The 144179-nt window shown below is 42.8% G+C and overlaps 1 protein-coding gene across 6 annotated transcripts; it reads left to right on the forward strand.

Moving 5' to 3' along the window:
- Positions 1-4043: 4043 nt before the first annotated feature.
- LOC115091197 (sodium- and chloride-dependent creatine transporter 1-like) lies at positions 4044-58664 on the forward strand. Of its 6 annotated transcripts, XM_029601239.1 has the most exons (15): positions 4044-4366; positions 36469-36714; positions 37966-39445; positions 40086-40217; positions 43209-43476; positions 44108-44240; positions 47431-47565; positions 47977-48080; positions 48629-48753; positions 50093-50205; positions 50686-50823; positions 51767-51869; positions 53714-53814; positions 56144-56314; positions 57319-58664. In XM_029601239.1, exons 4-15 carry the CDS (start codon positions 40169-40171, stop codon positions 57460-57462), a joined length of 1584 nt encoding a protein of 527 aa, XP_029457099.1. In that variant the 5' UTR covers positions 4044-4366; positions 36469-36714; positions 37966-39445; positions 40086-40168; the 3' UTR covers positions 57463-58664. The 6 variants fall into 6 exon arrangements, with proteins under 6 accessions (XP_029457099.1, XP_029457096.1, XP_029457094.1 ...); XM_029601236.1 differs by having other exon boundaries at positions 37966-40217; XM_029601234.1 differs by lacking the exon at positions 37966-39445.
- Positions 58665-144179: the final 85515 nt, after the last annotated feature.

The raw sequence follows: 144179 nt of genomic DNA on the forward strand, positions 1-144179 counted from the left end.
GGTGGTGTTTTCTTCCGGAGCAGGGCCATACTGTAACTGTAATCTTCCCCAGCAGAAACAGTGCCTTTCTAATGCCTTGTGCTGGCATGATTTTGTTGACCCCCAAATTTTGGTGCCCTAGGAGACCCCTAGTTTGCCTAATGGAAGCACCACCACAGGTCTTCCCTGTGCAATTAGATGCACAGCTGCATTTTGGAGTGTCCTATATTTTGGGAGCGCAATTAATAATTAGTTGCCATTGTCAATCATAAGTCAAAAGAAAGGCTTGGACAATTGTTCTAAAGTCATTACAAGGACACAGGTATCTTAAGTATTTCAAAAGTCGTAGTTTCTAGAAGCCAGTTCGTAAAACCTTTTGAATATGTGGAATACAAAGTAGAACCCCAGATTACATACAAAATCAGCAAAGGGAATGTAGGCTCCCCTCAAGTGAAATTCCTTGGAAAGTAGTAGGTGGCGGGCTATAACTACCTACTCTGAAGCCTTGCCAGCCCTCTGTCCTTTTTTTTTCTAAACTTTATTGGGCAGGCAATACAATCTCTCCTTTTTTTTTTTTTTTTTTAGAAGCTATATGCTGGAAGGGGGGGAGGGGGGGTGGAATCACAGAGAAAAAATGGATCTGGCAGGCCCTCTGGCCCAGGCCTGCTCCTCTGATGGTGGGAGGCCAGATTTTCACATCAGGAGCTGCCAGAATACAAATTTTACCTGATGCCCCCAGACTATGCTCCACTAGGGAAGGAGAACTTGTCTTTCACCTACCACCACACTCCTCCTCTAGCTTAACCAGGCCATAGTCCACAGCCCGGGATGCTCACCTAACATCTTTTGGAAACAGAGAATACTGGCAGGCTGTGGTCAGCATGGATGCCTGTAAGGGATGATGTCTGTCTCCATCTGCTGATTGGTGGACATAAACCATTTATCTGGACTGGTCTGACTGAATGATGAGAAAGGAAGCAAGTTCAGAAAGGTTCCAGGTCAGTGGTCTGGCAGAAAATCACCACTGAGGATGTCTACAAAAAAATGCATAGAAAGAATTATAAAAACAATTAGCCATTAAAATTACATAACATTTTGCATTTATTATATGCAGGCCCGGCACAACTGGGTATGCATACCATGCATTTGCACAGAGTGGCACACCTGGGGAGACGGCGGGCCGGAGGCAGCAGGAGAAGCTGCGGGCCACCGGCGGAGCCTAACCAGCCGGTGGATGAAGGAGAGCGCCGGCGACGGAAGGAGAGGCCCGACTTACGGGTACGGGCATGTGTACACGCATGCCCGCACACAGCTTCCACTTCCTCATGCCCCCCAAGCAGGAAGATTGGTGAGCCTTACGGCCCAAAGATAGGAGGAGGCCTGCGGTGCTTTGGTGGAGCTCATCCTGCCACAGTCCGAAGACAGCACAGGAGGCCCGTGGGACCGTGGTGGAGCTCATCCCATCACAGCCCGATGATAACAGGAGACCATGTGTGTGTGATGAGTGAAAGCCTTTGTGTGTCTGAGAGCCTGTTTGTGCGTGCATGTGTGTGTGTCTGTGTGAGACTGTGTAAGAGCCTATGTGTGTGTGTGTGAGAGCTTCTGTGTATATTTGTGTGAGAACCTATGTGCCTGTGAATGTGTCTGTGTGAGAGCTTGTGTGTTTGTGTATGCTTGTGTGCCTGTGAGAGCCTAGGAATAACATATAGGCTCTCACAGGCACACACACACACACACATGGGGCCAGATTTTCGTATCTACGCGCGGGCGTAGATTTGTGCGCGCAACCTGGCAGCTGCGCACATGTTATAAAATCCAGGGTCGGCACGCACAAGGGGGTGCACACTTGTGCACCTTGCGCGCGCCGAGCCCTAGGGGAGCCCCGATGGCTTTCCCCGTTCCCTCCAAGGCCACTCTGAAATCGGAGCGGCCTCGGAGGGAACTTTCCTTCCGCTCCTCCCACCTTCCCCTATCTAACCTGCCCCCAGCCCTACCTAAATCCCCCTCCACCTTTATTTTTTTATTTACGCCTGCCTCTGAGCGGGCGTAGGTTGCGCGCACCGGCCAAGTGCCAGCGCACGATCCCCCGGCATGGCCGCTGTGCCGGAGGCCTCGGTCCCACCCCGCCCACTCCCCGTCCCTTTTATCAAGCCCCGGGACATACGCGTGTCCCAGGGCTTGTGTGCGTCGCCAGGTCTATGCAAAATAGGCTCGGCGCGCGCAGGAGGGGTTTAAAAGGGTTACACGCGTATATTACATGCGTAACCTTTTAAAATCTGCTCCATAATGTATCTGTGAGGGTGAGGGAGAGGCAGCCTGTGTATGCTGGAGAGAGAGGGAGTGTATGAGAGAATGAATGTGTTATTGTGCATGTGTGTGAGAGAGAAGATAAAATTTGTAGGCCCTACCTCCTCAATCCACAACAATCTCAGGATGACTGGAAATCAAATCCCAGGTATGGAGAGCAGATTTTTAAAACTTTATTAGTTTTAATTATTGGGTATAATTTGATGAATCTGCTCTTTTGAAATTTTTTTTTTTTGGGGGGGGGGAATATTGGATTTTTTATTCATCAGATTTTTTAAATATTTTGTTGTTTGGAAAACACAGGGCAGCAAAAAAACAAAAACAAAAACTAGCACCAGCCCTGATTATATGCTGCCCTTCTCTAAAAAGGACCCAAAGCAGCTTACAACTGAGCAATATAAGATAATATAGTATATGCAAACAATCCCTGAAAAATACAATCAAATTCAATAACTCTATGGGAGAGGAATGACCCCACCCTCTTATCCCATTTCCCCTGTTGGCACCAACATCACAGGCTTAGTATACCTTGTTTTAGGGAAATCAGAAATACACATCTGTGCATGCAGTGGAGAAAACTCAGGACTGGCCAAGTCTCTCTCATATCAGGGTTTGCCAAATCTATTCCTTGTGGCCCTCGGTCATGTCTGGTTTTCAGGTGATCTACAGTTTACAGGTTAGTTTCTATATTTTGTAAATCCTGGAAACCAGACCTATTTGAGGGTTGAGTTTGACAAATCCTTCCTTATACAGCCAGAAATGTATGTCCAAGTCCATAAGACGAATACCCATCTCTGGCTGTTCAGAGCATTCTTTGCTCTTTCACCCTTTTCTTTCTGTGTCAGCTCAAATTGTTCCTACAAACTAGTCCAGTGCACTTTAAACATATTGGTTTACTATTATCATCATAATTGTTTTGTATTAACCTAAGCATTGTTTTGTATTTTTTTATGATTTATATTAATTTGTATATATGAGCTGTGTTATAATATGCTGTATTTCATTATATATATATATATATTGTAAACATATATAAGGAATAGCCTGGGGAATGGTTAGAGCAGCAGGCTATGAAACAGAAAAACTGTGGTTCAGATCCTGCTGATACTTTTTGTGATCTTGGGCAAGTCACTTCACCCTCCACTGCCTTAGGTAATAAAATTGTAAACCTTCCGGGAACATGGAGATACCTACAGTATCTGAATATAATCTGCTTTGATGGGCTGACTAGCCATGAAAGGCAACATATAAATGATTAAAAAAAAACAAAAAAAACACAACCCTACTATGAGAAGTCTAATACATCTGAAAGGGTGGGATTTAAGTCTAAAATGAGATTAGAAATGGCAGCAGAGCTGTGTGGATTAATAATATATGTCCACAGTGCTTGTAACAAATAGCTCAAAAAGACTGTACAAAAGAGAGAAATGAGAAAAGAGAAAAAATGCTTGATTAAAAATTCTTCTAACCAAACATGCCTCAAAAAATAAGCCACTGACATATTTTTTGGTATTAATGAGACATTCACAATAGACGAATGCAGCCAGAGCTGTACACACAGAACTGAAAAAAATGTAAAGACTACATTTCCCAGGATTCTCTGAGTGCCCATGAAGCAGGTGCAGCTGATCACAGCTCCAAAAGCAAAGTGCTCTGCCAGGAGGAGCTGTGACCAATCAGAAGAGGCTGGGAAGGAGGGAGGGAGGGAGAAAGCCGAGATTTTTTTTCTTGTTTTCCATTCTTTATTTGGAGACGGAGGACTCAGAGCTCGTGAGAGCTGAAGTGTGATGGAGGACAGAGCCACTCTCAGCATCCTCGTCTAGCCCAGAGCCAGTGCTTCTCTTCAGCCTTCTACTCATTGACACTTTTTTCCACATTTTGAAACCTCATCAATGAGGTACTTCAGACTCACCTTCAAGTGCTTTGTGGATTGTTTCTGAATCCCCTCCTCAGCTTGCCGTGGAGCCCCCCCTTTTTAAAAAAAACTGAATTTGAAAACAAAAAACATTTTTATTTACTGCAAGAAATAAAAACCTAAACATGAGAACCATGTCCCCTGCACCCAAAGAAAACGGCTCAGGTAAGCAGTGCTGATACTGTTTCTGTTTATTATCAGGGTCTTATCTGGGGTAGGAAATAGCTGATGGATTGTGTATGAGTGTACAGCAGGGGACACATTCTCCGCTGCTGTGTCATAAAACCATTTTAGTGGCCAATATTTCTGCCTGTGACTTTGAATCCCATCTCATTCCTTGGATTTTGGGGGATATAGACAGATACCCAGTGATATATCCCTTAATGAACTAGGAAATCATCAGTGTGTCAGGGCAATTTATAAATATGAAGACCAATACAGGTACTCGAGATCTCCTGTTCTGGTGGGTGAGAAGTATTTGTTCATCAAATGCTAGGCTGTTGGCAAGTATATCCATAGAGAGAGATGCTGCTTACGCTGTTCTGCAAAACAAATTAACAGTTGTATACATGGAGATATATGCATGTAAAATGTACCAGTACAGATATGTTAGAGCATGCAGATTGAACTTCTTGTCTTCTGCTGTGTGATGTATGCAGACTAAGAGCTGAGCGGGGCTGCTCTGTGCTTTTTCTGCAAAGCACAGGCTGGGTCTGTGCACAGTCTGATGGAACTGGGCAGCTGCTTTGATCGGTTCTGGCAGCTCTCAGTTGGACAGAGAAGATGCTGTGTTTTGATACAAAGACCTTTCCCTTGTTCTGTAGCTGCCTTTTCTGTAGATATATATTCAAGAATCCTGCTTCATTTTTCTCCCTTCTCCTTTGCAAATTCTCTCTCCCAAATGCAGTATTTTCACTCTTGAATTGTTTCTTTCAAGAAACACAAAGAGCTTTGATGAAAAGGCCTAAGATGTAAATAAAGCCCGTACAAGGTGCAGATTAAGCAGGGCCCTCGACATTTGTGCTGGTACTGGATCCCAGGCCAGTCAATATTTATCATTAGGATACAACACTATTAAAACACAAACCTATCCCAGCTCCTAGACCAGGACCTTAATTGATCCTGTGTTGCAGATGAATGGTCAGTCCCCTAGCTGCAGTTGAGGTGCACATGGGTACTCATAAAATATGGGTACTTAAAAATATGGGTACTCATAAAATATGAGATGTATGCTCAGGGTGTACTTTTAAATCCTTGTATGATCCCTGGAATAAAGACAATAATTAATAATAATAATAATAATAATAATAAGGTGATATTGGAGAGCTTTGGAAAAAAAAAAAAAATTCTAAACCAGTATAAGCCAAATCTATTTTACCAGCAAGTCTCCATTAAGACAAGGTAAGAACAATTGTGATGGACCCAGGGCCAGATTTAGACATAGGCAACTGCCTTGGGTGCCAAACTCTGAAAGTGCTCACAAAACTGGACTTTTTTGCTGCTGTTTTTCAAGGAGAGGGGAAGGAAGGAATCCCATGTTTATGGGTATCATCATCTTAAATCCTTCCCTGGATGGACCTATTCACATTTTAATTTAGTTTACCTCTTAATCCTGGACACCTACCTAGCTAAAGCCTCATTTTTTTAATTGGTATACCAGAGATGAGGCGTTGGGGATGTGATGTGTAGTCCACAGAATCCCATTCCCTTCTGTTTGTCTCTTACTAACACCTGTACCACAAACAGCTGCATGTCCTGCTCCTTTTCTAGATCACTCTGAGGCAGAGCCCACTGCACACCACAGCAATTCATTCAGTAACAGTAAGTCCTGAGCTTGGATAATGAAGATTAGCAGAACAAATCTTGCCATCTTTTTAGTCACTCCCTAAAGGACTGAAAGCTAGAAGAGTCCCACAGCTTGAAAATGTAAATCAGCAGGTGAAATGATCTAAGGCAGTGTTTCTCAATTTTTTCATGCATTAACAAAAATGTTGTGTGGCACACCAACCTCCACAGAGCAGGCTGGGCCACTCTCTTCCGAATTTTAAAACAAAGGGTGAGAGGCAGGGAGTCACTAATTCATCACAATGGACCAGCACCCTTTATCTGTAAGTGCAGAAGAAGAGAGAAATTGGTGTGGTGAGGACCGCTGGTTCAGTTAATTACCTTGGCTGCTGTGTGTGGCTGCCAGATCTCATCTATTGCTGCTCAACACTCAGTCAGTTACATCCAGTGGGTCAGTGCACACTCCCCAATCTCACTCAGGGGCCAATGCAATAAAGCATGCCCAGCCTAGTGCACAGGTTTATACGCAGTTGGATGCACGTTTTGGATGCACTAGACTAGCACCCGATGCGATAATGAGATTAGGATGTCCAAAACGCAAGCCCAAACAAATGCGTAGCCAATAGCACTCATCACATGTTAATTCCATGTAGATGAGGCTATTAGCTATTACCACCACCACCACCGATGCAGAAAATCGCTGGGTGCCCAACACACACTTTTTAATATGGCAAATTTAACTCCAGCCTCGGAGGTGGCATAAAGTCATGAGAAATTAAAGAATACATCAGGCGCGCATCCGTTTTATCCCACTTCAGGCTGATTTTGCCCCTTGCTATTGTGCGTGAATAAAAATAAAGGTATAATACAATGGCTTGATGTAAAATTCTGGACACCCACTTTACACTCACAATAGCAAGGGGTGAAATCGGCCTGAAGTGGGATAAAATGGACGTGTGCCCAATGCATTTAAGCACAAGGGACACAATTGTTTTCCCTAACTTGTGCTTTTTAATGCAGCGCTTCATTTTAATATTGCGATGGGCATCCAGGGGTTGTGGCTGTGTGCACGTTCAGAAAACAGGTGCTCAATATGAGTGCCCGTTTTAATGCGCGTCTTATTGCATCAGCCCATCAGACAGAGGATGAAAGGTCTCAAAGAAAGAGGCTCCGAAGGGGGGAAGATGAGGATGTGCTGTATGCATTGTGTGTGCTGCATGGGCTATCCATGCCCTGCATAGTGCCCATTAATTACCACACTCTGGGGCTCAAGCTGTAGCTAGGAAGAAGAGGCATTCATAATCCAATGTTCTCAGAAACGTGTTCCTACACATTTAAAAGCCACTACTGGTGACTCTTGTTGCTGTGAGCAGAGCCCAAGGACTGGCCTGGATCTGAGCATCGGGCATTGGTGCCTTTTCTGTGGCACACCTGATCAGCTCTGAAGGCACACTGGTTGGGAAACACTGATACAGGGATACATGAGAAGCTGAAAGGCTGCATGGTGCAGGCTGAACCCTTCTGAATCATCCTCTCACGGCTTCTCTTCAAATGGAATAAACTGGAATATCACTCTTAACCTCCTTTTAGGCTAAGACAGACATACAGACTCTGAGCTATGAGCTGAGATGCTCCCTTCTTGGCTTTTTGGCTGAGGTAGAGAACCTATAAATATTGGGATGGGGCAATTAACATCCTCCCATCTGTCCCCCATTGGGGGACAGAAGGATGTAACAACCATTGCCAAAGTAGGAAGACTGAATCGCATAAAAATAAATTCAAATCCTTTTAATTCTCTTAAAGCTACTCAACAGCATCACATAATATATAAAGCACAAATCTGCCATTGTTTTGCAATATTTTGTTGCACTGTTCTCCCTCCCCTCGCACTCCAGCGCAGAAGGGAGAAGAGGAAGGGGGTCCATTACTGCCAACCGGGATCTGGCTAATAAGGAATCTGCCTCGTGTATCGTGGTTGAGCTAATAACTACTGATCACATTCACTAGCAGAGAGATGCCATGCTGCTCTGAAACACACACGCACACACCTGCTAACGCCCACAGTCATCTCCTAAGGCAGACTTGTGCGCTGCTGCAGGACGCCTCCGTTCTGCAAGGCCTTGGAGAGCGCGTGAGTAGGTCTGCGTGTGCAGTCTACGGCAGTGACTCGTCGCTCTGCATTGTGACGTCAATCAGATTCTCGTAGCAGAACCTAACCTGCGTGAAGGACGTGGAGGCTTTGAAGGTCCCTCAAGCTTCTGCAGAACAATAGTTTGTTAGGCGAATATGTAGATCTTTTTCACATTCTGTTCAGACCCAAGGAAAGGAGTGTCAGTTCCTGAAATTTATTGTTAGTCCACTAAAAATATGTTGCTTTATATTTTTTTTGTCGGCCAAATAGCGGTTCCATTTTTTTTTCAGGATTACACAGCATTCTTTATTGATTCCAGTACTTAAATAAATAAGCTAATTTATTTTCTCTTGAATGCATCATTTCTCAAACTAAAAATTCATCACACTTAGCCGGCAGACTTTCTCAAAATCGACAGAGTGCTTAAACATATTCGAGGTGCATCCCAAAGTCTTTCTGAGTGGGATGCACCTGGGGACAAGGAAAGAAAATGAGATCGGTAGCTAGGACCCGTGTTGGCTGTTGCGCCGGGAATGTCAGAGGGGGCTGAGTGTTACAGTCCAACAGAAATATCAATAAATTCCTTCAAAAGCTGATGGGCAGCAATGGTGCATAAAATTCTTACTGTGCAGGGCTAAAGAATACACAGAAGGGTGTTTCCATAGCTACACACTCTTGAAAAAAGTTTGGTTAACAGGCTGTAACTGATTGTGTGACTTTCAAAAAGATTAATGCTGGCTTGTTGGTATGCTTAAAGGTCGTGTAACCAACTCTATTCTAGTGCCCATCTTCTTGCAGGAAAGATGGTACACTGCTTCATAGCCAACTTTTGGGTTTCCCAGCAGGGATCTGGGGAGGAGAGCGGAGAGTCCTAGTTTCGAAGAGGCTTATCACTAATCTTGACCTGGCCCTGCCTGAGAGAGGACTCCCAGCCCCCCACTCCCCCCTCCCACCAGTGGCGTGCGATAACATTTGCAGTAGGGGATTCAATAAATGTCCAAATGTTAGTGCAATGTCGCATCTTAACCTAAGTTGATGTATTTACTGTTTTGGGCCGAAATGATGGTAGTTTCCTGGATTTTTTTTTTTATTTTTATAGACTTTTTATTTCATTTATTTATTTATTTTGTCAAACCATATTCTTTCCTCTCTCTTCTTTCACTCTCTCATTACAGCAGCTTACAGTCCATTTTCCCTCTATCAAGGGGGATTTTTCCCTCAACTGCTTCTACACTCTCCTTTTTTTTCTCCTCAAATCTTTCACCCCGTGCTTTTCATTTACTCCATTATTCCATCCAGTTTCCATTCTCTCACCATTCTCTTCTCCCCTCGCCGTTCCATCATCCCCTTAATGTCTCACTGTCCCACCATTTCACCTCTCCTCCCTTCCACATTCTCCCTCTCCTGCCCACCTGATGTTGCAGCTCCTGGCACCACCACTTTACTGACATTACACTCACCTACCTCTCTGCCATTCCCTTCCCTGCCCCCTTCTGAAGAATTATATGCTTCCATCACTGCTGCTAACCCCCTCCTGTATCCCTCTGGATGCTGCTGCCATCATAGCCTCCTACACCACTACTGCATCCTCCCACCGCACTGAACCTTCCTCTCCTGTCTTCTGCCTCCACAATGCTGTCTCTGGCATCATAACCCCTCTCCGCCGAGCCCCACACAGTACAATTCCACCAGAACTTACAGGGAAGCAATACACTCACCACTTCCTCCCTCCCTCCACCCACCAGCTCATTTTCTTTTGCGGAGGCAAAACCGGCCTCGATCTGCCTTCTCCCACCCCTCCCCATCCCTCTTTGTCCTCTCTCTTCTCCTCCCCTTTTCTCCTCCTCTTTTTGCCCTCCCCTTCAGCCTTTTCTCATTCTTCTGCTTCTCCCCCCACCCATATGTCCGCTCAGTCTTCTCCCTCGCCGCCCGTCCTAGGCCGGACAAGCCGAAGATGCTACCATCTCGCTCCCCTAAAGACACGCCAGTCACTACCTCCTGCTTCCGAGCTCCAATCCCCCCTGCCACAGAGGCAGATAGGCCAGAGCAGCATTCAGCAGGCAGGGCAGGGGAACTGCGAGCGAGAATTTGGGTTCCAGGCCAGCACTTTCCAGGGGGAAGAGGAGCGTTGCAGCAACGCGACTGAAGTCAGTTGGTGGTGCTCAGCACGCACCGGTAGCCGGCGCCGAGCTGCGCTGGGCTCCGGATCCCTGCAGTTTACAAGCCGCAGTGACGCTCGCTGGAGCCGGGCAGCGTCGGCACCATGATCGCGCGCCTTTGGGCAGCAAGCTCAGAAAGGGAGGAGAACAAAGAGGGGATCGGTCAAAGTCCGAGATGAGAGTGGCTGGGAGGGTGACACGGACTGGAAAAACCGCTCTGTCTGCCTCTGGCAGTCGGCAGCCCCGCGCTCTCTGTTCCTGCCACCTCCCTGGGCTTTCCGTGAGGTGTCCGATCTACGTGTGCTGGGGCGGATTCGCTCGGGGTGGGGGGAGGGGGAAGGAATCCTTTGTGACCTTGATCACTTGCAGCTGGAAGGGTAAAGTCAGGACATTGTCGGACGTGTTCTCTTGGGGATTCAGGAGAAGGCCCCGATCGCATGTCGCTGCTTACCCACCCATGCTTGGCCATGGAAAGGGTTTGATTTTTTATTTTTTTTTACCCCCTTCCATTTCCCTCAGTTGTGCCCCTTTCGTCAGAAGACACAGTCCGAGGAAGGGTAACTATAGGTAACACTGTAGGCGCATCAATGACTGCCAGAGAGCCAATCCATGGGCCGCGGAAAGCGCTGCCAGCTCCTCCATCTCGCCTCTTCCTTACAGGGGAGTTCCTGTGCGAGCCCGTTATAGGAAGCTTCACTCTAAGCGTCCCTGTGATGCAGGATATTGGGGGGAGGGGAAAATATGGTCTCCACCTCCCCTTGCAGCAATTAGAGGAAATCATGGTAAACTCGGTGGAGGTCACGCTGTGTAGGGGATCCTTTGTAGACCTCTGTTTGTTTAAAGCAGCAGCCGCTTTCCTATAAATGGAAGTTGCCAGTGTAAAGAAAAAAAAAAGAAAACGTGCAGAGAAGGGAGCTACCGATGGTGGCTTAGAGTCCTGACTGGAGCTTTATCCTGAGTGGCAGGCAGGGAAACTATGCAGGCAGAGAAAGCTTTAGAGCGCCAGGGAAGTACAGGTCCATCATAGCTATTTATCCGCTGACCTTTGGAAATCTGGCTGCCGCCCCAGGAGAGGCGAAGGGGATGTTTTTTTTAATTGCATTAGTCTATTTTTATATTTTGCAAGATGCTAATAAATCTAATAGGGTCTGCTGCGGGGTTTAGAGAATGAAAGATGCAATTCAAGAATAAACACGGAAAGGTTGAGAGGTTAGCAGGAGACAACTTGGTACATAGTTCAACAACCCATTCACAAAGTTTTCACCCTGGCTTTCTTTTTTTTCATAGGTTATTGTACTGTGGGTGAATGTATGGCACTGTCCACAGTATACTGCACATTTTTGCTATGTATGTAAAGGGAAGCAAGATCAAAATGCTAAATAAAAAGAAATCTGTGTGTAGCGATTCCTTGTTCCAGCAGCCGAGGATTGTGAGCCCTATTTTAAGGGTCTTGCAGATGTTGAAATGGGCCCCCGACAGCAGGGGACTCAGAGTTACTGCACAAAGTCCAGTGGTCACTGGTTATGCATTTTACTGTTGATGTAGGAAAGCTGCAGGTCTTTACAACAGCAAGAAAAATAGTTGCTGTGCATTGGCTGTTTCTGCCCTTGCTGAATAGGCTCCCAGCTTCTCAGGACTAAGATGCTGGCCTTTTGCCGACAGATCTAAATATTGAACCTTCAAGGCAACAGGGGAAATACTTTTTGTTTAGGTGCTGAAAAGACACCATCTGTGCCCAGACACCACAGAGGAATGCTGCTATCTGGTTACGATGTCAGAACTCTGCGGCTGCTTCCCAGGTGTATCCTGGCACCTCAGGAATGCCAATGTTCAGATGCTTCCTTCAGTTCCCATTCAAGGGTCCTGCTGGAAAATTCAGGGTTTTTGTTTTTTTTTTGTTTTTTTTTGGGGGGGGGGGGGGGGGAGGTTTCATGCTGTCTGAACACCCTTCTGATTCCTCATCCATCCTTGTACCAACTGGCTTTCTCAGCCCTCTGGGAGGTCTTTGGCAACTCTAGGGGATCCTCGTGCACCACCTGCTGAACTGAAATACAGTCTTTCAGTAGGGGTAGAAAGGATTATACCGTTTCCCTGGGTTAGGGCAATCCAGTTTAATTAAGGCAAAGGGATCTTGCATGTCTTTCTCCAATTTTATTTAAATAAATTGTAGTTGGTGGAAGGATAGGAAGAATAGTTTATTTATTTATTTTATTTATTTAAGAGTTTTTTATATACCGGGGCACGTTAAAAACATCACCCCGGTTCACAATGTAACGTAACGTAGCAACAGGCTTTACAATAATTTAGAGTAGATAAGCATAGATAAACAGTATTTAGCTTTACTATAAATTAGAATAGATAAACAATATGACAGCTGTTCAACTTGGGATAGGTGGTTTATCAGGTGATTACTTGATAAACTCTTAAGGAGAGTAGAGGGGAAAAGGTAATAGGGGAAAGGGGGGGTAAGAGGAGGTAATTCTTGTGCGGGTAGAAGGAAAGTAGTTTATGCAGAAGTGCCACCGGACACTTACAAGCCGATGCAATATCTGTGCGGGAATTTCGGGTGCTCATGATTGAGCGCCCGCTTTCCTAACGCACTCCCATCCACCTCTCCCGGGCGCACGATGCAGTAGGCAAATGAGCCGCTGCGTTAAAAAGGAGGCGTTAGGGGAAACTGTGCGTCCCTGGCGCCTCCTCGGCATGGGGCGCCCAGGAGAAGTGGCTGTGCACGGGTTAGGAAAATGGACACTCATAAATTGAGCATCCACCCTCAAGACATTTTTTTTCACGTTACTGCTTTCTGTGGTTCCTCCGACTTAATATCGCCATGATATTAAGTCGGAAGAACCACAGAAAACCAGTATTTTCTGCTTGGGCCTCCTCAAAACTTAACGCCAGCTCTGGGGCTGGTGTTAAATTTTGAGGGTTAAATGTCCGCATCGGGTGCATGGTTATTTTTACATGGGGGGGGGGAGGGGGTAATAGCTAATAGCTTCATCAACATGGCATTAGCTATGTCCTGGCTTGGACGTGCGTTTTGGACGCTCTGATCCCCTTATTGCATCAGGGGTTATGAATGTGCGTACAACCACGGGTTAACCTGTGTGCTAGCATGAGCACAGGGTATTTGCATCGGCCTGTTGGATTGAGAGCTTTGGGAGTGGTGCAGACTTTCTCCGATGTATCTCACAACGCTTGGAGCAGGTCCTTGAGCCCCTGTACCTTTTTAAAGGGTGGGTCAGACAGCAGCATTCCATTCAAACCCACTCCCCTCTTAAAGGTGCGGGGCCTTGAGGTTCAGCACAAAAACAGAGCGGCATTCAGGGCACTGGCCAGTAGAATCATGGCACATGCTTCATGAGCCAGTGCCTAGCAATGCCCTGAGTATATGAGATACCGTTTGCTCAGAATATTTGATTTAAGGGACCTCTATTCTTTTGAAAACTCACGTACATCTTATTTAGAATACATCCCACTGGAACAACATAATATTACTATAAATCCCAGAAAGCATTACAACAGCAGCTGGAAAACCGGGAATTGAAAGACCCAAGTGTTTTTTGGTTGTGACACTGTGTGTCAGTTCTTCTGCAGTAAGAAGAAATAAGCTGCCGGCATACAGCCCAGCTCTGAAGGGATTGTGTCATGGTCAGCTGGCCACAGAATTAGAGATAAGCATTTACCGAACAAGGCCATTACAGCAAAGCATCATAAATACTCTGAACAGAAATCATTTACTGCAGAGTTCTAATATTTGTATTGGTCCTGAAGATGATGGGTTTCCTTAAAGATTGGTTTTGTACATAAAAGTAGGACTAGCAGTCTCTGCACATAGTGGGATTACAAAAATCAATTGAACCGATTCAGCCTAGCATAGCTTTCAACCAACCCTTATATTTGGGATGACAATCTTGTTAAAAAGGTTGTCCCTTTTCATAGCATCTCATCTCCTCCTATAGACACCGGTAATCTACCCTCCTAAAGTTCAAATTTTCTTTATTAGAACTGTTGGATGCCACAACCTTTACCTAATAACTGAATCTGCTTCAGAGAGAAGGTCTGACGTATTTATTTAACAGTTTCTATATGCCGCTCTTCCCACAATAGACCAAAACGGATTACAACAATAGAGTTCTCAATATAGTACAAACCAATGCAATAGACTCTTTAAGTTAAAACAAAATAACACAAGAAATATTGCAAAATACTTTAACTCGCCTTGTGGGTTAGTTTGCATAGGTGAGAGAAATATAACTACATTGAAATAAGATCAATATAAAATTAAGTTTAAAAAAATAATCTAAGCAAAATGCAACTTTGGCCCAAAGTCATATCATTTATCTGGTTAGCAACATAAAATGACAGGAACCACAGGCCCAAAAACTATTAAATCTGAGGGAAGGTCTGCTTAAAGAACCAACACTTTCCAGCCTTTCTAAAAGAGAAAAATATTTGTTCTTCACAAATCTCCCTTGGTAGAGCATGCCATTATATGGAAGCAATCCCAGAAAAAGCTTAATTCTAGTCTCTACCAATTTTATTGCTTTGTGAACAGGGCAAACAAGTGGAATTTCATTGGCTGATCAAAGTCTTTGAGCTGATTCATAACTCTGTGTACAAGACGTAAAATAGGACAAAGCCAAATCATTCAGAATTTTAAACATCAAGATTAAAATTTTACATTAATAACATAGAAATGATGGCAGAAAAGGACCAAATGATCCACCCAGTCTGCCCAGCAAGCTTATGCCAATATCTGCTGCAGGTTTCCCCCATGCTTATCAGTTTCCCAGACTGTAAAAGTCAGGGCCCTCAGATGCTGTTTGAATCCAATTAACCATTGCTGTGAAAGCAGAGAGCAATGCTGGAGTTGCATCAAAAGTATCAGGCATAGTGATTAAGATTAGTAAGCGCTGCATCAGCAAGTTACCCCCATGTTTATTTGTTCTCTAAACCATAAGTCAGGGCCCTCATTGGATGCTGTCTGAATTCAATTCCCCTTTTCTCACTGCCATTGAACCAGAGAGCAATGATAGAGTTGCATTAACAGTATCAAGGTTTACTTGTTAAGGGTAGCAACTGCCACACCAGCAAGATACTTCCAGTTACCGCCATGCATTCTTTTTTTTATTTCCATCCTCTAGCCTTTAGGGATCCACAGTGTTTATCCCATGCCCCTTTGAATTCCTTGACAGTTTTCATCTTCACCACTTCTTCCAGAAGGGCATTCCAGGCATTCACCACCCTCTCTGGGAAGAAATATTTCTGGCATTGGTTCAGAGTCATCCTCCCTGGAGTTTCATTTCTATTGATTTCTTTCCAATGGAAAAGGTTTGACTATTGTGCATCATTACAACCTTTCAGATATCTGAAGGTCTGTATCATATCTCCCCTGCACTTACTTTCTTCCAGGATATACATATTCAGATCCTTCAGCCTCTCCTCATAGGTCTTCCAGTGCTGGCCCCTCACCAATTTGATTGCTCTTCTTTGGACCACCTCTGTCTTGTCTTTATCCTTTTTGAGATATGGGCACCAGTACTGAACGCAGTACTCCTGGTGATGCCTCACCAAGGACCTGTACAAGGGCATTATCGCCTCTTTTTTTCTTGCTGGTTATTCCTCTCTCTATGCAGCCCAGCATTCTTCTGGCTTTAGCTATCACCTTGCCACATTGCTTCGTCACCTTCAGATCATCAGACACTGTCACACCAAGGTCACTCTCCCAGTCCGTGTGCATTAGTCTTTCACAGCCCATCACATAAAGCTCTTTTGGATTGCTGTACCCCAGATGCATGACTCTGCACTTCTTGGTATTGAATCCCAGCTGCCAAATCTTTGACCACTCTTCAAGCTTTCTTAAAATCACTTCTCATTCTCTCTACTCCTTCAGATGTGGCCACTCTGTTGCAGATCATAGTATCATCGGCAAATAGACAAATCCCTTCCATCAGGTCGCTCACAAAGATATTGAACAGAATCGGTCCCAAAACTGATCCCTGTGGCACTCCACTTAACAGCATTCTTTCTTCAGAGTAGGTTCCATTTACCATTACATGCTGTCTCCTGTCAGTCAACCAGTTTGCAATCCATGCTACCACCTTGGCACCCACTCCCAAGTTTCTTGTTTTGTTCATTGGTCTCCTATTTGTTAGCCAGATAACTGGATACTGGATGCATTGGATGCAATGTGCTTCCCAGTCTTCTCTCGACACTGCTGTCCACAGCATCTCATTTCTCTTGCTGGTGGATGAAGCCCCAGTGGAGTAGAAAGTCAACTTGATGCCTTGTGCTTTGCTTATTATTTACCAGCAGAGGTGGCAGATTGGAGGGAGGATGGTTTTCAAATCCATTTACCTGGGTAAAATGGCTTGGCTGAAAGTCACTTTCCTCTGCCTGTCTAGAACGAATGCTTAGGCTTTCACAGCACACACAACTTCTAGCTGGGATAAAGAGAGTGATTCCTGTTGGGGGGGAGGAAAACAGTGAGCATGCATGGGATTCTGAAACGTATGCATGCTATTTTATCACTGCTCCCCCAAAAAGCAGGTGCAGCAAATATGGGCACTGTGCGCTTGGTGGTTTCTCATTGTCAAAGGGCACAGTATACATAGCCTTTTGAAAACTGGCAGCAGAATAGGCTAATAGTGCCCCTATACCCTGCAAACAAGGTGGGCTATTCAAAATTTCCCCCTGAGTTCCTTCTGCATCAGATTGTGCAAACTCTGAGCCCAATTTACTAAGGCTTTTTTCCCATTCTGTATCTACTGGGGGGGGGGGGGGGGGGGGTAGGGAAGCTTAGTGAATCAGGCTACTCCTGGTTCTAAAACTCTGGATATTGGCTTCCTTTCATCTCCTGATCATTCACGTACTTCGCTATTACACAGGAGTCTAAGGGGAAAAAAACCCATAGAAATCAATTATGAAAAAATAAATCCTTTTATTCCTCCCAAATCTGTGCTATTCATTACTCCATTACCTTGCTTTCAGAGACAATAAGTATGACTCGAAGCATTTATAACATGATGAGGAAATGACTCCCAAAATCTCAACAAGAATTGTCTTTAATCATTCCTTGGTCCTCCTGCTTATTTCTCCTTTTTTCTATAGCACTTTCCAAAAATGCAAGATCAAAGTGGATTGCAAGGTAAAAAAAGAGAACTGTCTAGCCCCCAAACATTTTCAGTTTAAGGTGGCCGTGTATGTATGTGTGTATATATATATATATATATATATATATATATATAGATATATATATATATATATATATATGTTGTATATTTGTGTGTGTGTGTGTGTATTCTTTTATATTCCTTCTCTTTGTATTTTTTTTTGTTACAAAGAGTCACAAGTAAAACATCGCTTTTGTCGTAACATCCTGTAAACTTCAGAGCCACATGAAAAAGTGACTACACTTTGTCTTGTGTGTTTGTCCTTCTAATAAAATCTTCGTCCTGTGCTTTATAACACAGTTTACTGACTTTTTCATATCTACTTTTGATTCCCAGTGAACATGATTTAATTCTTCTCCAGGGAAGCCTGAGAATCCAGGCAGAAGATTTTTTTCATGGCTATAAATGAAGTCAGCATGTCTGATTAATTAGATGGCGCATTTGTCATGCTGCTTGAGATGGCTTGAGATGGCTTGAGATGGCCTCACCTTCCAGTTTCATCCATCTTGCCGCCCCTTTCCACCTTGCAAAACCAGCCTTTCCACGTTCTATTTTAAACTAGTAAAATTGTACACTGCAGGACATCCTGCACATGGATCTCTCATCCATTACTACTGTTCTATATTTTGTTAAGCATTCTAACGCTGTCTCCTCTGAGCCTTGCAAGAGCATCTGTAAGGTCAAAGTGGCTGTTCTATAAATAACATTTTCACTAAGCCTACATAAAGTATCATTCCCAGGGTTTGCATGGCAAGCAGTACCCAGGAACCGCTAACTCTCTTCCTCCTTTTTCTTTTGGAGAGCACTCCTCCTCTTTTTGATAAAGCCTATTTTTTTTAGCATGTGTTATAACATTTAAAGAGTGGTTGCTCTATCTCTCTGTCTATGGCACTGACATCGCAGGTGAGGGGTAGCAGAAGTTAGGCAGGCGAAACATGGGAGTAACCTGCAAGGAGCGGTGGTTACTTCCATAAAAAACTTGCTGGGCAGGCTGGATGAACCATTTGGTCTTTTTCAGCTGTCAATATGCTGTCAGTACTATGTTATGAGCTAGTGAGGGAAAGACCGCCGCAGAAGCAGCAGGACTGATGGGTTTCCTCAGACCCTGTAATCAAGGAAGAGGAGAACCTATAGTCCCGGAGCCTGATCCTTCTGCTATTTGCACATGCCACACACACATATACATACACACTTTTTTTTTTTAAAGCAGGAAAGCATTATATATTGGCAAGAATGTGACTAACACATTGGGGTAGATTTAAAAAAAAAAAATACACGCGCACGTCCATGTGTGCACACTTCCCGGGCACGCGCATGTTATAAAATTCCAGGTCGGCATGCGCGGGGGGCGGGGGGCTATAATTTTGCAAAATTGCGAGGCTATGCATCGGGGCCTTCCCCAGTTCCCTCCCAGCCCCCTACCCTAACCTCCCAGCCCCCTACCCTAACCTCCCTTCCCCTATCCTACCCTCCCCCTATCCCTATCCTAGCTACCCCTATATTTTTTATTTTACCTTTTGATCTTGCAAAGGGTGCCAGCACGCAATCCCCTGTCACAGCAGCAAATGGCCACTGTACCGAGCGCCTCTAGCCCCGCCCTGGACCGCCCCTGGACCACCCCGCCTCCGGACTGCCCCCTTTTAAAGCCCTGGCACTTACCCCCCTCCCGGGGTTTAGGCACGTGGCCAGGGCCATTTGAAAATTGGCCCAGCGCACAAAAGGCCCAGCCAGGCACGTAAACCCCAGGATTTACTCACGACGGGGTTTTAAAATCTACTCCATTGTGTTTTGGGGCTCTTGTTTTGTATCCTCTAGTTTGGTGACCTGCCTCCTAACAACGTGATGGCTCTAAAAATATCCTAAACTCTTTTAAGATGGCTTTTTATTGATTTGCCTGGTATTCAAAATGTATCTGTAGCTACCTGCCAGCACAACATTAGTTTAGACCTGCCCTCTGTTCACTATTATCCACAGAACACTGAAGATCTTTGACTCGGTGTGTGTGTGTGTGTGTGTGTCTATATAATCAGTGGCAACCCATTTATAATAGGAGATTTCAACCACCCCAATATTGGCTGGGTCAGTGTCTCATCGGAACATGCTAAAAAGTAAAGTTTCCAGATGCCATAATTGACTCGAACTGATAAGAGGGGCAGCTATTCCATATCTACTCCTCAGTGGAACACACAACCTGGTGCGAGGGATTACTCTGGTGGGGCCACAAAGCAATGGTGATCATAATGCAGTCAGCTTGGCACCCTGAGCAGCAGCAGCAGCAGCAGCAGCAGGTGTTTCGAGCTCCAGTAACTTCCCTTGAAAACGTTTTCTTATCTTATTTGCAAACTATCTTCCTTGTTGGCCATGGGCAAGAGGAAAAGCGCAGTACGAAGATATCTTTCCATTGGGTCATCCTGGCAGACTACAATGCCGGAGATATCTTCCACCCTACCTTTGCTGACATTGGAGGTCGAGTCATTGGGACTACCAGACTGTTGACGGCTGAGGTATCGCTCAGCCCAGAGGATCAGTTGATACCATGGCCCCCAGCTGATGCCACCTGTGATGTCTGTCTGAGATGCCAGGAAATGTTTGTAATACCGGCGCTGCCACCACAACACCTGTCGGATCCCGCTTGCTCTCAGCTGCAACTGGATTTCAGTGAGAGACGATGGAGGAATGGCAGCATCCTTGAGGGCCGGATGGACAGATTGGAGGAATGGCAGCAGAGGTCACAGTGTTGGGTGAGAGTCCCTCACTAGTGGAGGTCACGGGTGTCAGCTTGGAGGAGGTTCAAAAGTTATTTCCTCGCTACAGGTTAGAATTGTGTTCTACAAACCTGCGTCTGTGACATTAGAGAGCCTTTAGTCTGCAATGGCGATCATAGAGCAGTCTGTGTTCTCTTTGGTAGCTGTTACCCTTGATATTCATCTAAAGTTCAAAATCAAGATTCACGTGTTTTGTTCTGTGAAACTTCTGTCTCCAATTTGGAGGCTTTGGTTTCTCAGATTAAAGATCTGCAAGCAAAACAAATTATGGATCTATCATCTGTCTCACGTAGGCTTGAAAGCATGAAAAACTTTTCCAAGAATCTGAATTTGCGAGTTCTAAATTTTCCTCAAATACCATTTAAAACCTATATGAAGGAAGTCCTGCAAATATGATCCCGCTTTCCTTCCTGTTCAAAAATTTTTCTATTTGCATTTTGCTACGAAGAATCTGGATAGATGTGAACAGGACATCGCCTTGAATTTACCTGATTTCTTGGAAAATTCAGGGACACGTGCCTTTTCTAGAGCCACACTGTTGGTCTCGTTTGTGTTCTTACAAGACAGGAACCAATTCCTTCGATTATTTTTTCCTTCATCGAGAGGTTTCCTTTAAGGGTGGAAAAATTTGGATTTTTCCAGACTTAGCTAGGGTAACGCAAGAGCGCAGGAGAGGTTAATGCTTTGGGGGCCACCTGCATAGTTAGACACCCTTGAAAATGTATAGTTGTTTTGAATTCTCTAAAATATATATATTTTTTGACCCCCATACAGTTGAAGGATTCCATCAATGCTAGATGTGCTTCCTCTTCCCAACTACCATAGTGTGTCTGGTTCATTTATGAGAAGGTAGTACAAGCTCAGGATGCGATTGTTTTATGCTCTTTTGCTTGATCAATTAGGTTTTTGCCCTAAGACCTATTGCTGCCTCCCACCCTACTACATATTTGAGGTCTTTTATGGGGTTATACTATGTTTGTCTTTTTCTCTTTTTTTCTTTTCTCTTATACACTCTGTATTTGTAATGACCCAATGCTTCTTTCAAATATGTTTATATTTAGACATGTTTACAATAAAAATAATGTTAACAAATAATGCAATCAATTTTGATATAAAAGTACTACAGTAGCATATAACTTTGAAAAGGAAGACTATGACAGAATGAGGAAAAAAAAACCTATAAGGTGTAGTTGCAAGAGTTGAAAGTTTGCATGAGGCATGGACATTGTTTGAAAATACCATTTTAGAAACCCATGCATTTAAAAAAGGTTGAAGGAAGACCAAACAACTGCCAGAGTGGTTTAATGGTGAGGTAAAGGAGGCAGTTTAAGCTAAAAGGACATCATTCAAAAAATGGAAAGCAGATCCAAATGATGAAAATAGACAAGTGCATAAGCACTGGAAAGTTAGATGTTAGACAGACCAAGAAATACTCTGAGAAAAAGCTGCCCGTGGGGCAAATATTAATAATAAAACCTTTTCAATTACATTCAAAGCAAAAAGCCTGTGATGGAGTCAGTTGGGCCACTTAGATGACTGATGGGCAAAAAAGAGTGCTCAAGGATGATAAGGAAATAGCAGAAAAACTGAATGAATTCTTTGCCTTGGTCGTTATGGAGGAGGTTGTTGGGAACCTACCCACACCTGAAATATTCTTTAATGGTGAAGCTTCTAAGCAATTACAATTATCTGTGACAATGAAGGATATCATAGATGAGATCGATAAACTAAAGAGTAAGAAATCACCAGGACCAGATGGCATCCATCCCAGCGTTCTAAAAGAACTAAAACATGAAATCACTAACCTATTACTAGTAATTTGTAACCTATCATTTAAAACAGCTGTGATTCCTGAAAACTGGAAGGTGGACAATATGATGACAATTTTTTAAAAAGGGCTCCAGGAGTGATCAGGGACATTATAGACTGATGAGCCTGATATTGGTGCTGGGCTAAAGGGTAGAAGCTGTTCTTAAAAACAAAATCACTGGCCATATAGCTAGACCTGGCTTAATGGAGAAAAGTCAACATGTTTTTTTAGCAAGGGGAAGTCTTGTTTTAGAATTTTTTGAAGGTGTATATAAACATGTAATAAAGGTGAGCCAGTTGATAGGGTGTATTTGGATTTTCAGATGGCATTTGACAAAGACCCCCATGAGAGACTCCTCAGGAAATTACAAAATCATGGGGCAGGAGGCAGTGTTCTGTTGTGGACTGGTAACTGTTTACAAAGCTGGAATCGGAGAGTAGGACTAAATGGTCAGTTTTTCAAATGGAGAAAGGTAATTAGTGGAGTACCACAGGGATCGGTACTGGGCCCTGTTTGTGTTTAGCATATTGCTACATGATTTGGAAAAGGGAGCGATGGATGAGGCGATCAAATTTGCAGTTGGCAGAAAATTATTCAAATTTGTTAAAATAGCAGCAGATTGAAGGAACTGCAGAAGGAACTTGTGAGACTGGGAAACTGAATGGCAAATTAAATAAAATGTGGAAAAGTGCATGCGTAAGGGAAAAAATAATCCCAACTACGGGTACACAATGCTTGCTTCTGCATTGGGCGTCACTTCCCAGGAAAAGGAATCCTTGTGGACAATATGTTGAAATTATCAGCTCAGTGTGCAGTGGCTCATAAAAGCGATAGAATTTTAGGAACGATAGGAAAAGGAATGGAGAATTAAACAGAAAATATCATATTGCCTCTGTACTTGAGCCGTGGTGTGTCTGCACCTTGAGTATTGTGTGCTGTTCTGGTCACCCCAGGCGCGCAAGAAAGATATAGCAAAAGTAGAAAAGGTGCAGAGGAAGGTGAGAAAAATGATAAAGGGAATGGAACATCTCTCCTGTAATGAGAGGCTACGCCGGCTGGGGCTCTTCAGCTTGGAAAATAGAAGGCTGAGAGGGGACGTGATAGAAGTTTATAAAATCATGAGTGGGGTGGAACAGATACATGAAGGGCTGTTATTTAGCCTTTCAAATAATACTAAAACAAGGGAAACACTATGAGACTAATAATCAGCAGACTGAATATAAATTGTAGAAAGTACTTTTTCATTCAGCTCACTATCAAGCTGCGGAATCTGTTGCCAGAGGATGTGATCAAGACGACTAACATAACAGGGTTTAAAAGAGGGTTGGACAAGTTTTTTGGAAGAAATGTCCATAATACATTATTAGCCAGGTAGAATAAAGAAAGCTTTTGCTATCCCTGGACGCGAGTGACAGGAATTGGATCTACTTTATGGGATCTGCCAGGGACTTGTGTCATGAATTGGCCACTGTAAGAGACAGGATGCTGGGCTTAATGAACTTTGTTGTGACCCAACATGGCAATTCTTTTTGTTCATATGTAATGCTTTTTTTTTTTTCCCTAAAAAAAGAGATGTGCCAGTAGACAGATGTGGAGCCATCCTTAAATGGAAGGGCAGAGGAAATATGGGCAACTGCCTAGTTTCTTGGTGCTCAACTCACCATACACCCTACTCCCTGAACCTGGCTGCAGTTAAAATCACAGCATGATCCAAACTCCCTTCCCAGCCTTCCTCCCGCCAACAGGAGGCAAAAGAGAGCAGTGCTTTTACCTTCTATTGCCTTCTCTGCCACCATGATGGCAACTGGAAAAATGCCCATGGAGGAAAGAGGTTGAAAGAGAGAGATGCACCACTGATGCTTTTTCTTCCTCCCCTATTGATGCTTTTAATGATTTGGATTCAGGAAACTGTCATGTCATCATTTGTACCTGTGCTGCCAAAGCAATACAGAAAGTGGTTAAAAGAGAAATATAGAAGAAAAAAATACACAATTGTGCTACTAACTGTGTTTCCATTTACAGAATACAGAATGGTTCATTCTATGAAGTGCACCTCCCCTCCCCAATCTTCAGTGGATGTCCTGAATACAGGGGTACACGGTTGTCCCAGGCCCTCAAATTCCCTTTCCCTCTGTGTCTCTCTGCTCACAGTCCACAGGCTCTGGGTGCTGGGGAGGAATAACCTCCTTCGGGGAGGGGGGGAAGCACACAGTCTCTGTCTCTCAGATGTACTCACCGTTGGGATGTCCTTGCTTTAGGGGCACCTTGTAGTCTCACAAAATACACAGGACACTCTGGTGGAGAGTTCCAACAAAACTTTTACTTCATGCAAAAATATCTTCAGTCCAATTGGCAACAAAAATCTCCAACTGAGCTTCACAAACTCCAAAATCGTACTTCTGGTCTCGGACCTGCTCAGCTGAGTTAGTGTCCCCTCAGAAATCAGACACTAGGAAAAAGACCCACACTCCTAGTGATAGGAAGGCTCCTACTAGGGGACTAGGATGATCTCCTGATCTTCTTCTCTGATCTTCCTCTTGGTGAGAAACCCCCCCCAAAAATACAAACATCAAAATCTTTTCTCCATCTCACAGGCAGGAACTAGTGGCAAAAATTCCTTCCAGCTAAACAGGAATAAAACTCTTCTCCCAAAATACTCCTCGCCTCTTCTGTGGCCAATCCTACCTGTCCTTCCTTGTATTGCAAGCAAGGAGACTCAGCTCTTAGTCCTGATCAGGTCCAGGCTCCACACAAACTATAGATTCATCACAACAACTGACTCTCCCAAAACTCTACTTCCACTCCCAGAGACACTCCTGGTCAGAAAGAGGCCTCTTCCCCTTGTATCAGGCTGTGGGGGCCTAAAAATAGGGGAACCTCCAAAACGTCTCCAGCCTCTCCAAAATTACAGAAAACCCCATAACTCTTTGTGCTCCACCTGCTTCTATACAGGCTGGCTGACCAGTCCAGGCTTTTATACAGGCTGGCTGACCAGTCCAGGCCATCTGTAGGAGGTGCCTGCAAGGAATGGTCTGCAAACTCCTACTGACTGCCTAATCCTAATTTAGGAGTTAAACTAGGGGCAATTTGGGTTGGCTAGCGCCTCTGCTTCTTGCTCCATCCAGTCCCCTCCTCTTCCAGGCAGCAGCCTGCAGAGATCAGGAGAGGAGGGGATAAAACTGGAGCAGACAGAGTAGAGCAGAGAAGATCTATCCTGCTCCCTAATCCAGCCCCGCCCCTCCCCGCCTATCATTTTCCAGGGGCTGAAGCAGAGGGGGAAAAAAAGGTGTTGGTATGTACCATCATGTGGCCCCTGTGTGCCACAGAAGTGTAAGCAGTAGTAAATGTTGCTAATCTAAGGATGTGTAGTGTGAAATGGAATTTTTCTCCTCATGGGAACTCTGCAAAGGTTGCATTGAAGTAAAGTGAGAAGGTTCCAGCGCTTAAAGATCATCTTTTGGTGAGAGGGTGTTAACGCACATTTTTTGACGGACAAGCCTGTTACAGGCTGAAAGTTATAAAAACCCCTGACTAGCCTTAGTCTGGGGCTTCTCTTAGGGTGCAAATCTAAACTGAGGATGTAGCTGTGACCCTCTCCCAGGGTTACAACAGGAGTAAGGCAGAGATTCTCAACCAGAGCCTCGGGAAGCCTGAAGGGAAGACACATAAGATTGTTGATGCTGTTGTGAACATTTTGAGGGAAACCTATACTTTTTAACTGTGGTGGGAACTTGCCTGGACCAGTAGACAAGAACTTGCTACAGGGCTCAGTGGATTCCTATCTGCAGAGCCAGAGGGATTTCTTCCTCGAGCTGACCAGGATATCGTGAGTAACTAGTTTTGATAATGGAAAGGAAAAGAGGGCCAGGATAGGCAGAAGAAGAGACTTGAGTAAAGGAAAACAAAGTGTCTTGTGTTGAGAGGAGTGAAGGGCTGAATAGGAACTGTGATTTTCTTTTGGATACTGTTATTTTTTCAGCTGTTTTACTAAACAATTTCTGCCTTGGAGCACACATTTTGAGTGGACGATGGCTTATTTCGTGGGAGTGTCCGTGACCCCAGTGCACCCCAAGACTGGGAAGGTGACCCCCAGTGGAACTGGAGTTACAATAATATAAAATCCCTGCATATAATAGAGGGTAAATTTCAACAGTGTGCACAAGTGAGCACGTGCAGAATAAAGTGTGTGTGCAGTGCACCAAAATGTACGCCTGTATTTTATAAACTGTGTGGCAGGAGCCATTCACTTTATAAAACACTGTTTTATCTCTGCCCAAAAAGTACGCGTGCATATTTCAGTACATGCATGTATTTTATGTGAGAAAGAATCATAACGCACACGTATGTACCGCGGTTTACGCGCAAAGGAGGTATTTTATAAAGTGCGCATGTACTCCACTTATGAAAAATGAATTGTCAGTTTGCTGGCACCTCCACCTGTTCCCCTAAGCCTTTCACCACTTAACCCAGACATCAGGGGAGACTCTCCCCACCTCCCATTAAATCTGAATGCTGGATCCCTCAGGAGAGGGGGAAACTGTTCCATCCCCCATCTTATTTAATGTTTCTATTCATCCAGTTTTAAATATTATTCAAGTTTTTGGTTTTAAAGTTCATTGATAGGCTGATTAGTTGTACTATGCATAAGTATCTGTCTGATTTTTATTAAGGAAGTGAATAAATGCCTGCGTGCTGTTTCATCCTGGATGAAAACAGATAAACCGGCACCGAATGCTTTAAAGACTGAGGCTATTTGGATTAGGATTATAGAGCTTGAATTGGGTGATAAGATTTTATTAGATGGAACCAATACCTTTCTTTCAAGGCACAAGTAGAAATCTAGGAATTATTCAGTACTCTCGCCTTTTTTTTGAGCTGCATGTATCCTCTTGATCTCAGTGCACTTGGTTTAAATTGAGATTGCTCCACATGTTGGACTTTTTTTTTTTTTTTAAATCTGAGGCTCAATTTAGGATAGTGATGCAAATTGATAGTACTCTTTTTACCAGATTTTTGTAATTTTGCTTCTTATTGGTTTGCCTTAAAAAAATATTGCATAGTTTACAAATGGTTCACAATGCGGCAGCTCGGGTTTTGACTGGGATTCCTTTAGGTGATCGCGTTATACCAGCTTCACTGAGTACCCATTGTTTGCAGGTCTCTTGTATTTATAATTAAGGAATATAGATCAGTCAGAACAAGAAAGTGTGCCTTTAGTTGGGTGGCCCCATCTTGATGGAATGCTTTCCCTAAGGAGTTGAGGCTTAAGGGAAAATTATCTTTGATGTAGGAGTCTTTTGAAAACTCATTTCTTTCAGAAAGGTTTTGTTGATTTTCGATAGCATTTTAAATTTGTGTTATTAGAACTCTTTCTTGATATTGTTTTATTATGCTATGTTACATTTTATTATTTATTTATTTATTTATTTAATTCTTTTATATACCGACCTTCATGACAGGTGTCATATCAAATCGGTTTACATGTAACAAGGGGTAAACATTCTTATCAACCATTTAACAGTAAAATAATCAGAGGAGGTAATAAAGTTACATATAACAAGGAGATCGAACTTGGGAGAAGAAGAAAGAGAAGGACAGAGGAATAACCATTGTGATAAAAGGTATCACTAAGTAAGTTGTCCAGTGGGCTTGAGATGTGGAGTTCTGAAATTGAATAGATTAAGGGAAAGCTTGGCTAAATAGCCAGGTTTAAGTCTTTTTCGAAATGTTGTTGGCAGGGTTCCTGTCTGAGGTCTGGCGGTAAATTGTTCCAAATAGTGGGTCCCGCTATAGAGAATGCTCTTTCTTTGGTTGCAGTGTGGCTTGAAGTTTTGTTAGGAGGTACATGGAGAGATCCTTTATATGATTCTCTGATGGGCCTGAATGAGGAATGAAGTTTGAGGGGGAATTGGAGGTCCAACGGTTGTTGCTTGTGGATCGTTTTGTGGATTATGGTAAGGGATTTGTGTAAGATTCGATAATTTATTGGCAGCCAATGTAGGTTCTTTAAGATGGGGGAGATGTGATCTCTGCAGTTTGTATTGGACAAGACTCTAGCTGCTGCATTCTGGAGCATCTGCAATGGTTTTGTGGATGAGAGTGGAAGCCCCAGAAGAAGAGTGTTGCAGTAGTCAATCTTGGCAAAGAGCGTGGCTTGGAGGACAGTCCTGAAGTCATGGAAAAACAGTAGGGGTTTAAGCCTTTTTAGGACTTGCAGTTTGTAGAAGCCATCCTTTGTTGTGTTGTTAATGTATTTCTTTAAATTTAAGCGATTGTCAAGGATTACTCCGAGGTCTCTAGCATGAGAAATTTGGGCTGTAAGAGGGGGCTGAAGCGAGGAGTCATGATGGTCGGTTGAAATAATGAGCAGTTCGGTTTTGGACGTATTTAGGACTAGATTCAAATTGTTGAGGAGTTGGTTAATGGATTGAAGGCAATTTTCCCAGTATAGGAGGGTCTTTGATAGTGATTCTTTTATGGGGATTAAAATCTGCACATCGTCTGCATAGAGATAATGTGTTAATCTTAGGTTAGTAAGCAAATCTTTAAATATATAAATATATATATATAAATATATAATATATATATATATTATATATATATAATAAAATATATAAATATAAATACAAATATATAAATCTTTCATTAAAGATTTTCATATGTTGCCTGTTCTGTATAATTTTGGATAGTATACTATTATTTTTTATCTTTGCTTCTGTTTTGTTCTGTTGTACATTGCTCAGGGTACCAGATGAGTGATTTAAAATAAAATGTGTGGCGCCCCTAGGCCCTTACAGCTAGAGGGAATACCACTCTCAGCTCCTCCCCTAGAGGGAGCTTGAGTGGGCGGACCCTTCTTAAAACTAGGGAATGAGAGAAAGCTAGCTTTGGCTATTGAAGAAAGAGCTCCTTTCCATTGGGTTGCCTACGTGAGGCCTATATCCCTCCTCAGCTGAAGACTGTGGTCGAGGGAGATCCCTGCCAGGCTACCCTGAGAGTAAAGAGAGATTTTTGCCAGGTTATGATTTTGAGGAGGTTCTTTTTGCCCTCCTACCCTCCTCGGCTGGGGCTGTATCGGCTCAGTCCTCAGAATTTTCCCACTGAGAGGTAGCAGACGGATTAAAGGAACAAGGTTGGAGAACGAGGAGCGGACCTGAAGACCCTCCATAGGATGTTCTCCCCGGGACCAAAGGCACCGGTCTGGGTAACTGTATAAAGTCTTCTGGGACTCAGGTAGGACTGTTTCAACCTCCTGAGGGGATCTCCCCAGAGTCTGGGACACTGAAACTCGGTCCAGAGAGTTAGGAACCGCCCACATACACAGAGAAAGAGGACACTCCTCTGTAAGTTTCTTTGTTTCACATGGACATTGATTACCTTTCAGGAAATCAATAAACTTTTTTTTTTTTTTTTTAACACCCAGACCTGTGTCCTGTTTCATCTGTCCCAACCAAGCAATATCACATCACCATTTCAGCCAACAAGTTACACACTAACAAAGGAAAACATTTCACCGCCTGGGCCAGAAACACAAGTCATCCCCCCCCATCCCCCCCCCATCCCCCCCCCATCCCCCCCCCCCTCCCCGAGAAAGGACTCACCCCAGGGGTCACAAGGAGGAGGGAACAGGTGGCAAAGGAAGAAAGCCTCAGATAAATAAATTATTTTATGTGCTCTTTGGAGGCTATGCCCCTCCAAAAATAATTTAAAAATAAAATAACACCTCCCACCCAAAAACTGCAGCCAAAAGACAAGTGCACTTTAATTTCCACAACTCAATTGGCAGCTGTAAAAGCGTGCATACAAGTTTGGTAGTGCACGCACATACATCACTTACAAAAGACTAACTTGTCCACGAGCTATCAAAGCCCGTCCCAGAACGCTCCAGACCATCCCTTTGTTGTTTACTTTTACACCTGGCACAGAGTGCACACATATGTCAGGATTTTACAAAATACTCCTTGTGCACGTATATGCCCAGTTAGAAGTACGTGCCGGCTTCTACAGCACATGTACTTTTAATTGCCTTTCAAAAAAAAAAAAAAAGCCTAGATGGGGGGAAATATACATGTGCTGTTTTGCCCTCACTTGGCTGCACAAACAGCGGTGTTAAGTTTGCAGGTGATTTTAGTGCAGACTCTGCAGCTTCTCATTTCAAAAGGAAAGAGCACGGTCGTTTCCCTTTTTTTAAAAAATTAGCGGCATTGTGTATGGGTTATTCAAAACTGTCTTCCTCACCCCCCTGGTATGTCTATAATATGGGAGTAAAATGCCTATTAAATTCAGGCACTCCTTTCTCTCTCTCTCTCAATGAGTTGAATTATGTTTAGGACTTTTGTTTTTAGTTTTTATTTTATTTTTTCCTGGGAATTTATCAGCATTTATTATAACGAATGAAAAAGGAAGAAAAAGTCAGTGGGGAAAAGAATATTTTCCACAGTCTTTTCTCCCATGCTTGGTCTTTATGATAAACTAGTAGTAAAAGACTATCCAAAGTCAGAAATACTGAGAAGTGTGGTAACAGAGAGTTTAGGCTGAGCTCAGGTGTACAGTGTAGTAGTAGTAGAGAGAAGATTGGATATTTGAGAGGGGGGCAGAGCTAGAGAGAACAGCCAGAGAGAGGGGGCGGAGCTCAACGGCTATCACCACATATAGAAAGTGGATTGGACAAATCAGAGAGAGAGAGAGAGGGGTGGAGTTCTATTTGCATACCAGTGATGCAGGTGCAGGGCAACTTTGCTCTTTATTACAGGTAGATGCTGATAAATTCCTGGCAAACGTTAAAATAAAAGCTTAAAATAAAGGCCCCTAGTCATTCCATAACTTGCACCTCATACCCATCTGCCCACTCGAAATCCTGGACAGAGAAGCTACTAGCATTTTGGGACATAATTTTCTTGGACTTGAGAGAGGTGACATGTAAACGTTTGTTCCATAAACATACTAAAAGCACATTTCATGTACAATGAGGGATGAAAAGAAGCACAGGAAATGGTTTGGATTTTTCCACTACCTTTTGAACTATTCTGGTGAATGTGAAAGTAGCCCCTGTGTTAATCGTTTGTCCCGTAAATCTCTGTGAAGAGATCCCTGGTGGTTGGGTCCAGAGAATCACTGGACATGTGTGAAAAGGCTGTTCAGGTCGCCTTTGAACTGTAGACTAGATATATGGGTAGAAGAAAAGCTTTTTTTTTTTTTTTAATATGGTTGCCTCGCTTTCTTTTTTTATCTCTGTCTCGCTCTGAAAGAAAGCAGGAACCTCAAAATGAGTTTTCTTTTTGACATCACTAGCTCTTTCTTACAGTAACAATTACAATATCATATGATAGTGGATGGTTGGAGATAGAATCTGGAAGACGAGAAATGTAAAAGCAGACTTGATGTCACAGCTTTAATTAAAGAACACATTAGTTAATGGGAGTCTGGGGGAAAGGGGGAGGGGGTAATGCTTACTTTCTTGTTTTGCAGGCACAATTACCATATCATTATTCTTTATGTTTCTGGTAAGTGTTTGCATTTTAATTGCTTGGTAAGTACTGTTTTGTAATTAAAGGTCCATATTGAGCAGAAAAGTTACCAACATATTCAGTGGAACACGGCCTGATAACTTGCAGATTTTAAACGCCCTACACGCGCCAAAGCCAGGAGATACACGCACGACTCGGCCTGGCACGCACCGAGCAGATTTTAAAACCCGCGTGGGTGCGCTCGTATCTCCTGGTACGCAGATAAAAAAAATTTTCACCAAAAGGGGCAGGGTGTGGGCGTGGTCATGAGCGGGACATAGGAGGGCCGGAACTGCACCATGAAATCTGCACGTAAGTGTTTACACAGACAAGCGTGTGTCATGGTCCCTACTGCGTAAGTTCGCTTCTGCTATGGACGGCATGTAAGTGGTGAAACAAAAAAAACTAGGCTAGTCAGTGGGATTTTAAGGCTTGGGGCTAATAGGGTAAAAGGGAAGCAGGTTAGCTAGGGGTTTAGGAAGTCCTCTCCTTTACTGGGTCGAACTGGGAACCAACTGAGGAAACGGGTAATTGCGTCGGCGTGAGTAGTTACTAAAATTCCCCTCCTTTATGCGCGCGAGACACCAAATCTGCGCAGATGCACGCATCAATATAAAATCATGCACACATGTATGCGCGTATAGGTGATTTTATAACACGCACTCATCTACGCACATGCACACGGCAATTTTATTATATATATGCCAGAGCAGTGTATTCTAGCTAATCCCGGGATTCATCATTCTGCTATAAATATAAATACAGCAGAATGATGACCGGCGGGAAAAATGGGGCGGGGAGCGAATGTATGCAGCTGGCCGCATCATGGTGGTGAGGTTTCACCCACCGCGGTAGCGGCCAGGCTGTACACTTTTGCCACTTTTCCCGGCAGTATCGCGGGAAAAGGTGTTATTTCCTGCGATAATGTGGAAAACATTATCGCCACAGCACTGCCGGGCCATAACCCCGCCCAAATCCCACTCACACTCCTCCCCTTCCCTTGATTTAAATTGTCCCGCTGCGATGCGGCCGGTATCGTGTGCGCTAGGGCTTTGTCGTGTGCGATAATGGCACATTGCAGTTTAAAGAATGACCCTGTCTTTTAGCTGGAAAACCTTGATTATTGGGCCGATGTAATAAGGTGCACTAATGTAAGTGCAGGCTTTTATTCCCGTTTTAGCATGCCTATTTCTTCAGTAAGTTAACTCTGGTTTTGAACTGGGGTTTTAACTCCTAAGAAATTAAACCAGTAGTAAAAACCAGTGCTAAAATTAGCAGAGGTTCATGCAAATCCCATGTAAAAGAAGGCATTAGCTATTCCCCCAGCAATGCAGAGAACTGTGTTAAAGGGCAGACAGCTTAAAGCACATTTTCTTAACACTGGAAATTTAACCCCTGGGTCAGAGGAGGAGTAAAACTCAACTCGCATTTCTGGTGGCCATGTTATATTTATATTATTGCTGTGCCTATTGTGGTGACTCAGGAATTTAATTTCCAGGATGAGTTCTCAGGGCGGGCACCTACAGCTGAATGGTACACTGGCGCTGTGCATCCCAACTTTGTACTGTTCAGCTATAGATGCCCACCCCAGGGATCTTACACTTTATTCAGCTAGCGGTAAGTGCCCATTCCAGAGAGCAAATCCTTGCATCCAAGGCCATTTTGGCAAGGGAAGACAAGTAAAATCAAAGCATAAGCTCTCTGGGGGGAAGGGTGGGCACCTGCAGTTGAACAGGACACAGCTGAAAGTGCCTGTTCCAGAGAGCTTATGCTTTTGATTTTTCTTGTCATGCCTTGCCAAATGGCCTTGCATTTGAGATTGGTGCAGTGCATCCCAACTTGTGGGCACATTTTGACAAGAAATGGCAAGTAAAATGAAAGAATAAGCTCTCTGAAGAAGGCGCCTACAGCTAGATGAACAAAGCTGTGTGCATAGTGTCCAGCTGTGCAGGAAAACAAAGAAAACCTGTGATTGCTGCCTTCCTTAGAGAGCCAACGTTGGAAACTTAACTCCTGGGTTTGAGGTGGAGTAAACCCACATTTCCAGTGGCCAATGTCAGCTATTGATATGCCCAGTGTCGTAATCTACCTCAGACCCAGGAAGGACTTACATTTTTAACTTAAGGTTTCTTTGGATGGAACCTACAGGTGAATAATGCATAATCTCTCTGGGAGCAGTGCGCCAAAGTCAGAATTCACAACACTAAAGTGCATACTATTCAGCTGAAGGTGCTTGCCCCAGAGAGCTGGAAATGTAACTCCTATGGTCTGAAGCAGAGTAAACTCACCATTTCTGGAGGCCAAAGTTATTCTATTGGTTTGCCCAGTATGGTTCACACTACCAGATGGGCACAGCAATAGAATATCATGGCCACTAGAAATGTGAATTAACTTTTATTCCAACTCAAGCCAAGGAGTTAAATCACAGGAGTAATAAGGTAAGTGCTTGGCCTTGCATGCAGCATTGTGCCCAAGTCAGGATGCCAAGTGTCAATCTTGCATGCAAAGCCATTTGGGCAAGGCATGTCAAGTGAAATCAAAGGGTAAGCTCACTAAGATGGGCACCTACAGCAGAAGAGTAAGCACTTTGGTTCTGTGCATCCCTAGTGGCTGTTGTTGCCCGTTCCAGAGAGCTTACCCTTTGATTTCACTTGGCATGCCTTACCTAAATGGCCTTGCATGTGAGATTTGGCATTGTACCGAAAGTCAGGATGCCCATCTTGTATGCAAGGTCATTTTGGTAACAGCTCTTCTAACTTCAAGTATCTACTTTCTTACTCCTGTTTTAAAGCACTTTTCTGCATTAGCACAATTTTTTGGGGTTAACTCATGTTTTAGAACTTTTTTCATTTAGCATACCTTTTTTTAAACCACTGCTCGTTTTGTATTCCGTTAACTTACTGCATCCCACAGAGACCCGTTTTTAACACGCAAGTTAAGTAAGACCTGTGCTAAAATTTAACTCTGATTGTAGCACAAGATTGAGTGTTATCCGACTAAGGCCTGGATTCATCATTCCTCGCAGAATGATGAATCCTGCGAAAACGGGGGGCGGGGGGGATGGGCCTGCGAAAGCCCGCAGCCTTCTCACCGCGGCGGTGTGCAGGCTGCCGGCTTTCGCACCAAATAGCGCCACCGTGAAAGGTGGTGCTATTCGGCGCTCTACTGCCAACGATGTTAGTATCATTATCGCCAGCAGCGAAGACACCGCCGACTCCTCCCCTCCCCCTAATTTGCATTCTATTGCATGCGAAAAGGCCCTCTTCGCATGCGATAGAGGCTTATCGCACGCGATATGGCCGTATCGCGTGCGATAAGCCTTTGATAAATGACCCCCTAACCTAGCTGGATATCTTTAAGATGCCTGAAGAGTAATCCAAAAGCTAGCTAGATAAACCTATTCAGTTGATTTTAAAATAGCCGGATATATTCAGTGGCCGGGGTGCACTGCTGAATATCCTGGCTAAATTAGCCAGATAAACTTTACCAGCTGTTCAGAGGCTCAATATGAACCTCTCTGAGAAATACACAATCTTTAACTGAGCATAAACATTTTTTGAAATGATTGCTAGGACAAGAAATAAGGTTGCAAATTTTTCAAATTAATAAGTTAATGTACACACTTTGCACTGGAAATCAGAGCGAGTGTGGTTTGTTCAATTTAGAGTCAAACAAAGCAAATATTTGCATTTAAACTGATTTGACAAATATTGAATGCATTTGAAATGGCCTGATTGCAATATTGTGCCTTGCTTTTTTGAGAAATTTTGACTATTGTTTGAGGCATGCAACTTCTTCCTTGCAGAATGCTTGTCAAAGCTTCTTTACAAAAGTCCATGATTAGATGGGCTTGCAGAGAGATTTCCATTGCATAACTCAATAGCAGATTTCATCAGTGTCTCTGAGAAAAGGTAACTTGCTTCTCTCCGATCCATCGATGGCCTTTACTCGGAAAGACAGGGCTGGGGTTTCGTTCTTTTATGCTCTGCTCCTTGAACCAGCCAAAGCTGGGGGTGCTTCAGATGGTGGCTCCAGCACCCCCTTCACTGGGCATGCCTGTACCGGATTTTCAAGGAAATCACAGTCCCTGCCACTTAGCCAAGGAGTGTTGCTGGGTAGGGGGGGAGGGGGGGAATAAAACATGAAGAAGCCCCGGCGAAGTTGCAAATAATGGATTGTAGAAGAGTCTTAGCCCTAAGTGGTTGCCAGAATGAACAGATAGAATGAAGCAGTTGGTCTGAGATGATTTAAAAACAATTAGGACTTCATTTCACTTATACATTTAGAATATAATAATTAAAACCCCAATTTCTAAAAACCATAAAAGATATCGCGACATCAGTTCCTTCTATGTGGAAGGGTCTGATTTTGGCTGTAGTAAGAATGTTGTAGGGTAACATGACATGAGAGAGTTCATTGTGCATGGGAAGGGGAGAAGAAGGGCAAGCAGGTTTGGGGGAGGGAGAGCAGGGGTTCCTGGGTGTTGGTTGAGGGAAGGAAACACAGATTTGTCTAGTGCGGAAGACAACAAAGTCGATTTTTGCACTTAGCAGTTCTAGGTTGCACCAAGATCCTAGCGAGATATGGTAAATCTAACCCAGCACTGAATGGTAATAGATTTTCAGTATGTTCTCCAGGTATAACTGGGAGGTGGAAAGTCACCTAACATGAGCAGCAGGATAGCTTGGCTACATTCCCCAGCTAACAGAGAAAATGATGAAAAACGACCTTGTGCAGGCAGTCAGGCACGTATGACTAACAGCTGGGAGACCTCCCTTAGCATAAAGATCAGTGAAAAGGGCAAAGAAACATGATCAGATCTAAACTGGTACAGCAGGGGTGACTGGTTGGACTAAATGGTCCTTATCTGCTGACATACAGTACCTATGTTACTATGTATGTGTTTTATTTTTGTTTTGCTTCCGTTCTGTTGTAGAGGGTGGTAGGTGTCCCGAGGCTCCAGAGCCGGAGGGAACGGAGACGACAGGGGGAGGTGAAGCAGTCCCAGATGAGAAGGCTGTGACTGCCCCTCTCGTGGTTCCCGTTGGCGCCGTGAAAATCCCCATCCCGGAGAGGGAGACTTGGACCCGGCAGATGGACTTTATCATGTCTTGTGTTGGCTTTGCTGTGGGACTTGGGAATGTCTGGAGGTTTCCATACCTCTGCTACAAAAACGGAGGAGGTAAGAGGATTGTTGAAAACATAAAAAGGTGCTGTTGAACTCAAGGGCTGATTTTTAGAGACAAATGATCTGCTTCCATTTTGTGCTGAAAGAAATAACTGTTTCATAAATCAGGCCGCTGCTATTTCCTTCCATGTACGGAAAGAGCAGCATAATGATGATGAAATCTGCACAGCCATCAAAAAGTGTCATGCATGGGAAGAGATCTGAAAATCTTTAGAGCAAAACCACTAAGCCACTGCCCTTTTTAATTACTTTTCCTGTCCCTGCATTTTCTAAGGATGAACATTTGGGGTGTCTTTGCTTACTGTGAGGGCTGGAGGGAGGTTCCCCCTCATGGTCTTTCTGCTTTATTCTGCATTGAAAGTCACTGCCTGGAATTATACTACTGCGTTTGTGTCCATGGCAACAAACCGAGATATCGGGAATAAAACATAGCAAAAGGGCCGCAATTTTGAGAGGATCTGGTGACATCCTAATGTGGTTCTTTGCTTTCAAAAAAAAAAAAAAAAATTTGTCCTGGGCAAAACCGGTTGACGAGCAGGCTACAGGCCGAATGGGCTCTTTTATCTAGAATGGGATTTATTCCAAATCTGGGGGAAGAATTCCTCACTTTGTGGACTGAATTCGGGGAATATACTGTGTATTGCCATTTTAATACAATAATATTTTCTTCGTCTTGTTTATAGAAGTGGGTTGACTCTGCTATACCATGCTTGAGGTAGTTCATTTTTATTTCCTTTTTTTTTTTTTTTTCCCCCTTCCTCCGATTTAATTATGCAAGAGGGAAACTGTGACTCTTAAAGTATGCGATCTCCCTGCCCAGTGCTTGGTTTAATTTCGCATGTCACTCTGCCTCTGTGGTGGCCATGTCGCTGATATCCACGCATTCCTCCGGCATCCCTGCGGAGAAACAGAGGATGCAAGAGTACTGGGTGCGCCAGCGGTTGCCGACAGAACAGTATTAAGTAGCACAGGCATGCGATATGTGTGCGCGCGAAATGCCGAGCACCAGCCTTTCTTTATGAAACCTCTGCTTGCCTACTGCTAATCTTAATTTTTTTTTTTTTCACCTGCCCCCCATATGGTTAAAAAAAAATCCATCTCGGCTTCTAAATATAAATCTATAATAATTCTGGAACATGAAATAGAAATAAGTGTCCGTTTTCTTCTTTCTGTAAATGCTGGGTATATTGTGGTTGGCTCCTACGTTGATGCTGCTGTGAGATGTTTTTCTCTTTATCGTTACAGGGCAAATGAGCCTGAGAGAAGGGAGCTTACTGGCTGTTTTGGCTTCTAGATTGTAATATAACTGCTCCTCCTTGGTCCTTGTGGCCCTCCGTTCCTTCTTTCTGCATCCGTTGCCATCCTCCTTTATTCTTATTGTTTTGCATCTTGTCTCCAGGCTTCATTTGCAACTCACCCCCCCACCCCCCCACCCCTTACAGATTTTAATGACTAATTGTTTTTGTAACTATGTCTATGATTTTTGTTTTCATTCATCCCTATATATATATTTAATTATGCCCCCCACCCCCACCCCCTTCTACCTCCTGCCCCTGAAAATGTTTGTGTGATGCCCCTGCTGCTCGCCCTCTTTTCTATCTCTTCTTTCATCTCATACCCCTGAAACTGTGACCTATAGAAGAGCCAGACTGGAAATGCAAGAAGATGCCATCCTAGCTGCCCCCCACCCCTGCTGCCTCCCTCCCCTTCCTCTCCAGCTCCGTCTTACTCACAGTCACACGCTCTAAAAATGGAAAAGTGGAACGTGCCGCAGGGACCGGGGGTGGGGGAGGATTAGAACACTGCTATTGGCTGAAGCAATTGCGCAGAGAGCTGAGAGGAGAGGGAAGAGGTGCAGGACTGGAAAAGGACAAGAGGCAGGATGATGAATAGAGCCATGGGCAGCCAGCCGGTGCTCTAAATCTTCCATGATTCACTGAACAACAGTTTGGGCCTTCTCCAGTCCTGCAGCTCTTCTGGAAGACTAGAATTCATTGCGCAACTATATCCATTTTTGTAGCATCGTCTTGTCCCCCCCCCCGCTGATTGACAGAAGTAATTCGGAGCATGGCTGTGCGCCCCTGGCACTTTCTTTCAAAACAGTGGATTCCATGGGGCAGGGCAGAGGACCCAGAGGGGCAACCGAATTAGAACAGGAGAGGTTCACCTTGTGGCTCTGGGACAACAGATGCCGTATGGATTCTTATTTACTGAGTTTTATTTTTCAAACTCTAGAAAGGGTCAAATGAGGGAACAGTTTAGATTTTCTGTAAGTGCCTGCCCTTGTAGTGAGCCTCCCCAACCTACTTCCCCTGCCAAAAAAATACCATCTCAGTCCTCAGCAATAGCCGAACAGGAACCGCCCTGCGGGACATGTAAGATTGCGGCTAGCAGGATTTCTGCACCTTCAGAAATGAGAGAGAACTTGCCAAGCTGATGTCCCAGAAACGAATAGTAAATGCAGTCTCGGAGCAGCCGTTTTGGGAAAAGATGTTTAATGAAATCTGAAACCGGTTCACCTTTCAGCCCTGCTGAAACTGCCGAACTCAAAGGCTTTAACATCCCTGCCAATTAGAAATACTTTTTTTTATTCTCAAATAACATTCTCTGAACACTGAGCTTTTAGGGATTGTACAAAAAAAAAGGTTTAATTGTATTTTATCCTGTATCCATTTCCTAGCAAATAGTTGCACATGATCTGATGCAGTCATCAGGCCCTGCTCAGGTAAGTTAGAAAGAGCATGATGATAACGCATAGTCCAGAAAACCAGGTATGAGAGACATTTGCCACATGCTTTAAACATGGATGTGGCTCTTCCAGCTTTGGGTCCTGGTGACCAGCAAAAGCTTACAGTAGCGTAGCATGCACATACCTACACACACACCCCTTTTCTGCTTTGCCCTGCAAAACGAGCGTGTATTTCAATGGCGCTTTATAAACACATACCCCGTACCTCTTTCTTGCCATTCCTGTACGACATTTCCCTACGACATAACACTTGCTGACTATCCTAGATTGCACTACAGCTGCCCGACCAGTGGAGAAAGACTTGATACCCTTGCAATTAGCCCCCTTCCCCTTTTCTTCCTCCCTCTTTTATATTATCACCCTCCCAATCATCCCTGCTCCTCTCCTGCACCCTTGTGTTAGAGTTCCTTTCTTCCTATTCCATGTGCTTCATGTTATATTACCTGTCTTCTCATGTGTGCCCTCACGGGTAATGTTAAACATGATATCTTACAAACACCTATTTAACATTCATCTCCATTTTCTTCCTCACCCCCTAGCCTCGCCTCTCTCAAAAGTTCCTGTGGATGTTGAATCTCAATGTTTGTGACATCTTGTTCGTTCTTGCTCCGCACAGGTGTGTTTCTGATTCCATATTTGCTGATTGTCTTCATTGGGGGAATTCCAGTCTTTTTCCTGGAGATCGCTTTGGGCCAGTTTATGAAGCAGGGAGGAATTGCAGCCTGGAATATCGTGCCCCTTTTTAAAGGTAACCGACACTGCCCACCACCTACCCACCCGCTTTGCATTGAAAAGGGCAAATAAGGATCAGCAGTTTTCTCCTCTCTGAGTGTGATCCAGATGAGTTGGTTGAAGAGACCATTTGGACTCTTAGGTACAGTGAAGGGAAAGCCATTTCAATTAGCCATTGATGTGTTGAAATCTTGGAGACCCCTCTGGGAGAAAATTAGGGGTTCTGAACCCACTGGGTATGTCGTATTTATGTGGATCTGTCTTATTTTAAACTCCATGGATACTTTCCCCACATGAAGACGGCACCTGTTCTCAAAGGGAAAGCACACATGTAGTTTCCCTTTTGAAAACTACTCAAGGAAAAAGAACCTAAAGAAATTTGCATGTATGGATACTTTTTTCCAGCCAAAACAACGTGTGAAGGTTTGAAAACGCAAAACTCTGTGTTATTGCCTGCCCCCAAGGCCTAAACTCCATCCTGGGAATTCCTTCATAGACATCCCAACACTATAGACGTCAAAAGCAGCTGTCTCCTTGGCCTAAGACATTAACAAGGATAGAAATGAAGTAATAAAGTGTGGAGATTAAAGTTGCAAAATGTGTATTCTACTTTGCTTATTCTGAATAGAGAGAAATTACAAAAAAAGGATGGCGTTAGATTTTTTTTTTTTAACACGTCCCCAGTATTTTTTTAATAACATTTTTTGCGCCTACATGAAAATGGAAAAATGTCAGACTTGAGCAGAAGTCTCGTCCCAGCATGCACCCACGTATCAAGACCAACAATCCCCCTCACTTTCCCTCCCCTTGCCTGCAGGTTTCAACTTGAACTGTGAACTGTTGAGGTTTTCTTCCAGAGGGATCTTTTTTTCTGAGCAGAGAGATGGAATAAAATAAACACCCCCCCCCCCCCCCCCAACACAACTATGAAATAAATAAAGGGCAAAATGTTTTTCAAAATCTGAAGAATTCCCAATGCTTAGAATGAAGCCGAAACTGTTGAGGCAAAGACCATGCGAGCTTGAACTGAGAGCTTTATGCCAGCTTTCAAAGTGAAGGGATGCCCAAGCTAGGTCCCCGCGTTCACCTGCACCCAATTTTTTCTGGAGATAGATTCTTGCTGGAAAAGTTTTGAAAAGGCCATCTATGCATGTGCCATGCTTCCCTTTCCTCCTGACCTAAACACGCCCATGGCCGGGGATGCCTGCTCCCAACGTGGCTAAACGTTCACAAGGCATGGACCTTTTGCTGCAACGGGGAAGGGGAGAGAAATCTTCCGGCAGCCGATTATTGGGGGTAAAACACCTTTTACCAGGATAAGTACTGTAGCTTTGAAAGTTCTCCTCCCCATGTTGTTATCTAACTTATTTTTAAAATTGAGGTTTTGCTTACACATCTCAGCTCTCCTGCTTTTTAAGACATTTATTCTACTAAATTCAGAGATGTGCAAAAAAAAAAAAAAATTATATATATATATATATATGAGACTAGAACTAAGACAACCTGAGCTGGCCACAAGATCCTTTTGTCTTGTCTCATCTGCAGTGTAAGAACAAAAGCCTTGGACCAAGTATCGAAAGATTTTTGGCCATTTACATGACTGAAGCAAAATATAGACCTATATGAATGGATAATGCTTTGTTTTGCTTTTGCATGCCAAATTAAGGCATGTACCATAACACGGTGGGAGCTCTCCAAGAAAAATATCCTTTGAAAGGATATTTGTTCCACAAAGTTTCACATTTTGGCAGCTTTCAAATATGTCTGCTCCAGAGCCAAATAGATTCGTTAGACATACCAAAAATGTAAGCCTTTTTCAAAGGCTCTTCTCATATTCAGCAGATTGTAGTGCTGCAGCACCAATTAATTTTTTACATCTAATCAACAAACAGCTCTGCTTCATGGGCTGATAATGCTGAGAAGATACGAGGCCAGATATAAGAACATAAGGCATGCCGTGCTGGGTCAGACAGAGGCCCATCGAGCCCAGCATCCTGTCTCTGACAGTGGCCAATCTGGGTCTCTTGGAAAAACCCGGCAGGTCCTAACCCTTCCTTGTGGTTCACTCCCAGCCTTTCCTCCCCCACCGCCAACCAGAGACACAATGGGGATGCACTCCAAGGTCCTGAGGGAATGGCTTAGTACTGCTTGTATAGCGAGATTTGCTGCTGTAGCACTATACTCTAGATCAGTAGTTACAGTTCGCTGGTAAGGACTTACGTCTATCCTGCTCTCAGCAACCAGGAAATTGCTAGGGTATAAGGAGTGCCAGGAGTCATAGTCACACTGCTTCTTTGAGCAGGATGAAATGGAACAAGTTGCACAATTTTGCCGGAGATGACTGTAAAGCATGACTGGCTCCATCACATGAACCATCAAATACAAGTATGGGTTTGTTTTTTTTTAACAAAGGGTCAGATGATCATAAGATTTTTCTCCCATTGTGTATCTGTTGAAAAAAATGCTTAGTACTACAAACCAGGCAAGAGAATATGGGTTCTGGCTGGAATCGCCGAGAGAGAGCTATTGAGAGGGGGTTGTGTTTAACCTAGCGATCATCATGGTGTCTAATGATCTTAAAATTATAGCATAATTTGACCTTTGTTTTAGTGATCTAGGCAAAGGGTGACATCTATCACAAGTCTGAAAGGTGAACTTGTTGTGGTTGGTTTGATCCAGCCACCTTCCCCTAGGATGTTGGATGACTCTGATATGCTGTGAATAGTTGACTGGGACAGAGTCACTGCTCTGGTTTTCATTTCATAGTGCTGTCTCTTTTTTTTTTTTTTTTTTATGGAGGTGATTTGGAGACCTGTCAAAGGTCAAAGCTTCTCCTTTTCTCTGGATGAATTGTGTCTGTGCTGGTTTTACATTACTCCTGAGAATAATTTTAATGCGAGTAACTTCTGACCTATTGAACTGTTGTTGAAATATCGTAAGCATGAAGTGTCTCTGCTGGAATATGTATTTGTATTCTTTTTTTTTTTTTACACTAATCTTTTCTCAGGTCTTGGCTTCGCCTCTATGGTCATCGTGTTCTTTTGTAACACCTACTATATCATGATCCTGGTCTGGGGCCTTTATTACCTGGTGCACTCATTCACCAACACGCTACCATGGGCCACTTGCGGCCACACTTGGAACAGCAAGGATTGCACCGAAGTCTTCCGCCTGGACCAGTGCCACAATGGGACAGGCAACAATTCCACCCTGGTGGTCAACATCAGCTGTGATGACCTGGCAAAGAAGCGCTCTCCCATCATTGAGTTCTGGGAGTGAGTGTCCATCTAGTCCCATCTTTCTCTTTTCTTTCTTTATCTTTAGGTTTTAGCCATTCCCAATCACCTCTCTCACCATTCTCATGTGTGGTTTGCCACAAAACTAAAGCAAGAAAAAAAAATGGTGATCCAGGGTATCCTGAAAAGTTTATGGCGTTGGGCTATGGTTTGCAAGTCCGAATACAAACTTGCACAGCAGAGTTTGCTCTGCCCTGTAGAGACTTAAATGTGTCATTTTCAAGGGATTCTCTTCAGCTATGCTCCACTCATATGTTCTTGTTTTTTCTAAACTAATTTAACAAGGGGCTGGTGCATGGAAGCCCCCCTACTGAGTATCCAGAGACATAAACAATATGCCACCCTTATACCAAGTAGAAAGTCCCTTCATAGCCTCTATACTCCTCATTTTGGCCATCTGCTTACCTTTCTGCAAGGTATGATTTCCTAACTAGTCTAGGTAATCTTTACTGGTAAAATCTACACTAGTGTGAAATAGGAAACTCATGAGAAACAAGAATGGATTTCTGAGCTCAGGAGGAATGGGCCATGGTGAATGGAGGAGAAAGTATAGTGGCCCATTGTGGTAGTTTTCAGCTTACCTACTATGATTTCCTCCCCTTTTATTCAGGAACAAAGTGCTGAGAATTTCAGGGGGTCTGAGTGAGCCCGGGCCCCTGAACTGGCAGATGATTCTTTGTTTGTTGGCAACCTGGACCATCGTATATTTCTGCATCTGGAAGGGGGTTAAATCAACTGGAAAGGTAATGCATCTAAAGATCTCATGTAGGACAAAAAAATGTCCTTGCACACTCTGGAAGGTGTAGAAACCATGAGGAAGGATCTAGTGAAGCCTGAGGAATGGTTTAAAGTCTGGCAGCTGAGACGTAATTCTAACAAATGCAGAGTCATGCATTTTTTAGAATTAAATCTCAGGGAGTGGTACAGAGCAGAGAGTGAAGTTCTGTTCACAAAACAAGAATAGTATCTGGGGGTAATCCTATCTGAGGATCTTAAGATGGCCAAACAGATAAATAAGGCGATGGCAAAAGCCAGATGTCTGCTTGGGTTCATAGGAATAGCCAGCAGGAAAAGGAGGTGATATTGCCTCTGTATAAATCTCTGGTGCAACATCATTTGGATTATTCTGTACAGTACAGGAGATCACACTTACTAAAGGATATAAACCAGAAGGAGTCAGTTCAAAGGGAAGCTACTAAAATGGTCAACAATCCTGTTGAAAGAATGTAGAATAGTGGAAGAAGATGAGCTGGGAGAGATTGGAGAGTGGGAACTTGGAGAATCAGTCTTCTAGAGAGAGCAGTCAGAAGATCAGCAGAAGCCTTTTCAGTCTTGGGCTCTTGTTTAAATCTAACTGGAGGTTATGAATGAAATGAGATGAGCAACATTTACCTGACCTCAATGGAGGACAGAAAATTGTTCCAGGTGACAAGTTCGGCTAAGGTTTTGTTGATGGAGTACAAGCTGAAAGAGCAGCCCAGAGCTCGGAGGCCAATCTTTCTGGCTCCAGTTCAGTGTCCTTTTACAGTGATCCTGACTATGGCACATCCGGTGTGTAGATAATGCTTTTCTGTTTCTTTACCTTCATCCACGCAGCATTCTACTGAAAACAAATTAATAGGAAAATACCATATTTTAATTTGTCTCCATTTAAATAAAAAAAACGTGAGTCAGTGTCTTCCTTAGAGAGCTGATGAAGGCAGAATTTAAAGTATGTATCTTTTCTTCCTGGCGGTCACGCCATAATGAATTTCATATCCATACCCCTAAGGAGGCCAATCGCAATGTTGGTTGCTGATTGTCACTGAATTCACAAGTTCTTTCCACTCTCTATGACGTCTCCTTCCTTCACGCCTCAGTGCACAGAGCAGCAAGATTAATCACATGTCGTTGGAGTTTAATCTCCCCAACCATGCCTTCCATACTAATGGATTTATCAAAGGATGGCCATTGTCGGGAGCTGCAAGCAAATCATATATACCAAAATTATAGTAGACTGAATACTGTAATAGACAATAAAATCCCTTTAATTGCCCAAATAATCATTCCAGCCAATTATGTTCAGAGTTATTCAGAAGCTGAGTTTCTGTCTACAAAATGGTTTGATAGGAAATCCTCTGTATTGTGCTTTTCAAGTGTTTATCTGTTGCAGACGATAAATAGTTAATGTTCTCTTATCAAAAGATGCTTCTCACGGGCAACGAATTACAGATGGAAAACATCTAGGTTCTGCAGTAATCACATTTGCGGATGGGTGGTGTTGGGGTTCCCTAGGTCCAGCTACTCAGTCTAGTGGATACAAATCATATTTTGTTCATGGTTTCTCCTCCTCACTCTTCCCCACAGAAACATGTACTGTAAAACGTGAGACCATTTATTCCTGAGTTTGATGCAGTAAGAGAATACCCCTCCTCTCACTGCCACAAGTGTCTGCTGAGAGACTCTTCCTGCATTTTTTGCTGTCTCAGTTGGTTTTCTGTTGAAATGACTTCACTCGCTGGAAGATCACGTAACTGGGACTATCTCACATCTACAAATCCTCGCACCAAAATCCTTCCTCCCTGTAGCCCCTACTACTGGATGCTTTTCCTCCTCTATCTTTTACATTTTCCTAAGCCCCCAAAAAGTATTAAAATGGACAGCTGCTTCTGAGCGGCTCACTGTAATGACTGTCCTCTGATAGGGCATTGAAAGTCAGCAAGAATGTACACGCAGCATCATTAAGACTTATTACAGCAGGCTGCTTATAAATAAAGGCCTCTTCTAACTGGTACATTTTCTATTTTATTTTTGGGAGGTGAGGGGAGTAGTTTGTGAAGACTAAAAAAAAAAAACCAAAAAAACGAGAGACAGAATCCAGCCCCCGGGGAGAGGGACGTCAAAGTCATTGTGTAACAGCGACACCCGGGGGCTGGATTTAGGACTGGCAGAGGACTGGCTGCAATGACTGAGCTAAAGTAAGTTGGGAAAGGGAGATAAAATAAGGGAAAATCCCCAGGTAGTTGTGTATGAGCGGCTGCCAAATCCTCCACCAGTCTTCAAGCTTTCTTAAATCACTTTTCATTCTCCCTCCTCCATAGGGGTGTCCATTCTGTTGCAGATCTTAGTATCATCCGTGAATAGATAAACTTTACCTTCTAACCGTTCCGCAATTGCGGAAGGGATAGATTTGGCAGCTGGGATTCATGGGAAGGTTGCTGGGCAGACTGGATAGACCATTTGGTCTTTTTCTGCTGACAATACTATGTTACTATGAAGCCTTTCTAAGGTAACTCCTCAGATACAGTGTGGCATTTCTTTGCACTATTTTTCTTAATACAAATTCCTGTGGATGCCAGCTTGCAAAAATATTGAAGCCCATATCACCATGTATTGGTTTCCTGTTTGCAGCCTCTATCTAGAGAAGGGATTAAGGGAATGTCATTTCTCATTCCAAATCTGACCATAAATAGTAGGCGGTATTAGGTCTGTAAGCTAATATTGTCTGTGTGACCTTCCTTATTGCAATGACTCTGACCAGTCAAAGCACATAATGCTATTAAAAAGTTGGTGAGACAGACATATTTATCCCCTATTACTAGTTAGAGCAGCATGGATTTGGGAAACAGCCTATTGGCTTTAGAAGGGCAGTGATGATGGCAAAACTTACTTCCATTCTGCTTATGTTGCTCATAGTAAGGCTTTCAGATAAAACATACAATAGAAATAAATGATTGAAAACTTTCCTTGGGGAGTATGTGTTACTAAAATACTAGATTTTAGCTCCACAACTTGGTATGACTAGGAACAGGACTTGCAAGGTTTCTGTGTAACAGAAACCACTTCAGGCAGGCCACAGCAGTCAGAGAATTCAAGACGAATAGGGTAAGCATGCCATATAATCTTTAGTTTAGTGTAGACATGCCACATAATCATTAGTTTATCTTTTCATAGGTTGTCTACTTCACTGCCTTGTTCCCTTATGTGGTTCTGATTGTCCTGCTGGCTCATGGCGTTACTCTTCCTGGAGCAGTGGACGGCATTGTGTATTATCTGAAACCTGACTGGTCCAAGCTTGCTGAAGCTCAGGTAAGGACCAGCCAATGAGAAGGATTTCAAGATGGGAATAGGATGCATCTGCTTGCATAGGTAACTCACTAACCACGAACTTAATTTGAACTGGAATATCAAAGTCATTATGTAGTTAAGCAGTCAAAGGGGGAGTTCTGCCTTGCTGTATCAGGAGAGATCTTTTAAAATCTGCTCAGCTGATATTGCAAACGCCACAGTGAGTGTTAAAGCCAAGATGGCTTAAGCCTCCAGGCAGACTGTAACAGGATGGTTGTCTTTGGCAAAACATCATCCATAGTCCTCCTTCTTGCAGGATATCTTCTCTTTCTCCATAAACTCAGTCCGAGAGCATCTCTTTCTGGAGGAATGCTGCTGTGCTCAGCCTTCACTCTGTGTTCTTCCCTTGAACAATATCTCCTGTTCCATCAGGTCTGGATTGATGCTGGCACTCAGATATTCTTCTCCTATGCCATTGGTTTAGGGGCACTGACAGCTTTAGGCAGCTATAACAGATTCCACAACAACTGCTACAGGTGAGTATCCCCATGTAGGGGCTCGGTGAAGAAAAAAAAACCAAAACGAACCTTTGAGAGATCCAGTATGTTCTTTGTTACACTCTTCCTGTTCTTTTTTTCTTTTATTTATTTTTGGCTCTGACTTGGAAAAGATAATGATGATGTCTCTTCTTCCTGCTGGAACTGGAAGCAGTCATACAGATTAAGCTTCAAAACTGGTAGCCATTAGTTGGGGTCATGCTCCTAATTTGGTTTGACACAGAATGCTTTAGAATATTTTATATTTGCTGTTATATTGGAAAATGTAATAAACAGAAGTTTCAAAGGACTCAAAAAAAATCTTGGTAACCAAACTTTCACCTCCCCTGACCCCCAGAGTTGACTGTGTGCATATTTCTGAAGACCTTTGGATCTGGTTTGGATGAGATTTGCTAGAAATCCAACTTTGTATTTTCATTGAGTGTGGGTCGGTTGGGGTACTGGAATCCCAAATACCTTTTGGAATACCTTCGATCCTCTTCTGATGACACTGCCTCTCTCTCTCTCACCCTTCTGCGGTGCTCCAGAGACGCCTACATCCTGGCAGCGATCAACAGCTCCACCAGCTTCTTTGCTGGCTTTGTTGTCTTTTCAGTCCTAGGCTTCATGGCATCGGAGCAAGGAGTGGACATATCGAAGGTGGCAGAGTCGGGTAAGTCCTGAAAATACACAAACTGCAGTATTTCTCTCTCAGTTCCTAAGTAAATCCTGCCCTATGTCCTCTATAGGTTCACTGCTACTATGCCTTTCTCCTGTGCTACTCTGTCTGCCCAGTTAAACCAGGCTTTGCTAGAGGCTTATAATCTGGTCACTCTATGATCCGTGGAGGGCTGTTTGGGTGTTTTCTGTATCAGGCTGATGTTATTCCGCTCTCAAGTCAACATTCAGTTGCGCCCTCTGTTGTTGTGAGTTGGAAATTGGAGCTTCTTATTTTTCCCTCTTTTGTAAGAGGCTCCCGCTTTTTTGGTCCTCTTTTCACTATCTCCCTGTCCTAAATATTCCAGAGCATTTTTAAGGGGAGACTAAGACTTCTTCCGCACTCTTAGATGTTGGCTTATATGAAATGGGCAGTATACCCTGCGGTGCTAAAGCCATCCTCGCACTATTAACATTAGAATATAACCCGCAGTGACAGTCGGACATTAGCTGTCTAATGGTTCCTGGGCCTACAAAAGTAAAATACATGATTCAGAGCTTCTGATTTTAGGTTTAACCAATAAACTCCAATAGAACACCCCCCATGCTAAAAAAATAAAATTAAAATAGGTAAACACTGGAAAAATCTTACTACCCTTAGTACTCTCACCCCTCTTTCATCTACCCTGTATCCTTTGTTTTTGTGCCTTTTCCATGCCAGCGACTCCTCAGCTGCACAAAAGTATGCATTTGATTCATCCAGGAAAGTTACCCAACAATAGTACCCACACCATGAAAAAAACCAATAAATACCGATTTTTGGTACCCACAAAGAACCCCCAATTAGCTGGAAAATAAGCACCTCAAATCAGCATTCCTAAATATATTTAATGCTTTGCTTCCAGCTGGGTCCCTGAAGGCACAGGAACATAGTGGCTTGCCCAGGCTCACACAAATTAAAGATTTATGGTCCAAGGTGTCTCCTGACTCCTAACCCAGTACATTAACCATTAGATCACGTACCTTCCCTAACAAGCTTGCCGAGTTAGCGGGAGTGGATCTGTAGAAATGAGCACCTGTTAAAGATCTCCCAATACAGGGAAATAATCTTTCTTTCCATATGAATGATGGTCCATATCGTGCCTCTCGCATCTGCGCACATTCTAGTGTCATTCTACGGTCAGTTACTGAAATGAGAGCTGCTATTCACCGTTGGGGAGATATGGGAAGAGTACGGTTTATCTTTTTACAGGTGCCCTGTCCGCCCCCCCCCCCCCCCCCCCCCCCGGCCAGCATGTTGTCTATGAAACTGCAGCTCTACTCTGGTGGCACTAGTATTTTCACTTTATCTCCAGGTCCTGGACTGGCCTTCATTGCATATCCCAAAGCTGTGACTCTGATGCCGTTTGCTCCCGTCTGGGCTGCTCTCTTCTTCTTCATGCTTCTGGTTCTGGGACTTGACAGCCAGGTATCCAAAAAGACTGATATCTTAAGCATCTGCTTGAGGAATTCAGAGCTGAGCCGAAAAGGTTTTGGAATTCTAGTTTATGGAGACTAAAGGCCGAGGAAGAGGGACAGCAGGGCGCAAAGGAGAAGTGGGGAAAAAGGCAGCAACTGTGAGAGTCGAGAGCGGGTCATAGCAGGAGGAGCAGTAATGAAGGGCTTGGGAAGAGAGAGAGACCATTGTCCAGCAGTTGATCGTTTGCCTGTCGCCATTTGATAGAGGAGTCATGCAGAGGAGTGAAAATATAGAGGTAAAAGGTTGGGAAATAGTTCAGGGGGACAAAAGAACTGAGTACAGGGCAATTCTGATGACGAAGGGTGAGCATCTGAGATGCACTAACCAGTGGGGAACCTACTGAGTCAAGAAGGGGATTTTGTTCAACCCATTTTCATATTTGTGAAACCAGCTGAGACTATGTTGAAGCCTTCTTTTCTCTCTGGACAGTTTGTGGGCGTCGAGGGATTCATCACGGGGATTCTGGACTTGTTCCCTCACCCTATCAATGGCTTTGTGCGGAGAGAAATCACAGCCGCCCTCTGCTGTCTTGTGTGTTTCATAATTGACTTGTCCATGGTGACGGAGGTAAGTGAGCCAGTCACAGCAGAAGGTCCGGCTTTTAAGGAGAATCTTCTTCCTCCTCCTATTCCCGGTTATAGACCATAAAGCCAGGCTTTCTGCATGATGTGATTATACTATTGTACAGTTAGTCTCTTGAAGAAATCCATTGCAAGTAATAGGGGTGCTCCCAGGAACTTAAAATGAGTCCACGGTGAAATAAAAAGTCACTTTGTAAAGAACCCTGCAGCTTATCTCCAGGAAACTGCCCTCTTGGACTTACTGGTTCCTTCTGCTCAGTCGGTCTGTTTAATGGTTTATTTATTTATTTTAGATTTTTATATTCCGCTTTTCAGCACATCAAAGCGGATTACATTCAGATACTGTAGGTATTTAAAAATCACTTTGCCTTCACCTGACTATGGCACAATAAATATACAGTAGGGCTTAGGGTGCTCTTTTTTAGGAGCTGACATTCGCAGAAAACGCCTTCCCACTATCTGTTGCTGCCACCTTAAAATATCCTCCAGACCTGTGGCTCTAGTGCAATTCCCACCCTTTCCCAGAAGGATGAGCAGTAGGGGATGATAGACTAGAAGTGGCTATAGGAAAGCTCTAAGCCTTTCCCAGTGCACAGCACGGAGGATGCGTTAGAGAAAAATCAGCTATTGAAACATTACAAACTTGTAATTGAGTTTATACAACAAACACACACAGGGCCTGATTTTCAAAAGCATTTACACACTTAAAAAAGGGTTTTACATGAGTAAATGCACTTTACGTGGGCAATTGGTTTTTGAAAATTGCTGCAGTAGTTACATTTACACATGTAAATCCCTTTGAAAATGACTCCCTATGTAAACTCATCTTTTACTACATGCGGTTATTTGCAGTAATGGATTTCAATAACACTGTAATCTGAAATTGGAATAACTAGTGACTGGTGCTATCCTTTGTCATACGACTGCAGGGTGGAATGTATGTCTTCCAGCTTTTTGACTATTATTCAGCCAGTGGTATAACGCTGTTATGGCAAGCCTTCTGGGAGTGTGTTGTGATCGCCTGGGTCTATGGTAAGAGCCTTGAGGGCTGGAGCTTGCTGTAGTGAGAGCTATGCCAAACAGAATTGACCTCAATGAGTCGGTGGAAAGGTGGAACCAGGAATGAAGGCTGGTGGAAGAGATGGGACAGGGAAGGGAGGCTGGAGCACTGGAACATGTAAATTAAGTGGTTTTTCAGCCAAAGTTTTGCACCAGCTGAAAATAAAATTGAAATTAAGAATCTAAAACTATAGGCACCCACTCCTTAAGATCCTAAATCAGGTGCTAAGCCCTAGTACATTTTCAAAGGGCTCGATTTAGGTGTCCAACTCCAAATGTTATGTGCACAAATTCTTTGAGGTCAATTTTAAAATGAGTGCGTGTACGCCCATGCGCAAGCAAGGATACGCTGACGTTTTTAATTGTGCGCGCACTTATGGTCTTGTGTACCAACCGCACATATGCATGCTTCTACTTATAAAAGGTTACTCGAGCATAGCTAGTGTGCATGGGTCTTCCATAGGACCTTGTTGGCTTTTCCACACGTATGTCAGCGAATTTCAAAACGTGCTCATGCGAGGCCCATTCCCAGCTTTGTAATTAGCCCATCAATTGGTCTAGTTAATAGCGAGGTCTTTCAGACCTCTCTAGTTCTTAATCCTACATGCCGTCCCAGTTGACCCGGACCCCTCACCCTGTTCCATAGGTCCTAAAACTTGAGCTGTACAGACTGGCTCCTCATCAGGAGCAGTATGTGTGCTGCGGTTTTCAGTTTTTTAAAATGCTGAATTGCGTGCATCTTGGCTCCACCCTAGAATGCCATTCCCCGCCCCCTTATTCCTTACGCACGCATGGGTTCGTCTGCATGTATTTTACGGCTTTTCAAAAACCGCGTTGTTATCACGCACGGCCCACATATGTGCATTTTTTCGCAAGCAGTGCTTTTACAATTGACCTGTTTGAAAATATTTGCATAGCTTTTAAGGATCATGTTGCTAGTGCTGGCAACTGGAAATAAGTGGATTTTAGTAAAGGGTTCCCTTCTTTATCTATCATATGTTGAAAGGCTTGTTGCTTTCAAGTCCAAGTAACCCCTTGTGTTGACTTTTTTTTTTTCACACTTTCATTTCAATAAAACCTTCCCCAATAGCAAAACCCCCCTGTTAGATTGGGATTATGGAGGCCTGAGAGTTACCTTCCTGAAATGTTAGGGATTTGTTCCCTGGCACAGTGATTTTACCATCATTCTGGGGTTGGATATCATCGTGAAAGTAATGTTTTCTATCGTCTGTAACGGATGTTCCAGCATTGAATAGCCTAGAATTTAGAACTAATCTCTCTGAAGTTGTCCCTTTCAGTTTCCCGACCAGACTCATTGTCCCATGGGTGCTCTGGCAAATGAGCCGTGATACTTTTTGAAGCTAGTGAACGGAAGAGAATCTTGCACACCTTCCCAGGCTGCTGAGACCCTAGCCTTATCTCACCACAGGAGGGAAGGTGGTTTTTCAGCGCAGAGAATGTAATCTCAAGGACATTGATGGACTTCTGTCAATTAGGGTGTGCTGTCATCCTCAAATGAAAAACAAAAAAGGCCAGCGATACATTTATTTTTCATTTCCAATTCAGCGTGTGCCAAAATAAAACACAAAATAAAACATGAGGTTTTTTTTCATGCACACCTCTACTAAAGGTCTCTAGACATTACAAAAGTGATGCCACTGATCTATAGAAACTTTAAAAAAATGAAGGAAGAGCGTAGTCTTAGAATGAGAGTATCCCTGGTCGAGATAAGGATGAGTGGGTAGGCCTAGCATCATGGCAAAGCGTCTGTCCAGCAAAAGAGCCACTAATCTATCTTCTGGTGTCATTCTGTGCAGGTGCAGATCGGTTCATGGATGACATTGCTCGTATGATTGGTTATCGTCCTTTCCCTTATATGAAATGGTGCTGGTCTGTCTTTACCCCCTTGGTCTGTGTGGTAAGTCTTTCTTTTTTTTTTTTTTTTATACTGGTAGGGTTATTTCACTGGAAAAAAAGACAATCGTGTCTTAATTCTCATTTGAAATGCATTAGACTGGATTTGTATTCTAGTGTGGTTTTTTGTTTTTAAACATCAGAGGCTGGCCCACGTTAAGCTCTGTCTCCTTGGCTCAAGGGTTCCCAGGCAAATACTTTGTTATGGTGCGGAAACCATGTGGAAATAGCGCCACCTAGTGGTCCCTAGCCTTTTCTCTTTCTAATGAATTGTTGGCAGTGGCACACAGTCAGAACTTCAGGGGCTTCAGTGAATCCCCGCCCCTAATTGACTTTCTGTTTTTTTTTCTCCATGCGTGGCCTGAAGAGAGGGGGAGGCCCTGAGATTGCGTTGTGTGTGTGCGTGCGTGCATGCGTGAATGTGTGAGTGAGAGCATGGATGTATGCACATTTCTGTTTATACTTTGTGCTTTTTTGAATTCTGTATTTGGTGAAGGTCTGTCCATGTTCTGCATGTGTGACTGAGGTAAGGTATTCTGATACCGTATAGGTTCTGTGTAGGAATCTTAGCAGCCTATCTTGTTCTGTTTTCTGACGAGGCGGTGTAGTGGTGTTTTGAGCTGGTGTAAGATTTTTTTTGAATTACCTTTTCATAGGTAGCGTTGTTACTGTTTGATTACTGGCAGTTAGTGCTGTTTTGGTATGGGAGGTGTACTATATTGTAATTGCAATACAGTTTACTCATAGCTTTCTTAGTGCCAAGCCAACACTCAATAACATTACAATAGGCCTAATACCAAATGGGTTCCAAGGGACATTTTTTTTCCCTTTTTTAGCAAAGTTTTCTGGTTGGCATCACTGCAGTGCATGCAAATATAATATATATGTTGTAATATTTTTATCTCTGAAGACTGTACTTTGAATGTCCTTTTTTTCATGTAAAACACGTAAAGGCTCCCTTGTGCCCGGCAATTTCATTAAAGGGATCGGGAGGGTTGGGAGAAGGGGAGGGGGACCTGGCTATTTAGTATAGCTTTGCGGGTTGGTGGGTAGTAGGGAAGGGAGGGGCCACCAGATGTTATTGCCAATACAGTGGGATGGGGGTGGGGGGGTCTGGTTAACATTTTTAGGAGAAGGTGAAGAAGGCACGGCCCGACAGGTCCTTTAAAGATAGTTGCGTGGGGGCAGCTGAGGGAGGGGATGGCCCGCCCTCTTTATTTAGTACTTTTCTCTTTTGATAGTGCTACTTAGCCAGATATCGTTAAAGATATCTGGTTAAGTGGCACATTATCTGGCCGCAAGAGCCCGGATTACTTTATAAGCTAATTGGCTATATTCAAACATAGCCAGTTAGGTTTCAAAGTTATCTGGCTACATGGTGTGAGAAGAACCTCCAAGATGGAGTGGCCTGGAGTGGCCTCATCATGGATAAACCCTTCTCTCCTTTTCCTCAGTGGAAGGAATTGCCATTTATCCCCTCTCGACTCTTGACATTTCCTCAGGAGGAGGAAAGCCTTTTTCTCTTGAGGGGAAAAAGTCCTGCAGGGCCCCAATCCAACTGGAGCGGTTCCTGGTCTCATCAGCCTGCAGACTGGCTACTCCAGGCCACTACAGCTTGGAGGTCCTTCTCACACCAAATCCAATCTGAAAAAAAGGGCAGATTCCCGCCAAATCCCCCCCACATTTAGACCTCCCACTAAACTATCTTCACCCAATCAGGCAAATCCACATTCACATGAAGACACACACAAACGCTATTCTCTAAACCCAAGCACCATCAATACAGCGCACTGCTCAAGTCCCGAAAATGCACATTGCAACAACAAACTGGTTAGATGAACCCTACCCAATAAACTCACCAGGTCTCCCCCATCCAGAACATCTTGTACTATTAGAATGGAAAGGATGAGCACAAATCTGATGGGGGTCTCCCCACATTGGTTAAGTGAATTACCCAAGATATCAAGGTGGGGGTTGGAGACTCTGTTAGATTCTATGCAATCGGGAAATGTGTGGTGGTGGCTGATAGCCTTGAAATGAGCTGACAGAGTCTTAACTTCGGTTTACAGATTCTTGTCGAGGGTATTCAGACACTGGGCATATTTCAGACTAGGGAACGATAGTAAGGATTTAGTTGGAAGTGGTAAGGCGGTGCACTTATATTGTATAGATAGACAATATCTGGAGCAGGTTGATTATGGAATAACATTCCATGCGTGCAGCTCGCGTGCTGCAATAGTAGAAGTAGACGAGTTGTTTTTTTAATGGCATATCATTTGTAATTATGTGCCGTTCCATCAAATAATCAACTATTCGGTTCTGTCTCATTTTAGGGGATCTTCTTGTTCCATGTAGTGAACTATAAGCCTCTGACATACAATAATACTTATGTGTACCCTTGGTGGGGGGAAGCCATTGGGTTGAGTCTTGCTTTGGCCTCCATGCTTTGCATTCCCCTCACAGTTGTTTGCAAGCTTCTACGCTGTAAGGGATCTTTGCGAGAGGTAAGTGTCCCCTTGCCTTGCCTGTCACTTAACCTTTTCTCTTTCTTTGTTAGGCATAAGTCCCCTCATCCCCAGCACCTCGGGATCTGGGAGAAGGAGGGGAAAATCACACTTTCCATAGCCAGGGACTCCCAGAATTACCAATAAGAAGTTGGGAACATCCAGTGTTGTGCTGCCCAGATGCTCTCACCAGCTCTGCGCCTCTTGGCAAGACACTCTTCATTTTCATCAAGTAGTTTAACAAGGAGCTCAAACGTCCCCCAGAAAACCCCTCCCAACACATCACCGGGAACATCTTTTTTTCTCTCTGTGCCTCTCCTTTCTCTTGTTTCCTCCTTTTTTTTTTTCCTCCCGCTTCCTATTTCACCTTCCTTTCATTCCATTCATCTGTTCACCTTGGCTGTTCTGATCCCTTGGTCTCTCTTTCTCTCTCTTCCTCTGGTGAAGAAAAAGCTGAGGTTCTGGCCAGGCTTGCCAGTAGTATGAGTAAATGTGTGTGTGCCGGGGCACATGGATATGGGTGGGGGTGGGGGTGTGGGGTGTGAAGTGGGCCCCAGATATAGTACTATATACTATACTATACTATACTATACTATACGACCTCTCTTGATGTTTTTCAGTTGATCATAACTCCCTTGAAGGAGTATCAAAAAGAAACTATTTCTTTTGATTTTTTTGCTAACTACTACTTGGAAACCTTTTATTTGAAAAATGCTAAGTGATACTGCTAATATATTAATATGAATTTACTGTTGTGGGGTTTTTTTGGGGGCGGGGTGGGGAGGTGTATTGGCAAGTGTCGTTATTCTCATAACCTGGGTCTGGTTTTACTGTGTCACTCTGCCAATACTGAATAGCTATCAAGAGTGAGAGGACAAATTGCTTAGCTTTCTACACGGTGTGCCTAGCCAGCAAGGGAAAGCTTCTTCGATGAGAATAATATTCCCGCTGAAAACCTAAATCTGGATGACCCTCTTTTTTTTTTTTTCTTTCTTCTTTTACAGCGTTGGCAGTTCCTGACCACGCCAGTCTGGGGTCACCACCTTCTCGAATACCTGACTCCTGAAGCAGAGACAAAGTTGCTTCCACCAGAGGCTCTTGCCCAGGTTGCAAAGGAAAAAACAACTCTCTTTGAGACTGTAATCTAACTTGATGTACACCGCTACAGTATGCTTGGGCAGTGGGTGGGAGGAGCTTAGTTTCCTGCTACAACCAGCCATGCTTGATTGCAGTTGTGCCAATTAGTAAATTTACATGGCAGTACTTCATTAAACAAGAAGATACAACATGCTGAGAGTCCGTCGGGGAAGCACATATCTAGGGCTAGGGGTACCACAGCCATTCAAATTAACAATTTAGGGGGTGGCAGTTCCAATGCGGATATCAAATGCCATTCAGGAAAACGGACATTTTTTTTTTATTAATCTGAGATGAATGTTTTGCGGGTTAATAGGCTGAATTTTCACTTCTGGAAAATCTAGAATAATTTCTAGATTCAAAAGAAGAAAATGAAGAGGATAATATCTGACTGAATATTCGAGACAGGCCTTTTTAGCGTCTCCTATTGTTCTTTGAACACCAAACAAAACATTTTGCCATCTTTCAAAAGCAATGCAAACAAACATTATCCTATAAGTATTAAAAAAAAATATATATATGTATGTGATCTTTGATTGCAAACTAAATCCCAGGATGGGTCCAGAAGAGCCTGATTGTGCAATAAGTAGGGCTCAATATATCATCACTGGGTCCCAGGGTCATTCATAGCCTGCCAACCCTCATTTTGGCACCATGAGTGGGGTATAAAACTCCGGCAGAACTCATTTCCCATTCTAGTTCCCTGTATTCATAATTGCTCTGCTCCAAAGCCCCGAGTACAGTCGGCTTTTTTTCCATAGGAAGTTAGTGTGGCAGAATTTCCACTTATGGGAGGGTCGATTTGGATTTCCTTTGTGGCAAACCCCTTGCGCCCTGAATGATATCTGCCTCTGACTTCTGGTTTCTCAGTAGCCACTTTCCCCTGCCCCCCATGATCTTGTGAAGTCTGCTGCCTGTGCCAATATTAGCTTTGTTGCTAAATGTCTGTAGAACCTCTGTGTCTGTGGAGGCTGCAAGGGGTAGTTGTGATCAGTAGCCTGCAGTGTTATGCTTGTACAGTTTGTGTACATTCTACATGTCCAGCAAGCTTCAGTATTGTATTTTGTGCTAACAGTATTGTAACATGATCTTGTGAACGTGCACCACACCAGCTGACCCAGGAAAAAAAAAACAAAAAAAACAGGACAGAGCCCCACCCCTGGATCTCAGGTGCTTGCCGAGGAGTTCCTTTTAACCATCTTCTTTACTTTCCTGTATATTATCTTCATTTATTCCATCAATTCTCCTGCACAGTTGTAGACTGTGAGGCTGGAGCCCTATCGCATTGGAGGAAAGGTTAAATCCAGGGAAGGCAATGCCACTCCTCCAGAGTCACAGACAGGTCTGATTATCTGAATTTCTACAATGAATTTTTATCATGTACTTGCTTTTTGGAATGAGATTAGTTTGCATATTTTAGTTATTCTGAAGACCAGAGTTCCCCAGTCTCTGGGTTAAGCTAATAACCAATGTCTAACTTCTAAATTGCCAATATACTTGAGTTACATTTTTAAAGCAAACAGATGTTCATAGATTTCACTGTGCTTATGCTCAACAGCTAGGTGATGTGACTGATTAAGCAACTACACAGGAAAATGGGAGGTTTGCTCCGAGTTTTAAGGGACAAGCTGAACCAGTCCTGGTTTTAATCAGATGCACTTGACAGTTGTGGTTCTTGCCTTTCGGGGGGGGGAAATAACATGGCTGTAGCTATACTGGGGGTTATAACAAGCACTGACTTGACCTCTTCCTTAAGTCTTGGAGCTTATAGCAGCTCTAGTGCCCAAATAGCATCTCCCATTCACTTACCATTGTTATGCAATGGTTCTTAGGCTGTAGAAAGCACGTGGGGAAGCACTAGCTGTGCTGTGAGGTTATCTATTGTACCTTGCTCATAATGCTGAGCTGTCACAGGAGGTCTTTGATGGATGGACTGTAAAACAGCATTGTTCACTCTGTTAAAAAAAAGTGCCTCCACTGCTGGATAGTGCTATACTTCTCTGGGAAATAAAAGTAGTAAAGAGATGATTTTCCCACTCGGTTCTGTGCTCCATGCTTACCAGAAAGTGTTTTGCTCAGTCCTTGCTGGTCCTTTTGGGCTGCTCTACTCGGAACAGGGTCTTCCCAAGGCTGGACTGAAGATTTTGGTACCCATAGGCAGAGCTGGGGGGAATCCCTCCAGAGACTGGAGAGTACAGTCCTACAGCCTGGGTATTGGCTGCCTTCAAAATGTGGCACCCTAGGCCATTGCCTGGTCCTGGGTCTTCCATAAGGAATGGGAGCCAACAGTATGCTGTAGCAAAAGCCTGGAACACAGTACCCAGAACTCAGTAAGTTAAAGGTGAGATGTTGCCACAATGGAAGAGTAGCTAAAGCTTTATTTTCCATTGCAAGAGCATTTATGCCATGACATGTAGTCTTGCCGAAGCAGTTGACTCCTGGCCTTGGTCAACATAACTGATTAGAGTCCATTGTTAAAACTGAACAAACTATCTTAATTTAACTGGGCAATGAACCACGACTCTGACATCCAGAATCATGGAAAGCTAGTCCTCAAGAGGCCAACAACCTGAATTCCAATAATGTTATAAGCCGCTTTGAACATCCCTTGGAAAAGCAGGCTAAAAATCCAAAATCTCATCTATTGCCCTGCCTCAAGCATTGAACCACTGGACCTAAACTCTCTCTGTTATTTATCTCATCCCTTGAATTCTCCAATTATATAGATTCCACCATTTCTTAAGTGGTTGGTCTAGCACTTTTCTCCCCTTACATGCACAATGGTTTCCTCAGACTGAGTGCAGTGTGAGTAGTTGCTGTGCTGTCTCCTGTTGTATTTCCTGTATACTGGGCTTCTCTTACAGTTTTTCTTGGTTTTAACATACAAATACATCTAATATAAAACAAGACAGTTCCATGCAGGACTAAAGAATCCTACTTTTCTGGGATGTGCACACATGTGCACATCCACACACCTGCATGGATTACTCCCCCCCCCCCCCAAAAAAAAAAAACAAAACCCCCCACAAAAAACAACTCCTCTCAGGATCCTCTAATATATACTGAAAATAATATGGTGGAGAAAGGAGGCCCCCTCCCCCAACATACACACCCACCAACACCCACACACATACTACTTTCTTCCCTTCATAAGTAGGCTAAAAAGAAATAGAAGAGCTAGAAAGACATTTTATTTCTTTTGCTATTAACGGTTTTAAAATGATAAAGATTTTGATTTCTAGATAAAATGAACATGCTGCCAGTTCAGATACAAGGAATGGCCTACTGGAGTCTATTTAAGATCCTGCAATGCACGGTAATATGTGTTATTAGTAAATAGTCCCACTTGCTCATAATGGGAGCTGAGGTAAATAATAAACATTACTATGCATTGGGGGTTGATATTAGATCTCAGTGGTAGTTGAACATGCCTACGTATGCATAGCTGTTCCTCTCTTTAGGTTCACTATATACTAAAGAGTTAGGCAGTGGGCCCTGTTTCTTTGAACCTGTTCCATAGTAATTTCGAAGCATATATAATATATATATATATATATATATATATATATATATATATATATATATATATATATGTGTGTGTGTGTGTGCACACATGCTACCTGTGCTGTCATGCCATTCCCTGGACTTGCAAGATGAGAGATAATGCCAGATTTACACCACTTGTTTTTATTGGAAGGAACCCACTCTGAGCCCAGTAGACAAATGTGGATCATCACCAGTGACCTGGGCCTCAAGAGATTGGGCATAGTTTTTCTGGGGTGGATGGGTATCTGAAAGCAGGAAGAGAATTGCCAGGGAAAACAGGCATGCATTTTTTTTTCCTTATTCCCTCTTTAAACAATTTCTCAGAGAAGCAGAACCCGCCTGAGCTGGAAAGAGAGAAGGAGCTGTACTCCAGTGTGAGTCAAGAGCCAGACTTGTTCCTATACCGTGGAACAATTTCAGATGTCAGTACATGCATGCCCATGCCAAATGCAGTAGAGTTTTATGGGAGCTAGTGGCGAACCAGTGTGAGGATAACAGTAGGAAAGGAAGTCAGCTCCCGTCTGGAGAAGTGGGTGTGGGAATATTTTTTTTCTAGTTACCAAGGGAAGCATACGTATCCTCTGCCCTTAGTCACCTCTCTGAAAATGTCCATGGCTATGCAGTAAACATTAGGAGGTCCATTTTCAAACGGCATTTTAGATGGATAATGTAATAGTTATCCATCTAAATGTCTTACCTGGCTATATTCAGTCCTTATCTGGCTAAAATCTAGCCGGGTATCGTGTATTCCGGGGAGGGGCTGAGTTGTCCAGCTAACCTAGCTGAATCACATATCTTTAAAAGATATCCGGTTAAGTAGTATTGTCCTCACTTAAGAATCAGTATCGCAATCCCCTTCCTCCTCCATCAACGCTAATACTAAAGCCCTGTCAGGCCTTACTCTTCTAACCCCCACTTCCCCCCCCCCCCCCACGCACAAGGATGAATCTGACACCTGCCTCCCCATCCTTCGGACCCTTCCCATCTCCCCCATAACTTTTTTATGCAAGCCGGGACTGAGGGACCCTCTGCCCCGCTCCCGGCGCCTCCAGCGCTGCCGCCGTGCTTGCATAAAAAAGTTACTGGGGAGATGGAGAGGGCCGGGGATGAGGGGGCAGGTGGCCTGATTTTCGTCCATGGGCAGGGGGAAAGCGGCCGGATAGCATTAAGCAAGTATATTCAGCAGGATATTTATCCCGCTGAATATACGGGACAAATTATCCCGCTAACTTTAGCCAGATAACTTGTCTACTAACTGCTCTACTGAATATGGACCTCTAAAATATTATCTCAACCGAACCCTGATTGGCTGAAAAGGAACATTCATCGTCTATGAATTGTTCACACTATGGTAGCTGAGCTGCTTTGCTAAACACCATTCTGGATCCCTTCACTTCTACTGCTCCATAGCCCATGTGCTGACCCAGGATCACCCTTTATTCCTTAAAGCTTAATTGAGAACTCTGCAAGGCTCCTGAAGCAAAAAAATGTGGATGCTTTGCAGGTTGGGTGACACTTTTTTTTTTTTTTTTTCATTTGACCAATGTGAGAATAAGCTGGAGATGTGATACATGAACTTCTGAGGCCATCTAGGTCCCTCTTCAGATCTGACTCCTGTCATGGGATTGCTGTGGTCTTCAAAGATCATGTAGTGCAATCTCTTTGGATTTTTCTTAATATTGATCTAGTGAGTAAGCCGTTTCCTTCAGGACTAAGGAAGCCACTAGAACTCTGCATTAGGGTCAAAAAAGGGGATGCCGTAGGCTCTGTTTAAACAGAACAATGGATCTCTTTTGGCCGTGAATTAGTGGTGGTATTCTTACTTCCTGTTTCTCTTATGGTTGCCCCTTTTGCAAAATTTGCATAATAGCTCTTTGTCATTTCCCTATGCCATGCCAGAGAGTCTTGTATTGTTTTACATTTTATTTTTTTTGCTTCTTATGGCTCTCTGGCATGTGCACCCACTCAAGAGCTGTGTTTGATTTAGCTTTAATGTAATTTTGCGTAACCATGAAAAAAGATAATTCCAATACCACCTGAAAAACAGAGTAAACACCTGGGAAATCAATGCACTGGTTTAGTGTACCATTCTGCAATTCTACCTTTTATGGTTTCAGTAGTATATATTTTTTTTTATTATTTAGTGAATGGTTGCCATCCAAGCAATGCCACCATTGTATTGTCCCAAGTGACCTGAAATGCTTAGTCTTCCCAGCAGTCATGGGGCACTTGCTAGTGATCAGCCACAGTAAAATCTAGTTAAACCTTCCAATAATAGAATTCTGGGAGAATAGGCCTGGAGGGCACCTCAGTAGATCATCTAGGTCGTTGGAGTCATGCATTGCTTCTAGTGTATGCAAATATATCATGCATATTCATTAGGGATATCCTGAAAACCAGACGGGCCAGGCAATGGTTTGAGAACCACTGATTGTTCCCCACTCCATCCTACTCTGCCTAAAGGTAGGATCCCCTCTACTTGTAGCCTCACAGTCCTGTTTAACCTGCTCTGAAAGCCCTCCCATGATGGAGATCCCACCCCTCCCCCATAATAGTCACCAACAAACAATTTATGTTTTTCTGCTAAAATGGTCTTCAAAAGCTGATTGTGGGGTAATAGGCCATTGCACTAACAAAAATAGATGGTAGGGAGCAAAGATGTAGTCCCCTGAAACAAAACCAAAAAGTATTAAAATAACATTAACATAATGCATAGATCATTTACATTTTTTGTAGTGTAAATGCATTAACATATTTACATTGTTTGAACTATTTCTTATGATGGAAGAGTATTAAAACAAAATCATTCAATGTAAAGGAGTTGTTTTATTAGAATATATATTTAAGTAATTTTCTTTTTTTTAGGCTAGCTGAGGAGCCCATGTTGTGACTGCACTAAGGTACTGCCAGCTGCCATTCTGCTTGCTGGCACTGAGCAGATAGAGGCTTTACACAGAAATGCTTAAGCTATGTGATCGCATTCACATGGGCCTGATAGTTATAGAGCTTCTCAGCTTGAAGCTGGTTCCCACCTTAGCAGAACGCCCTTTTGGTATCACTGTGCACAGGGAAATGATGAAGGGCTATCTCATTATAAAGCCAATCTCATCAGTAGTCTGCTCCCTGTCACTTTACACCCTGCTCACGGGACCACTTCCTGCAGGGAAAGTTTAAGTTGACCATTCCATTGCAAGACACGAGAGGGGGGTAGGGCATTAAAGCGCTATGCAATATGTGAAATTCATCGGTGCTATTATGTGTTAACAGCTTTATTGTTTAAGGTACATGATATCTTTTATGTTATTAGAGAGAACATCTTTTAGCTTGCACGCTACCTGAGACTTTAAAACTGACCGGGGCTGGAGAAGCGGCGGAGACGGTGTTCGCAGCCCCCTGGGTGGGTGTTGGTAGGCAGGGGAGTCTCCCCCACCACTCCGTGGTGTCACCTAGTGACCAGACTTAGCTGGGTTCTGGAGAGAGCCACTGTTTGTGGCCTCTGGCTGAGGATTGTCCCTGCTGGTAGCGGGGGCTGAAGTGGGTAGGGGATGGAAAAATAGGGCAGGAGAACCCTGGGTAGGTGGTAGTTGCCAATGAAGGTTCAAAGCACCAGATCCCAGCCCCGGTTCTGTTTGAGCTGGAAGCCCAATACAGCAGTAAGAACTGCTGGTCAAATCCCTGCCCTCACCCTCCAGAAATGCTCATACAAAAATATGACCTAAAGCAGTACTCTACGCTAGTAGTGATAGCTGTCTACTTGTGATGCACATGCAGTATTTTAAAGATGCACTTTAATACAGGCTCTCTTCATTCTGCTTTACTTGGAGGCCTATCACTAAAATCCTTAGGGGTTAAATCAATCCAAAGCTTTCAGATTTGATACAGCACTCCTTCTGCATAAAACTGAAAAGGCTTAACTTCTTATTGAACAGGGCATGTGTATTTAGTAGTTCTAACACGTTTACTATTCTTAAGATGTATTTACTGTACTTTTAAGAGCACTCTTACTATAATCATACTATGGGTTGAGAACAACGTAGGTAATATAGCAGCTTATAATTATCAACAAGGTTAAGGGAAATTCCTTGCTTATAATAACACTATTATAATCTAGTAGTAGATATTATTTTTATTAAAATGTAAAGATTGTGAAATCCACATATTTGAAAAGATTTGCACAGGCTTCACACTGTATCCCACTGAAATCATTTTCAGTTTGGTAACATTTTGTAAACCTAAGCCTAACACTGGCTCCAGTATGAGAATTTCCATTCACCCTTTCAATAACAAGTTTGCATGATACTAACTGGAGAAAATGAATGAAAAAGTACACTTGCAGCAGCATTGTTAGAATTGCTCTCCTAAGGTTTGGCCATTCAGTTGAGAAGACCTCATCTTGGATAATTCTGGGGTCTTTACTTTGGTGATACTTTCCAAACGCACAGGCTGGAGTCCTCCTGGACAGTACTTGCTGGGAAAAGCATCCCTGGAGTCTTCTCGTCGGCCTTCACTTGGGTTGGTCTTTGTGACTTTTAAGGGATGAGAGAAAAGATCTTGATGAATTCTATGTCACCAGGCTCCCAGCTTTCCCAGAAGCCCACAGTACCTAAAGTTTGACTCATGAGCAAGGTCCATATCATCTGTCCCATTGGTGCTAGAGGGAAAAGCAAGTTGCTATGTACAGCCACTCAGGCGATCTGAGTTTGATTCCTGTTCCCTGTTTCTTCTCCTCAGGCGTGACAGTGCTGGGGGCTGCAGAAGCAGCATGCACGGCCCTTGGGAGAAGGAAGTCTTAGCTATCACACAATGATGGCATCCAGTGGCCAGACTGGGGGGGGGTGCCTGGGTACCAGGGTTCCCAAGGAAGCTGCTGTGTGTGCTCCCTGGCCCTGGGCTGCTGCTCTGGTGGCTAAGCTGGGCAAAAAAAAAGTAGTTAAAACAGGGGAAAATCCCTGGGTCGTTTTGAACGTGGTAACCAAAGTCCCGGCAGAATCAGATTCTGACTGAGCCGAAAGCCCTAGCCTGAAGGAAGAAATGTCCAGATTCCCGAAGGGGTGGGGGATGGGAAAACACGGAAGCCAGAACCAGCTGCGGCTGTGACTGACCCCCAGAACTTCTTTGGTTCAACGTTTTTTATTCATTAATTAATTCTGAAATAAAGAATAGACTCTTATTTCTCATAACTCGTCAGTGATGTATTCCTTTGTTCCCCTCGTACAAATAACGACAACCCAACTTGGAGAGTTTAGAAGGGACATCATAAACTATTATAATTTTAAACATTGCCTTAGTATGAGCAATCATATTTAGATTTTTAGTAAACACATATTCAAAGAAATACATCTCAATGGAGAAACTATCTGGTCATTGATTTTTGATAGCCTTCCAGCAATATCAGTAGGTAAGGCTTCCAAATGTGACAAAAAGTAGCATAAGCCTTATATGAGTTCAGAATAGCCATACAATATTCCATATACATAAAATCTGCCGTCTGACTCTTCCAGGCCATGAGAGCAGGAGCTTTTTGGTTCAGCCAGTTAAATAAAATCCATCTCTTTGCAATTAAAAAGGCCTTAGCCACACCTCAGAACTTTTAATTATCATGTACATGCTTTCTTAAAAATGCATATTTTTATCTCTGATTTTAAGTTCTTATTAGGGTGCACCCAACTGGTCAGAATTTACTTACAAAGCTGAAAAACCATAACATCTGCAAAAAAGGACCCCTGACACCATGACGTGCCCCATTTAAAATGTCTACAAGGACCCGTGGCCTGGAATAGCAAAGTCATTACAAGATCCATTTTTGATTCTTTTACTCATCCTCAGCCGTGCTTAATGCTATGCTTTGATGCACCTGTAACAGAATGCACACAGGATCAGAATTCCTTGTGAGCAAATACATCGATTCCCCACTATCTGCACACTGTATGTTCCCTTGCTCTTTCACATCATATTGCCTCAAACGTACACACATGCAGACACTCAAACGCACCTTCCCCTACTCCCAATGACCAGTGTGCCACAAGCTTCTTCGTTCTCTTTGAAGGAACATAAAAACCTTCCAGCGTGAATATTTTGGACAATTTGCTTTTTGTTTCAGTGATGTAAATGCTGCGTGCAAAATCAAAAGTGCCTCAAGGTTTTCAGATGAGTCAGTGAGCTAGCAAATTCCTCTAGATGGAAGCACTTCAAGAAACAGTTAGCTGGAGACCCTGCACTTTGCTCTTGATTTTGCTGGTAGTGCATCTTCTTGCAGAATGCAAAGTGTTCAGTGATTTAGAAATGAACCCAGTCCAGTCTCATAGTCTGGAAAATGATGACCTAAGTTTTAACTCCAGATCAGTCTGTTTTATTTGTGTAAGCATTGCAACTGTTCCTAAATTCACAGGGGAATTTTTGGTCTTTGTTTTCACTTTCCTACAGTGTCTGTATGCCTGCCTTTCTTGTGAATGGCAAAATTAATCTCCTGTAAAACAAACATAAGATGCCCAACATCTTGTATTGCATTCAAATGTTAAATGTTGTGCCAAAAATCTGAAGTCAATTTTGCACAGTGCTCCCTTGGGCCAGGCCCAAGTGCCCTTCCACTATTTTTCTCTTTCTCTTGCTCTCTCTCTCTCTCTCTCTTCACCCCCATTCTTTGTCTCTGTAATGCAGTGTTTTGCATCCAAAATGTAACAATTCAGTTCCTTCTGAAAGTCATATTCTTCTAAGCTCTGGCTGTAAGACAAACGGAGAGACTATGGCAATAAAAGTTTAACAAAATGGTGTTTCCTTCCTTGTAGCACTTGCTGGTGTAGAACTGATGCAAATTGAGGAAGTTACTGAGGAAGTTTGCACTTCTGCCGCCCTGCTGTACCTGTCCAATCAATAAACACAGGGCTTTGGTTTCCAATGCTGACAATCAGATGGTTTGTTTAAAAATAATAACATAAAGAGAGGAGTGGTGCAACAAGCATTTATACAATTTATAAGGTCTCCGGCAGTATCAGAAAGCTGGTATCACAGACAATGTCGCAGTCAAAGCTGACATTAAATCGGACTGTATAATCATTTACCCTGGTTGGACAAACTCTTGACAAACGATCCATGAGGGTTCCCAAACTGATCATATGAAAATTTTTTATCTATGTAGAACAGTCTTTTTTTTTTTTAGATAGTGTTTCAATTGCAGATAAAAATAGTATGCTCAGCATAATCGGAAAGCATCAGTGCTGATGAAATTGACATCTGCAATGTTTTGGTTAATCCTGCATCAAGGAAACATTTTTAAACAATATAGCTGCATAAGGCACTCTGTTCAGACTACTGACAGTCTCAAAATGGAGCAAAGTGGGAAATGGAGCAGTCAGAAGAGAGCATGTTATGCAGCTAGGTTAAATTGTTTAAATTTGTTCCCCTGGTACAGAATCAACTGAAATACCATGTTGCATCTGTGGACCCTTGGGATGGTATGAGATTGCTCTATCTTCAGGGAGGAGTCCTGCAGCTTCTCACTGCCAGCAGGAGGATCCAGATGAAGCAGAGACCGGTCTAGAGCTTCACCTTCACCAGCCCTCATTCCCCTCAGGTTGAGCCTTTGGGTGCTGGGGCCAGCAGGACTTAGGCGAAAGTCTCTGGAGATGGCTAGACTCATGGTCCAGGGGCAGGCTATAGTCAGAGGCGGCAGTGGTCAGGCATAGCAAGGTTCCACCCAAGAGCTGACACAGGCAGCGTTCAGGCTTAGCGAGGGTCCAGGCAAGGGTTGGTGCAGGCAGCATTCAAGTGCAGTGAGAGTCCAGGCAAGGGTCGAAACCAGGTATCCATCCAAGAGAGGGTAAGGGGGATGGATAGGGCTGAACAGGTTGGGCAGACAAAGAATGGAACAACCTGGGCAGATGAAGGCAGGAAGCAACGCCCACTACAGGATGTAGCTGTACCTGTTGTTGAGGGAGGGTAAAGAAAGGAAACTGCCCTTAAATAGGGCAAAGACTGTGATGTCTTCCGCAGGGGACATGGGGACTTTCCTGCCACAGTCCCTTTAAGAGGACCAGCATCGGGTATGCACGTACCTAGGGGGAGTAGTGTGAGGCAGAAGCTGGCAGCAATATGGCACTCGGTGACCTCTCCTGGGGGAAGAGTTGGCAGCATCTGCCAGAATAAAGAGAGCAGTAGCTGGTCAGCCCACAGAAGTGAGAGCAGCGGCTCATGGGGGCAGTCCACAATCCACTGAACGCAATACATCACTGATGTCAACTTTTTGATCAGCACTGACACTGCCTGATTATGCTGCTCATGCTGCTCAAGTACCTCACGCTAAAAGCTGCCAAACTTCAAAAGCCACCTGCTGGGATCAGTAATGTAATTGTACAATATTAAAAAAGTAGATTTCTAAAGGGAACAGCCCAAAAAGTACACATGTGTCAAACCTTTCCATTGAAAGACAATCTGGGTGTGTTTTCACTCATTTATATATGGGATAATTGGTTTCTTACCTGCTGATTTTCTTACCTTGAGTTCTACCACCCCAGTCCAGCTGAATCGGTTTTTCTCTCCTACCAGCAGATGGAGACAGAGAATAAAAGATTTGCTGTAACCGCCTACATAAGGCACTTTGCCACATGCAATCAGTCAGTATTGATGCATCAAATCTTTGACAGTGATCAGTAACTCCCCCATGAAGCAGGGATGACCAAAACTATGTCTGACTCCTTCAACTCGAGAGACCTACAACAATAAACTTCCTAATCTGAATAGAAGACACACTTGCCAAGAATAGATCTTAAATTACCAGGTGGGATTGGACCTGTCTGATAGAACTCAAAGAAAAAAATTAGCAGGTAAGAAATCAATTTTCCCTTCCTTATCATTCACCAGACCAGTCCAAATGAATGGAAAGTATCTAAGTCACCCTCAAACTAGGTGGGAATCTGAAAGAACTCTATCAACACACCTGCTCCAAAGGCAGCTGTGTCTGATGTTTGGAAATCCAACCTGTAAGGCTTCTAAAATGTATGCAAAAATGACCATGTTGCCATTTTACAAATGTCCTGGGGCAACACCAACTGACACTCAGCCCTCAAGGCCACTATCTGTCTAGTCAAATGACTTCTCAAACCTAAATGACCTTTCAAGATATATATTCTGACGTAACAGTCTCCTTAATCCACCTTGCAATTGAAGACTTGGAGGCCTTCTCCCTCTTCTTGTGACCACGGAAAAGCACAAACAGACGATCTGACTTACAAAAAGAACTTGTCACCTTCAAGTATCTCAAAAGAACTCTGCATACGTCTAGCATGTGCAACTCCCTGAACTGATCTCCAGAAGAAGACTTCCTGAAGGAGAGTAATTTGATAGATTGATCTAAGTGGAAAGAAGAGACCACCTTAGGTAAGAACCATATGGATCAAAACCCCATCCTCTGAAATCTTGTTTTATTGTACACCGTTAAGATTGTTTACAGATTGACAGTATAAAAAAGCAATACATAAATAAATAAATCTTGAAAAAGGGGTCTCTATGCAATAAAGCCTGTAGTTTGGAAATATGTCTTGCTGAGCAAATCACCATCAGGAAAATTATCTTACAAGTCAGATCCCTCAAAGACACTTCCCTAATGGGATCAAAGGCACAAGTACACAGTCTTCGATACCAACTTAAGGCTCCATGGAGGACACAATTCGAGGGGTTAAAGGGGCACTTAGAGAAGATAAGGCCATCGTGGAAAGATTAAATGATTTCTTTGCTTCGGTGTTTACTGAAGAGGATGTTGGGGAGGTACCCGTAATGGAGAAGGTTTTCATGGGTAATGATTCAGATGGACTGAATCAAATCACGGTGAACCTAGAAGATGTGGTAGGCCTGATTGACAAACTGAAGAGTAGTAAATCACCCGGACCGGATGGTATACACCCCAGAGTTTTGAAGGAACTAAAAAATGAAATTTCAGACCTATTAGTAAAAATTTGTAACTTATCATTAAAATCATCCATTGTACCTGAAGACTGGAGGATAGCAAATGTAACCCCAATATTTAAAAAGGGCTCCATGGGTGATCCGGGAAACTACAGACTGGTTAGCCTGACTTCAGTGCCAGGAAAAATAGGGGAGAAAATGGAGACAAAACTGATAATGGAAATCAATAAAGCCTGGGATAAGCACAGAGGATTCCCAGTGGCAAGGAAGAGAGGGGGAGGCCAGGCTCTGTGGTACTGTACTCGGAGTGAGGTGGAGTCTACATGGCTTACTGGTTCTTGTCTGATGTCATTCTAAGACCATGGCATGAACAGTTTTGGAACGTTGCAGTATTGCAAACTCATCCTTCAACTTTCTCTAAAGCAGTGGTTCTCAACCTTGCGTGACTACTAGACACCTTTCAAGAGTTTAAGCTGTTTTATGTACCCCTAGGCTTGCAAACTTCAATATGTACAACAAATTCCATAAGGTCTATATTTGACAATTCAATGAGTAGAAAAGTTCTCCAACAAATTTATCCAGATAACTTTACCTGGATTTTCAGCAAAACATAACAGATAAATGTTCCACTAAATATATCTTGATAAAGTTATCCAGGCAACTATACAAAGGGTATTTTTTGACGGACTGAGCTGGCTGACCTTGGGTAGACCTGAATATCAGCATTGCCTGTATAAATAGGGAGGAGCCCGTAGGAGCCCAACCGCTGGGACTTAGGCGGCTTCACCCTTGGAAGCCGAAGCCCCCCCGGGAGGAGCCCGTAGGAGCCCAACCGCTGGGACTTAGGCGGCTTCACCCTTGGAAGCCGAAGCCCCCCCGGGAGGAGCCCGTAGGAGCCCAACCGCTGGGACTTAGGCGCCTTTCATAGATAGGGTTATTACTGTTTGAGTGCTGGAAGTTAGTGCTGTTTTTGTATGGGAGGTTTACTATATTGCAATTCAGTTTACTCAAAGCTTGCTGAAGGCCAAACCCAAGCTGTAATACCATATGGCTGCAGGTGGCTTTCTTGCAGAGTTTTCTGACTGGTAGCATAGCAGTGCTTGACTGCTTGTAAATAATATACATGTTCTAAGTGATATTTTTACCTTAGTACTTTGAATGTTCTTTTTCATGTAAAATCTGTTGTTATGAATTACTCTTGCACCAGTCCTGGCTGCACTGGCTCCACAAGAAAAAGCAGGATTCCCATCTGGAGCTGGGTTAGTGGCTCTCCCTTGTCTCGGTCAGGGCATAAGTTTATCTTTTTAGAAGCCCAGGGAAAAGTATGGATCACTTCTGGTCCCCTTTCCGCTGGAGTAGGTAGGCAGAGTAAAGCCCGGGGAACTATAAAAGCAGCAGATTGTGTGGCCTGCAGTCAATGGGAAAGGACTGGAGTGATGGGAGGGTTGCAGAGAATTGAAGGCAAGCTACAGGCACAGGAAGGGAGAGAGTGAGCCAGGAGGAAGTACCTGTGCAATGTTGGGGAGGCTTCTGTATGAGGTGACTGGACTGAGCTCTGAGAGGAACAGTTAGCTGTGGAACCAGCGAGTCTCAGAGTGGGATTGGGAGGAGGCTGCTGCAGAATGAGGAAGGGCTGGCAGCCAGCAAGACCTTTACACTATGGGGTGGGGCACTCACTGTGGGCCGGATTTTCAAAAGGTTACACACGCCGGGCCTATTTTAAAAAGGCCTGGCGATGCGCGTAAAGCCCCGGGACGCGTGTAAGTCCTGGGGCTTGCAAAAAGGGGCGGGGCGTGAGCGGTCCGGGGTGGGGCATAGGCAGGCCGGAGGCAGGGCCAGAGGCTTCTGACACAGCTGCCATTTGCCGCTGTGTCAGAGATCGCGTGCCGGCAGTTGGCCGGCGCGCGCAACTTTCTTCAGCCCCAGGGCTGAAGTAAGTTTTGAAATAAAAAAAAAGAAGTCATCAAAGGTAGGGGGGAAAGGGCAGGGGAGGTAGGGGAAGGGAAGGTGGGTTGGGGGATAGGGAAGTTCCCTTCAAGGGAACAGGGGAAGGCAGCTCGGCTCGGAGCGGCTCGGCACGCGCAAGGTGCACAATTGTGCACCCCCCTTGCACGCGCCAACCCCGGATTTTATAATATGCGCGCGCTACCTGGCGTGCGCAGGCGCGCGCACATGTAGGCCACACGCGCTTCTTTTAAAATCTACCCCTGTGTGAGCACATAAATAGCAGCACAACAGTAGCGTGTTAGAGAGTGTGTGTGTGTGTGTGTGTCACACAGAGAGCGAGACATACCTAAACATTTACTTTGTGTCAGAGAGAAAGAGAGTGTTTGTGTGGGTGTATCTCTCTGACACACACACACACTTGCTCTCAGTGTGTGGGTTTATCTGTGAGAAAGTGTCTGAGAAAAATAGTGTGTGTCTTTGTGTGTGTCAGTATGTCTATGCGCCAATAAAGTCTCTGCAATCTATACATCTGTTTGTCTGACTGAGCTCTGACACTGGCTGGTAGTGTAGTTGTCTCATTACTTTCACTAGTTCAAGAACTACTTGTTTGGCCAGACCAGGATATGCATGTGTGTATGTGTAGAAGCAGACTTGTGGGGTCTACAGCTTTGTTTACTCACTGCTGGTCTAGAGTATGCTCTATTTCTTAGTTATTTAGGAAAAATGAGAAATTTATTTTGGAGATATTTAGGCTTAATTCTGACAGGTTCAAGAGCCAACTTGGCGTGCTTTAGGGAGCTGTTTGATGCAGGTGCTGCAGAGAAAGTGCACATGGCTGGTTTTGAAAAAAATCCCCCTGGCTGATATTTTCCTGCAAGCCGCCCCTGCTCTTGAGTCCCTGTTACCAGTCCTTGTCACCAAGACTATATTACCCAAACAGAAGTCAGACTTGGTCAGCACATAGAATAATTGTTTCACTATGCAGCAGCAGTAATCAGAGTTGTGCAGTGTTAATCAGAACTGTGAGAACGCTGCCAGAGGTCCTAAGGAAGGAATATCAAAGAAAAGCTATAAGTGTTATAAAGAATTCAGTTTGTATCTCAAATACATATTAAAAGCCAAGTGGAAGGTTTGTCAAAGACTAAACAAGTTTTGAGTGAAGAAGCTTTCATGTAAGAAAAACAATATGCTTCCTAAGATAATGAAAGGAACATCAGCACCTGTAGCTCTGTGGAAGCTAATGAAGACAGTGTCACAAGTGCGACTGTGAAAACCTTCTCTTACATAGCTTAGGGTATCATTGCTTATCTTTTATTTTCTCTTAGTGAACACAGTCTCAATAAGATGGCAAAGACCCCAAACACAGAACATAATAGATTTCGGAAGAATCTCGGGGAAAGGGAGGCAGACTCTTTTATTGATTTTATTAAAGAGTAAGTTAGTAGGGAGAAGATTGCTGAAGTGAGAAGGAGGATGTCCAGACCAAGAAGCATTGAGGTCAAGATTCTAGCACCAGAGGGCATCGAACGCTAGCAGTGAGCACAAGTACCTCAGTGTTGAGGAAAACAAACGGCTAAGTGTGAACCCACCAACACAACAAATCCGGATAACAGGCCTAACAAAAGAGAGATAGTAGAACTTAACACAAACACAGATGAAAAAGAAAGGAGAGTAAGACATAAAGGAAATAGAAAGAAGCGCACATCCAAGACAGAAATAATACAGTCACGAAAGGAGAGAGACAGAGAGAGGTAAAAACTACAAGGAAAATATACATAAAGGTAGTGGAAGTTTACCTCAGTTCTTTCAAAGTTCTTGAAGCTCCTGAAAGATAAAATTGCACATAAAGAACCAATTTTTAAGATTTATATTATATTTGGAATTTTGAAATTAATGAAGAGAAATCGATTTCAGTATTAATTAGTTCTAAGGAGAAAGCAAAAGAAAATTGTTATGCAATATAAAGACTGCACGTGTGTTATAGTTTGTCTTCTTTAAGAGAGAGAGCTAAATGTATGAAAGGTGGTGATTAAATTATAAGAATAATAGTTTGTTAAAATCACATGAGTTCATAGAAAAGCTTTAACAAGAACTGAGCATTTCTCTTATTGAATATAATAATATCTTCTGCCAGCTTAATTTTCACTTAAATTCTCACTTAAATAAAATCATAATCTTTATATATGAATAGTGTCTATTTATTTTCACTGATGTAAACCTTTCCTAGGTTATACCATCTGCGAACTCCCATGACAAACCATTGGAAACCCTGAGGCCTTAGCCATTGACCATAAATGTGTCAGCGGATCTATTGAAGCTCCAGCTCAGGTGGTTTAAATCGGGACAAAGTGAAATTGTGCCCCAGGAACACCACCAGTGTTGCCTCTTTGTACCCAGGTAAATTTTGTGTGGGTAATGAATTGCCCGGACAAAGTTTAGGTGGCGAGCAGAGGGGAATAATCAAACTTGGGTTTTATCCAAATAGCTCCAAAAGTTGCTCTGACAAACTTGTTGAATATTGACCTCTTAATTTTAACTTTAGCATGAAATCTGGGATGATTTTTCAATTGGCCTTTAACTCCTAAATAACAAGCAGATGCCTCAGATGCTGACATTGCTCAATTCAGAGTTTAGAACGAAGTGACAGTGGTGTGGCAGAGCCAGTGGTGCTGAGGTAGATGGAGGACATATATCTTGACAAATTGGCAGCAGTTTGAGCTTAGGGGAGAAACTGCAGCAGGGGGGAAGGAGTATCAGACAGCCCATGTTTACATTGCTCATTTTTAAGGAATTGGGGGGGATGAATATTACAAGCGGACGCGTCTCTATTCACCTTTCTTCTCCAGACGTTAAAACAAATGTCAGAAATAGTTTATGGTGTATTCTAGGCAAGAGTGCAGGTTGCTGCTGGCAAGGGATCACTGAGAGCAAAGAGGACGGTTCTTCCTATGCAGAGGCGAGTGCCTGTCTCTTGAAGTTCTAACTCCCCTCCTCTGTGCAGCAGTAATGGATTGACTAAACATGTGGATAAAGGTGAACAGGCAGATGTGGTGTATTTGGATTTTCAGAAGGCGTTCGACAAAGTCCCTCATGAGAGGCTTCCAAAAAAACCTAAAAAGTCATGGGATAGGAGGCGATGTCCTTTTGTGGATTGCAAGGTGGTTAAAAGACAGGAAACAGAGAGTAGGATTAAATGGTCTGTTTTCACAGTGGAAAAGGGTAAACAGTGGAGTGACTCAGGGATCTGAACTTGGACCGGTGCTTTTCAATATATTTATAAATGATGTGGAAAGGGGTATGATGAATGAGGTGAGCAAATTTGCGAAGGACACAAAATTATTCAGAGTAGTTAAATCACAAGCAGATTGTGATAAATTGCAGGAGGACCTTGTGAGACTGGAAGATTGGGCTTCCAAATGGCAGATGAAATTTAATATGGACAAGTACAAGGTGATGCATATAGGGAAAAATAACCCATGCTATAGTTACACAATGTTAGGTTCCATATTAGGAGTTACCACTCAGGAAAGAGATTTAGGTGTCATAGTGGATAATACATTGAAATCGTCGGCTCAGTGTGCTGCGTCAGACAGAAAAGCAATCAGAATGTTAGGAATTATTAGGAACGGAATGGTTAACAAAACAGTGGATATCATAATGCCTTTGTATCGTTCCATGATGAGACCGCACCTTGAATACTGTGCAGTTCTGGCTGATGGGCCCCCAGGACAGGGTTGGGGACCACTGGGATAGGGATAGGGGATGGGGAGAAGAGGGGAAGGGGAAGGGAAGTTAGGGTAGGGGGTAGGGAACTAGGGAAGGCTGCAATGCATCGCTGCACGAATTTGCAGAACTTTACCCCCTCATGCGCACGTGGATTACAAACTCCAGTGCGCATGTGCGCACGCATGTTATAAAATCAGCACATCCATGTGTGCACACCGGGAAGCGCATGACATGGACGTGCACGTGCATCTATGAAAATCTACCCCTCAGCGCATATTTAAGCTCTGAAATTCATTGCCAGAGGATGTGGTTACGGCAGTTAGTGTAACTGGGTTTAAAAAAGTTTGGATAAGTTCCTAGAGGAAAAATCCATAAACTGCTATTAATTAATAGGGATGTGCAGCAGGGACGGATTCATCCCATTCGGGATTCGGATTTGTAGGGGCCCAAATCCGTTGCATCCGTTCTCGGGGGCCCCCAATCCGTTCATATGTCAAAAATACATTCGTTCCCCCCAAAAACCCCATCCCAACCCTTTAAAGTTATTTATCTACAACCCCCCCTCCCTCCTGATCCCCCCCCCAAGACTTGCCAAAAGTACCTGGTGGTTCTGTGGGGTTCCTGGAGTAATCTCCTGCACTCAGGTTGTCAGCTGCCGGTATTCAAAATGGCACTGATAGCCCCTGTGACATAGTAAGGGGGGGACTCCTGACCCCCCCAAGACTTGCCAAAAGTTCCTGGTGGTCCAGCGGGGATCCTAGAGCGATCTCCTGCACGTGGGTTGTGGGCTGCCAGTATTCAAAATGGCGCCGATAGCCTTTGCCCTTACTATGTCACAGGGGCTATCGGCGCCATTTTGAATACCGGCAGCCCACAGCCCGAGTGCAGGAGATCGCGCCAGGAACCCCGTTGGACCACCACGTACTTTTGGCAAGTCTTGGGGGGGGTGTCAGGAGGGTGGGGGGTTGTAGATAAATAACTACAGGACCCCTGCTGGACCACCAGGGACTTTTGGCAAATCTTGGGGGGGGACTCCTGACCCTTTCTCAAGACTTGCCAAAAGTCTAACTGCCATAACCACATCCTCTGGCAATGAATTTCAGAGCTTAAATATGCACTGAGGGGTAGATTTTCATAGATGCGCGCGCACGTCCATATGCATGCGCTTCCCGGTGTGCACACATGGATGCGCTGATCCTGCCCCCGCCCCCAGACTTGCCAAAAGTCCCTGGTGGTCCAGCAGGGGTCCTGGAGCGATCTCCTGCACGCGGGTCGTCGGCTGCCAGTATTCAAAATGGCACAGATAGCCTTTGCCCTTACTATGTCACAGGGGCTATCGGCACCATTTTGAATACCGGCAGCCGACAGCCCGAGTGCAGGAGATCGCTCCAGGAATCCCGCTGGACCACCAGGTACTTTTGGCAAGTCTTGGAGGGGGGGGGGGCAGGAGGGTGGGGGGCCTATTCGTTGGTGATCCGTTGTATTTGTGGGGGTTCGCCATACGTTTCGGAACCCCCACAAATACAACCAATATGGCATATACATTGCGGATTCACAATACGTCGAAAACGAATGCACACCCCTATTAATTAATAAGAAATGGCAGCTTGAGATCTATTTAATATTTGGGTACTTGCCAGGTACTTGTGACTTGGATTGGCCACTGTTGGAAACGGGATGCTTGCCTTGATGGACCCTTGGTCTGATCCGGTATGGCATATCTTATGATCTTATGTTCTTATGACTGTGTGCCTCCTGACATGCTTTCAAGTATCCTAGGGGTATACTTACCCCTGGTTAAGAACCACTGCTCTAGGGCAGAAGCAGAGGGAGAGGTGATAAGGTTAAAACAAAGGGAGGATGGAGGAAGTCCATCCTAACAGTACTGCAGGCCATGAGGTAAATGGGTTGCTACAAGCAGGCTACAACTTCCCAGGCCGGGATCTGCCACATTTTAAATGCACCATGACGGTGCCACCAATCAGCTGCCAGCACAATCTCATAGAACACCAGTAATTTGTTCTGTGCTGAGCAGACACAGGACTGCCTGCCAATGGCTCGAAGCAGCAAGTACCCCCCCTCAGACACCTTCTGGTGGTGGGAGCATGCACTACGCTGGTATAGGACTCCTTAGAGGGCAATGACATTCTTCTAATTTCTGGTGCTCTTCTGCACCAGCCCCAGCCAGGAGGAGAAGTGCTACTAGCCTGTGCTGACAGTAAGGGGGAGAGAAGAGAAAGTCCAAAGAGAATTATCCAAAGGTGATGAAACTTGTTTTACATGAGCTTCTAAGACCATCTCAGACCCTTTTCAGATGTGGCCTGTTTGTTAAAATTATATATTTTTTTAAATTTTGCACATTGCAGAGAAAGCCCTGTAAAAGTGTCCAAACTCTGCAGACTGAGTTCAGTAAAGCTAAATGTTTTAGGAAAAAAGGTAGGAGTCTGTTATATTTTAAGTAGAGTAATGAGATTGCCCTGTTAGTCCATTTGAATGCATGGAAGTAAAGGCCAACAAAAAAAAGATATAAAAACTTAATACATTTCCTGAATAGCTTTAAGGCATTAAAATGCCCTTTCTCAGGTTAACACACTTTTCCTGAGCTTTTCATTCTGGTTGGACCCCAATAAGGGTGTGTTGAATCCTAAAAGGTAGTCAAGAAATTTATCAAGTTGGTTCAATAAAAAGTTCTCACTTTATAATTTCTTGTTTGTTGACCTTTATTTCCATCATATATTTTGAAAAGCAGTGATTACTTCTATACCCCCTGAGCTTACAAAGCTGGAGTTTTTTAGGTTGGTATCTGAAGGAAGGCTGCATCATCTCACACATTCCTGCATAATACTATCACCGAATAAATTTTATGCTGATCCAGTGGGAGCAAAGAATTCAATTTTCTTCAGGATCTCATCCACTGATAGAGCTCAAGACTCATTACGTTTTAGCCGTGTGCTATGCCTTGTATAAAACCACCGGCACCCTCAGCAGCCTGTGACAAGGACACTTCAAATAGCAGAAACTAGCCAGTGTGACTTTATTCCAGAATTCCAGGTCTCCAGAATAATACATGAAAATGGGATATTGTTCTGCTGTGTGAGTCCCTCAGCAAGGTAAGCCCAAAATGATTTCATATACTTCCGTAACTCCTTGCGTAGCTGCCAGCTCCGTGGGTGCAGTGGGTGCTCAAGCAGCACTCTAGTACTGAAGAAACTCCTTCCCTGTGTCCATGGAGAAGTCATTTTTGAGTTTAGCTTCTCCTACCCAATCATTTTGAAAAATTGGCTCCACCAATGCTCCTTGCATGTTACAAAAAATGACAGCAGTAAAGAAATCATGAATGACATATCACTGTCACAGGGCTATTGTATACATTATGGCCTCAGTTTGGCAAAATTCCTGAGATGCATAAAGGATTCTGTATTAAGAGAGAGAGTCAGGCAGTAGTATTTTCATCAGGCTGTAGAAAAATACTCAAGTCAGCTCTGGTGATATTTGAGTTTGTCCCATAAAGATGTATTCTTTGGCATAATTCTTTGCTTGCCTCTGAATTTCACAGAACAGTGCTGCTTCCGTCTGCCAAGGACCAAGCAATGGGATAGCTGTTAGTTTAGGGCAATATGCACCTGGCTTTAATTGAAGACCCGTGATCATTAAAAAAAAACCAAAAAAAAACAAACACCGGTATGAAATGTTTTACTAATGTCACCAGATGGCAGCACATGATCGCCAAACACAATCCCAGAGTCCCACATCTGCAATAAACCACTTTAGAATTCAGCTTTATTCTCCCCTAACAACTAAAAAGCCGTTGTGTTTGAGTGATGTGTGTCTCTCAGAGTCGTTCTGTGCGCAGGCGTGGCAGCAGGCACAGTATCTGCGCGCAGCGAAGGGGATCCCTGCCCGCGTGCACAGTGACATGCCAGTCATGTCACTGTGCACGCGGGCACATCAGCCTGCCTCTGCGCAAGTATGTGCAGTCCATCTGCCATCAAAACAGATGGCGGCAGCAGGGCGAGGAGCCTCACTCCCGGTATACGGCGGCACGGGGGAATGTAGCAGTGTGGCATAGAGCACAGGCTCTGGCAGTCGGTGGTGCAGGAAAATTAAGCGACGTAGACGCAGGGCTGGGGAAACTCATGCACGGGGCAAGGTACCTAAGGGGAGATGGTGAGATTCGAGGCCTCAGTGCACACGGGCAAGAACTGTTCCTGACGGGCCTTTTCTGCTAGCAGAGAAATACAAGATATACCTTGAGCTCAAGGCATTTTGTCTTCATTAACAGTTCACCTTGTTTTGCTCATCACTGGAGGTTTGTGGCTGCTGATTAGGCCTGGATGCACCACAGAGTTAGAGCATGCTGGCTCAGGGAGGGAGAGAGGGAAGCTGACTGCTGCGACTGTGCTGGCAATTGAGCGGCAGTGAGGGTGCAACTTGGAGGTGGTGACCAGGGCCGGCACAAGGGATTAGGCGGACTAGGGAGTTGCCTAGGGCGCCGGACGTGGGCAGGGTGCCGTCACTGGACATGAGGGTGGTATTCTTTTTAACGCAGAGTCATCGGGCGGCAGGTTTGAAATTAATGGATTCACGCGTTAGGATGTATCGGTCGGCAAGGTAAGGGAGCTCTGGTGACGTGGGCACTGTGACTCCGGGGGGATATGAAGGAATATGACATCTTCATGATGTTCCCACCTAGGGCAGCTGGACACCTTCGCACCGGCACTGGTAGAGCAAAGGTTCCACTCACAAGAAAGGCTATAGTGTATTGAAATATAATTATCATTCAGCTTCAGCTCCCAGATTTAAAACAATAAAATCTTTAATTATTTTTAATGAACATCAATTTGATTTTATACATTTTTTATTTTTTCAATTTTTTAATCTTGAGAGGAAAGAACCTCAGCACTGGTTGAAAACGTAATCAACTGAATTCAAACCCAGTAGTTGCAATCATAGGTCAAAACCCTCTCACACTACTTTGATTTATATTTATTAAAATTCCAAGACCTCTCTTTCTTATTTATAATTCGTCTTCATTTTTAAAATATCCTCTTCCTTGTTTATATATTCTGTCCAAAGACAATAATATGTAACTTTGTGAATCAACAGCAATACAGCCTGTTTCACCTCTATTTCTTTGGCAAAACTGAATCGCTGTATATATATCACTTCTTGACTAAATCTGTGCAGCTTGAAAAATGCCCACTTGATTCAAATCGTCAAAACTTTGCACTTATCTGAATGTTTCTTCAATCATTTTTGATTCTTCAGATCGCTAAGACTGTTGTATCTTCTTATGCCGAGAAATGCCAACGTTGACGTTTAGCTAACGCTGCATCAGGGCTCTCTATGTAATTCAGAAAAAATATATATTAACATTTTACTTTTAAACATCTTTCTTTCTCCTCAGAAATTCAAAGATACTCACAATTTCTTTTCCTCTCTGACATCACCGTTATTTTCTCAACAAGTTGGGCTCAATGAAATTAACATGACCGTGCCGTGTTTTATAGCGCACAAATCTTTTACATTCCCACGTTACCCACTTTTCAAGAAACGTCATGATATCACCACCTAGGGCGGCTGGACACCTTCTCACCGGCACTGGTGATGGCAAAGGTTTCTACAACTGCCTGGGCATGCTGTCTGGTAGGGGCTGTGGAATGGAAGGGTTCATAAATGGGATAATGAACCCCCTACCAAAAAAAAAAAGATTTGTAGATGAAGAACTTTATAGCACCATCCTTCAATAGCACTTCAGGCAGAGATGCTGATACAAGAGGCGCATGAAGCAAAATTAATATATTGTGGATGGAATTGGAGACAACCTGGTGCCCATGTCTTGTGTGTGGGTGAACCTGTAAAAACAGTAGCACTACCTTTCTACTCTCACCCTTAATTAAAGCAAGAAAAGATCCTACAATTTGCCTGTGTATTTGTCAGATCCATAAGCCACAGTGACAAATATTTCATCTGACCCTCTTTGATGTGTAAAATTGAACTAAGCCGTTTGCAAGGAAACATAGGCTATTTAAACAAATTAAGGCCTAGATTTTCTAAGCTACCACGGCTTCCTGAATCACACGGTACAGGGGGGGCGAAGAGGGGGGGCGGGCCTGCGAAAGCCGGCAGCGATCGCACCTCCGTGGCTTTCGCACCCAATGGCGCCATCATAAAAGGTGGTGCTATTGGGTGCGAAATCGGCAGTGAAAAGGGTTCTTACCTTTTTCAGTGTGTCAAAATTCATAAAAAAAACTGAGCATAACTCGGGTGGTGTGTCACTTCTAGAAAAATCCATAATTTTGTGATATTTGCAGCTCTAATATTAACAACAAAAAGTTATAATTTTAATATATGTTCTGTATTTATTAATAAAGCAAAAACAAATAATTCTTTGCCTTACCTGCTTAGTGACTTTTTGTTGCTGAATTTCATTGGCTAAATCTTCAATTAAAACACTCTCTCCCCCTCCACCCCCCCCACACAAACTCTTACTCCCCTGGATTTTCTCATACACACTCATGCTCTCACACTCACTGGCTCCCTCACATACACACAAACACACACACCCAGGCAGGCTCCCAGTCATTCTCACGCCACTCCCACTCCATCCTCCAGGCAGGCACCAATTCATTCTCACACATACACCCCCAGGCAGAGTCCCATTCATACACATGCACACACTAAAGGCAGACCCCCCTCTCTTTCTTTTGCCAACAACCTCGGAACCTCTCTCATTCCTCTGCTGCCACTGTCACTGTTGCCGCATGGCTATTGGGGAGGTGCCAATTGCTGCTACTGACACTGAAGCCCATTCTGCTGCCTCCTCTGTGCAGGCCCCGTGGGCTTCCACTTTCTCCATGCTGATCTCGTACATTGTGAGATCCGCATAGAGAAAGTGCTATTCTTGCACATTCCCAAAGATTACATGTGCCAATCACTAAAAAGTGATTTATTTTGTTTTTTATCTTTGCTGTCTGATCTTCGTTTTCTAATTGGTTGGTCACAGGCTTTTTTTCCCACCTTCCCTTTCTTATTTTTTCCCACTTTCCCTTTCTTATTTTTTTTGCCAATTCCTTTTATATTGTCTTTTTTTCTGTTTCTTTTCTCTCCATCTTCTTCCCTCAAACACACAGGTTCTCATTCTCACATGCATTTCTCTCTCTCACACACTCACACAGGCTCTCACTGTCACATGCTGTGTCTTTTTTTTTTTTTATTTATATTTATTCAAGTTTTCATTTTTCAACAGGATATACACAGCTTGTAATAACAATAGATCTTCTCATACAATCATTCATACACTCAGTCTCTCACTCCCACATGCTGTCTTGCTCAAGCACAGGCTCTCACTGTCACATGCTGTCTCTGCAAACATTCAGGTCCTCACTCTCACACACAATCTCTCAACTCATCTCATACACACACCCTCTACAGACCCTCAGCCTCTCTCTCACCTCTGGGCCTCCTCTTCGCGGGTCGTCACAGGATGGGCTCTGCGGCAGCCCTGATACCGGGCCTCTTCTTCTTCTCGGGCCGCTGCGACTTGAGATTCGCGGCGGCCGGTAAACGCAAGTGCTGCTCCACTTCTGCACGCGCTGATGCATCCCCTCCTTCCTGCCCACGCGGCTCCGGCAACGTTTACTTCCGGGGACGCACAGGCAGGAAGGAGGAGGAGCATCAGCGCGTTTAAACGCGATCTTTTTCTTGGCCTTGCCGATCTGCCTGTCGCTGCGCCCGGGGGCATTGGGGGGATAATAAAAAGCTAGTTTTAAAGGGTCGGCGCAGCTGATTAAAAAAAAGGCTCTGCGCAGCCGATAAAAAAAAAAATTCCCGATAGTCCACAAAACGCTGCGCGTGTCAGCAAAAAGTCTCGGCGTGTCACCTCTGATACACATGTCATAGGTTAGTCATCACTGCCCTAAAGACTAGTGCTGCCAGATTTAGCTATATTTTCATCCACTTGTTAAGTACTTTGGCATATGCAGTAGCTATATGAAAGATGCTATTAGATAGGATATTGTATCATTTTGATGCTCAGGAAACCGATGCGAATGGTTTGACCACTGCATTTTCACATTTCATTAGCATCAGATTATGTGACATGCAAAGAGACAAATATGATTTTGTAACATAAACCCATACCCACCACCAAGCTTGCATTATTGTATTGGGTAGGAGCACATTCCTAAATAAAAAGCCTGATTTCCTTTCTTTTTGCATTCAATGTAAATTGAATAATTATATTAATATGGAATTAAAAAAAAAGCCTGATTTCTACTGATATGAGGGCACTGAGCGAGGCCAGACAGATGGATAAATCTCTCAAAAGTGTGGAAATTGGCCCAAAGCATACATTAAGCACATGTGAATAGCAGTATAAAATAATAATATAATTACCTGGATCCCTGGAGTGGCTGATGGCAGCATTGGGGCTGCTAGAGAGGGGCCAGTGGTGATGCAGTCAGGATGTAGTTTTGAGGCCTGAAGTGGGCCTGGTATGGGTCCGAAGCAGGGCAGCCGTGGGAGCCCAGAAACAAAACAGAACCTGGTGCGGGGGCCACGTGAAGTATCATGGTTGTGCTGATAGCAGCAATGTGCTGCGTTTGAAAAAATGCCACAGAGAAGAGACGGCTGCGGCATCTGAAATTCAGCGGTGAGGAGGCAGGAAAGGGAGGGCCTGGAGTGAGCAGCACAGTGTTGGGCCACTGCTGCTGTTGCTCCCTTTTGTTTCCCAGCCAAGGCAGCAGCTAGGGGAGCTCTGCCCTGCCACAGTTTGAGAGGGGCACGATGCAGCAAGGATGTGTGGGTGGGTCCTGGGAAAGCACCCGGTGAGATTTTTGGGTGTAGACCACAATATGAATTTCATCAGCAATGAAGTCTGTGTAGAGCTGTGGTCCTGGCTCGAAGGGCACAAAATTAATTTAAAAAACCCCTAAAACTAAATTTAATTAAAATATGGGACATCTGCGCAGGAATAAAATTGACAATCCAGAAGAGCCAAATGAATCCGGGTCAACAGAAACCAAACCAAGAAGGGAAATAAAAATCAAAATATCAAATGAATAGTCCTGCAAAAGTGCCCAAAGGTATCAAAAAGCCCTTTTGTATCTATTAACCCAAGGAGTCACCAAGCCAGTCAGTGTGTCCTGCATTGCATGGGCCACACAGTCCATTCATTCATATACCTAGGTATAAAAAGTCAATTTTTTAAGAGTTGTTTAGATTGCACATTAAAATGAATAGATAACCAGTCTTGTTCTATGGTTAGTAAAAAAAAAAAAAAGCCCAACAAAAGTTAGTGTTTCACAAAATGCTTCCTCAGGAGATAATTGATAATAAACATCATGCCATTCAGAAATAAGTTCACTGTTGACTGTGAAGTCAAAATAATGCACAAAATTACAGCCAAATTTTCAAAGGCCTACGTGTGTAAAAAACCGGGGTTTATGTGCATGGTTGGGCCTTGCGCACGCAGTGCGCATTTTATAACGGGCCCAGCCACCTGCATAAACCCCGGTATGCACACGTGCCGGGCCTCTCCAAAGGGGCAGGCCGGGGGAGGGGTCTGGGTGGGGCAGGGCAGGGCAAGATGGAGGCCGGCTTGGACAGTGGGCATTTACTGCTGTTCCGGGGAAGTGTGTGCCGACAGCCGGCCAGCGCAGGGAGATTACTGCTGCTCCAGAGAAGCAGTAAGTAATAAAACATTTTGGGAAAATTAGATTAGGTTTAGGGGGTGGGGGAGGAGAGGGGAAAGGGAAGGAAGGTTAGTCAAGGGGGTAGGGAACTGGGGAAGCTGGCGCACGCATATTATAAAATCAGTGCATCCATGTGTGCGCGCCAGGAACCGCCCACTCGCTCCTTTTAAAATTGACCCCTAAGTAAATATCCAAGGATAGAGTATAAAGGAACATTTCTGTAGTGAACCAATGCCATATTCTTTCACGGACTCAAGGGTTCAAGGCATCAAGTTGGAGAAACCTCGGGGGGTAGACAGTTCTTTTGAATGCTGATGATGATGCGATCCAAGCTGATAGGGCAATCCCTGTAATGACAGGCAATCAGTTAGTGATGTGAACATGAGTTATCCTAAAAACACACTTAAGTCCAATTCAGAATTAAATCCATTCAGTAAAACAGTGCTCAAATTATAAATCCATCGTTGTTGTAAATGCAATAGTGTCAGATTTAAATCACCCCCTCAAATACAGGCTAATCCAGCACATGAAATCTAAGATATCAAAGGAGTGGGCAAACACATCACAATGTGAAACCAACGATTCATTGAGACGATGTAATGACAAACTAGAACGATGCTCAATCATTCTGCTTTTAATCATCCTTTTCATTTTGCCCACATAGCACTTTCCACATGGACACTGAATAATGTAGATTACTCCTGTGGATAGGCAAGTGGCGACTTGTTTCAGTGATGCTGTCTGATTAGCTGAGGCTATGAAAATGGAAGATGTTTGCAATTACCTCATGGTTGATAAAATCCAATAAAGGTGTTAATATTGCCAGGAGGTTATAGTAAAATCTGAATGTACCAAATAATCTCTCAAACTGCCTCCATGTGTTATGTAAAATGGAGGAGATATTTGAAGACATCGTGTAGTTGCAAAATGCAACAATTATTCATAATAGAAGCCCAAACCTCTCGAGCATATGGCAAAAAAGGAAGAACACAAGTAGTACGCTGTAGACCATCATCCCGTGGCCGGGGAAGGAACAGCTACTCCGATTTGCCCTTCGTATACAAGACTTTGGATATCCTCGATATTCATCATTGATGTAGCCTGAGACTGTTAATCCATAATTGAAGAACATAGCCTGAGAAGACGGAAGAATTGACTTGTTGATAAACTTTCTTTTAAGGCTTATGGATGTGCACTACTAAAGTGTAACAACGTATTAAAGCTCACAGGTTTCCGATATATTGAAGAGGAGAAGACCCTCTAGGTCTTGTAGAGCCAAATATCAAGAAAAGAAATTTGACGATCTGAAATTCAGCAGTAAATTTCAAATGATTTAGAGAATTCAACCATCAAAAGAGGATCTTGTTCCCCATCATAGTACAAAAACGCCATCTATTTAGCATTTCCATGTTAGAACTTGCAATTAGTAAGGGTAATCCACAAGCCACCGTGCCACAAAAGCACCCATATAAAGATTTACCAGTTTGGGGGCCATAGTGGCCCCATATATGTTCTACAAATCTGTTGGTAGTACCTTTGATCAAAAGCAAAAAAATCTTTGTGAGAACACTCTCCAGGAGTTTAGTTAAAAAATCTGAGGATATTCTCTGCGGACATGGTTGTCATTCAAAATCATCCGTAGCCACTGCAATGGCTTCTTGTTGTGGTATGCTGGTATAGAGTGCTTCCATGTCAAGCATAACCAAAAATAAATCAGAAGTGTTCACCTGTAATTGATCCAGAAAAACAATCATGTCTTGAGAATCCCGTATATATGATGGTAGAATTAGGACAAAGGCTGCCATGAAAAAAATCAATGAATCCGGAGAGAGGCTCAAGGAGCGAATCTTTTCCCAGTGAAGCAATCACGTCCAGTGACATGATTATGTCACTGGATGTTTCTCGGCATTTAAAAAAAACCATGTCTTCTCCTGCAGTTTTTACATCTTGACACCTTGAGACCTTGTGTCCGTGAAAGAATATGGTATTATTGCAAGCACAGATGGACGCTTAGGATCATGAGCCCCTGTGCCACGGCGCAACCAACTCAGCCCTGGGGCTGGCCATGGTCTGCTGCTGGCATGTAAGCACATCTGGGCATGGACTGGCTGAAACATGAAAACTCTCTAGACTTGGAAACAGGAACACTCTTGACTTGGAACAGGAACCCTTGACTGGCTTCCTGATTCCTTGGGTTAATAGATACAAAAGGGCTTGTTGATACTTTTTGGTACTTTTACAGGACTTTTCATCAGATTTTTTTTATTTTTCTTTCACTTGACATCTGAGCAGGAGCCAGAAGCCCTGGCAAGGCCCTGCCAAAGGTTAAAATTATGGGAAAAACAGCAGGAAATAAACCATTTTCTCCATGGTGTTTTAAAGGTAAAAACCTAAAAAAATAATCAGAATGAATTAAATAAAGCTTTTGAACAGGGGTTTGGTTATTATTTTGAACAAAATTGCTTTGGGCAATTTGTAATTGGAATCAGTGTCATATAACACCTTTGAAGTCATTTTTATGATTGAAAGCAATAAAATTTATGTTTGATTTTGAGCAAGTCCTTTTTACTAGGAAACATTTGGAATATTTTTGAGTATTAAGAATTTAGTTTATTGTAAAATTTGACTCCAATCTAAGCAATTTTGATGATCCAGTCTGGGTTTTTTTTCCTCTCAAAATTTGAAAAAGAGGTTCCGTTTAGCTCAGCACATGTAACATTCTGAAGCCATCTCTTAGGCAACGCAGAAACGGCTTAGAAAGTGAACGGTGAAAAGGTTGGCGGAATTATACTAAAATTGGTCAATGCACCAATTTCTTACCTGTTTCTAAATTCATTTTGCGAGTTTCTGAAGCTTTCAAAAATTTTCTAATATGTTGTCCTTCTGTAGCAGGGCGTGGAAGAAGCTGACTTTAAATTGCTTCCAGGTGAATCCAGTCAGTGAAGAATTATTTTTACAGGTGACATCACAAAGGCAACGATATCTTTATTAGAAAAAATACAGTGACAATTTAGAATCTATAAAGAGCAGTATGAGATTTCTATTAGAAAGAGAGAGAGAGAGAGAGATCGATCTGTGTCTTGGCTCCTCTCTGAGAATAAAATAGTTGTAAAAAAAAAAATTAATAATAATTAAGAACATAAGAAAATGCCATACTGGGTCAGACCAAGGGTCCATCAAGCCCAGCATCCTGTTTCCAACAGTGGCCAATCCAGGCCATAAGAACCTGGCAAGTACCCAAAAACTAAGTCTATTCCATGTTACCATTGCTAAAGGCAGTGGCTATTCTCTAAGGGGTGGATTTTCAAACACTATGCGCGCGGGTACTTTTGTTCGCGCCAGTGGCGCGAACAAAAGTACACCAGATTTTATAAGATACGCGCGTAGCCGCGCGTATCTTATAAAATCCAGGGTCGGCGCGCGCAAGGGGGTGCACATTTGTGCAACCTGCACGCGCCGAGCCCAGCGCGGCCTGCCTGTTCCCTCCGAGGCCGCTCCGATTTCGGAGCGGCCTCGGAGGGAACTTTTCTTCGCCCTCCCCCCACCTTCCCCTCCCTTCCCCTACCTAACCCACCCCCCCGGCCCTATCTAAACCCCCCCTTACCTTTGTCGGCAAAGTTACGCCTGCTAAAAGCAGGCGTAACTTTGCGCGCGTCGCCGGCAGCCCCGCTCCGTCCTCCAGTCCAGGGGGCGTGGTCCGGAGGCCTCGACCAAGCCCCCGGGCCCGCCCCCGAAACGCCGCGGCACGCCCCCGAAACGCCGTGGCGTTTCGGGAACGCCCCCGGACACGCCCCCGCTCCCCGTTTCGAAAGCCCCGGGACTTATGCGCATCCCGGGGCTTTACGCGTGCCGGCGGCCTATGCAAAATAGGCGCGCCGGCGCGCGCAGGGGTTTTAAAATCCGCCCCTAAGTGAACTTAATAGCAGGTAAAGGACTTCTCCTCCAAGAACTTATCCAATCCTTTTTTAAACACAGCTATACTAACTGCACTAACCACATCCTCTGGCAACAAATTCCAGAGTATAATTGTGCGTTGAGTAAAAAAGAACTTTCTCCGATTAGTTTTAAATGTGCCCCATGCTAACTTCATGGCGTGCCCCCTAGTCTTTCTATTATCCGAAAGAGTAAATAACCGATTCACATCTACCCGTTCTAGACCTCTCATAATTTTAAACTTCTCTATCATATCCCCCCTCAGCCGTCTCTTCTCCAAGCTGCAAAGTCCTAACCTCTTTAGTCTTTCCTCATAGGGGAGCTGTTCCATTCCCCTTATCATTTTGGTAGCCCTTCTCTGTACCTTCTCCATCGCTATTATATCTTTTTTGAGATGCGGCGACCAGAATTGTACACAGTATTCAAGGTGCGGTCTCACCATGGAGCGATACAGAGGCATTATGACATTTTCCATTTTATTCACCATTCCTTTTCTAATAATTCCCAACATTCTGTTTGCTTTTTTGACTGCCGCAGCACACTGCACCGACGATTTCAGTGTGTTATCCACTATGACACCTAGATCTCTTTCTTGGGTTGTAGCACCTAATATGGAACCCAACATTGTGTAACTATAGCATGGGTTATTTTTCCCTATAAGCATCACCTTGCACTTATCCACATTAAATTTCATCTGCCATTTGGATGCCCAATTTTCCAGTCTCACAAGGTCTTCCTGCAATTTATCACAATCACAATTGAAAAAGGATAGTGTAGGCGCATTTATGTGTTTAAGTGTAAGTGTAAACAAATGTTTTGGGTAAAAAGGTTCCAGACAAGGTAAGATAAAGAAGTTAACTGTAAACGGGAAGGTGCTAACCTGTGAGAATGATTTGTCAGCCTTTGTATAATAGATCTGAATGAAGAGAGTTTCAATGAAATTTCCTAAAAAGTGTGACTGGGGTCTCATAACCAGACTTGTATAACAAAGAAATTGTGATACCCATATAGATTGAAAAGAAATTCTAAATTCAATAGAAAATTCTTTGCGGTAAATCCACAAAGAAAATTAAAATGTCATAAAAGCCACTGATAGCATAGTAATTTCTTCCTTGGCTTTAGTTACTGAATGACCCAAAATTCCTCAAAATGTGATTTTAATCAGAGATAGAGTAATAAATCATATTAAGAAAACATGACTGGAGTGTTTATTTGTTGTGATTTGCCTTAGGTTTTGTGTTTAATTGACAAGGCTTATTTGCCTAATCAAAAAAAAACAAGCTTTGTTAAAATGATATAAGGACCTATTCAGATTCTTGCTAAAATATGGAAAAGAGAGAAGCTTAAAAGTTTCTCTGAGTAAAGTGTCATAATAGAGAATCAGAATTGAAGCTGATATATGTTCTCATTCCGAATCTAACTAAAGATATGATAATTGAGTAAAATGCCATTTTGCCAATGAGCATTTATACACATTAGTTCTTCTTGGGAAAAGAACATTTAAGGAAATACAAATTAAAGAGATTCCAAAAGAACAGAAGAGTTGAAACTTTGAGTGATTGTGTCACACATTTTACCTCATTGCCCTTTAAATTAGTGAGAGGGCTGATCTGAATATCTTTTTATTTAAATTAGCTAGTTATCTCAGAACACTGAGATGTTGTAGAAACCACACTCTAGGGAACATACTATTTGCGGGAAGAATCTGTGAAAAGAAATTAGTTTCTCTTATTGAGTTTTTAAAGTTAGGTAGTAGGGAGAAGAAACATAGAAAAACTTAAAATAAATAAATAAAATAAATTATGTTCAAGAGCTCTAGTCGTTAAAAGCTAGCTATGAACCCAAGTCACACCCACAAGCAGCACTAGACTATAAAAAGACTAAACAGGGACAGTAACTATTAAACCAGTGTGTGGGCACACATGTGCACGCATTTGTCAGCCTGCACCCAGGGACACAGTCATTTTATAATATACGTGCATATATGTGTGCATGTTATAAAATAGCATGACTGCATGCACATGTGTGCGCATTTTTAAGTGGACACGCACCTATGTGCGCAAATGCCATTTCTATTGCATAAGTTGTACATAATTTTGTGTACACCGGGACAGGGCAATCAGAACACTTCGATTCAGAAAAAGATTTTAAAATATAATTTATTCAGCTGTTTATAAGAAATTCCAAGACAAGTGTTCTGGGAGATGCAATATAACTGCCCTCTATCTGTAATAACTTGCATCTCAGTGAATCTCTGCCATGCCCTGACTTATATAATCAAAATACAACATTCCCGAAGCTTCCAGAATGAATGACGTGACTGCTCAAAGATTTCCTTACAAAAAATACCTTATGCTGTTGTCATGACAATCTATCATGTATAGGAAATGCTTGTGATGACACCCCCCATTCAATTGTAAAAATCATTCTATACTAGTTTTCCCTGTACCATCCTCCCATCATACAAGTTCCTGTATCACTCTGGCTTTGATGCAATGTATTCTTCTTTTCTTCTTTTGTTGTGTAAACAAATCGCAGTCTGGGTCTTGAATAGGAGCTAGGCTTGAATTCCATTTCTTGGCACCAGGGTTTAATTAAAAACTGTCACCTCACAGGATCTCCTTTTCAAATTGGTTTCTGTCCATTGAAACCATGCATCTGCAAGACAAAAGCTTGCATCCTGGTTTTCCTGCAAAACAAGTATCCCTGCATTGTGAAGTAAATGTTGCCATTAAATAGGCCTCTTTCCTGTTGTTGCCAGCAAATCTGTCTCAGAGATTTTCTGCAAGTCATGCTCAGAAAAGCACTCAAAGTTCATTCACCTATGACAGGCCACAATACAGCAGAGGCATCTGGGAATTCTTGGTTATCTGCTCGGCCTATTCTTCATTTCCCTCTATGGGACACCTTTAATGGACAGGTGTCACATCAACCAGTCTTCGATGCTAAGCCATGACAGAGGAACTTAAAAGTGTAGACTAACCCCTAACCTTGGTATTTATCAGGTGTAGTGCATAGGTGTATGTCCCTCTAGATTCCCAATTAATATGAAGGATGCTCCCACAAGCATTCACTAGTTAATCAAACAACATTCAAATTGAATTACAAAAATAATTCTCCAGTTCTATAGTTAAAATACAAATATCATACTTTCATAATTATAGTCTTACACTTAAAATTTGCATTGCATAAGAAGAAAATACTATACTTAAACTAATAGTATGAAGAGAGTGAATTATTCCTCCTAGAAATTAGTCTACATACTACAAATCATATAATAATGCATCATATACTAATATAACCAAAGCAAGACCTAAAAATTATTCAAAAAGAAAATTCCTATCATGTTACATTGTTTATAAAAGATGCGTCTCTGCAAGAAGAACTGTCTCATATTGAGAACCAGGGATAGAAGTAGGTATGTGTAATAGGGAAGAACGAGGACGAATATGTGATAAAAGTGAAAAAGAACATTGGAAGCAACAACAGCCAAAAATCAGTATACAGAAGATAGCAAATACAGAAAATAGTAACTTACGTAACCAAGCAATTGAAGGAAGCCAAGAAAATATAGAATCTAACCATGAATCCGTATCAGGATTTATACCACCTTGTGTATACATAACATGCGATAGATTTCGAAGGTGTTGGAAAACATATGACATATTATGTTCATAAGCTGCTGTAGGAATATAGGTACAACACGCAGTACCAATGATAACACAAACCCCTCCTTTCGATGCAAGGACGGAATCCAAAGCTAACCTATTTTGCTGAGCAGTAATTGCAGTTGCTCTGAGCTCAGTATTGATAGCATTAAGACCTGCAGTAGTCAAATTAACAAACTGCATAAACTGATAACGAATAGTCTGAATCCACTTAGCATTTGCAGCAGCTTGAACACCAGGTGTCAGCCATGAAGCAAAAAACAATTCAGTTCTACTAAACAGTTTAAATTCATCAGGGACATCAGTTGGAGTAAGATAAGCAGATCAGTATAATCACAATGCCATTCTAAATAAGGTCCCTGTGGTTTTGGAATATGTCCACTAGGGGTCACTGCACCTCTACGGGGATTCGCAGTAGCACATATTGGACATCTGGTCACAAATTGCGAACAAAGGCTTTGTAAATTTGGAGCCCATATACTTTGAGACAAATTCAAATACATTGTATTAGAACTATTATGTAGCGGCCAATGAACTTCATGTAACATCAGATTTAAAACATTCAAAGCACAACACAAAGTTCCTGCTGGATGAACCCACCCTAAATTTTTAATAACTGTACAACCGGCCGCCTTCCATTTTGCTTTCTCATCACTAGTTGCTGACTCCTGTAATTGCTGGACTGTTCTTAAACCTGTATCTTTTTGTGCTCTCGTCTGCACTAATTCCTTCACTGCTGGCTGACAAGCTGTCTGTGCAACCTCTTGTGCTGCATAATCTGCCAATGCATTTCCTCTATAGATCCAAGTATCAACAGCATGGTGAGCTTTCACCCAACAAATAGCTGTTAATAATCCTTTCTCTCCCCTTTCCTGTAAACATGATAAAATTAATTCCCATAACTGCACATGTGAAAGAGGTTCTCCAGAAGCTGAAATAAATCCTCTCCTATTCCATTTGCGCAAATGTTCATTAACAGATAAAAATATATAATGTGAATCAGTAAAGATAGTCACCGGCTCGTCTGAACAATATAATAATACCCATGAAACGGCACAGAGCTCCGCTCCTTGCGCAGACAATTCTGTTGGTAATGAAAACTGCTCACATCTAAGAACTTGATCATCCGAGTTGTATTGAATAGCAGCAAACCCTGGACTTGCTTTTGTACAAGACCCATCTGTAAACCAAAAATCTCCTTCAACTAGAGGTTCATTAGATAGAACAACTTTATCAGGTAAAGGCAGAGCCGTGATTCCACAGGTGTGTGGAAGCACAACTGCTCCCTCTAGCAGATCTTGGAGAAAATTGAATTTAGATGCGTTTGTAATAGTCCTATGTAACACTGTAGAATTCAATAATATAGCTGAATATTTCCCAAGCCTAGAAGCAGAAAAGGAAATATGAGTATCTCCCATAAGTGTTTTAACTGCATGAGAAGTATGCAATATAATTGGAATACCTGGCACATGTGACTGCAATTTACATATAGCATCAGCACAAGCAACAATACCTAGCTCACAGTCAGAAAATCCTTGTTCTACCACTCCAAAAGTGCCAGAAAAATAAGTGATGGGAGTGCTGTTATTATGTTGAGATGCTGCTGCTGTCCAACCATTCGAACCCTGATAGACCCATAAATCAACTGGGCAAGTTAAATCAACCAGAGCCAAACTAGGAGCATTTAATACTGACTGCACTAAGTCCTGCAATATTTCCAAATCTTGTTCAGTTAAAATCAATGTATCTTCACTAGCTGGGCTGCCTTTAAGATGTCTTCTCAATGACTTACTTTTGGTACTAAAAGCTGGAATCCACAATCTACAAAAGTTTAACAAACCTAATAAACCTCTTAACTGTTTCACTGTTTGAGGAACTGCCAATTCTGACACTTGTTCATGCAGTGCACAACCAATACTCTTTCCCTCAATTCCTAGATTCAATCCTAGAAATGAAACTTGTAACTGACAGATTTGTGCTTTGTCTGAATTTACTTTATATCCTGCCTTGGCTAATGTCTGCAAAAGCATTTCAGTTGCTATCATGCATGCAGATCGTGTAGGTGCTGATAATAATAAATCATCCACATACTGGATCAGCGACACACCCACTGGTAGTTGAGTACGTACTGCCTGAAGATCTTTAGACAGAATTTTAGAAAAAATAGACGGACTTTCTACATACCCTTGCGGTAATCTAGCCCACTGATAACTCTGCTTATCATATTGGAAAGCAGTTAACTCCCTACTTTGCCAAGCAAGAGGCACACAATAATATGCATTTGCCAAATCTAAAACAGTGTACCATTTTCCTAATGGCTCAGTTTGTAAAATAGTAGCTGGATTCGTAACATTAGGATATTCTACCACTACCATTTCATTAAGTGCACGTAAATCTTGCACTAATCTCCATTTCCCTGAAGGTTTCAAAATTGGGAACAACGGGGTATTAAATGGTGAACCACTAGACTCTATGATCCCATGTTTCAAAAGAGATGCAATTTCTGGCTTGATTCCTTCTTGTGCTTCTCTAGATAAAGGATACTGACTACGCTTAGGGCCCGTATAACCTGCCTTTAATTGTATTTCCACAGACTCTATACTCTTCACTTTACCATACGGATCATTCTCAGTTGCCCACACTGTCTCAGGCACATTAGGAAATTGGTCCTTTCTGTGTGTTATATTAACAAACTGTCTTGCAAAATGTAGTGCTGAGGATTTTGGTGCAAATGAGAGTTCTATTTCCAAGGCTTGTAACAAATCCCTTCCTAGTAAATTTACTGGACATTCTGGAGCATACAAAAACTGACTCATCACTTCTTTTCCTTCTAACTGCACCCTAGTTTTTTCCGTTTTCTGTACTAACTTATCCTGTCCATTAAATCCTATTGTACAGATAGTTTCATCTGACAATGCAACTCCCTCAGGAAGTCTGGTGATCACAGATTTGGTTGCTCCTGAATCCAATAAAAAAGTATACGGTTGTTTATTTATATGTATTGTCAACATGGGATCTGCTGTTCCTACCCTAATTTGCACCACCCCTAAAAGTCATTGATTATACCCATTTCCTGCTCTATATCTCTGAATCTCATTTGCAGGATCCCAATGAGGGAATCCTCCTTGTCTCCCTCTATTACCAGTACTGTTATTATCCGGATTGGCTCTACATTCATATGCATAATGCCCAAATTTACCACAGAACCAGCAATCTATACCTGGTCTTCTATCAGGTCCAAACCCAGCTCCTTGTGATGGACTCCCATACATTCCTCTTCCACCTATCCCTCTTCTGCCTCGCAACATCCCTCTACCACGGATATTATTTCCTCTAGCTGTAATCACAGCACCTATTAATTGATTCTGGGAATGATTCTGTGGGTGATTCTGGGGGCAAACTACATTACACCCATCCTGTCCCGGTTGTATTTCTGACACAACTTCTTTATCTGAACATGCTTTAACTCCTTCTGTCCCTATCACCTTATTTGTCTCTTCCTCTTTTTGTTTTTTCAGCTGTTCAATCTGAAGAGAGCATAACTTAGTTTGAATTTTAGTCAAATCATCCGTGCCCTTATTTTTCTCCCTAATGTACAAATCCCCATAATGGCAGATAGTACGAAACATTTCTGGCCATAATTTACTGTCTAAACTGACTACAAGATCTAATTTTTGTTGGACACTTTTTGGTAAAGTTTTCCTTAAAGCTTGGAAAAACAGAGGTAACATTCCGAGCTGATCAAATGGCTGTTCCATCTGCCGAAACCAATCTTCCTGCATTGTTTGCACATGCAGTCTAATATCAGTTATGCCATCCCATACACGTGACATAAGAGTTGATAAATCTCTTTGTGTAGGGAAGTTTTGCCTTAAAGCTTCCCAGACATTCTGACGAAAATGATTAAAAGGATTACCATCATAATCTGAATTAGCTAATGTAATTTCCCTCATTCTAGCCTGTCTAAACAATGCATCTACATCAATTCCAGGCATTCTAGCTAATAATGCTTTTATATCTCCAATGGCTAATGTCAATCCACTAGTTAATTTTTCAAAATCACGAATCCATGCCCCTGCACCCTTGGTTAACGGCGGCAATTGCAGGATTAAATTAGTCAGATCAGTAAATTGCCATGGTGTATAACGAGGGAGAACCTGCCCTCTTTCATTAGGTCTGCCTAACAACAGGGGATACTGTGCAGCTTCAGCCCCTGCTTGGTTTTCATATTTCTCCCATACCATTAAACCATCATTCATATATTGATCATCCCACTCAGGATCCCCATAAGGACCTCTAATACACTGACGAGCTACATTCATATCTCTAGAAGATAAAGAACCCTGTTTTGGATATGGAGACATATCTCCTCTCCTGTCCTCAGTCCATCTAGATAACCTATCCACCCATAAATCCACATAATATCTACTAGCTTCTTTCTCAGCCACTATTTCTTTTGGTGTCTGTTTACACCCACTCTGAACTATCATAATCAGATCCCCTTTTTCATCTCTACAAGCTGTCTCTTCATCTTTCCCTTCGTGTGTAATTATACAGCCCTGCGTCTTACATTTTCGGGTAGCTGTTGTCTAGGAAAATAATTTCCTATCTTAATTGATTTTATCTTACCCTTTTCCCTTACGCTTTTATCCTCTCCTGCCATACTTATAGCACTGTCCCCTATAGGTTCTATGCTCTCAGATATTGGAAGAGTAAGCACTTCTCCAAACCTTTTTCTTAACTCATCTACAGTTAAACCTGGTTGCACAGTGTTAGATGGATGCATTAACCCCTTTAAAATACAAGTTATCTCCTGCCATCCGTCCTGTAATTCTACCTGAGGAGGGACAGATCCCTCTACTGGCTGCACTACCACCGGTGCTTTCTCTAACGCAGAAGCTGGGGAAACCATTTCTGGCTTAGCTACCACCTCTGGCCAAACAGAAGCAACAGCACTGGGGAACTGAGATTGCCCAGACATACCCTCTCCTGAATTATCAATAACTGATAATGGAGTCACTGGGAGAGGATCTAACTGCAATGGTTTATATCCTGGGGCTACATCTTGTGGATTGACAGGTCCTAAGTCTTTAGGCATAGTATATACTGGAAAATGCCCCAAATTAAACTGTGGCAATGCTGGGTATAATCCTGAATAACTAGAGGCATGGAGCATGGGATTCTCAGGTGCATACGCTGGAGGTTTCTGAGTCCCCTCAGTGTCTGTAATAACTGAATCTCTCTGCCTATACCATAAATCAAATACCTGCAAATGCTTATCTAACGATTTCCCTTTCTTTGAATCTCTAATATATTTAAGCAATTGTAACAGCACAGAAGATTGTAATGAGCCTGTTGGTGGCCACATGAAATTTGGGGATGCTTTAGATGGCTTCATCCACTTACGGTGAAAGTCTGTAATATCTTTACTATTAAGAGGATTAGCCTGAATAACTGATTCTAACGGAGTTTTCATATTGTCCACTAGATGGCAACCCTATACCACAATCTACTTAACCCACACCAGTGCAAAAAATATATATAGCTTATACCCCTTTCCTTCTCCTGTTCTAAATTTTACAAATTTTAATATACAACTTTCAGAAGATAGGAAAGAATTGAACTTCCGATAATGTTAAACTCAAAAGATTAAGTTAGCATTAGACCATTTTTCAGAAATCAATCAGAAAATATAAAGATTTATTTCCCTTTTCCTTTTTTTTTTTTTTTTCTAGTTTAAGGCAGTCACAAGGACGGAAGGGGAAAAAAAGTCAGAAAAGAGAGAGAACAAAATACCTAACTGAAACAAAATACCTGAATAAAATGAAACATACAATCGCTATACATGTGCACACAAACACGCAAAAAATACAGATAATAAAATTTTTATACTTACAGACGTCTCATTGGAAAAGTAACTACTTTTGGTGTTTACCTGGAACCAGCAAAACTCAAATATGCTCCGGGATGACCTCCAGTCTTTACCTGGGAAACTCAATATCTTTGGATAAAATACCCAAGAACCTAGTGCGAGTGTGTCCACCACACGTAGCACTACGGCTAATAATTATAATAACAACAGCTATTAATGTCCCTTCGTGGTCGCCAAAATGTACATAATTTTGTGTACACCGGGACAGGGCAATCAGAACACTTCGATTCAGAAAAAGATTTTAAAATATAATTTATTCAGCTGTTTATAAGAAATTCCAAGACAAGTGTTCTGGGAGATGCAATATAACTGCCCTCTATCTGTAATAACTTGCATCTCAGTGAATCTCTGCCATGCCCTGACTTATATAATCAAAATACAACATTCCCGAAGCTTCCAGAATGAATGACGTGACTGCTCAAAGATTTCCTTACAAAAAATACCTTATGCTGTTGTCATGACAATCTATCATGTATAGGAAATGCTTGTGATGACACCCCCCATTCAATTGTAAAAATCATTCTATACTAGTTTTCCCTGTACCATCCTCCCATCATACAAGTTCCTGTATCACTCTGGCTTTGATGCAATGTATTCTTCTTTTCTTCTTTTGTTGTGTAAACAAATCGCAGTCTGGGTCTTGAATAGGAGCTAGGCTTGAATTCCATTTCTTGGCACCAGGGTTTAATTAAAAACTGTCACCTCACAGGATCTCCTTTTCAAATTGGTTTCTGTCCATTGAAACCATGCATCTGCAAGACAAAAGCTTGCATCCTGGTTTTCCTGCAAAACAAGTATCCCTGCATTGTGAAGTAAATGTTGCCATTAAATAGGCCTCTTTCCTGTTGTTGCCAGCAAATCTGTCTCAGAGATTTTCTGCAAGTCATGCTCAGAAAAGCACTCAAAGTTCATTCACCTATGACAGGCCACAATACAGCAGAGGCATCTGGGAATTCTTGGTTATCTGCTCGGCCTATTCTTCAAAGTGGAGGGGTTTTAAAAGACAAGCACGCTAATGCCATTACCAGTTTTCCCGGTTCATTCACATTTTGCCCCATAAGGGATAGGACCTCCAAATCCCCCTAGTTTAATAGTGTTCCTTTTCTCCTGTTATTCCCGACCTTTAAACCCCAATGATCTGCCTAGAATTTTTTGTTTTACAACTTACACGTCACCCATAGCAGAAGTAAAGTTGCGAGGCAGGGGACCCTGGTGCGTGTCAGTACGTGTAAGTATTTCTACTAGGACTCCCAACCAACCTATTAAAAAAAACTACAACTACTACAAAATGCAGCGGCAAGACTTTTAACTGGAATCAGGGAATTTGATCACATCACACTTTTGCTTATAGCACTGCATTGGCTACCGATACAATACCGAATATATTGCAAAGTTTTAACTCTAATTTTTAAAATAATCCATAATGATAACTCAGGAATAATAGTTGTGACACTTCATCCATACACTCCACAATGAACCCTAAGGTCCCAAAACAAAGGACTATTAACTTTACCTGCGATTTGGAGCACACACCTGACACAAATAGGAAAATGCATGTTCTCAATAGCAGGCCCTAAACTGTGCAACTCACTACCAGAGGCAATACGACTGATCCCAGAAAGAAAGATATTCAAACGTGAACTAAAAACCTAGCTCTTTAAAAATTATTTCAGAATCCTATGTCAACAAGAACTTATATCTTAACTTAAACTCTATCTGAATGCAGAGTGAAAAATAACAAGAACAAAAAACAATAACAAGTAACAAGAGAACAAAGTAGCTCAAGACAACTCCCTACAACCATATAAATTTACTAAACAGACTATTGCCCCTACCCTCAGTTGAGGCTTATAAGAACATTACCCTAGAGTCATATGACCCACTCGAGCTCCTCCAATTATATATCATACAAAAATATGTATCTCGTCAAAGTATATGTAACCCCAAAATGTATTTTATCAATACGTGTATCATCATAATGTAGTGACCTAAGGACACTTGTTACTTTTGTAAACCATTGTGATCATCCCTTGGAACGACGATATATAAAATAACTAACAAAATAAATAAATTGACATGGAAATTTCAAGTTTGAATCCAGAAATGCCCATGCCCCGTCCAGACCACACCCGTACTCTGTCCCATTTTTTAAAACTTTTCATTTACATGCGCAGCGACACGTATGCACATATCAGGGCACCTTTTAAAATCCGCCCAGTGGGCCGGATTTTAAAAAGGTTACACGCGTAACCGGTCTTACCCGCGCCAGGCCTATTTTAAAAAGGCCCGGCGACGCGCATAAAGCCCTGGGACGCGTTAAAGTCCCGGGGCTTTACTAAAGGGGCATGGTGGGGCGGGGGTGGGGCAGGACCAGAGGCCTCCACGACAGCAGCCATTGCCACTGTGTTGAAGGATCGCGTGCTGGCAGGCTGCCGGCGTGCGCAACTTGCGCCTACCCAGAGGCAGGCGCAAAAGGTAAAATAAAAATTTGGGGAGGGGGGGTTAGAGTAGGGCTAGGGGGAGGAAAGGTTAGGGGAATGGGTGGGAAGGTCAGGTTAGGGGGAAGGGAACAGGGGAAGGCAGCGCGGCTCGGCGTGTGCAAGGCGCACAATTGTGCACCCTCTTGCGCGCGCCGATCCGATTTTATAACTGCGCACGCAAGTTATAAAATCGGGTGTACATGTGTGCGCGCCGGGTAGTGAGCGCGCATGTACGCCCGCACGCAGCTTTTTAAAATCTACCCCAGTGTGCACAAGCCTGACTTGTGCAAGTATCTTTGGTTTTGGCACACACCAGGCTTTTAAAATTCACATAAAGGATACAGAAAGACACAAATATAGAGAAAAAAGTAAAGGAAAAGATAGAAACAGAGAAAAATAAAGGGACATAACGGAGCAAGAGAGAATATATGCAGACAGAAATAATAGAAGTCATATTAATACTCATTTGAAGGAGTTAGATTTATCACATTTCTCAGGATTCTTGAAGCCTCTAAAAAGAAAAGAACACAAAGAATCAGTTCCAAAATTGATAACGTAATTGGAATATTCACAGTTAGTAAATAGTAATTATACTTGATAGTAATACTTAATTGCTATATAGTCATATAACTAATCTGATCTTGAGTACTGCAGCTAAAAGTAAAACCAAAGAGAGAGAGAGTTAATTGTTGGATATTTGTATGCAAATGTTTTTATTGAAATTTGTTTCCTTTAAGAACTTGTAAAAGTGTAGTGTCTGAAATATTAAAGAAGTAACTTAAAACTAATGTTGACGTGAGCTCACTGGGAAATTTAAAAATTTGAGATTCTACTTTACTTGAAAATAACCAACTTTCCTGCCAGCTTAATATTCTTCTTAAAATAAAATTCTGTTTTTTAGAAAGTGAAGTGACAATTTATTATTTAACATTGTATATTTATCCTGAACTTTACCAACTGGTGAAATCTCTTTGAAACAAATAACTTGAAACCCCATAACTATAAGCCATTGGCCAAATACATGCAGCGGACAGAAGAGAATTCACAGCTCGGGAAGTTTACAACTAGATCACTGGAATGGCCAAGGAAAAAAGGAACTGGCAAATACTTGACCAGGTGAGGCATTTCCCTACAGTACCTGAATATAATCTGAAAGGCAGAATATAAATCAAAATAAATACACGAATACAGTGACACACAACATGGCATTATGATTTTATTCTCGGGTAGTTAGTTACTGTATCAGAGAGTCCATGGCCAGGAAACAGACATTCCTGCCTGACTCGGAAGCTGTACAGATCTGCCTTGCTCCCTATCATGTTTCCCATTTAGAGAAATTAAAATTAGGACAAGGAAAGACAGCTTCCGTTTATCTGGAGAAATGTGCCATTCTAATGAGATGAACCAATGGAATTATTTGTTTTTCCCCAGGATACATGTCGAAGGAACATGACTCGCATGGCCTACCAATCTAATAATGTTTAAATAACTCGGAGTGGTTGCATTGCAGAAGACTATAATATTTCAGCAGGGGATGTGGCATTATAAGAGAGAGCGAGGACAGCGGAGGAGATAATTGAAACCTTGACAATTGGCTTTACTGCCCAAAGTTTCAAACTTGTGCAGATTCAATCATTTTTCTACCAGGAATCAAATGTACTAGACATTTTTCCCATGAACGTAAAAAGAGAAAAACCCTTTAGCATAGCTGGCCCTATCTATCAAATATATATACAGTATATATATTTTTCTGAGGGAAAAATGAATAAATATATGGGTTTAATTACTAGATTCCACGCGATAAATGACAGTGCCCTGGGTGCTAACTGATAGATCCAGAGTGCCAGCTCAGGCATGCCACACATACCAAAGAAAGAGCACAGCCACATTGCTAATGTTACCAGTGCTATATAAACCATGAGAGACACCTAGATGGCACCATCCACACAAATGAAATATAAGGACTGATAGAAAATTAAAGCTGGCAGTCTCGTTTATTTGGTAGGCGAGACTATCAATGTGGTAATAAATAGATTTAATGGAATGGGAGAGCAGGGATAGGAGGCCATTTTTTTTTTCCAGAGCGTCTTATCACCTTGTCTATTCCTCTGGGGCAAAGGCTGCCAGCACTGTCATGCTGTGGTGTTCTGCCAAGCCTCCTGCACCTGGTGAGAATGTAAGCAGTCAGTCAGTTTAAGGTTCAGATAAGTGCAGTCCATTTACCAGCAACTAGAATTTCTGTTTCAAAGGTCAATGGAAAATGTTAATTTTGCCCTCTTGGTCTTTTTCTTAAGCTGTCTTCAGAGCCTGAAGAGTTATAATATGTGCGTGATGTCTGGGTCAGATTAGATAGGTGCACTAGTGTGTTATTGTGTCCCTTGGAACGGATTCCAGTGGCTGCCTAACTTCAAATGGGAGGAGTAGTGGGAATTGATAAAGATGGGCTTTGGGATTCTCATATTCTGTTTCTGACTCTGACATATTTTTTTTTGGCCCTGCAGATTCCTCCTGCTCCTTTTGGACTTCCAGCTCAATCAGAACCAGTTTCTGTTAGCTGTGGTACCACAACCCTTCATTCACAAGTGCTTAAGACATTTTCCCTTGTTTTTGTATTTTCCCTCCCAACTTGGCCCACCCATTGCTATGACAGTTCTCGGCCAAAGGCCACAAATCCCAGTTAATGTGAATGCTAACTCTGGCCACTAGATGTTGCCAGTGAGCAACATCTGAAACTCTCTCTCCACAGGCTCGGAATTGTCCATCCACAGGATGGCCAGCCTGGGAGCAGAAACCTGTCCCAGGAATCAAACCCACCTGCCACTTGAGCCACTGGACAGGCCCTCAACACTGGTTGTTAACATGACCTTGAACTTTGAACCTATTATTATAATAACAGCCAGTCTCCTTACCCCAGTCACCTTATTTTTATGTTATTGATAATATTATTATTGTATTTTTATTCCCGCTTTATTTTATTTCTATGTGATTTTACTGAAGTTTTTATTTTTTTTTTGGTTCTAATTTTGCTTCGAAATATTGTAAACCGCTTTGGTCGGCATTTATTGTTGGTAAAACGGTATATAAAACCATTAAATAAATAAATAAAAAAATAAAAAATATTATTCCACTTCAGTGTGTCAATCTAACTAATTACAATGGTCTGATGAAGGCGACAGTAAAATCAATAAAAGAACCATTCTTTCATCTGCTCACCAAGCATGCTGAGGTAGCAGCGGGTATTTTTCTGAACTTCTGTAAGGCGCATCTAGAATCCTGTGTGTGGGATATCTCTTTGGCTCACTAGTCTGGGATATTCTCACACACGAAGCTGTCGCTAGCTTCTGCAATGCTGTAGCTGGTCTGCCTAAAGCAGGTATCGCACAACTTACTTGTATATTAATTCTTGCTGTACAGGTCTCAGAAACTTTACACAGTGAGACATGGGGATACTTTGCATTAAAGTACCATGGTGCAATAGACGTTTTCCCCTGTCCCCCTCTACCATAAAAATGTAGAGGTCCATATTCAGAGGTTTTAGCGAGCTAACTCACAAGTTATCAGGCTAAATGCTTACTTTTGAATATTTCAGCCACTTATCTGGCTAAACTTTAGCTACGTATCTCATTATCCCACTAAAATTTAGCCAGATAACTTAGGGGTCGTTTTTGGGAGGAGTTAAGTTAACTGGCTAAGTTAACCAGCTAAATCTGGTTATGCCATTGAGCTGTCCTAAAGTTAGCTGGATCCAACTATGTTAAGATAGCTCCCTAGATTCAAAAGTGCCACTGCACTATTGAACATTACTCCAAAGCTAACCAAATACGTTTATCCAGCTAACTTTGCAATCTGGCTAGTGACTGAACATCGACCTCTTGGTTTCTTACAATACGGAACAGAGTCCAGTGGAGAGACACCGATAGATTAAAAAAAAAAAAAGAACCAAAATGTCACTGCAGCTTTGAAACATGAGTGGACAAGAATGCCAGCCCACTTCATTTATTAGCTGAACATATACACGTAGATCAGTCTGTTCCTCTTCCGTATCCCCCTGACTGTTGCAGTCTCCTATGTGATAGGTGCTAGTCCAAACTTCCTCACTGGTCTATACAAGGAGGAGTGGATGATCTAATGGTGCTAGTACTGAAATACAAGCCAAGGGTACAAACTCAAGCCCCCTCTGTCAGGGACATTGTAAGATCTAGGGCAATGCATCCTTATATCCTAGCCTCTACTTCTATTTAGCCAGCAATAATTAGTAAAACATTGTTTATCTTTTGTGCAATGCAGGTGCCAGATCTAACTGCTAAACCACATCCACCCGAAAAGGTGACTGCATCTATCTATCTATCTATCTATCTATCTATCTATCTATCTATCTATCTATCTATCTATATTTATATATAGAACACTTTCAATATGTTAGAATCCAAAGTTCATTTGGGTCCTGCTTGAATGAAAGTCACTACATTAATCCGATGTAATACTATCATTATTATATTTTTCTGAAAAAGGAGAAAATTCAGTTTATTCAATTAGACTCTGAGCTCCAGACCAAGCTGACACGCAGACCACAGTGGAATCCTTTGCTTTATATTAATATTAATACTATGATTCGCTAAAGGTGTGTTTCACATTTATAGTACCCTGAATTAATGCATTAATAGGGACCTTCGTCTTCTTCAGTTTTTATTTTATTTTTCCTTGGAATTTATCAGTCCATTTCCAGTTCATTCCAAATGAAACAAACCAAAAAATGGACTCATTCCAAAAGATCCTAAAATGATTTGGATTTTTCAGTTCGGTAAATAGTGTGCGCTGGTTTACCAGCACCTCTGGCCTCCCTACAACGTTCCCCAGAGCATTTCCTCCGTCACTCCTGCCTTACTGGCTCTGACTTAAACATTTTTATTTTATGTATTCACAAACATTTGCTATTCTGCATTTTGCCACGGATGGCCTCGGGTTCAGAGCCAGGCAGTGCCAAATTGTTTTACAGTATTAAAGCAATCTGGCCGCCAAACTTAAGTTTTAAGTCTGTATTGCTTTATGGCTGTAAAACACTTGACACAGATGGCCCTGGGTCTGGCCCTAGCTGGTGCCCCTTTCTCACTTGGAAATCTGCACTTGGATAGAGTCCGGGAGAGGCAGGGCAGGGGAGGGGATTGTTTGTTTTTGATTTTTTTTTTTTTTTAATTTATGGTAAAACGTCTTTATTAAGAAATGGAACAGTTGACAGCATACAATATGCAGTAGCCTGAAGCATCAAATATTCATCACTTCCACCACATCAAAACGGTAATACATTTTTTCAATTCCTTCCCCCACCTCTTTTCCATCCTGCTTCTGCTTTCACCCAACCCTTATTACAAAAACAAACTGCAATTAATAAAATATGAAAACAAGGCCAAGGCACATTTGGTTCTTAATGCACCCAAGCCATGAACGGAGAATAATAAGACTATTAGTGAAAAAAAATAAAAAAGATCTTTAATTTGAAAGCCCTAAACCAACCTCTCTGCCCTCCCTCCACATCCCCCATTATCAAATTTCAACCTCCTTAAGCTATTAGGGTGTCTCGGATACAAACAATCACAGATGCTGAATATGTATAGAAAACATTGAAGAAAGGCCTGGAATTTACACTTAGTTGGGAACTTCGCTACGTATCCTTTGAAGACGAGCTCCCAAATAGGAAAAAAAAAACCCTCTGTTCCACAAGACAAGACTTGCCATCAACATCATGTTATGGAAAGCATTCCGTTATTGCCCAAAAAAGGGGGGGTGTCTTCAGATCTCCTCTCCAGCCTTTTTCCCTAAATGTAATGTTTATTTTGGTTTGATAAACACTAAACAAAACAAATCCTGAAAAAAAAAAAAACCTGAAACAAAAGAAACAACATTTCATGCCCTGTACATCACTGGTATTCTTTCACTCTCCCAACCTCCTCTTAGAAGTCACAGGGATCCATCAGACCAAGAAATCCAAAATGAATGCAAAAGGGAAAAATAGATTCTTCATCCCTACTCATGGGCAGGAAGGGCGGACAAAAGCATCCTCTCAAATAAAAATCACAGCGCTTCCACATGTACCCCAAAACACTCAAAGCACTGAGATCCCCTCCCCTAACCACAGGGCACGAGTCAGATGTGGTTTTCTTGCTTCCTAACCCACTCAGCACAAGAGCCAGTGGTTGATGGTTCGCTCCAAAAGGTGTGCAATCAAATTCAAATTAATTAACTAAATGAGGATAGGGGAGCTAGGAAAAATCAAATCCTTCCTACCCGACTCCAAATCAAAAATGCTGCACTGAAACTAGGGATGTCACATGCTAGTGAAGATGCTGTGACAAAACGTACTCTCCTCTACTCTACATAGCTTGATCCTAACACTTGGCCAGAATCACTAGTGGAAATCCCATGGGATCTAGGTATATGGTAAGAGGATTGGATGGGAGGCCAGAGAGGGTTTGGGTTTTGTTTTGTTTTTGCCATTGGTGGCAAAAACTGGGGACCACACAATGAAGTTACTAGTTAATACATTTAAAACTAATAAGAGAAAATATTTTTTTTTACTCGATGCACAAGTAAGCTCTGAAATTCATTGCCAGAGAATGTGGTGAAAGCTATTATTGTAGCTGCGTTTAAAAAAGGTTTGGACAAGTTTCTGGAGGAAAGGTCTATTAACCATTATTAAGGTAGAGTTGCAGATATCTGCTGCTTCTTCTTGGCTTAAGTAGCTTGGAGTCTGCGTATCCCTTTGGAACTTGCCAGGCACTTGTGACCTGGCTTGGCCACTGTTGGAAACAGGATACTGGGCTTGATGGACCCTTGCTCTGCCCTAGTATGGCAAGTCTTATGTTTAAAACGAAAACAACCAAAATTTTGTTTATCTTTCATTTTGTTTTAAAAATGAATTGAAATGAAATGGAAAGTTTAGATAAAATTTCCCATTTTGTTTCAAATGAATGCACATCCCTATCATTTATTTGCCACCGATTGACCATATTGAGTCAGGTTTTGGGGAGGAACTTGAACTATACACCCATACTCTGGAACAAATTCTGTTTACTTCTTGCCCTGAAGCCAAAGCAAATGGCTCTGGATCCATTACTGTATCAAGATTGGAGTCTGCCTCCAGTGCAGCCTAGCTCATGGCTTTACGTGCTGTTGGACGCGTGTTTTAGATGCACTAGGCTAGTGCCGGATGCAATAAGATTAACATGTTCAAAAGGCGCGTCCTAACAAACGCAAACCCGACAGCGCCTGTCAGATGTTAATTCCATGTAGATGAGGACATTAACTATTACCCCCAATGCAGTAAAGCTTTAGGTACTCATCAAATACTTTTTAAGGCAGCAAATTTAACTCCAGCCTCAGCTTGCTGTCAAGGGCTCATGAAAAGCATTAAAAAATAGGTTCTCTGTGTGGTGATAAGTGTGCCTTCCCCCTTAGTATCATTGCGACACTTTTAATTTACTGCTTTTGGTGGAGAAAAATAATTGTATATTTTCACTTCATTAAAAAAAACCCTCACTTTTCTTATTGCTACACAATTTGGACGTCCATAGCAAGAGGCGCCTAATATTTTGCTGAGGTTGCTGAAGTGAATTATAGCAAAAAGAGAAGGATTGCCTGCTCATTGCAATTGGGCTCCGGATGCAATAAATGAGCACAACGTCCGCTCAGTTCTCCGTTAGTGCACCCTTTTTAATGCTGCCTCTCATTTAAATATTGCGTTGGGTGCCCAGGGGATGTGACTGCGCGCACATTAGTAAAACAGGTGCTCAATACACATCTTATTGCATCGGCCCGGGTATGAGTCAGAGGAGGGTAGATGGGGTAATCAGAGTGCAAGCAGACTTTAGCATACATGAGTGCATTTCAAAACTATGTCACACTGCCTTGTTTTTCTGAATAGATGAGGCACATTGCACTTCCTAAATTGAATTTTTTACATTTATCTAATTGATTATGTTGAAAATGTTAGTGTAATCCTTACCTAGGGTGTTTAGTCCCAAGTGTACACAATCACATTTATAACCTCTGGGGCTGCTCCGGCCAGCTGACTCCTTCCCAGCTTGACCCTTGATCCCTGGGGGGGATTCTTTCTATGGGGGGAGACTGTTGTCTATGGCCCAGACAATCAAAGAAACCTTAGGGGTTGATTTGAAGACCCGCGCATGCATGTCCATGTGAACGCGGTTCCCGGCGCGTGCGTGCACATGGACACGCCGATTTTATAACATGCGTGCATCGGACTGGGAGGGACTTTTCTTACCCCTAACTCTATCCTTCCTCCCTCTTCCCCTCTCCTCCCCGCCCCCTAAACCTACCCTAACTATCCCAAAATTTTCTATTTTCCTACTTACTGCTCCTCTGGAGCAGTAAGTAATCTTCACGTGCTGGCCGGCTGCCAGCGCATGCTTCCCCGGGTCAGCATCAAATGGTATTGACCTGCCACGCCCCCCACCCCACCCTTTTCTAGAGGCCCGGCACTTTTCCGCGTGACGGGGGTTACGCGCGTGGCCGGGCCCTTCTGAAAACACGAGCGGCATGCACAGGGCCCAGCTGGCCGCGTAACCCCCGATGTTTACGTGCGCGCATGTTTTAAAATCAGGCCATATGCATGACCCTTGTATGTATTTGTAACTGTGGCATCCTCTGGAGGGAGATGCTGTGAATAACCAAACAGGACCAGGTGCTGGGTGTTAAATAAACATTTACCAATTGGTTGTGCAGGTACAGATGATGTTTTTGCAGATAGTGTTTCACTGTGAATAGGTGTCCTTTCCTTTCAGCACACTGGTTGAGCTTCCCATGGTGGTATAAATTGTGCACTCAAAGCTCCCCTGCGGCTTATCTGGGATTCCTAGGTCAGAGGTCTCCTACTAGAATAGTAAAATTCTACCTCACAGTTCACCATCTTCCTGAACACCCAGCCCTGTGTCCTGGTCCCAAATTAGTGGAGATCCAGACAGGGGTCTCCTCACTCTTCCTTGATTCTATTAAGCAGATCTGAAAGGGTGACTTCTCGGGTTGAAAAGTCTTTAGGAAGGAACCTGCTTATCCAGCCAGGCTCCCAGTGAAGAGGGGTGACTTAAAACCTCTTCACAACAAAAGAAGTGTATTTTCCTTCTTGAAAAAACAGGATACATTTCGGCCATCAAAAATCTCCTTCAGAAAGATCTGTCACTGGTCTTGCCCTTCTAGGGAGTAGAGTGGTACTCAAGGATCTTCAGTCCTCTGGCTTGAGAGCCCTTTTGCCCCAAAGGGAAAGCCACAAAAATCTACCTTACTGAACTAAATAATTATGGATCCTGTGTCAGGCTGTGCCAGAGGCCAGTCTCCTACTAAAACAGGGGAAATCTAATGAGGCAGGAGGCCTCAGCAGGGAGGAAGAAAATCCTATATCTTGCTTCTCTGGTATCTGCTCTAAAATGAAACCAGCCACACCTTAAACCACAAAATGGCTGTTATAAAGGCCATGAGTAATCAATCCCTGCTCACTTAGGTGGAAGGAGGGCAAGAGGGGATGGATAGCTCAAGATGTTATAGACAAGGGAAATGGAACTAAGGCATATGGTGATGGACTAGGGGGTCCGGTCACACTAGAAATGTATTTGCTTGCAGTTTCTGAATCTAGCAGAGAACAGATGAGTGTGTATTTCAACCATTTTTATTGTAAGGTTCTTTTCCCAGCATATAAACAAACACACATCTTTGGAAATATTTAAAATTACAATATTGTACAATATATATATTTCCCAAACACCTCTCTTAATACCAATTAAACCAAAAATAACCCTTCCCCCATTCCCCATATATTCAGATTTGTGTTCTTCTATTATCCCAAATATTACCGTATGCAATCAATTTAGCATTTAGTTTTACAACTGGCTGAATGCTATTAATTGGTACCTCTTTCTTAATCATTAACATTCTTTTAAACTAATTATTGGTACTAATTATCAAAGAAGAAGGACCATACTGTACTAAACATTTCAAAGTTATCATTCATCCTAGCTATTCATTTTCCATATTAAATAGTGACAGAAATCTAATTATGCTATTCTTGAAAAAGATCTACAGTAACAATTTTCCAGTGCCTTAATAGCAGACATTATCCATAAATAATTACAATTTTTTCCCGTTTTCATAAATTCTGTTTTATTACTGGCAGTAATGAAATACCATACAAAGTCAATATAGGGGAACCCAGAGGCACTTGAAATAAAGATCAAACACCTTATTCTAAAGTGTATTAATCACAGGACTTTGGTAAATAAACCAATTATGCCGCAACCACTCCAATGCAAGGCAGAAAAGATTTAATTAATCTTACTAATTCTAATGGGTTCAATATGACCAATGCAATGTTTGATATACAATTCATTTGACATCATTGTCTCTAACATGTTCATAACAAAACGTTGAGACATTTTTCCAACTAGTCTCATCCAATCCAGTATCAAATTCTCTTTCCCAACTTGTCCTTAATGTTTCAAGGTTGTCTTTTAGATTCTCCCTGCCCACCAATAACAAAGCACAGCCTCCAGAAGATGACGCAGGATTTAATCCCCATTTATCTAAATAATTAACCAAAACCCAGGTGTGCCTCTCCCAAATCCCATCTAGATCCCTTACTCAACAAAGAACTCCTCCGTCAGAGCTTAATTTGTAGAACTGAAACTGTGGGGGAGAGAGGCAAAGTAGGGAGGGAGGTAGGGTGGGGGGCCAGGGCTGGGTATTACCTGTGGGAAAGAGAAGGGCCAGAATAACCTTCTGCCTCCTTTCTCTGGAACTCAAGGCGACAGTAGAGCCAGCAGTGGGAATCTGTCTTGGCACCCCTGCAGAAAAGGGGTAGAGCTGATGTAGGCATGGACCATTTAGCCCTGTATCCTCCCCCCCCCTCAGGTGTGAACTCTCCCCTACATATGTGAACACACCTAGTAGTAGCAGAAGCAGTGGGGCTAACAGGCTTTCATCTCCTGTCTCTTGGATTTGACCATGCTCCCTCATTGCCTCCTCAACAGTGCCAACAAACTGCACAACAATTAAAGCCATGTGGCTGCTTCCGTCTCAACTCCAACACACTGGGCTCTGCTTCCTCTGGGGTGGGAGCAAGAAATGGTCCGTGCCTACATCAGCTCTACCCCTTTTCTGCAAGGGTGCCAGGACAGATTTCCACTGCAGGCTCTGCTCTGTCTCCTTGAGTTCCAGAAAAAAGAGGCGGAATGCCAATCTGAGTTGTTTTGCTAGTAATTAAGCCCTGGCTGATAGACACAAAAATAGGTTAAATTAGTACAAGTTTGAAATTTGTGAACTGCATTACTAATCATCAAAGCCAGGGTTGAAGCCTGACACTGGTGCTCAAGAGTTTCAGACTTGTGCTAATATTTTGTACTTGCTCTTTGCTCTGCAATGTCTGCTTCAGTATTCTCCCGCCCCCCTCCTGTTCCCTATAGAACAAGAGAGAAGGGGGTGCTATAGAGAGCAGAGTGGCTGTTCTTTGCTTTGTCTGCTCCACTCTAACTCCCTCACTTCTTCTTCTCTATAGGCTTCCTGAGGGGGCGGGGCTGGAGCAGAGCACCCCTGCTGCTCTGCTTCTTAAATCTGAAAGAAAGTTGTGGAACTGCCAAAAGAAGTGGTGGCCATTGTCCTACAAATTAAGCCAAAGCCTTCTCGTAAACTCAAAAAATAGTTAGAAAACTCAAATAATAGTTAGAAAAAAACTGAAACGTGCAGCTGCAAAGTTTAAAAGTATGCAACAGGCATGGACATTGTTTAAAAATACAATCCTAGAGGCGCAGTCCATATGTATTCCACGCATTAAGAAAGGTGGAAGGAAGGCAATACAATTACCGGCATGGTTAAAAGGTGAGGTGAAAGAGGCTATTTTAGCCAAAAAAACATCCTTCAAAAACTGGAAGAAGGATCCATCTGAAGGAAATAGAATAACACATAAGCATTGTCAAGTTAAGTGTAAAACATTGAAAAGACAGGTGAAGAGAGAATTTGAATTGAAGCTGGCCATAGAGGCAAAAACTCATAATAAAAACTTTTTAAAATATATCCGAAGCAAGAAACCTGTGAGGAGTCGGTTGGACCATTAGATGACAGAAGGGTTAAAGGGGCTCTTAGGGAAGATAAGGCCATTGCAGAAAGACTAAATGAATTCTTTGCTTCCGTGTTTACTAATGAGGATGTTGGGGAGATACCAGTTCCGGAGATGGTTTTCAGGGGTGAGGAGTCAGACGAACTGAACAAAATCACTGTGAACCTGGAAGATGTAGTAGGCCAGATTGACAAACTAAAGAGTAGAAAATCACCTGGACCAGATGGTATGCATCCTAGGGTACTGAAGGAACTCAAAAATAAAATGTCCGATCTATTAGTTAAAATTTGTAACCTATCATTAAAATCATCCATTGTACCTGAAGACTGGAGGGTGACCAATGTAACCCAATATTTAAAAAAGGCTCCGGGGGTAATCCGGTTAACTATAGACCAGTGAGCCTGACTTCAGTGCCAGGAAAATACTGGAAACTATTCTCAAAATCAAAATCGTAGAGAATATAGAAAGACATGGTTTAATGGAACACAGTCAACATGCATTTACCCAAGGGAAATCTTGCCTACAAATCTGCTTCATTTTTTTGAAGGGGTTAATAAACATGTGGATAAAGGTGAACCGGTAGATGTAGTATATTTGTATTTTCAGAAGGCGTTTGACAAAGTCCCTCATGAGAGGCTTCTAAGAAAACTAAAAAGTCATGGGATAGGAGGCGATGTCCTTTCGTGGATAACAAACTGGTTAAAAGACAGGAATCAGAGAGTAGGATTAAATGGTCAATTTTCTCAGTGGAAAAAGGTAAACAGTGGAGTGCCCCAGGGATCTGTACTTGGACCGGTGCTTTTCAATATATATATAAATGATCTGGAAAGGAATACGATGAGTGGTGTTATCAAATTTGCGGATGATACAAAATTATTCAGAGTAGTTAAATCACAAGCGGATTGTGATACATTACATGAGGACCTTGCAAGACTGGAAGATTGGGCATCCAAATGGCAGATGAAATTTAATGTGGACAAGTGCAAGGTGCTGCATATAGGGAAAAATAACCCTTGCTGTAGTTACATGATGTTAGGTTCCATATTAGGAGCTACCACCCAGGAAAAAGATCTACGGTAGGCATCATAGTGGATAATACTTTAAAATCGTCGGCTCAGTGTGCTGCAGCAATCAAAAAAGCAAACAGAATGTTAGGAATTATTAGGAAGGGAATGGTTAATACAACGGAAAATGTCATAATGCCTCTATATTGCTCCATGGTGAGAGCGCACCTGGAATACTATGTACAATTCTGGTCGCCGCATCTCAAAAAAGATATAGTTGCGATGGAGAAGGTACAGAGAAGGGCAACCTAAATGATAAAGGGGATGGAACAGCTCCCCTATGAGGAAAGGCTGAAGAGGTTAGGGCTATTCAGCTTGGAGAAGAGATGGCTGAGGGGGGATATGATAGAGGGCTTTAAGATCATGAGAGGTCTTGAACGAGTAGATGTGAATCGGTTATTTACACTTTCGAATAATAGAAGGACTAGGGGGCATTCCATGAAGTTAGCAAGTAGCACATTTAAGACTAATCGGAGAAAATTCTTTTTCACTCAACGCACAATAAAGCTCTGGAATTTGTTGCCAGAGGATGTGGTTAGTGCAGTTAGTATAGCTGGGTTCAAAAAAGGTTTGGATAAGTTCTTGGAGAAGTCCATTAACGGCTATTAATCAAGTTTAGTTAGGGAATAGCCACAGCTATTAATTGCATCAGTAGCATGGGATCTTCTTAGTGCTTGGGTAATTGCCAGGTTCTTGTGGCCTGGTTTTGGCCTCTGTTGGAAACAGGATGCTGGGCTTGATGGACCCTTGGTCTGACCCAGCATGGCAATTTCTTATGTTCTTATGTTCCATATTGTAATACAGCAGAGCACTGTTTATCTGGAATGGTCCAGAGACCCAAGGTCATTCTGGGTAATGAACTTTTTTCTGGATAATAGAAATATTTTGATAAAATAATTTCAGATAATGGGAGTTTTTCTGAATAATGAATCTTATGACGTCAACCAATTTCAGATAGCTGAGGTTTGTGTAGATAGTAGATCACAGCCTGGGAATAGCAATATTTTCTGGATCATGAGCATTTTCAGTTGAGTTGTTCAATCCATCCCTTACTTTCCAGTAAAATGGATTTCTTGCTGTAATTATTTCCTGATTCCTCCATATTGGAACTTCTTTTGACTCCATGCATTTAGAAACTCTACTCCAAATCTGCCAAGAGGCCTCAATCACTGGACCATATTGATTTCCTATTCTATGTTTCTGATATAGTAAATTTAATTTAAATATTTATGTTCTGCTTCTTCAGATACTAGATTGATCCAAGATGATTTATAATAATCATTTAAAAATACAATGCATGTAAACCAAACATAGAAAAACCATTAGTTCTAATAGGGAAATAATAATAAACCCCATGCCTCAAACCTGAAAAGGTAATTTGTTACCAATCGGAAACAGCCATGTTTTCACTTTCTTATAACAGTGCAGCTAATTATGCTCTAACCTAACATCTAATGGCAGGCTGTTGCTCAAAGTAGAAGCTGCTACTGAAAAGGATATTGCTTTAAACCAGGCAGGCCTCAGACATACCTCCTGTCTAGATCTTTACTCCCTGCCTGGTTTGTACCAACCAAGTACTCATTGAAGGTAACATGCATCACCCAAAAAGTAAAAGTTAAAACTTGAAATTTTGCCCAAGCTGCCAAGGCTTTCATTATAGGTGTTATTCACTCCAAAAGAGATTTCCCAAAGATGACCATGGCTGCCATGTTTTTTGCTCTCTGGAGTTAGTGAAACAGTTTGACAGATAATCCCAATCACAGGCCATTACCATAATCCAACTGGGAAAGTAACACAAAGGAACTCCCTTCCCCAACCAAAGGCACCCTAATAGTTTAATACATAGATCCAGAGAGTTTTTATGCTAACGAAATTTGTTATACATGGGCACCTACTTAAGAGCTCATAAGTAATCTATCCTTCCCCAGAGATTACAAATTTGGAGAGAGAGAGAGCGAGGGGGAGAGAGAGAGAGAGACTGACTCTATATAGAAGGCACTCTGTCACTCTCTATTTATACCATTGTAAGAGGGAGCACTTTTGACTCAGTGTTGGGTGGGGGGTATACATGCACAGTCAGAGCTACAAACAGCAAAGTTGACATGATTGAAGATTTTCTGTTATTTAATTGATGAAAGGTACAAGAGGAGTTGCTTTGTACATTGCACTCTCTACCTAGCTTCCAACAAGCTAGGTAGAGAGTGCAACAAGCTAGGAAGAGAGTGCATTGTTCAAATCAACTCCTCTTGTACTTGTCATCGATTCAAACAACAGAAAATATTCAGTGATATCCAGGGCCGGTGCAAGGGTATTAGGCGCCCTAGGCGAAACGTCAGCTATGCCGCCCCCCCCCCCCCCCCCCCCCGCCTCCACACACAATTAACTTACATTGTGCATTAATGAAAATAACGAAGTCTGTATTTATAACAGAACACTTATTTGACATTTTTATGCCATGTAAACCATTGAGATGATTTGTCTTATCGACGGTATAGAAACTTTTATAAATAAATAAATAAAAATAAATAAAATAAACATAAACCAAAGCTATACTTGTTGCTCAAACAAAAAAAGCAGACACCACATAATATTAAATAATTAAAATGGCAGTCAATCAAGAAAAATAAACTTAAAAAGCCACCTTTACTTACCCCCTCCAGCAGCTCTCCTACCCCTCTTCCATGCAGGCCGTAGCACACAGCAGAAGCAGCAGTAGAGGCTAAGCTCTATACTCATGGTCCTCTTCATTAGTGCCCATGTCTCTCACACACACACCATACCAGTCATGCCCCCATGACCAGTTTCTGTCTCTCACACACCAATCATCTCCCAAACAGTCTTTGATACACACACACCAGTCACCTTCCTGAACAGTTTCTCTCATGCCATACACACACACAGGCTTCCCACTCCCGTGTTCTACTTACATATATGGGCTTCTCACTCTCATAATCACTTTCTCTTTCTCACACACACTCACCAGTCTCTCACTCCCATGCTTGTTCTCTCCACATGCACAGGCTTCTCATTCCCATAATCACTTTCTTTCTCTCACACACATACACAAACACACACACCAGTCACCTGATCTCTCTCATGCATACACACACACAGGCTTCCCACTCCCATGTTCTCTTTCAGATATACAGGCTTCTCACTCCCATGCTGTATCTCACACACTCCCAGCTTTCTCACTCCCATGCTCACTCTTCACATGCACAGGCTTCTCATTCCCATAATCACTTTCTTTCTCTCTCTCACATACACACAAACACACACCAGTCACCTGTTCTGTCTTACATATACAGGCTTCTCCCTCCCATGCTGTGTCTCACACACACCCAGGTTCTCACTCCCATGCTCACTCTCTTCACATGCACAGACTTCTCATTCCCATAATCACTTTCTCTCTGTTACACACACACACACACACACACACACACACACACACACCAGTCTCTCTCTCATTTCCATGCTCGCTCTCCAGGTGCACAGGCTTCTCATTCCCTGAATCACATTCTCTCTCTCTCACATTCACATACACACCAGTCACACCGTCACCTTACCAACCAGTCTCTCTCTCATACATGCACACACACACAGGCTTCCCACTCCCATGCTCTCTCTCACATAATCAGGCTTCTCACTCCAATGCTTTCTTTCACATACACCCCCACAACACCAGGCTTCTTACTCCCATGCTTTCTCACATACCCAGAGTTCTCACTTCCATGCTTTTTCTCTCTTTCACACACACACACACACACACACACACACACACATCAGTCACATCCCTGACTGTCTCACACTCTCACACATCAGTCATCTCCTTGAGCAGTCACTTTCATTGTCTCTCACATATACACATACATCAGCTCTCTCGATCAAATACATTCTCTCACTTACACACAGGCTCTCAATCACACACAGGCAGGCTGGCTGCTTCTCTCTCTTTCTCTCACTCACTTTCTCCCCCCCCCCCAGCACAAATGGTAGCTGCAACAGCCTCCTCCTCCAGCCCCCGCAGGCCAAAAAGGAAGACTCCCATCGGCCGCGGGAGGCTCGTGCTGCTGACTCCTTTCCCGATTACCGGCTGTTTCAATTGCTCGGGGGCCGATGCTGCTGTCGCCGCTATTTTTTTCATGCGGCACCGCTCTTTCTCCTTCCCGCGCATCACTTCCTGTTCCGGGTCAGGGGGGGGGGCGGGAGGAAGAAAAGGGCAGCCGCGGATGCCACAGCTTTTTTTTTTTTTTTTGCACTGCTGCCGTTCCCGCTGGGCTTGAACGTGCTGATAGCCCGGCGGCAACGGCAGCAGGGAAGAAAGAGCAGCGGGAGAGACCCGGAGCACGCGAACCGCTGGGGGAGGTCAGATGGGTCTTTTGGGGCGGGCTGCCGGCAGCGGCTCTTTTATTTTTATCGGGGGGGGTGGCGGCTTAATGCAGCTCTTTTCATTTTACCGGGGCAGTGCCGCCCCCGGGAAGCTGGCGCCCTAGGCGACCGCCTAGTTCGCCTAGTGCTTCCGCCGGCCCTGGTGATATCAGCTTTGCTGTTCATACCTCTGTGTATTTAAAACCAGTCCCCCAAACCTACCCTACCCCAAACCCCACACCAAGTTAAAAGTGCCCCCTCTTACAGAGGTATAAATAGTGATATAGTGCTTTCTATACAAAGATTCTCTCTCACTATTTCTGTGTTACTTCCACATCTCTACTGATCCCCTTTTTTGTGGGGCCTGATCAGTTGCTGGGGCCCATTGCAGACCCATTCAGCTGTTTCCCCCAACACTGGATGCTAGCTTTTACTGGCCATTCCTTTTGGGGAGGCTGTTTTAAGCTAAAATTGTCTTGAGATGGAGAGGAGCTGTTTCACTGTACTTTCTCCATGGCAGACATCCCAGGTGTCACCTACCTGCCTGTTTTCTAGAGTTGCCAACTGACTCCAGCTTTTCAAGACAGACTGACCCAGTTCTGGTTTTTACCCCACATACTGCATTAACTTCTAGGTTTTCTTCTCTCAGGGAAATCAGTAAAAGCAAAATCCATGCAGGCAGCGGGTTAAAACAGAATTGAAACCCCCCCCCCCCTGTCCTGAAAAAAATGGAGCCAGTTTGCAATCCTACCCTTTTCTTATCTCTTAAGTTTTATCCTTTCATTGCACAGAAATTGACGCATGGCTGAGACAGGATGAAACGGCTTAATTCTTTCTCCAAGTGATATTCCTAACAATGTGAATTTCATTTCCATGGCAACAAGAATTCCACTATAAGATGATGTTACTAATGCTGCGTGAAAGACGCATCCCAGCCCCCAGTACCTCTCCTCGAGGTGGCGAGCGGCTCTTTCATTCACACCGGTCGGCAACCCAGGTTTCGTGCCTGTTAGCATTAAATCCATCTGAGTTAATTTTATTAGGTTTGGCAGAAGCCCAGAAGGGCAGCCTGATGTCAGGCTTGAAGTGGCAGGGGTTGTCCTGCAGCTGCTATCACTGGTCTGAAAAATGACCCAGGGAGCAGGACAGATTTTACCCCTCCCACGGTGAAAATCAATCGGTGTGTGCCTGCTCAACCCAGTCAGGTGAAGATGCATGGCAAGGACCGTTCCCTTGAGCCCTGCTCCAGTTTACTCCATTACGGGTACACTGGAGACCTAAGGCCTGCTGCAGATTCCCATGGAGTGCGTTTGAATACAAAGAAACCTGTTTCTGCGCTCACATTCTCTGTGTGTTTGTCTTCTTGTTTTTTTTTCCAAGCTGAGAGTGCTCATACAGTGAAACACACTCGCTGGATTAGATTAATTACACTCAGCTCAGCCGCCGCCTTCTAGCGGAGTGTGTATGACCTAGGGAGAAGAGCCTTATGCACTGTGGAAAGCCTTAGCAGACAAATCCAATTAGCTGATTTGAGCTTTTCTGTCACATAAATTTCAGGAATACATTGGGACAGAAGGTTTAACAGCTCCGTTTGTGTTCCAGATATGGCAAAGTGTGGATTAGAATCAAACTCACAATGGGACACTGAATCGAGATTGTAAAAGCCTTGAGCACCTACGCAGAGTATGATGGCAGATAAGAACAGTAAGGCCCATCTAGTCTGCCCTATTTCATTCCTGGTAGGCCTCAGTTGATCTCTGGTTTTCTACTCACTTCTTTGCAATTAAAGATCTTCTGTGCTCATCCCAGGTTTCTTGAATTCTGTTACCATCATTGTCTTCAACACCTCTTCTGGGAAGCTGTTCCATTTGTTTACCATCCTAATTCATCAAATAGCAAACATGAATTACTTTGTCCTTTAATATCCAATTAATAGTAATTCCAAAACATTTATCAAGGGCATATTCTTTAATACATATTTGCTACAAAAATAGAAGATCACGGAGCTGCAGAGCTGTTCCCTACTGACCTCATGGGGATCTCCACTAGTAATTGGCCCTAGTATTAGGACCTGTGAGTGAAGTAGGAGAGAGAATACTATTTTGCTACAGCACCCCCATTGGAGGCTGCTGCAGTGGTGAGCTCCTGCCTGCTCAAGAGCGGATGATGCCCAAACCTGGGAACTCTCTCCAGATTTTATTTCAGCTGGAGACTCCAGAAATTTGTATCAATTGTCAGGTCTCTGGAGAAATAATAGAAATCTCCTAGCCTTTCTGTTTGCTGCTATAGCCCCTCCCCTTCAGAAAACCTGTAGGGAACAGGAGGGCAAAGGCTAGAAAAGGGGAAGAGAAATTGTTTTCTGTTCTGCAGTATTTGTTCCAATATCACCCCCTCCCCTTCCTCAGGAAGACAGCAGAGAACAGGAGAAAAGAGATGAGCCTGCAGCACACACTGCCAGCACCATATGGGGAGAAACTGGAGAGGGGCTGCAACAGACACAAGTCAGTCTTCAGCTGTCATTTCAGGACTTGGGACTCAACTGAGGGTAGAGTGAGGATGCAGAAGTCAAGAGCTGTGACTTATAGGAAGATGGGAGCAAAGAGGATGCTGGGGTCAGGGAGAGAGGAAGGGGAGGAATGCTGGGGGTCATCCTTGGAATGGGGAAAAATGATGGTGAATGAGGAGGGAAAAAAGAGAGAGAGAGAGAGAGAGTTTGGATTAGCGGGAAGGATGGACAAAGGAAAGCATTTTGCTTCCCCTACCTCCTGCCCCCCACTAATCAACAGAAATCTCAGGGTGACCACAATTCAAAAGCACCCAGGACTGGTGATGCCTAACATAGTAACATATTTATAAATCACAACCGCAGAAGCAGACTCCTCTCCAAATCTTTGCAAAACAAAACAAAAAAGGAGAGGGAAAAATGAATCTCCCAATCAGTTATTTATTCAAAAAAGAAACGTCAAATGAGCAGAGACGGTATCATAACTGGAGTGCCAGGCCCCGAGGAGCGGGAAGCGCTGAGAGGGAGTCCAGGTGAAACAGCGCCCACAATGGGCCCCAGGCAGTAGCAGCCTTAGCGGCACTGTAAATTGTAATCACATACCGTCACACTCATAAAGTATTATTTTACTTTTACCTTTACCTTTAGAAAAAATATTCTTATTTTTATAAAAAGACTGATACTTGATTCTATAAACTACTCATTATCCACACTAAAAAACTACAAAATACTTTGCTCATATAATCCGGCGTACAATAATTTTGCTGTTCAAAATGTCCCCAACACGGACCATGTTTCGGCCATCCGGCCTTCATCAGGGGATAAATTTAATATCAAACATCACCAAAACGCCAAAACGTCTTCACATAACCACATCCTTCTTTAAGATATGTGGTTCTCACAAATCACTTTCACAAATGGCGCCATAACACTCAGCTCAAGTTTTGGCGTTTTGGTGATGTTTGATATTAAATGTATCCCCTGATGAAGGCCGGATGGCCGAAACATGGTCCGTGTTGGGGACATTTTGAACAGCAAAATTATTGAACGCTGGATTATATGAGCTAAGTATTTTGTAGTTTTTTTTAGTGTGGATAATGAGTAGTTTATAGAATCAAGTATCAGTCTTTTTATAAAAATAAGAATATTTTTTCTAAAGGTAAAGGTAAAAGTAAAATAATACTTTATGAGTGTGACGGTATGTGATTACAATTTACAGTGCCGCTAAGGCTGCTACTGCCTGGGGCCCATTGTGGGCGCTGTTTCACCTGGACTCCCTCTCAGCGCTTCCCGCTCCTCGGGGCCTGGCACTCCAGTTATGATACCGTCTCTGCTCATTTGACGTTTCTTTTTTGAATAAATAACTGATTGGAAGATTCATTTATCCCTCTCCGTTTTTGTTTTGTTTAACATAGTAACATAACATAGTAATATAGTAATGACAGCAGATAAAGACTCAGTGGTCCATTCAGTCTGCCCAGCAAGTTGTTCATGGTAGTAACTGCCACTCCATGCACATTATTCTCATTCCTTCCATTAAAGGTAGGACTTGCTACTCCATGCAGGTTATCCCCATGCACCCCTTTCTTCATTTCCAACCTCTAGCCTCTAGGGATCCGCAATGTTTATCCCATGCTCTTTTGAATTTACTGTTTTGTTCTCACTACCTCTTCCAGGAAGGCATGTCAGGCATCCACTATCCTCTCCGTGAAGAAATATTTTCTAATATTTTGCTTCTGAATCATTCCCCTCCCTCCCCCCCTCCTACTCCCGGAGTTTCATTTCATGATTCCTAGTTCTATATGTAATGACCCACTGGGTGTTATGCTGGTGGACCCTTGGATCGAGGGGGAGTTGGCGCTACCTGTGGGGAGGAGCCCCACTGGTCCCCACCATTGGTAGGCGAGGCTGATGGAAAGCAAAGGCCCTGCTGGAGTTTCTCCACTACCAGCCAACGTTCCCCTTAGGTTGAGCCCTCAGGTGCCGGGACTGGCTGGACTTACATGGGGCCTCTTCGGAGATGGATGTCCGGGTGGAAGAAGAGACACAGTGGCACAGGTCAAAGTCAGGAACAGGCGATGAAGCTTGAGGTTGAGATCCAGGCAAGGATCAAGGAAGGCAACATAGCTCATGGTCAAGTTCCAGGCAAGGGTCGAGGCAGGCAGCGTACAGCGAAGGTCAGAATCTGGTCCAAGTCAAAGCCAAGAGCAGTCCAAGGGAAAAAGGAGGAAGACAAGGAACATAGAAGGAACTCAGGAATGGCAATCTACTTCTCAGGAGCAAGGAGCAAGGCACTCGCTGAAGGCAGGGACCAGCCTTATGTAGTCCCTAGGCAGTGATGTCATCGTGGAAGGCCACGGGCACTTTCCTGCTGCGGGCCCTTTAAATAAAGAAAAGAGGCGTGCATGCGCCTAGAAGGACGCCGGGTGCAGGAGAAGGATGCCAGGTGCAGGAGAAGTCGGCAGCGAAGGTGCAGGGGTCAACAGCATCGGGCTGGCAGCTCAGGGCCTCGAGCAAGAGTGGCAGCGCCGGCGGCATTCCAGCCGCGAAGGAGGAGGAGTCAGGTATCTGAAGGTTTGTATCTTATCTCTCCTGTACCTCATCTCCTCCAGGGCATACATATTTAGATCCTTCAGCCTCTGCTCATAAGTCTTCCGATACTGACCCCATACCATTTTGGTTGCTTTTCTCTCTACTTCTTCCATCCTGTCTCCATCCTTTCTAAGGTATGGTCTCCAGAAATGAGCACAGTATTCAGGGTGAGGCCTCTGCAAGGACCTGTACAAGAGCATTATCACCTCCTTTAATTTACTACCAACCAAACCCTTGCAAGAGAGTAACAGAAACAACAACTGGCATCGACCATAGTCTTAGCAATATGAACTTATAAGAAACAACGCTAGGAGTCCACCCCTAAGATGATTAAATCCCAATACTATTACTATCATCCTTTCCCTTTATTTCCTTCTCCTCCCTTTTCCACCCCCACCCTCTCCCCCTTCCCTCCATCCCTCCCACTGTTATTTTTGCAGCTATGTTTAATTATCTGTTTTCTGTTTGATTCTTGTAAACCGTTATGATGGCTGCACCGAATGACGGTATATAAAACTGAACAAATAAATAAATAAATAAATAAATAAACTGGATATCTCTCTGTCTATACAGCCCAGCAGCCTTCTGGCTTTAGCTATCACTTTGTCACATTGCTTTGCCACCTCCAGATTGCCAGACACCATTATCCCAAGCTCCCTCTCATGGTTGGTGCACAATAGTCTATTACCCCCTTCGCATATAGCATTTTTGGATTATTGCTCCCCAGATGCACGACTCTGCACTTCATGGCATTGAATCCCAGCTGCCAAACCTTCGACCCCCCCCCCCCCTCAAGCTTTCTTAAATCGCTTTTCAATATGGGATTTTTTTTTTTTTTCAAGTGTGAAGGAGAAAGATCTGTTTTGTTAGCTCCCCTATCCTTGCTCAGTCCTTGCTGAAATTCCTGTGCTGAGTGAGTTTAGGAAGGAAAACCAACATTTTTCTGATTCACATCAGTGATTTGATTGTGGCATCTCTGTATTTTTGAGTATTTTTGGAGTTTTTGATCATGTTTTGATTTCAGGAGGACGTTTTGTGCCCACCCTTTCTGCCCAAGAGCGGAGTGGGGAAGGAGGAGGATTTGTCTTTCCCTACGGTCAGGCCAATGCAATAATAATTGCGGGAGAGCGGGCGCTTCGAGTCGAGCGCCCGCTCTCTCGACGCGTGCTCAGGCACCTCTCCTGGGTGCGTGATTTTGTATTCAAATTAGGCCACGCGCTAGGGACACTAGCCTTATTAGCGGAAGGGGTGGCTGTCAGCGGGTCTGACAACCGACGCTTAAGTTTACCTGCGTCGGTTTTCGAACCTGCTGACCTGCGGGCAGATCTTGTATTTTTGGTGCCTCCGACTTAATATCATTATAATATTAAGTCGGAGGGTGTACAGAAAAGCAGTTTTTTCTGCTTTTCTGTACACTTTTCCCAGTGTTTTCAAGTTAATGCCTGCCCTTGGGCAGGCGTTAATTTCTGAGAGTAAAATGTGTGGCTTGGCCGTACATTTTACTTTCAGTATTCCGGGGGAATAACTAATAGGCTCATCAACATGCATTTGCATGTGATGAGCGCTATTAGTTTCGGGGAGGTTGGCCATTCGTTTTCCACACACTATTACCCTTTACAGTACAAGGGGTAATAATAGTGCATCTAAAACGCGTGGTCAAATGGGGGCTAAGTGGTGCACTCGGCTGAGTGCACTGTTCTGTATTGGCCTGAGTGTGAGCTTTGGAGTTTTGAGATTTTTCTGTCTGAAAAATCCATTGTAACATCTGAGAGAAGAACTGGGAGTTTGCAAGAGGAAATATGGAGAGAAAAGAGGAGAGACAGGAGACCCCTTCACAGATGTCTCTACCCTGAGAGGACAGAACAGAGAGAAGTGGTAGAGTCAAGCAGTACACCACAGGTATTTTGAAAAAGAAGAACTACCAGAGACAGGAGCCCCCATTCCACCCAGGGTATCTTATTTTCCACCTCTTTGTAAAACAGGGAACCCTGGGACACTTACACAGATTAAGTTTGAAGTTTGTGGACTGGTCATAGATGTAACTTGAAGAAGGTATGTTTGCTGCCAAATGATTACCACAGCCCAGGTCTAACAGTAAACTTTTAATTTAGAGCACTCAACCCGATTGGCTGTCTGGTTATTTGGCACTAGTAATCTGAAACATTTAAATACTTGAGAAACTTACACAACACCCTGGGTCCTGGAAGAATATCCTTTTTCTCCTTTCCCCCACTCCTACCAATTCAAAGAATCCATGCCAGGGTTTGTGAGACTTGGCACTGATAAAGCCCTGATACTGTGTGACCTTGTATTAGTGATAAGGGATAGGTTTTATGGAAATCACTTTGATGTATCATGCAAAGGATTAATTTAGCTTCTTATGAGAGAGAAATATAGTTATGTTGATTCATAGTTATAGGATGCAGCTTTGTGCTTGAGTTCACTGAAAAACGTATTGTGTCACAGCCTTCCCTTTATAGCCTCCCTTTCCCTAGTCTGATTAGAAGCAGCCTGGAACACTTCAAGGTTGTTTATTGTTCTATGTACACCATGTATATGGTAATTCTAATGCTGGTTATCTGTAAACCGAAGCGATATGTACTAGTACATGATCTTCGGTATATAAAAGTCTTTAAATAAATAAATAAACACAAAATACAAGATGGAGACAAGACCTAGTCAGAAAATAAGAAGACCACTTAGATGAGAAAGCAAACCAGCTGGCAATTAGGGAGCTAAAATCTTACCCTTGGCTGGCAGCTCTGCTGAAGCTAAAAGCTGGAAAATACCTGGCATTTTCCCAGATTTAGTTTATGGTAAAACTTCTTCATTAAGAAATGGATTATAGATATAGTATAAACTGCACACAGATTTATAGACCCTATACGTACAAGTGTGCTTTTTGCTTTTGGGATGCTCACATTCTTATTTATTTTGGTAATAGTTTTGCAGTGTGGTTTGCTTCTGAAATAATAGTTATATGATTGCTCTTATTTACATGACACTGATGATACTGATGCTGATTTTGTTGTTGTTCTAGCATCCACCAGAATGTGTTAGATTTAGAAAAAGTGCAGGGTTAGTGGTCCCACATGTGAGGGAGAATGATGTACAAAATGATGAATAGAAGTAGTGAATAAAATACAAGTACTGAAGAAATACACCATTTCAGAGTAGTCCTGAAACATGCAGTAGTTTTTTTCTTATCAGTTAGATTGGCAGTACCTCAAGGAGAGCTGGTACATCAAGAAACAAAGCAGCGCATGTGCCACCCAAAGACATAAGACCCTAACACCCAAGAGGAAGGGCAGACTCCTGCCGAGAGTTGAACCGAGAGAGATCAGCATGACAAACTCTGCAAAGACCCGGAGCTCCCAATACCATTTCAGCCCTCAAAGAGACCCGCTAGCCGTCACACTTCTGAAACGATAGAGGGTATTTTTATAGGAAAGTGACCACTTCTTGCTAGGCCATTTGTATACATATTGGGGTAGATTTTAAAACCTATGCACGGGCGTCCCTGTGCGTGCGCTACCCAGCTTCGCACACATGGATGCCCGATTTTATAACATGTATGCGCAGGTGCACGCATGTTATAAAATTGGGGGTCAGCGCGCGCAAGGGAGTGCACATTAGTGCATCTTGCATGAGCCAATGCCTGCGGCCTTCCCCTGTTCCCTCCCAGGCCGCTACGATTTCGTAGTGGCCTCGGAGGGAACTTCCTAACCCCCTAACCTAATCTCCCTTCCCCTTCCCCTAACCCTCCCGCCCCCTAGCCACATCCTAAACCCCCCCGAACCTTTATTTTACCTCTTGCGCCTGCCTTTGGGCAGACGCAAGTTGCGCACGCCGGCAGCCTGTGCCGGAGGCCTCTGGCCCTGCCCCGCCACGTACCACTCCACACCCACCCTGCCCCCTCCCTGCCCTTCCCCTTTTTCGAAGCCCCAGGAAATATGCACATCCCGGGGCTTTACGCCATCACTGGGCCTTTCTAAAATAGGTCCGGCACGAGTAACCCCACCTACGCGCGGAAATCCTCCGGATTTACGCGCATAGGGCTTTGAAAATCAGGGCTATTATTCCTTTTTGCTGGGGAAGATTATTCACGCTGCTCATTCGTGCTCGAATAACCTGTTTTGTTTGTTATTGTCACAGACGTTCTTATATGCGTCTGAGCAGTTATCATAGAGAAAAATATAGCTTTTCATATTTTCATGTAAAACATAGTCAGGTCTCATTATTTTCTTAGTGTGTATGTGTGATCCAGACTACACAAAGCAAAAACACCAATCCTTCCACCCACTACAGACTCCTACCTTCCTAGCCAATACTAGAAAAGGGGCTGCACTTACAACCACAGTGCCACCTTTAGGAGATGCTGGGGTGAAACTGATTGGTTATGGTTAGAGCAGCAGTTCTGCCCTAGCTGGTCATAGCAATTGCTTATATTTCTTTTTATAGAGCAGGGAACCCTATTAAAATATGCAATATTTTTCTTGCAAGTGTTGGGCTCCTGTATCCCAGAAACACTCTTTTTCTATCTTGCTTGTGCCCTGACCCCATGCTGGTCCTATGAAGGAAGGACATGCATTGATCAAGTAGGACCCAGCAGGAAACCAGAGAACAGCTAGCAGTCTGTGCCTCCAATCTGAAGGTGTGTACTCCCTTCAAGGGGGTGTACAGCTCTGTGCTTATACTACACGCTCCTAGGGAAGGATGGCAGACTCACTTGCTATTTGATTAGCAAGGTTCAAATGAAATTGATAAAGTAATTAATGGTATTTTTTTTTTAAATCATTATTCCTGGGATTCTACTGTGCAATAACTTAACACATCAGACAGACCTACATTTCCTGCAACCCAGCACTGTGGCCTGAGGCACATGGCTGACTGGGTTCTTTTTCCTTTTATTTCAATCAATTTATCCATTTTTATGCCTGTATGTTCATGTAAACATCTTTACTGTAGTGTAACCTCTCTTGCTTCCCATTCACCCAGGTTAATTAATTGGGGGGGAGGGGGTTTGCATTACTTTGATTATAAACTGAAATCATTCACTTATTTCTATGTAAGGCTACTAATTGTTAAACATTTTGCAATTCAAAAATATATTTTCTGTAGATGGTGCCCACAGTGCGACATCTCTATAGCAAGAGGCCCCACTTCTTCAGATCCACAGAGAAATGCCCCAAGTTGTAATTGTACTGTCAACCTTTTTAGAGCTAGAAAGAGAATCTGAAAAGGTAGCAGGGAACTTATCATTTAAGGGACCTGTCAGCAACAATTAATTTGCTATTAATTACAGTGATGGAAGCAGCAAAGCTTCGTACTGGTTTAGCATTTGTTTGCTCTTTGTGTCACGGTTATCTCTTGTTCCTTGGACACTTCCACATTGTTATTCCACAGAAGTTCAAAACTACAGCAAACAAGCAAGGGGAAAAGATTGCTCTCCCTGTATGACATAATGCTAATAATGTTAAAATACTTTGATTAATCATTCATGCCGTAAAGAAGAGTTGTTCTGAGTTCTCTTGGAGGAGGCAAGTGTGGCAAGAGACAGCAGATCTGTTAAGCAGGGAGAGAGAGCCAGAGTAAAGCAAAAAAAAAAAAAAAAGGAACATCTAAAACTTAAGAAAAGATGCAAGACACATGAGCTGTTGGGAAAATGACCTTCCCTGGGTGATCTGTGCTTATAATGATCAATTTGGGTAGAACTAAATCTGAATGTTCACTAGGTCAGAAGATAAGACTGGATGCAAACAACAGATCACTTGCACTTCTGGTGTGTGGCAGATTGGATACTCAGTGAGTGTCAGATCTGAAAGCCGCCCTTTGGATGACTTCAGTAGTAACGTGATTTATAGAGTCTAGCCCATCTGCGAGCGAGCCTAGATTACAGATGTTTGCACTGTCACCTATTCTCTGACTTGGGTGGATACACTCACACTTTAAACTGTCGCTGAATTCCCCCTTGTGGAAGAGCGGCCCATGTACAGCGTCGACTAGAAGCAGCATTGCATTATAACTTTGCCAAGTGTTCATATTTTTTGTGCAAGGAGCTGCATTCTAGTCTACAGTCATCCAATAAAAACAGCAGAGAGTACTAGGACTCTCCCTCCCTGGACTGTTTAACTGCAGTGAATCAAATAAAGGAATAATTGAATTCTTTCTCCTTCCACGATTATGGATACCTTGCCTTAATAAGAACCTTTCCATGATGCATAATCACACATGTTCGTTTTCTCTTAAATGCAAGTGACGGCCTCCTCCCACACAGAAACAATGACACACACATTTGCTTTCTCTCAGAGAGATTAAATTTGTCATCATTTCTGGTACTGTAAATGAATTTTGCCAAACACTTTTGAATTACTTTACCTGAAACCAATGTATTTTCATCCCATAGACCAAATCTAATTCATTCCTGCTCCCTCCTGTCCTTGCTTCTCCCTTTGTAGTCTCGCTCTTGGAAAAAACAAAATCAGTTTATATTTTATGGATCAAATGCATTCTGTCAGAACATCAAGCTGCGATCATATAAAGATGTGGTACAATGTTCTGGCACATGAAAGGAAGTATTACTATTATTGCATTTATACAGACCACTTATTCAAAGCATTTTTCAGATATCTAACAAGGAATAATCACAAAAAATAAAGGCAGACTTTTTTTTTTCCTGGAAGCAAATTAACTTGGTTTTGCCAAGCTGTGGTGGACTATGGATTGTGAGTGACTCTGGGGTAAACAACTCTCCAGAAAGTGCCAGGGGGTGGTCCGCATTCACAGAGACCTTGGGTTTAACATTTTATCTAAAGATGGCATCTTCTGCAGGGGGGTACCTCGAATATCATGCAGAAGTGAGTCAGTGCAAGGTAGGAGTCACCACTGCCTCCCCCTGCAGGCACTCAAACCTTCCATCCAGATCCAGGCCAGAACTTGCCTAGCTTTTTGGAGTAGAGGAAGCTGAAGGTCTTTCTGCCCTGAACCAGCAATGCCAGAATAATTCAAATTTAATCAGATTACTGTCTGAGGCTCTGACCTCACTATCGGTATCCCATGTGCTTCTAACACAAGATTATTATTTATGTATTTTACATTTTTCCCACCTTTGCATAACAAGTTCAAGGCAGATTACAACAGTAAAAATATAGAAAAAAAACACAATAAGAAAACATAAACACAAACAATCAAGCACTAAAACCTAACATATGAAAAAGTAACCTATAGTATATCAAGCTCTAAATAGCATCAAATGCTGAGGAAAGTAGCCCTGGAATTGACTGTAGTTTAGCACTTTGTAAATGTTTTACCACTATAGGATTAACACAGTGAATTTTGTAAAGCAAATTTAAAAATTCTATTTTGGTGTACTATGATGACAACTATTTGAGCTTTATGACATAGGCCTGGATTTTCTAAAATCGCAGGCCTTAGTGAATCGCGCGGTACCGGGGGGCGGGGGGTGGGTCTGCGAAAGCCGGCAGCGATTGTACCACCGCGGTGCTATCGCTGCCGGCTTTCGCAAACCAATAGTGCCACCGTGAAAGGTGGTGCTATTGGGCGCGTTACTGGCGGCGATAAGGGGCCTTACCTTTTCACTATCAGTGATGTCTTCGCCGCATCCGCCCCAGTGCCGCCCCGACTCCGCCCCGATCTAGCTATCGCAAGCGAAAAGGAAATTTTCACACGCAAAAAGTCCCTTTTCGCGTGTGAAAACTATAGAAAATGACCCCCTCGGTGATTAAGCGCCTAAGTTTATGAATACTCCTCAAAGGTTGTTTTTTTGTTAAGTTTTGTCAAACTTCTCTAAAATATTTTCCATCAAATATTTTCATTTTCTTCCTGATATTTGATTTAAATTGTTTTTTGAACTATCTGACTTCATTTTGCTGTATATATTTTCTGAACTGCAAGATGAATAATGCTATGTAAATAATACTCAGCAAAGATCTGATTTAACATCTGAAGGTACAAGGGCCTTTTCTCTTCCTGTTTAAAAAATCCTCTGTCTTCTCCAAAGATACCTTTTACAATATAATCCGCATTTTCCTTTAAATAGAAATATCGTCTTTCATGTATATTTAAAAGGAATTAAATGTTTTACAGAGCCTATGCCTGCCTGGAACAGGTAAGTAAATAGGGGATGGTTATTTATCTTTTCAAATAATATTAAAACAAGGGCAAAATCCATGAAACTAACACTTAACAGATTTAAAACAAATCATGGAAAATACTTTTTCGCTCAGTGCACAATCAAGCTGTGGAATTTGTTGCCAGAGAACGTGGTCAAGCCAATTAGTATAGTGCGATTTAAAAGAGGTTTGGACAAGTTCCTGGAGGAAATGTCCATAAAACATTATTAGCCAGGTAGATTAGGGACAGACATTGTTGTCCCTGGGAGTGACTAATAAGAATTAGACCTACTTTTTGGAATCTGCTGGGTAACCTTGACTGGCCACTGTTGGAGACAGGATGCTGGGCTCGATGGACCCTGCTCTGATCCTGCATGGAATGTCTTATGTTCTTATGTCCTTAACCAAGGTTAACTCACCTTGATGCGTTACACAAAAATATACAATGTTGATATTGTTACATTAAAACTCAAACATAATGGTATGGACAGACTCTTCCTTTTATTATTTGATCTTCCTGGACTTGACCTGAGCGTATTTTCTGGTGTTTAAAATTTCGTGTTTAGACATTAGCATACATAATTGTGTTTACTATTAAAAACCAAGAAAGTGACTCTGATCCCTTTCCTGGTGTGATATTACTGATGTAGCTTGCCCTGGGTCAGCGAAAACTTCCCTCAAACTGGGTTTCCGCATAAAGGGGAAGGATTTGGATTCCCTGGTGTGTTTTTTTTCTGGCTCATTGACTATTCATCAGCATCTCCTTCTCCTTTACAGCATTCTGCTCATATTTTCCATCCACTCCTGAGAGATTTCTCTTTCTTTATCCAGCTTTGACCTAGAACCTGCTACATTTGCACTGCATGTCTAATAGAGAGAGAGAGCAGGAACTCTCAGCGAAAGAATATTAACATGCCAACGCAGCCTCGGCACCATCCGTCTCCTTTCTTCTTAGGCACGATGATTTTATGTGTACAGCACACAATCTATAGTTTCCCTTGTTTATCTCCCATGTTCCTACTCTTCTCTGAGTTTTCTCTCTGTAATACTCTTCCTTTCTGATTTTCACATTATTCTTTTTTCTGCTTTCTCTTGATGATATAGTGATAACTTAGATAGACATGGTTTAATGGGGGAGAGACAACATCATTTTTGCAAAGGGAAGTCTTGCCTTACGAAGTAATTTACTAGATTTTTGTGAAGGTATAGATAAACATGTGGATAAAGGTGGGCCAATTCATAGGGAGGTTAACTTTTAAAAACAACTCTGCATGGCCCCATATATGAATGTATATGGCCATGCAGAGATTTTTTTTAGTATTTTATAACTCATGAGTATCAGTTTCAGATGCACTTGTTTTATGAAATATGTGCAATTTGACCCTGCAACAAATGTGTGCATGTATGCTTACATGAGAATATATGCAATGCACTGGAAGTGATTATTTCAATGCATTGACTATGCACACTTTTCCTATCAATTAAAAAAAAATATACGTATGTATATTTCCCACACAAAAATAAAGTAGAACTTACTTGCATAAAACCCGATTTACGCGCGGAGGTTGGTATATTTTAAAACATGCGAGTGTAATTGAAATGATCAGTTTTCCAATTGCTCCACCAGTTCACCCAGTCCTTCTCCAGGTCATGAAGACCCTCCTAGTACTTCAGCCTGAACATCCCCCAGTTCACCCAGACCTCCCACCCAGCCAATAATGCACAATAAATAAGTCTGATATCAATTACGTAAGATAATTAATAAGTGGTGCCAAATGTACATGTGTAAGTCTTTTCTAAAAGAGCAACTTAAGGGTATAACTGTTGCCCCCCCCCCCCCCCCCCCCCCGGAATACCCCTAGACTGCCCCTTATTGTACATATATATGTGCATGCAAAACTTAAAGTATGCAGTGTGCACATGCTTTCAATTTTTATAAAATAGCAATTATGTGAGTACAGGCTACTTATGTGCATATATGGTCATTTTTATGTGCATAACTCTTTGAAAATTCACCCCATAGTACATTTGGATTCTCAGAAGTCACCTGACAAGGTCCCTCATGAGATGCTCCTTGGGAAACTGGGAGGTCATGGGATCAGAGGCAGTTTCCCATTTTGAACTGGTAACCGGATAAAAGACAGGAAACAGAAGGTAGGTCTAAATGGTCAGTTTTTCAAATGGAGAAAGGTCGTTAATGGAGCGCTCCAGGGTTCTGTATGGGACCTGCGCTATTTAGCATATTCATAAGTGATCTGAAGAAAGGAACAACAAGTGAGATGACCAGATTTTAAGATTACACAAAATTATTTTGAGTAGTTAAAATGGCAGTGGATTGTGAGGAACTGCAGAAGGACCTTGTGAGACTAGAAGACTGGGCATCCAAATGGCAAATGCAAATTAATACGAACAAGTGAAAATAATGCATGTAGGGAAAAATAATCCCAACTACAGGTACATGATGTTGGGTTCCCTTTTAGGAGTCACCACCCAGGAAAAGGACCTCAGAATCCTTGTGGGCAATACTTTAAAATCTTTGGCTCAATGTGCAGCAGTGGTCAAAAAGGCAAATAGAATGTTAGGATTATTTTGAAAGGAACAGAGAACAAAACTGAGAATATCATAATGCCTTTGTATAGATCCCTGGTGCAACTGCACCTTAAGTAGTGTGTGTGCAGTTCTGATTGCCCCATCTTAAAAAAAACATCGCAGAAATAGAAAAGTTACAGAGAAGGGCAACAAACATGATAAAGGGGATGGGAAAGCTCCCTTATAGAGAAAGGCTAAACAGATTAGGGGTCTTTAGCTTGGAAAAGAGACGACTGGGAGGGGATATGAAACTAGCAACCAGCAGATTTAAAGCAAATCATAGGAAGTATTTTTTCATTCAGCGCACAAACTATGGAATCTGTTGCCAGAGGATGTGGTCAAAGCGACCAACACAGTGGGATTCAAAAGAGGACTGAACAAGTTCCTGCAGGAAAAGTCCATAAATGGTTATTAAACTTGAGAAAGCCAATGCTTATCCTTGGGAGTGAAATACAAGAAATTGATCAACTGTTGGGGATCTGCCAGGTACTTGTGACCCAGACGGGCCATTGTTGGAGACAGAATGCTGGGCTCGATGGACCTTGGTCTGAGCCAGCATGGCACTTCTTATGTTCTTCCATCTCTCTTATGTTCTTAATGTCTCACTTTCTATATTCTCTCATGGCTTTGTCTCTTCTCCCTTTCTCACCCTTCCCTCTCCATTCCCCATGCTCTCTAGAGTATCCTCCCCAAGACCTTTCCATATTTGCTGCCATACTTGACCGAAGTCTCCAAAGTCAACAGTTCAGGTTCCCGTTGAATGGAGACCCTGAGAAGTCTGAGTAGCTGGCATTGCTAATAAAGAAACGTAACTGGCACCACTCCGCTTACCCCTGAACCTTGGACCCTCTAATACTGTGCCACTATGGATTCAATATCAACACCTAACTTACATAAGACCAGATGAACTAAAGTGTGTTTCCCATTGTGTTTTATAGGAAAAATGCTTAATGCATCTGGCTCATACCAAAATTAAAAGAATAAGATGTGGTCTTTCTTTGCACACAACATAATATCTTTTCAATGCAAAACCTGCATTTTCAGAAATGCTCTTTTCACTGTTTTCAAGAGCAGAGTCTTCAGAAGCTTTGAATAAACACATGTTTAATTCAGAAATACATTGCGAGTTTATCTTATTATTTTTGGTATAGTTAAGGATACTGTTGCCCATTATTCTGCATGGGTTACTATTCTAATTAATTCATACTAATACAGGACACAATCAGATAAAAACCAGCCTCTCTCTCTCTCTCCTCTAATCAGTCTCCCCCCACTCTTTCTGCTTGAATATTTTGTTTTTCATTTTATCCTTCGCAGTGGTACTTTTTGCTTTCTTCTTTTCCTTAGTTTTATTTTTTCCCCTTCTTGGTTCTTTTTCCTGTTTCTCCTAGTGATGTTTTATCCTTTGTTCTCCCCTTCTTCCTTTTGCTCCTCGTCTCCTGTTCCTGCTCACATTTTGATATGACAAAATACCAGCGTGCTTAAGGACTCTTGCAATCACCAGCGCATTTTCTTTTGTAACATACAATAGGAAGAAACTTGTCATTTGGAATAGATTTAGCTCGTTCTGCCTTAATGCAGCACTTTGTGCAGTAAACCTACTCAGATACCTGTCTATTATTCTCGCCAGCAGGAAAGCAGGATACAGCCACCTTGTTAAATAGGGACGCAGGGCCAGATTGCACTTAGGCACTTTAATCATTGAATGCAAACTGTGAAACTTCCCTCAGTTTGTCTGTCTCATTGTCTTTGGCATGAAAATCCTTACAGCAGAAAGCACTGAAAGAGCTTCCAAAGGCGCACTACAGAATTGGTAACTGGATAAAATGCAGTAACAGGTATCTCGGGGTGATCTAAGGAGCTAAGAGTTTCTCGGTATCACTGTATAACTGTTTTCTTTTCTTCTACCATTTTTTTCCCTTCTGAAAGTAACCACCTGGTCACATCCCCTGATAAACAGTCCCACTTTCAGGCTGATGCAATAAGGTGCGTTTGGCAAAGTTCACAATTTAATCCACAGTTGTTTGCACATTTTGGGGCAAATGCAATATCGTACACTCAGGACACGCATTTTGGATGCACTAGGCTAACACCTAATGCAAAAAGGGGATTAGCATGTCTAAAACACGTGTCCAAACATGCTCAAGCTAATAGCGCTCATCATATGTAAATGCCATGTAGATGAGGCTATTAGCTATTGCCCCAAAGCAAAAAATCACCATGCACCCGACGTGCACGTTTTTCACACAAGAATTAACACTATCCCCAGAGCTAGTGTTAAGTCTTGATGCATGTCAAGGGCTCAAAGAAAAGCAGAAATTACTGCTTTTCTGAGGTTCTTCCTACTTAATATTGTCCCCACAGGAAGAAGCATGAAAAAAAAAATCTTTGATGGCAGTCAGCTTAGGAAAACGGACGCTCAATTTACGAGTTTCTGTTTTCCTAACCCATGGCTGTGCACAGCTTAGGAAAACAGATGCTCGTTAATTGAGCATCCGTTTTCCTAACCCACTCACAGTCACATCTCCTGGGTGCCCAATGCCATGGACGCGCTAGAGACACACAATTTATCCCTAGCATTGTGCGTGGTGGCCATATGGGGATATATTTTATATTGTGTCATAGAACACACTACGCACAATCTGGTAAAGCAAAACTTTGTTGTAAATATATGGATAATAAATCAGCAAAGATAAGTAATATCAAAATTAAATACAGTATCAAAGTTAGCTGTACATAAATCAATACAGGTAAATAGGAAACAGACAGAAATAAAGGTAGAATAATCAAAGAATATCAAAGAACACTTTCCTTTATATGTCTTCTATCTATAAGACAGTGTTCTTGGAAACCTGGAAGACTCGGGGATCCTAAAAGGAACCAGCTGATTCACTCTCTGTTCCATTCAGATCATCCAACTAAAATAAGCATATGCAATGTCTTATATATCCCTCTGCAAGATAGGTGTTTCAATTTGCACTTTATCCAGGAAGGTGTTTCAGTACTAGTCTTTTGATCTCCCATTTGTTAAATGACACCAAATGTCTTAATTCATTATCAGCTCATTGGTATCGGTACTAATCTTTAGCATTTGATCTTCCTGAGTGTGGAGGTACCAGATGTCTTAGTCTTTGATGTCTTTGGTGTCTCACCAGATGTTCCCTGGGGCCATCTTAGCTTTTTATCAGCTCATTGGACAGTGGTAGTGGCATGCCTTTATACAGTCTTTGTACTTGAGTTATATGCAATATATTGATCCACACTCATCAGTCATTAGAGCCTGTTCTGATCCATAGTTCTCTATTCATGGTACAAAGTTTTCTGGGGAGCTAGCTAACTTCCTAAAATTATCTTCTTACAAGCATGTCTTTTTAGTGCAGCAGCTCATTTGCCTATTGCATCGGGTGCCCAGGAGAGGCGGATGTGCCCAGTTTGGATGCATGTTTTTTCGTGCTTGGTATTGCTTCGGCCCGTTTGTATGCGAAAACTTAACGTTTTCGCCCAACAATGTACATTTAAGTTAGCGCCTTCACATGGCAATCCCATTCTAATGATGGCATTAGCTGTTACCACCACTTGCCCCAATGCAAAGAGGTGTGCTGGCTTACCTTGTGTTTTCTTAGCACTGGTATCTTAACTCCTAATCCGAGGTAGAGTAAAGTTTCAAGGGTCATTAGGCTGGAACATGCACTTGGTATTTTATGCACAGAAAACATGGTTTATATGCACAAATCATATTTTCCATGCATAAAAGTTCTGTGCATTAATCACGTTTTGCCGTGAACTAAGCTTTTTCTTTGTACATATTTTCCGGTTTGAGTGCGTTTTTTGTTTTTTTTTAAGTCTTTATTTTTTAACTTCTGATGCATTAGCATACTATTGGCTTACTGCATCGGGAATTAAAAAACATTATCTTGTGCGTTAAGAAACTGTGCGCTGAATTTCAGTGCAGTTTTAGAGCTCAGCTTTTTGCATCAACCCCCTTGGTTAGCTAACATGCTTTTTACATAAAGCATGTTGGAGGCAATCGGTGGGGGGGGGGGAGCTTAAATTTACCTGAAATGAGCTGGAAATCGCTGCCCGCCAGGGTGAAGCGCAGAACCTTTCACTCAAGCCGACAGCCTTGGTAATTACATTCGTCCTTCACAGAAGGTCACGCGAGGAGCTGGCCCTCTGCTAGAACAAATTGCGGCATGCTTAAAAGATGTCTTGCTCTTCACAGATTTGTTTTCCCTGCTGTCTGTTCTCATGAATGCTTAAAGAGCGGCTTTTCAGGAGGATAGACTGTAGGCAGGCTGGGAATAGAAAGGTGTTAATGTAGAGATTTAAACAGAGCGGGTTGCTCTGCATTGAACTTCTGGTTATTGCATTGCGCTTCCATGCAGGAGGGCAAGGTGTACAGCGACCTCTGAACAATTGTCCAGGCTCTGCTGACCAGGTAAAAGTGTCATCACAGATTTTTCATGATTACTGGTCATCCACACCAAGTACCTTTAGATAAATGACTTGTTCTGAAGGGCAATATTGGAGAAGGAGCGGAAGGAGCAACAGCTACATGTTTCAGGAGCTTTATTTCTGGAAATTGTCATTTAATTAAGTCCAGTGTAAAACAGCGCTTCTGACACTGAGAGGGCTCTCATTTTCACAGGCTGATGTTCCAACCCTGCCCCGCTCACTCCGCGACAGGTCACATGGTTATTGTACGCTCATATTCCTCTTCCCTTTTCATTTTTCTTTTATACAATATCCTCTTAAGTCAGAGCTGGATTTAAATGTTTAGTGCCTATAAGCATCAGGTCCAGAAATCAGAGAGCAGGCGGGGGGAGGGAGCCTTACAGTGGCACCGCAGCGCCACTCTGAGGCAGTGCCAGCACACTTGCCTTAAAGCAAATTGGAGCAGGCTCCTCCCCAGCCAGGCCGCGCTCCTCTTTGGCCTTCAGAATCTGGCTGTACCTAAATCCAGGCCTGCTTAAAGATTGGGACTTCCAGCCATCCGCTGCTGGTACGGGGCTTTATGGGTTTCAGGGTTCTCATTCTGTGCCTGTGGACAATTTACGTAAGATTCATAGTACTTAACAAAATGGGGGTATCTCAAGTTCAGGATAATAGCCCTCCGGGAGACAATGATCACCAGTGTTCACAGTGGCATAAAAGGCAATAGAAATAGACCCTACCTAATGTTCAGCATTTCACCTCATACCTTTTAGTGATACCCACAGGAATTCACCAGAAATGTTTATGACGATGACATTTGGAAGTCACCGAGAACACTGGATTGAGCGGCCTATGCATTTTTTAAAAATAAATAAATAACCTTAAGGATCTATCACTTATTAGCTGCTTTGGTATAACGCCAGTTTACCAAGGAGAAACCAGTTTCTTCCATACCTTCCCATGCGGAGTTACATTGTTTGTTTGGAAGTATTTTTATCCCACACTTTCCTCCTGCACCTTTAGGCTTCTATCTTAATCAGAATAAGAACTGGGATTTCCCCCCTTGATTCTGCATTATAAGGGCAGTGAAGCCTAATACCTAGATCAGGAAGACTGGGTTCACTCCCCCTATCTGCTACTCACTGAGTGACCTTCTACAAGCCACTTAAGCCTCCCTGTACTCAGATTTAAATAACAAGGGCTGAGTGTACATGACATGGTATGAGAGAAGCATAGATATCTCAATAGAAAGATGTGCTGAATGATTAAGACAAGTCCTACAGGTACACTGCACAAGGGACTATCAATTATTTTGTAGAGCATTGTATTGCTGGCTGACATGATATAAATAATGCATGTTATTATCGCATAAAATGTTTGTATTACACATTTACCACATGAAGCCGTGTTAGTGCTCTAGCGAATGTTATAACTCGTATATCGTGCGATATACGCAATATTTTGCACCTCCCTACCCAGATACCCTCCCCTATTGCAATGACATTTTTTGCATACAATTTGCATTCATGAATAATGCAAATGCATGCAAGCAAGATCATTACTAGACAATTTGATGTAAATATTTTATTGTGGCTGACCGAGAAAGTGGTCTACCATGATGAAATAACTAGCGGCAGGGCAAAAAAAATCGCAGCAAAAGGAGAGATTGAGCGGGGGTTTGTGCTGACCCCCATTTCAACCCAGGGCCACCAGTTGAGGTGCCCCCGACTCCCCCAAAATGGAAATAAAAAAGAAAGAACTGCTTGGCAACATCTCCCCCCTCCCCCGAGCTAAAACATAAAATGTGACCCCGGCCCTCTGCTGCCATATCCTCCATCCCCAAGTGACAGCAATGGTCTCCCTGAAAGTCCATAACCCCCACCTCCCCTACTCCTCCAAGTGACATCAATTCCCCAACAGTCCATATCCCCACTGCTACCCCTCCATGACAGTGATAACCCCCTAAAGGTCCATACCCCCCATCCCCAAGTGACGGCCTCGCAATTGTAAAATAAATAAATAAATAAAAATATATATGTATATACATATATATATATATATATCTCAGGCCCCACCCTCTCCCCATGAAAGGAAAAAAAAAAGTAGTGTCCCAGCCTCCTCTGCCCTTCCCTCCCACATCCCTCGTACCTAAAAATGGATCCCAATATCTGGCCCGGTTGGTGCTATTTTCCAAAATGTGACTGGGGTAAGGTCCGGATATCAGACCTCAGCCATGTGCTTAGTGCTCTAGGGGTCAGAGAGAGAAACAAGAAGGACAAGAGCAAGACCAGAAAAGTCTGTAAAAAAAAAACCTAGTGCTGTGATCTCACTAATGGGAAGAGGAGAGAGGAAACCGTGAGGAAGAAAAATCAAAAGGGTGAAAAAGAAGAGAAAGAGAAAAGAAGAGAAAGAAAGAAAGGAAGAAGATCATTAGGATAATAATCTTGAAGAGTTATTTATTTATTTATTTACTCCATCTTATTAAATGCTATTTTCAATTTGTTCAACATGATTTATAGTAATTCACACATATGATTAAAAACAAATATAATACATAAAACATATGCTTAGACGAGTTTTTGACATGTTTCCACTGTTAAATGGCCCCAATGTTCCTTGTACCGCCCCTGAGCGAATGTTGAAGTTTCATTGTAAACCGATATGATTTGTATTTTTACAGGAATGTCGGTATATAAAAAAAAATAAACATAAATAAATAAATAAACATAAGATAAACAGCAATATCAGCACTTTTTAAAATAATAATAATAATAACAAGAATAGAGCACCTGCTTTCCAAAAATGCATTTTCTTAATCAGGAAAAGCCTGGATAAATAAAAAAGCTTTCAATTTCTTCTGAAACCTTAAGTAATCCATTTCACTTCATACTTCCAATGATAAGGAATTCCAGTCACTTGGTACAGCACTGGAAAATGCTCTATTTCACATTTACTGCAAATAACCAGAAGGCTCATCTGCATACTTCTCCCAGAAGCCCCAGCAGAGAATCTCAGAGGCAGCACGAGGTATCAAGGCTTTGACTTCCACAGCCTCAGTTTCCATAGGCCCCCACACACTTCCAGCTGGAGAGGACTAGAAGGTTTATCTGTATACTTCTCCCAGATGACCTGGCAGAGAACTCCAGAAGATGCCGCAAGTGATCCAGACATTGACTTCCACAGACTTCATCACCTTTTACTGTAAGTTTACAATGGCTGGGGTGATACACTAACAGGGAATTATTTCAAAAGAAGAGTCAATGAAGTGTTTCTCATTCTTTTCAACAGGTACCAGAAGCTACAAACAACTGAAGGATGGCCAGGAAATATTGTACTGCCAGAATTATTACCTCTGTTATCACTTCTACTGCTGTCCAGACAAATGCCTTGATCCAATGAGGAATCAGTTCACTGTAATAGAATACTGCAGATCATTCCCTCAGGAAACAGGTGGTAGAACTCAGAGAGGAGGTGGCAAGACTGAGAAGCATCCGGAAGAATGACAACTACATCAATGAAAGGCTCAACAAGGCATCTAATATAGAAATCTCAAGCAGAGAGGAAAGTGAAACTGGACCACAAGATGACAGCTGGACCAAGATTACTACAAGTACTAGACCTTACTAGACCTTACTTCCCGACTCTGATTTCCTTGAGCTGAAGAACCAGTATGCAGCCCTGAAAGTGGAGGAGGAGAAACCATCCCAGGATGAGGAGGAACCAAAGCATGCGGACCTCAAAGCTACAACCACTGCACCTAGGAGTCAAAGGGTAGTGGTGATTGGCGGCTTGATTCTAAGGGCCACAGAAGCATCCATCAGCTGACCAGACATGTTGTACCAGGAAGCGTGCTGTCTGCCTGATGCTAAAATACAAGACATTGTGGAGAGATTGCCGAAATTCCTCAAGCCTACTGTCCGATGCTGCTCATCCATGTTGACACAAATGATACTGCTAGGTACCACATCGATCATATCAAAAGTGACTTTATGGCTCTCAGAGAGAGGTAAAGTAAACAGATGCACAGGTGGTATTTTCCAGTCAAGGATAAAGGCCCAGGAAGGGAAGCTTGCATTCTGGAGACAAATGAATGGCTGCATAGATGGT

This window comes from Rhinatrema bivittatum, chromosome 4, assembly GCF_901001135.1.
Source record: "Rhinatrema bivittatum chromosome 4, aRhiBiv1.1, whole genome shotgun sequence".
In the NCBI taxonomy this organism is placed as follows: Eukaryota; Metazoa; Chordata; class Amphibia; order Gymnophiona; family Rhinatrematidae; genus Rhinatrema; species Rhinatrema bivittatum.

Excerpts from the sequence above, each read along its gene's own strand:
- LOC115091197 (XM_029601234.1), top strand. The coding sequence starts at position 4,327 with ATGAGAACCATGTCCCCTGCACCCAAAGAAAACGGCTCAG. Across the intron at positions 43,477-44,107 it reads CCCATCATTGAGTTCTGGGA|GAACAAAGTGCTGAGAATTT; the intron begins GTGAGTGTCCAT and ends CCTTTTATTCAG. Across the intron at positions 48,081-48,628 it reads TTCCACAACAACTGCTACAG|AGACGCCTACATCCTGGCAG; the intron begins GTGAGTATCCCC and ends GCGGTGCTCCAG.